Raw genomic sequence first — 121,945 nt, 5'->3', positions numbered from 1 at the left:
TCAATGATGATCAGTACTGTTCTGTTCTTAGACATTTTCTCATCCGCATATGTCGATCGCAAAGAAGGTGACCATCGATGGCGCGGGAGGGGAGAGGGCTAAACCATTACCATCGAAAAAATATTCGGGGGTATGGGGATCCTCCCTAGAAAACAACTAAAAGTTTAAAGGTCAATAGGTGCATTCTCATGAATAGTACACTAGAATGTAGGTGTGCAGGGTTAGTAAGGTCGTGCTAATAAATTTTAAATAAATCCCGATTGATAGGGGGCCTGAACATGGTAGGGGTTGGGGCCCCCCCCCCCCGATATAAATAGGTCTAGAGAAGCTCCTTTGCTTTTGTGTAAGGTTGAAAAGACGGCGCGCGGGAGGGTACACCCCCCCCCCCATAAAAATAGCTGTTCTAGAGAACATGGGAGGGCCATAGGCGAATGAAGGATTTTAAAATGGCCCGAGGGGTGTTACCCTGGGCCCTTCAAGCCGTTTCCTATGTAGGGGTTGGGGTCCTCCCCCCCCCCCCCGATAGAAATAGGTCTAGAGAAGCTCCTTTGCTACTAAATATTTTGTGTAAGGCAGGCGCGGCGGAACGGAAAAATTATTGGGGGGGCTAATGTGTGGAGACTATCTAAGCGGAGCGCCACCATCGGTTGGCGCGGAGCGTACTGTACAAGAAAATTTTGGGTATTTTCAAACCTCCAGATGGCCGGAAACGGCACTTCCCGAGTGTTTAATGCTGCGAATACCTAGCCCTAAAATATGGGTCTCAAGCCTGCAATTTCTCAGATTGCACCTAAAAGTCTGTAAAAACATTGTAATTTGTTTGTTCGATGGTGTTTTAAGAGAGTAGCAATTCATCGTAGTGTACTCGCAAAGACGTTTTTGAGTGTAGTAAGGGCAGTGGCGGAGCTAGGGGTATTGGTCAAGGGGGGGGGGGCAAGAATGGTCTGTAGGGGCGCTTTCGACACTATCTAAGCGGAGCGCCACCACAAGTTGGCGCGGAGCGTACAGAAAATTTTTGAGAAAAGACACTCCCTAGATTGCAGGAAATGACCCTTTCCGGGCCTTGCTAATTTGCAGATTAACGGAGAATAAAAAGGTGTCGTCGCCATTTTGTCGGAAAATTACACCAACAGAATATGACAAATGTCAATAGGTATATGAGAGCGCAATAAAATAGTCAATAATCGCGAATAAGTAAAAAGTAGTGAAAAGCTGAAAAGGGCGCCAGCAGTCCATTTGAGTCCGTCGGGGTGGGGGGGCATCCGCCCCCTGACTGTATATATGGACGCTCCGCCACTAAGTAAGGGGATGTTGGAGAACTGGCTGAAATGAGGCAAGTCATTGGCCTAAGACGAAGTTGTGTTACGCTTACCGGTACTCACACTCACTGCTTCCACTTTTCACGGGGCGTGAAGACGCGGTTGGGGTGACAATGTGGTCTATAGCCAGGGGACAGGCCGAGGGTCCCCCAGCAATTACTAAATTATTACACCTATATATATAGTATACGTGTGCATCGGACAGATTGACAAGTATGCATTAAAAATGGGCAGATGCACGTTTCGGAGCCTTGGTAAATATTGGGAGGGGGCTTATCATGCATTTGCCCCCTCAACTTTTTCATTGGGGGGATGAGCCCCCCAAGCCCCCCCCCCCGGTTCCGCCGCCACTGGTGTAAGGTTGAAAAGAGGGAAGAGGGCGCGGGAGGGTACACACCTACTATAGTGGTCCTATTTTTCCGCAGCAGAATTTTAAAAGTCTCCAGACTGTACCACTTTCCCACGACTGACGATCGGAGGTGGGGGACACCCCCTCCACCCGCCATCCCCTTTGCGCACGCCTCTGCTTCTGCATCCGCCCATGTCGACCGTCTAACATTCTGTGCGATATTTAACAAAAAGTGTTCAGTTGCTGGAATCGCGACCCGGAAACACCGCCCAAAATTTTAGAAGTATACTGTACTACGAAAATGGTCATCATTCCACATCATAAAATATTGACAAAGACCTGTTTGAAGGTAGCAGTCATTAAGAGCAGCCAATAATAGCAGCCACTGGCAATGGCACCATAAGAGAAATGAGATGTTGCTCTTTCATGTGATATAATTCTGGAATGGATTATAGTGGACGATTTCTGCATCCATAGTCAACTTAAACTTGTGATGCTTCCAAGACTTGTGGAGAAAAGCGTAAATTACTGCAATGTTTATACCAAATTATTTTTTCCCCCCAAATGTCTAAACAATTAAGTTATAAAAATATGCAACAGTCAAGAGAGGTACAAAAATGATGACGAAGTTAAGTTATTCCTCTTTACACATGGTATGAAAACACAGTCAGTAACACTTTGATTGTTACAAATGTAGAGATATACCACGTAAAAGAGGAACCTTTCTACTTTAATGCGGTTTTACCCGGACCTCTCAACTAGGTCAATTACTCAAATTAACCGATTTTGAAAAACACAAATTAGATCCTTTTTTTTTAATCATTACACATTACACATATACAGCGCGATCAGAGAGGTCCGTTTCGGGGTTAAAACTTTAAGGCCACTTTTGGTCAAGACATAGGCTTTGTTACCGATTCGGTAGAGGTATACCACGTGAAAGAAAAACATTTCTACTTTAATGTGGTGCTAACCGGATTTATGAACTAGGTCGATAACTCAAATTGATCGATTTTGAATAAAAGAAATTAGTTCATTTTTTGGGATCATTACACATAACGTATATACAGCGCGATCATAGAGATCCGTATCTGGGTTAAAATTTTAAGGCAACTTTTGGTCAAGAAATAGGATTTGTTACCGATTGTAGAGATATGCCACGTTAAAGAGAACCTTTCTACTTTAATGTGGTGCTAACCGAACCTCTCATCTATGTCGATAATTTAATTAATTCGATTTTGAATAAAAAAAACCAAAAAACAATACCTTTCTTATTCAATGCACTAATTGAATAACACACACCCGACCGCAGTATAACAAACACACACGGCCGCAGTGGCGTGTGTTATGTCTTACTGTCCTTTTTCTCTTAGCGGCTGCTCTTATTGTCTGCTCTTAGTGGCTGCTACCTTCAATGCATGAGACAACTATGAAAGCCTACAGCAGGTGACACGAAAGTTCGCAGGAAAGTTGAGTTGTTTATACTGTTTACGAGGTTTCAGGTTTATACAAGTTTAGAAATGCCTCGTTCAAGAAGCCGTAGCTCTTCTCCAAAGAAGAAACATTCAAAAAAGAGTCGACGTTCTCGTTCAAAATCTCGAGAGAGAAGAGAGCGCGAGAAGCGCAGTGCGTTGAAACTGAAAGTCAGGTAGCTAAATAGCCTAGTGTTATTATATATACACACAATTGTGAATGGTAGGATGAACGTGTCTAATGTGTACCGTAACATTAAGGGGTAGGCCTAAGTATGTGTAGTTGCTTTGTTGCAACATACCATTGAAACCTAGCATCTATGACTCCAGTCAGTCGGAGTTTCTAACTAAGACATACGTTCATTATGTCCCAGGTACGTTGTTCCCAATCGTCATAGGTGAGCCATGAACTTCTAGCATGGCCAGTGACAAAATGTTAGGGAAGTATACCCTTTTCAGTGTTCTGGCATTGAGGCCTAGGCCTAAGACAGTAAGAGTAAGAGTTGACTAATGTTGAGGATATAAAAACTTCTAAAGAGGATCCTAAGACTAGGTGGTGAACGTGTGAGAATTACAGTGGTGACTTGTTTACATTACAAATTTTATTAAAATCCTACATATCTATAAGGATGATATTGCATACAGATTTTTTTGATGAATCTTGAAGGTAAGGGCTTGTTGTAGCATTTAGTGCCTTCCCCACAATAATGCATTAAGTCTCTGGTTCAAAACCCCACTAGGAACCAGATTCTGTTTCCAAATAACTGATGTGCATTGATGGTCAGCAATCTACTGTGGAGTTAGTGCTTCTGGATTGTGAATAGGGAAATGAGTTTGATAAGACTGGGCGTGAGAGCATCTGCTGTTAATCCAGGATCAACACACAGAATAATATTTCAAATGAGCTTCTGATAGGACAAAATTATCCGTCGAATCGACAGGTTTCAATAACAGAAAAGAGGTCTGAAACCTAAGGCCTAGACTCAGACTTTCAAAACATTTTGGTTGGTTGAAGATCAACATTTTCTTCTTTTTTAATAAGAAACAAAAGTATAATTTTTACTTGCAGATCAAGATCAAGGGAAAGAAGTCACAGTAGAAAGAAGCGATCACATTCCAGGGTAAGCAGATCGTCGACACCAGAAGTGGATATATTTGGAAGAGATCTGAAACAAAAGTCTTTACTGGAAGAGTTGAAAAGAAAAGAGGACAGTGACAGAAAAGCAGAGCAAGAGAGACTGAGAAAAATGTATGTAAATTGCCATCAAAGCTTCAGTATGACTCATTTTAGATGCAATATTGTACAAGTGTGTAAGAATGCCAGAGTTATGAAGAATAAAGTAGAGTGAACAATACAAGATAGATTAAAAATTAAACAAAATGAAGTAAGCAAAGACAGAAAGAGAAGAAAACAACAATTTTGTACTTCTCACACATATTAACTAATTAAGGAAATATTTAACTTAGTTTGTAAATGAACATGGCAGTATTAAAGTCTTAAGGACAAGACATTGTTTATCTGGCAAATATATCCTCCATATTCTAGTTTATGCCAAGGAATTTCTACAAGCTTGCATTTACCTGACGACTTGGTGGACCCCTGTTGCCTTCTGCGACTCCTTTCCCACTAAAAAGAAAAAAATAACAATTCATAAAAAAAAAATTTTTTTTTACACAATTTACCTTTTTAGACGACAGCAAGAGCAACAAGAAAGACAAATAGAAGAAGATGTTTTGAAGAGAGTCGAGGAACTGTTGCCAAAGAGACTCGAAATTGAGATGGAGAAGAAACGAGAGGAGCTTGAAGATGAGGTTGCAAGACGAGTGGAAGAGGCGAGAAAGATTTTAGAAGAGACGTTGAGAGAAGAAAAAGAAAGGGAACAGGAAGAATTCCTTACAATTCAGAAACAGAAAGATGTGAGTGAAAAGACCTCTGCAATATATATATTTTAAGATAGTGTTTTAAACTGCTTTAAACTAAGTGTTTTAAACTTTACATGCTGCATGAGTAGCTACTTAGTGCAGGTTTTATTTACATTGCCTTATTTTATTTTTATATTGTCATGAAGTTCCTTATCAAAATTAAATATATTTACATGGTCAGATGTTACATTTTGGTTCATCTGTATAATGCGCTCATGCACACAGTTGCGCTAAACTACGTAACACTTGCATATGTATATATGTTTAATGGTACATTCTTTTGTTTCATTTTGTAGGAGGAAGCTCTGAATAGGCAAAAAGAACTTGAGGATCTAATGGAGTCAAACCAACTCAAATTAGAAGAAGCTCAAAGGAAGCTGGTGAGCTAGCTTGTTTTAAGTGGCAGGGGTTTGAATGAAATGTACACGTTGCGCAAAACACATACCAGCAATGTGGAAGGGCAGTATAGTAGAAGGGTAGCAATCTACTAGGTTAGCAGAAGGGCATAGCAATTTGAGCAACTCCCTTAAAACATACTTCCCAAGCAGATGGAAAGTTCATACAAAGTACAAGGGGAAATAAATATTGAGGGGGGTATGTAAAAAAGAAATTCATCTAAAAATGTCACAGGTAATTACAGAGGACAAAAACACAATGTCTGGCTTGCAGTGGTAAATGGGTTATTATTTACCAACCTGTTACTTTTTTCCAATTGTTGAAATAATTTTTTATAATCTTATTTGCAGAAAAAACAAATGCACAGACTTTGTAGTTGGTTGAAAAGTCTCTCCTGGAGGTTTTTAATCATGGGTGTACCAAATTGAATTAAATCAGCTCGAATGAAAGCATATTAGTCACAATTGTAAAGACGTAGTATTTAAAACTGGCGTTAGGAATGTAAGATGGGCAGTTAAAAATCAGAATAAACTCACCGAAACAAGCATAGAAAATGAAGAAGTTGCTGGCAGTGTCTCTTTAATTAAACTTACTTTTCTGATTTTTAGATTTTGATGAATTGATTTGAAGTTGTAACAAGATTTGTTTCCACAGAACTAAGATGCTTTAAAAAGTTATCACAAGACAGGGGGGGGGGGAAAAAAGTCTCACAGAATTGCAAAATGATAGTGTGTATCATGAAACATTAAACTGGTGCAACTGTCTAAAACAAAAGGGCCTATTTGCACTTCACATGCTAATGTAGGTCTTTTTTTTTATTGTTGACCAAGCTGGTAATTCATACTTCAATAAAAATGTGCAATAATCGGAATAAAAAAATGTTTTCCGAGTAAAATTTGACACTGCTGGACTATTTGGCAATTTGCATGACATCAGATATGGAGGAACAGTTACAGAAATTCCTCTTTGTATTTGTTAAATTTGTCACAACAGTGTGAGACAATCCTTCAAGTAGATGATGTTCTGCTAAAGTTTTGAGATATTTCTGCTATTTTGCGAGACTCGGGTGAAATAGTGGCTCTCGTTAGGAAAACCCTCCACCCACTCAACCGTTAACAATTTTGCTTTTATTTTTTCAATTTAAAGTAGCGTTTGGAGAATGATTCTGCTGTTCCATTGCAGTCACAGTGCTTCATAGGATGGCTGCTGACAGCTAAAGAACATTTCTCTTAGTGAGATAGAAGATACCACTTAAAATTGATCTATTTGATCAATCGATCGATGGCTGGCTTAAGCAGGGAAAAGTCTGGCTAGTGTAAAAGCGTGGGGTTTGGTTTTCGTTATTTCGTAACGTAGGTAAAACTCACTTTCTGTACGATCTCTGTTATAACCACTAGCGACTGGTTCTCCAAAGTGCATAGCAGCATTAATCATGTAAAGCAGTTATGGCATGTAAGAGGTACTGTATTTAATGCATATTCATCAAGCTATTAACAGTGCTAATACTTTTTTATTACAGCTCATAATGACAGGCCAAATGAAAAAACAAAAAAGATGTATGTCTTTCAAGATTTTAATTTCTCAGCCTCTTTCTCATGTTCCCTCAACGTGCAACTTTTTTTCTTAAGAGGACATCTTTTTTTGTGTGTAATAAATGTTACAAACCTTTGTTTCCATCATTGGTGAGTTATGTAGGATCATGATGTGTTTTGGCTGAACTAGGAGATGTGCAGAGTTAAAGAGATATAGCTAACATACACACAGTAAGAGTTAATGTGGAATTAAAGGAACAGCCTTATGGAAGAAGAGCTACTTACTTTCAGGAATGGCCGAGCTCCACCCAGGTGACCAGAATTTGAAAATTTTGTACGGTTTGTGTTAGATATATACCAATGCTTTGTCTGGTTTGACTACTTGGCCTGAACAAAAGTCACAAAATTATTGCTGTCGTAATTTACGGTACTCTGAAAAATTGACAAATGTATCTTAGGAACGTGGTGAGCCAGAAAGCGTTTTCAATTTTTTTTTCCTTGTGTGTAGAACCTTTTAACAGTTTATTGATAAAACTTGGTACCACACTGAAAATATCATTGTGGTTGTTCTACCATTGAAACAGGGTCAGTTTTTAAAAATGTGATTCTCTTGCTTGATTCCTAAGGAAAAAAAAAATTGTTGAAGAAGCTTTCGTAATACATTTTTGGTTATTGTTTGACAAAAATCGACCAGACATTGCATAGGTTAAGTTATTGTCCTTGTTTTGGCTATGGGACTTACATAAGTTGGAGTCTTCCGGTAGTTAAGGGCACAAGGAAATCCAGAGGCGGGATTTCTCCTGCGGTGTACCCCTGTGGGGTCCACGAAGCACAAACCATTAACTGATATCGTACTTGGTTTGCGATGAGTAAATTTGATGCTTCATCAGATGTCATCGGAATTTATAGATGACTGGAGATGGTATTGTGGCAGAGACGCAAAAAGTTTTAATGTAAACGATTCTTGTAATTTTTTTTCTGAAAGTCTTAAGGTTTAGCTTAAGTTGGATTCTGCCTCAATGTTGTAAATTCAAGTCTTCTGTCAGACATTTGGCCAGATATGCATTAACTTGTAAAGTCAATACATTGGATGTTAGTTGTCGGTGTCGCTTGTGTTGTAATTTTTTCCCCTTTTTTCTCGTTCTAATTCCTTTTTTAATTGTTGTTGTAGATGTTTGGAATTAAATGTGTAATTTAATGCTTTTACCGCATTAGTTGAGTGACAACCATTCTTCAAGACTGGTAGTCAAATTGGCTCCCCCAATGAATAAATAGTATCAATAATCCATTTGAAAAATAATGCCAAAAAAAGCTGGTTTGCTCTGGATGCTTTAGCTCATGCTATTCATAACCTGCTTTTTCTTTTCCCCCTCGCTCGATCAGTCGCAAAGAATGTGGATCATGTGACCTTTCTCCTTTGTCTTATAGGCAGAGGAGCGGTTGGATCTTGTAAATCGCCAGCGTCATTTAGAGGAGGAGAGAATGGCCTTTGAGAGAGACAGAAAACGAGAGGCCAAAGCCGCTCAGGAAACCATTCTGGGTAAGAAGGGTGCAAGGCCCAAGCTGTCGTTCAGTCTAAAGTGACCAAGCCCTCTCTGTTTTTCGCTGCTACGACTCACGATCCTACGAACCTGTGATGGTTGAACAGCAAAGTGGTGTTTCTCTGTCAGGTATACTTATCCTCTCAAGTTTGAAATACATCATCCAAGAACTGTGAAATGTTTTCAACACAAAGCTTACTGTTTACCCTTGCAGTGTTCTTGAGGTAACCATCATATCTGAGATCTAAGTTGATAAATGGGAGTCAACCAATTCCATGTTCATAGTTGTGGCAGTTGATGAGTGTGTTTTGTATGGGGGGGCCTTGCATTTGGTTATTTTTGAACTTCTTGGGAAGTCAGATGGTCCATCAAGAGTGGCATTGGAAGACCCACTGAGGAAATTGGTCCTCAGAGCCGAGGGGCTTTAGAGAAGACCGAAGGTTTCCAAGGTGGTAGAGTTGGCAACCCTATTAGTATGGAAAGAATGGAAGAGAGAGGTTGCAGGAAGTTGGTCTTTTTTGAGAAGAGCTTATAGATGATAAAAGTATGAAAGATTCAGTAGTACATAGATTTTCATTGCCCTACTCATGCCTACTTAATAAATAGCAGATGTGAAGCACCAGTATTGCTTCATATAGCAATTTGGATGTGATGCTAGAAATGGATAGAGAATGATGGTATGTGTGTAGGGGGGGGGGGGGGGGCGGGAGAAGGGTACAAAAGTTCCATGGGCAATAGAAGCTAATTTGATGCCCATATTAGATTAGTAGGCACTCTCCTGTTGTTGTCTACAATTGGTGTTATCTTACTAATCGTTTGTTAAAGGTGAAATACTGTTTGTTTTTTTTAATTATGGAGACCTTATTGCATGAATTTCAATTATTCAATGAATTTTGGTTCCCAGTAGGTTAGTTAGCCAGCGACATACTAAATATCAGTCTGTATCAAAGGTTTATAAGCTATATAATGTACAATTAGAATTATGATGATAGAACAAGGGAGGGGGAATGGGGAGGTGGTGAAGGTAGGGTGTGGTCAGGGTTGTGAATCGACTTTGAAGGGGGCATGGTATCAAGAATAGCAACAGAAATTTTAGAATGGATGTGTTGGTCTGTAACAGAGATAAAAGAAAGGGTGGGCTTTATGGCATGAAAATGCCTTAAGACGTGAAAGGCCAATTAGAGGTGGAAGAATAAAGCGGGGGAGATGCAAAGAATGCTCACTAAGGTTAACCTTGAATTGAAAGGAATGGGGGGGGGAGGGGGGTAATTCTGCCTTATATTTAGAGGGTTTACATACGAGTGAATATTGAGGGATAAGAAGTATACATGTAATGTCTGTAATATTTTGCATCTGTATTCCACAGTCTACACATTATCACATATTATTCTCTGGGGTGTGTATGTGTGTGAGGTAATTTTTGCTGTTGGCATTACATTCATGTTATATATACCAGTTCATAATGTCTACTGGATCATGATAGAGAGATAACACCTGGATTATAAAATGTGGAACTTTTTATCTCAAATGGATTTTAGAATTAAGGTGATTCTCATTCCTCAGTCTTCTTCTTTCTTTGTGTCGTTTATTATTATTATTAATTATATTTTGATATCTTGTCTTAAAAATTAAGTGGATAGATACTATTACTTACCTCAAATATCCAGAGAATCTTAACCATGAAAATTGGTAGCAGTGCTTTGTTAGCAGAGAATATCGTCAACCACAAAAGACTGTTTCGTGTAACCTTCATATTAATTCAATTTCGTAAAATTTCAAAAGAAGAAATCAAATTGGTAAATAGTTTCACACAACTTTATTTTAATTCTTCCACAAAAAATATTTGCTTTCATTAAATTTCCATAAATTCCATTATAATTGCTTTCTCAGCTAACTTATCTTATTAAAACATTTTTTTTTTACTACTGAATGGTAAAGGTAAACATATCTGTTACTATGATGGTCACAGATGAATTTTTTTCTGGTATCCTCTAAATTTGCCAGTGACATTTGTCTGAAAAAGGGCAAGTGTTACAATGCTGTAAACAAATATTGCTGTAAAATTTGCTGGTTTTTCTGACTTACCAAACTAGACTTTTGTCCGAATGTCTAGTTGTCCAACTATATGTGTTTTCACTGTAATGGAACTGGCCATGCCTTCATTGATACAGTAGTTTGTCTGACCACAAATTTAGAGGTATCAGACCATCCTTTTGAACCCAATTCTATCCTTTCAATAAAATTAAGCTATAATTAATAAATGATAAAACCATAAAATGTAACTCACATAACCAGCTGTTACAATATTAAAACAAGGCTCTTTTGAACTATTGAAAATTCCGTCCAAGTTTCCAAGAGATAGAAGTTTTGGATTTATTAGTGATGTATCAACAGTATTTTCTGGTTTCTTTTGCATCACAGCAGGTATTTTCTAAAAACACAAAACTGAAGTATCACAAGGCTAAATATACAAATCTGTAATATTTACAAAATATCTCTTCCCTGCAAGGTGAAAAGCAATACCAAAAAAATAAAAAAAATCTTAATTAACATTACAACTCTCAAGAAATTGTGTTACTACAGTTTAACGGTTCTAAATTGTAACACAAATGTGGCATCCTGTACGAAAGAAACCTGGATGAACCACTAGAAAAATTACGTTAGAATTAATAGCAATGTAAATATATTCTTAAAGGTAGGCACCCGAATCCCTTGGTAGTGATATCTAAATATACTTGATATTTACAATGCTGACAAGACACTTAGGTGTTTGTGAGTGCATCTTAAATGCACAACGAGACCACAAACTCTTACGGACGGCTTTACTTTGAATCAAGGCATTGTAGTCTGAATATAAAACTATATATATTTGGTCACAATATGGGAATGATTTGAGCAAGACATCTAAATGAAAGACATTCCACTTCAAGGTTTAAAAAAGTTTGGCAAGGTTTTACAGGAAAATTTTGGAAAGTTTTCAAAGGAAATGCAAATGTGTGAAGTGATCATAAAGAATGACAGCAATTTAAGAGTATCATGAAATGGTCATCATGACAGGAATGTGATTTAATGGTCTTAGGATAGTCTTGCATGTAATTGGTTAGCTTCTGTTGCAGAAACATGAGGACCCACTAGAAATAGGGTAGAACTTATTATATGGAAAGAAAAACCTGTTTCTACCATTGTCATTACTCTGCGTGAGTGTGTTTTCTGTTGCATATCGGGAAAATCCCAGCTTTCAAACATTTGTCCAAAATATTTGTCAATAATATAAATCCTATGTCATTTGAACAAAGTACTGTAGCTCAAGACTAAAATCAAAAAGCTTTAAGATGAATACAATGGAATTTATCTTGAAATAATTTATCATGAAAGATCAGACTTTAGACAGTGAAAGGATTCCATCCATCTGGGCAATTTTAGAGATTTTCACTTAACTGTTAGTGACGGAATATTCAACACTGTTTTTTATGATTATTATTAATTAAATCAAATCCTTAATATTATAAAGTATCATTTAGAGCAGGGTAATTAAGAATCCAAGCTCATCAGGAGAGCAGTACCTCTCTTGATCCAGTGATCTGGATTAAAAGCTCCTGCCTTCAGATCCACGCCAACGATAAAAGAAGCTCTCCCAGTGGAACCACTCCGATTAGGGTAGTAGTAGCACGGGCACGCATATGTACCTACAGGATAAGAATTTAGGGAATTTTAAGTCAACCGTATTGTCCTCATATATGCTGTGATCATATTGATTTTCTTTGCCCCTTCTGCACCCACCCTCTCCCAATTTGGAAATTGGACCTACAATAAGGATGAGTTCCAGGGGGTGGGGATTGTAGTTATGAAAATTGCAGTATTTTTTATTTGCTATATAACATGTTTGTTATGCTCCCAGAATCTGTGGACCATCCAAAAGGTATGATTAAATTACATTGAACTACACCGAAGCACAAAGAGGGAAACATTGAACTAAGCACAAGGAGGGAGGTTTGCTTACCTTTACCACTCTTCTTTTTGTTCTCTACTGGCTTGAAGTGGATCGTTGGTACAGGGCACACTAATTGCATGGGGGTGGCCTCGACCAAACAAGCATTTTTCTTGTCCCATCCAGCTCCTTCGAGGTACAGACCCTTGACCCAGACGCCATCCTTTGGAGGTTCAACGATGTTATTGTCATCGACTGGGGAGACTATGAACTCCCAGGACAGGCTGTCTACAGAGACCTATAAGTAACATTGACAGGGAGAGATGAAGATAGTTAGAAATGCCTCAAAATACAACCACCATCAGACTATTAAGCTTGTCAACAAATGTTAGCAACAATGGCAATATATGAAGAATGTTGTACCACAGTTAGCCTAACTCTAAAGGGCAACTATCAAATCTTAACCATGGTTACATACCCACAACATAGCTTGATTCTAAACTGAAATTCTATAAACTAGTGAGAGCAGCAAAAGTTAAAAATTCTAGGAGAGGGCCAAATTTTATTTGAAGAATAATCTTCACATGATCAATCTAACAGTGGGAGAAAGCAAAGTTGTCTGTGTGAACTAAAACTACAAGCACTGACATCTGGATGATTGGGTGGGAGCTGAAGAGTATAAATAGAACAGACAGCTGTGTACAGCTGTGTCTGTACTCGTATTCTAGCATAGTTACCAGTACTCATACTCGCCCTCCTGGATGTGTACGTGTACTCGGGACAGGTTTTAGTAGCAGTACAGGAACTAACTCAATGTAATGTACAGGAACTAACACAAAATAATGTACGGGAACAAACGCAAAATAATGTACAGAAACTAACACAAAATAATGTACAGGAACTAAAGCAAAATAATGTACAGGAACTAACACAAAATAAGGTACAGGAACTAACGCAAAATACTGTACAGAAACTAACACAAAACAATGTACAGGAAATAATGTACTCATGTTTACAACCTTGTACTCTTACTTGTACCCACATCACAGGGAATTCTACTTGTACTCAAACTCATGCTGTTGTACCCATACTAAAGGTCTATAAGGTGGAAACACCTAGTTATACCCATATTTGCAAAAATAAACAGGCATAAATCATACAGCTTGATACAAGTTGACCAGGCATGGACTCACATTGTTCTGCCTAGCAGATGTCTGCAGGACAGCAGTCAAAAATCCTGTAGGGAAAGTGAATCCAGACATCCAGAAGATCACAGGAGGGTGCGCAGTACTGGCCCACTTTTCCAACTGCTCGACACGTTGTATCAACTCCCTGGTCCAGGCACCTAGGGGCTTTCGTGACGGGTATGCCTGCCGAGAGGGAAATATACATAAAGATCAGTTTTGGAAGGAGAGAGATACTCTGTGCAGATTGCATTGTTCAGTGAAGCGTCTCAGTAAAAACAAATTCCTGTTCTACTATGATGGTATCTTTGTACACAGGATTTACCTCTGTTTATGGAAACTATTAATAACATACAAATAGTATTATGAAAGGGTTGCCATATGATAATACTTATTAGTATACATCTTTTCCAGACATTGTGGTCAATTAAGCCTAACTAGAGCGTTTGGAGCATGCATGGTAATGTTACAGTCACTTTTAAAAATTTGAGTGAATTATTTCAATAGTTTCATCTGGCCTGTAACTTTATTGTAGTAATAGCTTACAAAATTGTACTACTGTGGTTAAGATTAATGAAATATCACTTTAGAAGTTAATTTATATCTGGGAAGATATGAATGGTGCAACAAATGGCATTTCTGATGTTATGAACACACTATTTATTATGGACATACTATTTTTTATGGACATGCTATTTTCATCACCATTTCATTTTCTAATCCACTTCCACTGCTAACTTGCTGAAAATTTTTATTTAGTTTTAGTTTTTATATTCCCTTTATCTATATTTTAGGTTTGCATATTTGGACACTTTTCAGCCTTTTCCACATATTTCTATATTAATATTTTTTGCAATTTTGAGATTGCTAATTACATTCTTGGCATATCTTTAAATATTTCATACATTTTCATATCCTTACATATTTTTTATATATCTTCACATATCTTTATAAATTTCCCACTCATAAATATTACTGAGCAGGAGGAACGTTATGATTTTCAATGTGTCATATTTTAATAATTGGCTGAATAAATGAATTGAATATCGCAAATGTTAGACTTAGAGTTCCCTGCTACTCGTGGAAAGTGTTTATAAATATCCAAAGCCTGCTTTCCTTCATAACTTAAGCCTGCTGACAACCTGCTTCAATCATATAGGATTTACTCCCCATTTTCTTCTTCATACGCATTGCATTGCTCGTGCATATTTGTCCCAATCGATACCCTAATATTCGATACTCTTACGCAGGCAAAACCTGCTTGACTTGGCTGATGAAGATATTGCATCTTTGTAATTACTTTCTCAAGTGTTCGCTATGCAGACCAGTGTTGCATACATGTGACTCATTAGCCCAGTGGGCAGTACTGTGGCACTATAGTGTTAGATTACAATAACAGGCTAATCTTGAAATTACTCCCGGGCCAGCTTGAAAACTGTGATCAGATTACGTCGCACTTTGAAGACAATTAACTACTGAGAGGTATAAAAATGCGACCCACGTTGATCTTTATTAAAATAACAAATGTACAGGCTGACTGTGCGACTCAGTGTGATTTAGAGTTGATTTAGACTTAATTAATTCAAGCATCTATAATACCATACCACAAAGATTCAATGACAGTACTTGCTGTACAAAAAAAATGTTTCTGGTTACATCATTACGTTCTCAAAAGACCTATGACATCCTATCAGTATAATCCCACGACTAAGCTGCTGCACGAATGCTTAATAAGACTCATCTTTACAATAACATGATCCAATACATATATATATATATATTTATATATAGATTGGCGGGTCACTTTACCTTTTCCCACATAGGAGGAACTCTTGCATCATAGATACATGTAAATATCTCCTCTAAGTCTGATGACATCACCACCAGACCCCTGATTCCCTTCTCCAAGTCAACCAATGAGGAACGGATTACTTGCAACAGGGTATTGTACCTCTGGATCTTTGGATTGAAAAGTATAAAAATTGTGAAAAAATGTGAGTATGTATTACTTCTGCTGTAGTAGTGTCCAAAGATCCTTTCACATATATATATGTATAGTTGAATGAGTAATATAAGACTACTGATCATAGTAATGGATTCTCAAAGTTGGGAAGGAGGAAGAGGGGAAGGAGGGAGGGAAAGGGGGAGGGTGGGGTGGGGGTTTGGCTGGTTATCACCTACCTCTTGTAACAAGACAACGTTTAATGGAGACGGGTCATCCTTGAGAATCTTCTCTGTTCCTTCGTAGTCGATATCCTCTGGAATTCTCTCCAACACATCTGCAGCAAGTTTCTGGACCTGGTAATGAAACAAAGCAGTAAGAGTTTGTAAATTAAATTCTTAGAGATAAATGACATATATCCAAAGAGAAACCTCCTGCTAAACTTCAACACCAGTCTTCTTCAGTTTTGATTGTATTTATGTATTTTCAAACATATGTCATTCATGGCTTACTGCATTCCAATTATGTATCGAATGAGACTGGGGTGGGATCCAATGTTACATGATATGCAAAGTTGCTTTAGCTTCAGATGAACAAAAAACAGAAAAGAAATATTGATAGTCCCCAGTTAATGATATTTTATTCCTATTTGCACTTTTGTCAAGTGAAAAACAAAATATTGAGTGAATCCATTATGCTCATGACAAATTGCTGGTTAATTTAACTAGTGTTGTGTATAAAACATCTCTTGATCAAAATATTGCATTTGACTAGTGTTAAATATTATTAATTATTATAAATAATTTAAATACAAATATATATAACTATTTTCCCTTAACTTTTACAGTAATTAAAACTGACAAAATGTACATTTCCAAGAGTTTGAAACTCTCCAAATTACTCCCAGTCATCGAGATGGACTATGTAAGCAAATTGGACATTAGAGGGTGGTAGTTTAAGAGGGGTGATAGGGTAGGAGGGGGTGATAGGGTAGGAGGGGGTGATAGGGTAGGAGGGGGTGATAGGGTAGGAGGGGGTGATAGGGTAGGAGGGGGTGGTTACGGTAGAAGGCGGTGGTTGGGTAGGGAGTGGGTGGTAGGTTAGGAGCTCGTCAGTGGTTGAGTAGGAGGGGTTAGTAGGCTAGGAGGGGTGGTAGGTTAGAAGCTGGTGGTAGGATAAGAGCGGGTAGTAGGATAGGAGGGGGGAGGGAAAATGTGGGAAGCAGATAGGAAAAGGTAAGGAGGAAGCATGTGGGACATGCTATAAATACTTCCTCCAAAATGACTTTCTTAAACAATTTATGGACAACCATGACAACTTTAAATAGGCTGAATGTTTGGTGTAGGTTAACAGTAAACATTACGGTAGGAGTGATAGAAGCATAAGGGGAGGAGTGACGTACCTTGCTTTCTCTGCTCTCGCCCTCCTTAACAGACACTTGAGGTTGCAGAGACAAGAGCGTATCAAAGAGAGTTCTTGTCTCTGTTATCTGGCTGGCTATGTCAGCGTTGGGGTGTTGACCAAAGGCCTCAGGGTGATCTACACCTGGTAGCATGCTGATGTACTCCTGTAAATGGTGGAGAGAAAAACAGGTGACCATGATATGAAACCAGAACATTCCATCTGGCAAACACCCTTTGTCTATACTGTTAATCAGGTCTAAGCCCTTGCTACGATAGTAAATCTCTCATCCATCCCTATACAGGGAGTTTACATGATATGCCTTCTGTCCAAGAAAGTAAACCAATACCCAGTGATACATGTGAACTGAGATTTTTTTTTTTTTTTTAAATCACTTACAAAATATTATGTAATAACTGATTCGAAATAAAGCTTTAATATATATTGGGCACTATCAGACATAACAACAGAAAAAAAAGGAAAAGAAATAAAAACAGACGACTCTTGAACACAATGTCATGATTATTTAGAAATGCCTATCATCTCAGTTCACTTTAATGTATAAGCTAGGAACAGATGATGTACAGTAGCGTCCTCAGATAGAGCAGTCTGCTTACCAGATAGGTTGGTAGAGGGCCATCCTTGGGAATGTAGTAGGTTTCCAAGGAAGAAAGTCTGAAGGGCAAGAAAACAAACTCAGATATAAGTGATCTTCATGGTAAAGAAACTTAATGTTCAGGAGAAAGTTGAATCTAGTAGCATTAGATGGGAGAAAGTCATTCAGTATGGTGTAATGTGACCTGGGTCAAATCAGTATGTGTACCCCAAGTCATGTTATATGAGTGTTACATGGACAAAAACAGTCAGTGTACTGCTCATGTAGTGGGACCCAGTTTATACCATTATGTGTACCTGCGTTATGCCACATGTGTGTGACCTGGGTCAAGTCAATGTTTGTACCACATATGTAGTTTGACCTGGGTTAAATCATTATATATACGTGGTATGCTACCTAAGGGTGTACCACATATGAAGTGTGACCTGGGTTAATCATTATATATATGTGTCATGCCACCTGAGTGTGACCTGGGTCAAGTCAATGTTTGTACCACATATGTAGTTTGACCTGGGTTAAATCATTATATATACGTGTCATGCAACCTAAGTGTGACCTGGGTCAAGTCAATGTGTGCACCACATGCGTAGTTTGACCTGGGTTAAATCATTATATATAAGTGTCATGCTACCCCCTGAGTGTGACCTGGGTCAAGTCAATGTGTGCACCACTTACATAGTGTGACCCAGTTCATACCATTATGTTTACCTGTGTTATGCCCCTGAGTGTGACCTGGGTCAAGTCAATGTGTGTACCACATATGTAGTTTGACCTGGGCTAAATTATTATATATATGGGTCATGCTACCTTGAGTGTGACCTGGGTCAAGTCAATGTGTGCGCCACATACGTAGTGTGACCTGGGTTAAATCATTATATATACGTGTCATGCTACCCCCCTGAGTGTGACCTGGGTCAAGTCAATGTGTGTACCACATATGTTGGTGACCTGGGTTAATCACTATATAAATGTGTCATGCTGATGGTAAAGAAACTTGATGTGCAGGAGAAAGCTGAATCTAGTAGCATGACCCGGGTCAAATATCATTGTTTATCTGTGTCATGCTTCGTAAGCGTGACCCTGGAGCTCATGATCCTCCTTTGCGTACATAATACTTACTTGAAGAAGGATGTACTAAGAGCGGCTTCATTAAAGTAGTCGCTGATGTAAGTCTGCAGGAGTCTACGATCATAGTCGTCCGTCACGTGACCTCCGTAATTCACTCCGGCGATGAGATACTTCAGGGCGTCCCAGGGTGTCTCTTCATATTCATCCAGGTAGATACTCAGTAAATTCTCAGAGACCTAAGAATAAGATAAAGTGATCTTAAACAATTTACAGGGTAAAGTTCAGGGGTCAGGTCAGGGGTCAGGTCTTATTTAGTTACAATGTGTGTATCCACTCTCTGGTGTGTGACATACAGGAAATAGATGGCCCGACAACAGAGTGCGAGATCTATTGAGGGTTGAAAATAAAATTAAAATAAAATAAAACTGTTAGCAAACTGCTTATCCACTAGAGAGCATGTTTAGGAGAATGTGTAAAAGTAAGTTGGCCTGATGTTTCGATCCTAGCAGGATCTTCTTCAAAGGCTAAATGACAAGTAACAGTAACAGAAGGGACAAAAACACGCACAAAATAAAGACAGGTTAATGAGCATGGTGAACACAAAGAGATGGATGTAAGGGGATTAGTAGACAAGGGATGGAGAGAAGAAACAAAGAAACCAACAGGGGAAGAGGAGAGGTAGGAGATAAACAGTGGAGGGACAAAGAGAGGATTAAGGGAAGAGGGTAGGGAATAAACTGGAGAAGGACAAAGACAGAAAGGTGTGGAGAAAGAGAGGGTTGAAATGATCACAAGAAAGTGAATAATTATGGTGATATAAGAACTGATAATTACATGACCGTGTCAATAAGTTTAAAGACACTGTCTTCTCAAGCTGGGTAAAATAACTCTTATCTAAACAACTGGTATAATATTCTCTATATCAAGCCATTACTCAATATTCTGGCATGACACTGTGTTTCATGAGAACTATGTTTACACCACTGGTGCTTTTTGAGAGGGACTGATTCACCCAGGAATGCTAAAAGTGTAAACTAGCTGCCAGAGTGGTTATGTGCAGGTTATTCAGTGTTATGGTTATACACTAACAGGTTAGTTTGTACATAGTACAAAGCCATTATCACTGCCTAGGGTGAAGTACAAAGTCAAATACTAGAAGATATTACCCGACAGATTTCTTTTTGTATCTTGTACATTCTATCAGGGCAAACAAACAATTGCACATGTACACAAAATCATATCAGTAATATGTAACATATTTATTATCTAACTTGCCAGATATACATGCATGTGCCGATAAACATTATATAATATGATTGAATTCATCACCGAAATTTCAGATATATGCAAATCTGCAATTTTGGTAAAGGTAAATGTCACAATAACTTATTACAAACATTCTGTTTACTGTAACACACGATAACACATAGATGTGTAAATATGAGCCTACCTCAAAATCAGAGTCATTAAACCCATACATGATATTCCAACCAAGCATGAGGAATTTCTTTCTTTCCAAGAGAACAGAGTGGAAGAAGCACAGAGCAAACAACAACTTCTTGTACTTCTCTGGTTGGGAGCAGCGAGAGAACTGTTGCTCTGTCACCAGGTGGTACAGACGTTTCATGTTAGCTTTCAGACCCTGAGGAAGAAAGATGGTAACGTCAGATTAGGGAAAAGAAAACTGTGTTAATTTAAACCTTAGTATCCTTGAAAATTGCGAGATCTGTAATTCCTTGTAGAGGTGAAGAAATAGAACTATGCTTAAACAAGACATGACAAGACATGAAGTGGTGGACAAGACATGAAATGAAGAGACATGAAACGACGAGACATGATACGACAAGACATGAAACGACGAGACATGAAACGACGAGACATGAAACGACGAGACATGAAACGACGAGACATGAAACGACGAGACATGAAACGACGAGACATGAAACGACGAGACATGAAACGACGGGACATGGAACGACGAGACATGAAACGACGAGACATGAAACGACGAGACATGAAACGACGAGACATGAAACGACGAGACATGAAACGACGAGACATGGAACGACGAGACATGGAACGACGAGACATGGAACGACGAGACATGGAACGACGAGACATGAAACGACGAGACATGAAACGACGAGACATGAAACGACGAGACATGAAACGACGAGACATGAAACGACGAGACATGAAACGACGAGACATGAAACGACGAGACAGGAAACGACATGATACGATGAGACATGAAACGACGAGACATGGAACGACGAGACATGGAACGACGAGACATGGAACGACGAGACATGGAACGACGAGACATGAAACGACGAGACATGAAACGACGAGACATGAAACGACGAGACATGAAACGACGAGACATGAAACGACGAGACATGAAACGACGAGACATGAAACGACGAGACAGGAAACGACATGATACGATGAGACATGAAACGACGAGACATGAAACGACGAGACATGGAACGACGAGACATGGAACGACGAGACATGAAACGACGAGACATGAAACGACGAGACATGAAACGACGAGACATGAAACGACGAGACATGAAACGACGAGACATGAAACGACGAGACATGAAATGATAAGACATGACAAAGACAAGAATATGACATTATAAGACATGCCATGAAAGCCGTTCACAGACTTGTTGCATGACAGAGAATTGCAGGGCCTGTTACATAAATGCCCTCAATAAACAGACTGTGCTTTATCTCTGGTCTTCTTTTTTATCAATATCTAAAGAGATCTTACTTTCACACCATTGTTTGACTTAACTCTTCTATATGTCATACTTAAATGTCATTCTATATATCATACCTATAAGTCATTCAAAGCAAATCTTGTAGCAAAACCACAAATAAAATGGAATTAAATACAAACACACAAAATGAAAAGAAAAGAAAGAAAGACAAAAAGAAAGATACAAAATAAAAGGCAAACCTTTGGTGGTTCTGTGGTCATTTTGATTCCAGCTTGGAGGATTGAGATTGGGAATTCTGGATGAGGGCTGCTACTCAGCCAGAGTCTGAAGTCAGGATGAGGTTCCTCCACCTGAAGCTGTTCGACCAGTTTATCTAACTGGGGCATCCAACTCAGAGACAAATGACAATTAGCCAGGAAGACCCAGTTACCCTGAAATAAACCAAAACAAACAATTTGTAACCATCGCTTTTTACCTCAACATTTTCTGAATCAAAGATGGTTTGACTACATACAGTTGGTATTGTTGTTTCCTGAGAACACCGATTATGGACTGATTCGATCCATTTTTTGGGGGGTTTCTCCTTTTTATATATTTATTGATACTTTTGTTCTTGGAGAAAGTGAATGTCACTGAATGGATGACAATATTTTCAACCTGCTTATGAAAAATATCTGAGCTTTCTTCCAGAATGAACAATTCTTCCAGAATGAACAAAGGTTGATGTAAGTTTCATCTCTTCATTCAAAGTCATCTTGGAGCTAGGGTTCTAAATAAACTAACGGGTGGATTCCTAGATTCTACTCACAGAATTATAATGTACTTTCTACACTTAATTTTTACTCTTCATGGAGGTTAACTTCTTGAAGGTACCATAAAGTTAGGGTAAAGAATACTGTGTTACTTGTTCATTATATAGTAGTTTATTTAGAGCTTGCTTATTAATGTTAATTAATTCTACATTTGACTGATTACTTATATTTGACTCAACTGATTAGTTAGCATTTCACTAATATTATCACTCACATCACACATATTATTAAACATAATCACTAGCCACTGCACTAAACACACAGATATTAGTCAAATTTTACTTCAGACTTTAGTGATGTAGTTACATTCTGGAATATCAGCTGCTCATTACTTTAACCATTCAAACTATAACTTTGTATTAAGCTGCATAACTCTCTTACACCTTCCTTGATCATCCTGGTGGCTATAGTTTTGTTTAGTACTGCCACTTTATAATTGCAAAACTACACAGGAGGGGGTACCCCATGTGCCCCCTCAACCGACTCCAATCCCCTTGATCAAACTATAACTTTGTTTCAAGATACGTACCTCTCGGACACCTTCCTTGATCATCCTTGTAGCTATGGGTGCCTGTCCCTGACCAAGGGATAGAGCATGGAACCTGTGAGCCATTCCACTCTGCTCTGCTAACTGAAGCAACATACTTGTTGGATCCTTTTGAAGGAATTACAGAAACAAACACAAGAATAAGAACAACTTTAAAATTGGAACAGACTAGAGCAGAAAAAAAACAACAGATCTCTGACATTACAATGTACAGATGAAAAAATTCTATTATATAGAATAAAGACAATAATTTAAAAATGTTTGTTTAATTTTAGTGTTAGACATGATGGTGCTTTTTTAAGCTTATTTTTATGTTAACTGTATTAATTACAGTTCTTTATATAACTAAGTTGATATATGGTCGATACATAAGTGCAAAGTAAGCAGTTTGGGATATAACAAGTATACAGCAACTGGCCACTTAGCATACTCTTCTTCTCAACCATAGCATCCTGAAAAACTATGGTGGATACAGCATCTAACCGTAACTATTCCTCCGCCCCCTCCTCACTTCTTTCCCACTTTATGCAACCCACTTTGTCATAGTAATTATTCCGATTCATGCACTGAAGGAAATTAACAGCCTCCTAAAAATGATTGAAAGAAATTTCTGTAAGCCTGTGATCAAAATCTGGAAATGACCTTCTCAAGCAGACAAAATATTTGTCCGAGACAAGAGCAGATTCCTGCCGATGAGATGTTGTAAATGAATGAATATATCAATGTTCACACTCACCACTCCAGGAGATAACACAAAGATGAGAGGAGTCTTAGTGGTGGAATCATCCAGGACAGCCTTCATATCGAGAACTGGAGGCTCGACAAACCTAATCGGGTCACAAAGCAGAAGTAGCATTAGATGAATAAAGGGGAAAAAACAGAGTCCAAAAAGCAGGTCGATAAAGGAGCATTACGGCTGGGGAAGGGGGGGGAGGGGTAGACATTGAAAGAAAGTTTGCATGTGTCAAACATCTGGGACCCTTAATTGAAATTGAATAATCTGATGGTCAGCTTTATTGTATAAACAAAAAAAACAAAAAAAAAAGAATGCTGGTCAAAGTTTACTGTATCAATAAAAAAAACTGTATATTTTATTTTTATATTTATAAAAAACTAAAAAATATATATATATATTTTTTTATATTTATAATTTAAAAAAAAAATAACTCAACAAAAAAAACTGCTGTAAATTGTATGCATAAATAGATAGAAGCCACACCCTGATTAGAGAGAAGCACAAAACTTTAATCCAAAGAATAGAAAGATCTCCCTTACTTTGATCCAAGGTTATTAACAATGAAGGATGTAGCACAGAACGAGACCCTGTCTGGTCTGAGAGATCTGACGATGAGATTTCTCTGTAGTTCGTTGCAGGCGTTATCCCATTCGCCTGAAATTGTGGAGGAAAGAAAAACAAACACAATAAAACGAAAAATGAATGTAATAATATAGACCCAAGAATGAAGAGTAAGAACCCTTTATGAAGGTTATACACCTACCACAGGTACATACAAAATAAGCTGTACTAATGAATATTGTTGACTAATACCACTCAAAAGAAAGTGAAAGATCAATCAAAAACAAGAACCAGGAATGGGATAAGATCTCCCAGCTGGTAAAACAAAGGACTTGTTATTCAAGGTGTACACAATTTCTTCTTCCCTCATATTCATATTTTTACTTGAAAAGCAATATGTTTGACATTGCCTATTCACTTTCTGGAGTGTGTCAAAATGGAAACTGATTTTGATAATTATTGGTCATAGTGTGACACCAAGAAATGTAAAGAAAGTAACAAAATTCCCAAATTATGCAAAATATTAAAAAATTAATGATATTCAAAGAAACTGTAGTAAATAATTATAGATGATATAAATTAATAACATACAAAATTTGGTTACTCCTTCCTGGATACTACTAAAGCAATATTGAGTATAGCTTTTCTATGAGACCAAAATGCAAGGATAATGCAATTTTGTTGCCAAATGTTACCTGGTAGGGGAGCATTTTCTGGCTCTGCGCTGGTATACCAAACATGCCAATCTCGTGGGTACTGCTCAAAGGACTGAACCAACCCATGAAAGTTGGCCAATCTAACAAAAGAAGAAAGATATATATTTTTTGAAAAGTCATAATTTTATTATTTTTATGGTCACTTGACAAGAGCACAAACAGTGCAGCAAATAGAAGCAGACCTGAAATGACAAAGAAAAACCTTTCTGATGGTGTGAGTCGCTAAAACTAAGCAGACATTTCAGAGATGAATTATTTAAACGACATATCAATAAGTCATAATAACTACACACAAGATCTTTTTCAGGTTATGTGATCCTGCTGGCACCACAGTCCATTAAGTGAGTTTCCTAGAGTAATTCAAGATAATGCATGTACCTAGCAACCACAATTCTCAAATCAAACACAAAAGAGACCATGCATGGACTGGCTAGGTCAGTGAGAGAATTTACAAGTCAGCTGTTAAACAAACATCAACTGTAAGAATTAAAGAGTGTAAGTACTTCAAAAATTGTGTAATTGGAAATAATATGTGCAAGCAGTAAACAACAAATTGAAGTTGGAAACAACATCAAACTAAATAAGACATTGAGTGTGCGACAGGTTCATAACAACGATAAGAAATCGTTGTTAGAAAGGCAGCCGTTAAGGACGGCTCAAGGCAGTGTATTTATTAGCTGAAATATATAAATATGCAAATCAGTAACGCATATAATAATTTTTCGAGGGGGATTTTGAAGATATCACATTTCAAAATGTATTAAAATCTAGAATAGTCCTTTAACATAATTAAAAGATGAAGTCTACACATAAGAACACAAGATTAAACAAGCAAAACAATAGAACTAGTTTTACAGGAAAGAAAAAAATAATAATAACCAATGAGTGGGTTTCATCAGTACTTACTTTCTGTTTGATAAATGCAGAAAAGTAGAGAAAAAATATAAAATAGATAAGAAAATTCAGAAGAGAATGTGGCAGCTAGCTGGTCTCACCTGGAATATTGAGACAACCATCTAATACATTAAACCTGACTGACTGACTGACAGACATACATACATACATAAACACATACATACATATTAGACACTTATATTGCGCTGCTACATCGTAGCTCGTAGCTACGCATGGTATTTGGGATTACAGGAGATAAGAGTTTTAAGATATCACACCATAATCAAGATTTATATTATATAACCCAGCATTTATTTAATCTGGTGCAGATTAGGTTAGAGGTCATTGAAGGTGACAATCAAGATCTAAATCAATATGATGCTTTCTTCACTTGATAAGTGTTATCGAGTATTTTCGTAGAATAATTTATCCAATATCGCAATGTGCCTTGCTACACAAGTGCGAAGATGCTATAGCAGTTTTTGTACACAGGAATCATATAGTATTTTATATGGGACAAAATTCAAAAACAGCTTCAAAACTGATACACAAAATTTGCACACTAAAATATTCCTGTGATTTAACTGACTACTGAAATGTTGAGACAATAACTACAATCAATAGCAGCTGCTAATAATTGACTGAAATCAAGTGTGTAAAATTGGTCAAGTAATTAATTGCCATTAATAATTAATTAATTAATTCCCATTGAATACTACAAAAGCTACATAAAGGGTCAATCAAACAGCATGAAAAGTACCTGCAGGTTTATATTAGCTTATGTTGTTACTGTTCTGGTTCAAATTATGTAGAGATAAAACTGAATTATTGTTGTTGTCATTTTTTTCCCCTTCAAAATATTAGCAAGCTATAAAGGCCAATAATAATATATACATTAATTACAGGGCCAGCTGACATTTTATCACAGTAGGATCCTCTTCAAAGGCAATCTACCTACAACATTACTCCGAAATGTTAAATACGAGTATAAAAAGCTTACTTGTCCAATTCTGTGATGTTATCCCAAGATGTGTCAGCCAACCAGTTGGAACAAGGATTGTCCATTTGTTCTTCTCGATCCAAGACCTAATGATACAAAGTTGCATATAAAGAAATAAATGACTTAATAAATACGAACATTTACTGCTAAAAATGCAAGCATCAATGCGCCCTACATCTGATTTGACTGTACATATGCCATCAAACAATTTGCAGTAGGCAACATTACGCTCTGAAGGAGTACAAATTAATATTGTAATGTCTGTCTAATTTTCTTTTAATTTCTTAATTGGTCAAAATGAAAGATATGCTACAGAAATGCCCGGTGATCTCAGCACATCTTGTTCTTTTTTGGTGCGAATACTAGGTGACTAGAATAATCAATCTGATAACTCCATTTCCTGTGGCTCATGGGGGGGGGGGCTATCAGAATGCTCCCTAGAGGTCACTTACAGGCGACAACAAGATCTTTTGGAGACATGATTTTATTGATGGAATCAAGAGAGTGACTCATGAATATTCATGAACAGTGATGACTTCAAATTTCTCTAATTAATCCATTCAAGGCTAAGAAGGGAAAATAAGGAAATGATAAAAGCAATAATCGCAGTGGCTGATGAAGTGAAATCAATCGAAATATATTTATGATATTTGCATAGTAGTAGTAGTAGTAAGTTGAGTCTCTTCTATCCGACTTGCTCAGTGATTAACCTCCGCCACGTATTACGATCTTGCGCAAGGTTTATTGTTTCCTCTAAATTGTTAATGTTAACGTCCTTAAATTGCGAATTTATAATTCCAAGCAAGGTAGTCACAGGCCTTCCTACTGGTTTAGCAGTATGTCTCAATGCTTCTCTTAAAGCAACCTTTGCTGGTGCATCCATCTGGAGTCTTGCTACATGACCGAAAATCTCAATCTTCTATGTGAGACTATGGATGACCAAGGTGTTTGGTTGGTTTCATTGTAGAGCTCATCGTTTGATAAACAATTGTTATTGGTCCATCTAATGTTGAGAATATTACATAGTAGTCTCCATAGATGCATGCAAAGGTAGTTTTCAAAAGATACTAAGGTAGTTTTCAAAACCTAGATTAAATATTTTGAAAACAAACTCACCACACCACCTCTCAGGAAAAAGTTGTACTCATCGATATTTAATTTTCCAGCCGCTTCTAAGATCTTGGTACACATTTGGAAGGAAAAGAGTAACTTGTGCTTCTCAAAGAGACCTCGGCATGTGAATCTGTAGAAATACAGTGTATGTGATTATGCAATGATATTAAATACTTTTACAAAAGCTTACGAAAGCAAAGGAATTTTCTGGTATTGTCCATTTGTGATATCAAAGTGTGGTGCATGATGTACTTTTCAAGCAACATGAATAATTGCCAATATCTCCACAACAGAAAAACAAATTCAAAAGGAGTAATGGTACTCATTCAAGACCGTGTCACTCTTACCTGTAGACTGAGTAGGTGTGGTAGTCATTCAAGACCGTGTCATTCTTACCTGTAGACTGAGTAGGTGGGGTACTCATCTAAGACCGTGTCATTCTTACCTGTAGACTGAGTAGGTGGGGTACTCATCTAAGACCGTGTCATTCTTACTGTAGACTGAGTAGGTGTGGTACTCATTCAAGACCGTGTCATTCTTACCTATAGACTGAGTAGGTGTGGTAGTCATTCAAGACCGTGTCATTCTTACCTGTAGACTGAGTAGGTGTGGTACTCATTCAAGACTGTGTCATTCTCACCTGTAGACTGAGTAGGTGTGGTAGTCATTCAAGACTGTGTCATTCTTACCTGTAGACTGAGTAGGTGTGGTACTCATTCAAGACCGTGTCATTCTTACCTGTAGACTGAGTAGGTGTGGTAGTCATTCAAGACTGTGTCATTCTTACCTGTAGACTGAGTAGGTGTGGTACTCATTCAAGACCGTGTCATTCTTACCTGTAGACTGAGTAGGTGTGGTAGTCATTCAAGACCGTGTCACTCTTACCTGTAGACTGAGTAGGTGTGGTAGTCATTCAAGACTGTGTCATTCTTACCTGTAGACTGAGTAGGTGTGGTACTCATTCAAGACCGTGTCATTCTTACCTGTAGACTGAGTAGGTGTGGTAGTCATTCAAGACCGTGTCATTCTTACCTGTAGACTGAGTAGGTGTGGTACTCATTCAAGACTGTGTCATTCTTACCTGTAGACTGAGTAGGTGTGGTAGTCATTCAAGACCGTGTCATTCTTACCTGTAGACTGAGTAGGTGTGGTACTCATTCAAGACTGTGTCATTCTTACCTGTAGACTGAGTAGGTGTGGTACTCATTCAAGACTGTGTCATTCTTACCTGTAGACTGAGTAGGTGTGGTAGTCATTCAAGACTGTGTCATTCTTACCTGTAGACTGAGTAGGTGTGGTAGTCATTCAAGACTGTGTCATTCTTACCTGTAGACTGAGTAGGTGTGGTACTCATTCAAGACCGTGTCATTCTTACCTGTAGACTGAGTAGGTGTGGTACTCATTCAAGACCGTGTCACTCTTACCTGTAGACTGAGTAGGTGTGGTAGTCATTCAAGACCGTGTCATTCTTACTGTAGACTGAGTAGGTGTGGTAGTCATTCAAGACCGTGTCACTCTTACCTGTAGACTGAGTAGGTGTGGTAGTCATTCAAGACCGTGTCATTCTTACCTGTAGACTGAGTAGGTGTGGTAGTCATTCAAGACCGTGTCACTCTTACCTGTAGACTGAGTAGGTGTGGTAGTCATTCAAGACCGTGTCACTCTTACCTGTAGACTGAGTAGGTGTGGTAGTCATTCAAGACTGTGTCATTCTTACCTGTAGACTGAGTAGGTGTGGTACTCATTCAAGACCGTGTCATTCTTACCTGTAGACTGAGTAGGTGTGGTAGTCATTCAAGACTGTGTCATTCTTACCTGTAGACTGAGTAGGTGTGGTACTCATTCAAGACCGTGTCATTCTTACCTGTAGACTGAGTAGGTGTGGTAGTCATTCAAGACCGTGTCACTCTTACCTGTAGACTGAGTAGGTGTGGTAGTCATTCAAGACCGTGTCATTCTTACCTGTAGACTGAGTAGGTGTGGTAGTCATTCAAGACCGTGTCATTCTTACCTGTAGACTGAGTAGGTGTGGTACTCATTCAAGACCGTGTCATTCTTACTGTAGACTGAGTAGGTGTGGTAGTCATTCAAGACCGTTTCATTCTTACTGTAGACTGAGTAGGTGTGGTACACATTCAAGACCGTGTCATTCTTACCTGTAGACTGAGTAGGTGTGGTAGTCATTCAAGTTGGTGATCCTTTGGTCAAGCTGAGGACTCCTTTGGCTCTTGTCGATAGAGAGGTTGAAGAGGTCAATATACGCATCCAGGGAGAACTGATACATAGGATCGATACTGCCCATGTCATTCAAGACAAAGAAGAGGATGGATGCTCGCTGAGCACAAGGCCGGTATCCCTGACAACGGTAAACAATAGATCAGTGATTTCAAGAGATATAAAGACACATGCAGTTATGTCATTTAATACTAAGACATAGCAAGTCTTACGAAAGCATGTTGAAAAGAATACCCTGCAGCAACGCTGAATAAATATATAATAATAGATATTATCTCTGTAGATCAACACTGCCTATTGTTTTATGTCCTATACAGTCTGACTGCATTATGCTGCAGCTCCCTAAGCATCCTACTTTTGACAAGATGCCTAATCCTCTCTTTAATCCACTCTTTGTCCCTCCACTGTTTATCTCCTACCTCTCCTCTTCCAGGTTGCTTTCTTCTCTCCATCCCTTATCTACTAATCCCCTTACATCTATCTCATTGTGTTCACCGTGCTCATTAACCTGTCTGTATTCTATGCGTGTTTATGTCCCTTCTGTTACTGTTACTTGTCAATTAGCCTTTGAAGAAGATCCTGCTAGGATCAAAACGTCAGGCCAACTTACTTCTACACATTCTATTACACAGGCTGTCTAGTGGATAAGCAGTTTGCTAACAGTTTTATTTTATTTTGGTTTTAATCACAATGTTACTAGCAAAGACAAGTCTACTAGCAACACCAGGAGGTAAATAAACCTCTGAATTTCCTTCTCAAGTTCAGCAGTCAATCTAGCACGTCTGTGAATGCTATCTACAAAATGGCTCGAGTCCTTCCCATCTGTTCCTAAGAAATCTTCCAGAATTAAGAGTGGAGTTTCAATTCCGATTGTAAATAGGTAATTCTTTGGCTCAACTGATATTATTGAGTTTAGTTTGAAATGAATCATCTGCAAACATCAGCAAACATCAACGACAACAACCAAATGAAAACCCTGAGAATTCCGATACCTGTATTAGGCTCCTTCTATAATTCGTAAAATTATCGGTAAAAATCTATATCAGTGTAACAAACAGTTACATTAGATCGTAGCATACCTCACGAGCAGCGTCGATCTTTGCCTCTGTTTGTTCTGACACTAAAAGTTGCTCTGAGACCTCCTCTGATGTCTTCTTTGATGACTGGAGGGTGTTGACCAACTGTTCATCGTCCAGTAATGAACCTTGAGCCTCGTTCAATAACCTATCGAGAAATGAAATAAATAAATGAAATATGTGACTACTATCCCTTTCCTGAGAATCTCATCCACTAGTTTGATTTAGTTTGAAAACATAAAATAATATCCAACTATTACTGTGACCTGAGAATCTCATCAACCATTTATGATTTAGTTGGAAGACATAAAATAATATCCAACTATTACTGTTACCTGAGAATCTCATCAACCAGTTATGATTTAGTTGGAAAACATAAGATAACATCCAACTATTACTGTTACCTGAGAATCTCGTCAACCAGTTACCATTTAGTTGAAAACATAAAATAACATCCAACTATTACTGTTACCTGAGAATCTTATCAACCAGTTATGATTTAGTTGGAAAACATAAGATAACATCCAACTATTACTGTTACCTGAGAATCTCGTCAACCAGTTACCATTTAGTTGAAAACATAAAATAACATCCAACTATTACTGTTACCTGAGAATCTTATCAACCAGTTATGATTTAGTTGGAAAACATAACATAACATCCAACCATTACCGTTACCTGAGAATCTCATCAACCAGTTACCATTTGAAAACATACAATAACATCCAACTATTACAATTACCTGAGAATCTCATCAACCAGTTATGATTTAGTTGGAAAACATAACATAACATCCAACTATTACCGTTACCTGAGAATCTCATCAACCAGTTACCATTTAGTTGAAAACATAAACTAACTTCCAACTATGATCCTTACCTGAGAATCTCATCCTCAAGTTCCACCAGTCTCTTCTTGCCATCAGCAATGTTCATCACCAGAGTATCTTTCTGTTCCTCTAGCTCAGGTCTCTCCTTCCTAACTACTATACCCAAAAGTTGGGCTTCCAGACCCTGTTCCTTGACTGCAAAGTTGACAATAGTTGTCTTAGTAGAGATCTCTGGGGTGTAGTGAGGGTTACCCAGCTTGGTAGTGATGTAGAAACGGAATTCGGGGCTGTAGTCGAGTTCTTTCTCACCCAGCCTGAGAATCATACGTCCACCTGTTAAATGATCAGCATAAAAACATTAGCATAAGCACTAACAAAAATCAGACTTACCTGTTAAGTAATTACAGCCTTACTAATGAACAAATGTAGAATCAGCAAACAAAAATATTGTTTTATGTTTTATTTCAAATGTACATCAAATTTTCTTCTTCAAAGTTGGTAAGCATTAACATATGAGCCACACCATAGCTTTTGGGGTACTAATAACCTCACGTCCCAAGTTTTAACCCGGTCAAGAAATAATATTAAAAAAAATAAAGAAGAACCACAGATTGTGCTGTCAGTGTGCAACCTATGACCTCTGACCTGTTGGCTTCATAATTCTTTTTCGTACAAACTGTGACAATTATACTATCCAATACCTTTTAAACGCAATGTAGTAGTTGTATTACTGGATGCTTACTGCATGTTCTTCTTTTGCTAATTAAAAATAATTTTCCTTATCCTTTGAAGTCAACTTTAAAATATATGGTATTGTTAATGTTAGATGTTTCATTTATCAGTAAGACTATCTAATATACAGAAGTAGCATTTGCTTTTGATTGAGAGGCAGAAAAAATCTTTCACCTTCACTGTCAGAGAAATTTAATGGTGAGATTTTATAGTAGTATCTCAAAAATGAGTACATTTTTAAAAAACAAAGAAGAAAAAAAGCAGAGAATACAAGGGGAACCAAGGGGAACCAAGCTTCAGTGACGTGATAAGATGAATGCAATAAAAGCACTGGTCTCTAGAGGCGGGATTGTTTACCTTGTTTGACGATGGATTTGTTGAGGATGGGAGCCAAAGATGGATCTAATTCCTCTTGTACATTCTGTAACAGGACTGGCAGTCCGTACTGAATGGCGTTCTCTAAGGTTCGTAGGTAATCAGACTGTTGAAGGTCGATGATCTTTAACCCTCTCTTGCCCTCCATGTTCTTGATCCACTTGATTGCCTGACCCTGAGGGTCAACCATCAGAGGCCATCTGGGTAGGAAACAGATATGGTATATATCAGTAGTGAAGTTTCAATATATCTTGAAGTATATAAACAATATTATTACTAAATGTGAAAAAAAAAAAAATTCACAATTGTATTGTTTGTATATGTTTGAATTATAACATTTGCTTTTTAATGTTTGCTTTTTATATAGCGCTTTATACCAGCAATAGGTCTCAAAGCGCTTTACAGATGTTATATTACCCCCTGGTCAATGATAACCTGTCACAGAGACAATCCCTCCAGTCGGCAGCAGTTATATACTGTGCCCAATGACATGTTACCTCACAGGAACCCATTTAACCCCTGTCAATTGTATTGTTTTTATTATACTATTGTATTGTTTGTATTATACTTAATACAAAAAAAAAGATGGATACAATAATCAAATAAGAAATGTATGCAAATCAAAGTCCACTGCTTGCCTGTGCCTCCCCCTCCCCCCCCCCAACCAGCATCTCCCACACCTACACACAAATAACTGACAATCCAAAAGAAAGGAGTCTATGACAAACAAACCTACTTCCACTTACTGAACCTTCAATATCCTTACAACTATTTAAATTCATTTTCCATCATTGCCATAAATTTATTCTGTAATACCACAACAAATTTATCTAGGTATATCAATTTCAACATCATCTCATGGTGAAGGATAGAAAGTTGAACAGCAAATCCATAATCTAATAACTTAATGCGATACACACCTGCTTCCTCTGGTGACAATGATACCATTCTCCGTTGAGAAAGCATCAGATGGCAAACCCTGCATATTCCAATCCCTGACTACGGTAGGTTTAGAGAGGAAAGTTGAAAAGGCAAAGGAAGGACTGCAGGGCACTAATAACTTCCTCACCTAAAAGAGATAGAAATATTTTGTAACACTTTCACCTCACCGACATTTAAGACTCAACAATGTATTAAATTACACTCGTTCCTTCGTTTGGTTAACAAGGCACTGCTGGGTTGTGTCATCCACAGAAAAAAAAAACCTGTGCATAAAGCCAAGCAAAACATATCTCAGGAAGGTAAAACAAATAAACTGAAAAAAAAAATCTAAAAATAGCACACAAAATATAATGACTAAAAACCTGTAGCCAAAAGGCTTTTCAACCTTCACTCTATAATCTTTTATGACTTACATTTTAGCCAATCATCAAAATTCTATCAGAAATTGAGGAGGAAAATATTTACCTGACCTGTTCTCTAATCATCCACAGCTCCCCCCCCCCCACTTTCCACAAAAAAATTGTTATCAGTAGCACAATAAATTGGAATGTATGTCATTTGGTGGGTATATTTAGTGAATAGCACTTACCTCTTTCAACCATACTTCTTTCACCAGATGGTCCCTGTAGTTGGACAGGAATGGACCCATGTAGGACATAAAGGCTGCACCAATCAAGCAATCACCAACCAGGTAGACCATCTGTTCTTCCAGTTCCTATACAGGAGGAATAACACACACAAAATTACACATCCCTGCACTAAAATAGACCATATCCTTACATTGGTCGGAAACTGAATTTAAAACTGAAATCACAACGAGAACCTACGTGGCAATTTTGATCTCAGAAGGACCGGTATGGTAGGCAAACTATTGAAGGTTTCTCTACTGAATCATATTTTTACAAATGCTTTGGGTTTGTTTCATGTCATACAAGCAGCTCATTAAACATCTTTTTAATGATTTAGATTTAATGTGCACAACAAAGTAACAATGTTGTTTTAATCCATTCATGTTATTTTACCAAGTGTCTAGTCATATAGTGAATTTTTCTGTGTTTTGTAGAAGATACAAATCAGTGCACTAATAGCTGAGCAAATCTATATGTTGGTTAGAAACTGAACTGAAAAAGAAGTACATGAAACGTACCCAAACATTGGATCATACCAGCAGTGTCGATATCATAGGCTTACTATTAAAAGGTTCTGCACTGAAATAATATCTTTACAAATGCAAAATAATATGTGAATTCTACTAGTACTTGACGGTCTGGTTGGAAGGATTGATAAATATAGTTACCGCGACATTGGTCTCCCAACTTGAAGGGAAATTATTTCTTTTAAGATCCAGCTGGACACTGGACTGAAGCTAATAGTGTCCAATGTTTAGGAACTTTAGACCCTCTATAGAATAAACATGCTCAAAACTCCCCTCTCCCCCGTTGCCTTTCATTATTTATTATTTATTTCTGGTTGGAAGGATTGATAAATATAGTTACCGCAACATTGGTCTCCCAACGTTCCCTTTCTCCAGCCAGTCCTGATACCAGTTTACCGGCACGGTCCAACTTGATCTCCATCTGCTCAGCTTTCACTCTCAGCTCTTCTTTCTCTGCCAGCTTCTCATCGTACTGTTTCTTTAGGTTGTCCATCCTATCGGTGACCTAAAGAGACGATGAGAGTACGGATCGAACCAAAATAAATTATTGAATGGAAAACAGCCAGGATAATAAAAAATATAAATAAATAAATTAAAATAAATTAATTAATTTATTAATTAACAATAATTGGGACTGGTAACTCCAACATGTCCCAAGGGACCACCGCCAACAACAGGTAAAATGGGACAGATGATATTACCTCTTTAAGCTTGGCTTTGGCTTCCGCTAAGATGGCCTGTTTTTCGGCTAAAGTAGAGAGCGCATTGTTGAGCCTCTGTTTCTTGGGTTCGACCACCCTGTATATTCTTCCGTAGACCTCCATAGCTCGCACCCACATGCAGAGAGACTTGGCAGCCGATGAGACACGTCCAATGATGTCCGGTTGGAAGTCAGGCTGGGAGCAATACTGGCCAATCTTCTTGAGGACTCGATCGGACATGTTGTCTTTGTCAAATTCAACCAGTTCCTTGATGAAGTTTTGGTTGCCTGACGAGGAGAATTCAGAGATGGGAGGATTTATATTAAATGAGATGGGAGGATTTATAATTACTGCGAAATATGAATTTTTTTCTTCCATACAGGAGCCACCACTGTCTACTGTTAACTGATCTGAGATTAATTAATGTTGGTTTATAGCGTAACCTCCACTTACGTAGAAATCATACAGAAGACAGACAAACACCTCTTGACTAGATCCCATATACTTTAATGGACTTCTTTTTATGTTTGCTAATTTCATATCAATTCCTTAGCGCTCTTCCTTGTGCAGCGGCGGAAAGTCACGATAGTTACTACCCACACCCCTCGTTGACTTACTGTTAGGCCATATTTTTCTTCACTGATAACAGTTCTTTCCTCATTTCATTACACTTTGTCTAAAACATCTTTAGAAAGGTGGAATAAATCTCTTCATATCTCTGTTGTTTCCTAGTTTCTATTTAGCATGGCACAATCGGACTTTGGGGGTTAAAAAATGTAAAAATACGTAACTTTTGAAAACCAAAAGTCACACGTAAAACACACATGGCAACATGTAGCGTCGTGTGGCTTTTGAAACTCCCATTTTTGAAAGTTCAATTGCGTCACTATAACACTGGCCCTCCTCTTTGTCTAAATTGAATATGCATTACAAATGAGTGACAGATTCTGTACATATAAAAATTATTGTGATTGGTTCAAGTTTTCAATCGGACCTAGGGGTAACAAATGAGAGTCTTCGTTAGAAAATATCGACCTTCTAGCCCAACCTCGAGAGACGCTATTGAAGACGCCCACGTGGTAGCGCCTAGTATAGGGGACTGTAACTACGCACTGTTTTATCGTTTATGTGTAATTGTATTAAAATTTGTTATTGTACTGTTAACAACTCAAAATTAATTTAAAAACACATTTATTGGTAGTTTTTTTACCCAAATTCCCATCTACATTGAGAATGCAATAGTTTGCGTCACAGCAATATAAAAAAAAACCCGCAATAGAATGAATCAGTCCAATCTTCTTGACCGCGTTGATCACAGCGCTCACGTATGGGAGCGATGAGTCACACTTAATCCTTCAAAGAGCTTATATTGCAGTACTTTTTAGTGTCGTTTTGGGGGGTGAAGGAATTGATATGAGACAGACATGATGTAAGGCATTGTCTGACCATGAATGGAAAAATAGCTACACAAGTCTGCATATACAACTCAAGATCTATAAAGAAAAAAGAACTCTATAAGCATAACAGCTTGTTGCTTTTACACTGAAGTAGAGAATGTCCAGTACCAAAATGAAACACAAGATTGATTGATTGATTGATTAATCCTAATAACCAGCCACGCTACCAGTGAACACTTTAATATCAACAACAAACTTAAAATATGACTTTCATGCTGCCTACAGTAGCTCTTTTAATACTTAGCACAATAAACACTCACCAAGCTGTCTCTTGGCTTCAGGCCAGGATGGTTCATGACCCTTCAGAATCATCACAGCTTCCATGACTTTCTCCACCAGAGCTGGAGGTCTACCGTATGACTTGATCTCGCCAATATCTTTCTTATTCAGAGCCTCCAAGGCCTGCCAAAATCAAACCACAAAAAATAGTTTGTACTTTTGTGAAATGATTACAATTATATTTTGTTAGTTGAAGTTTAAAATTAACTTATTGGCTCGGTCTCAAGTTTATAACATTTAACAACACCTAATGAGGAACTATTCCTCATGTTTTCTTATCACAGTTCAAACTGTAACAAAGGTGTGAAAAAATGGAAATTTAGTGCTATCATTACTAAAATGTCCCCAAGGCACCTCCCCCCCACCCCCCAACTCCCTGGCAAAATAAAACACCACCTCTCCCACATCCCCTTCTATGGTATTTCATTACATCTTAATTGCTACTTTATTTGTTGATCTGCATTTCTGACACATTCTGAACTAACCCTTACTTGCCGAAAGGCATATCAGCATTGAGTAATCTTTCTATCTACATCCCCTCCCAAACAATGTAAAAAACACTTCTATATCCATGACTATGTTCATTAAGTAACAAACCTTGACTGCTTCTTCCAGTACTGGCAAGGCTTCCGCTAGATCCAGTTGAGCCGCGTCGGCCATGGTCTTACATCTTGCCTCTTCTTCAGAAATCTTTTCACTCCTGGCTTGAACAGACTGGTGACAAAAATACAAAATCGAGAAGTATACTTCCTGAATCTATCCAGCTATGTAATTGTGACTGACCAACACTCACCATGCAATGTAGCCAACTATAAATAGGTCACTTTGACAAGATACATATAGGAGTGTTAGCTCAGAGGTTAACGCTGGTGCCTTTCAATCATAAGGTCCAGAGTTCGAGTCACTCCAAAATTAAGGTATGTCGTCCAGTTACAGAGCTGTTGACAATTGACAAATCATAATCATGGACGTTAAATATGAATCTAAGAGACTGACTTCGGTCAGCTTGCAGCTTTGATAAGCCAATGATGGCTTCTTCCCGAGTTCCTGCTTGCAGGAGGATCTAAAATACATACATATATAAATTCAGAACATCACCTAATCATTTGAAACCTGAATTATGGATGTGAAAGTTTGATACCTTTTGCTGCTCGTCGGCCTCTCGTTTCTGTTGTACGATGACCACTAAATACTCCTCGCACTGTTTCTGGAACTGAGCGACTTTGGTCTTGGCTTCCTCCAGCTCCACCGACATGACCTCCACCTTGGCTCTGGTGTCATCAATCTTATACAGACCGTTCTTTAACTTATTTGCTGCATCGCCCAACTCTTTCCTCTTCTCTCCCAAAAGTCTACGGGAAAGTAATTTTAACTCAATGGTTGGAAATTTGATTCACGTGGAACGATCTGCATTTTATTCTGCCATGCATTGAATAAAAATAATAATTAGGAAGTAGACACGACTTGTGGCATCACTAGTAAGTTTCAGCTGGACGTAAGGTAAGGGGGTGTAAGAGGGGCAGGTAAATGTTGGGAGGGGGCTGTTTTTAAAGTGCTCTTCTCTGAAATACAATACTGTAATATGTAAATGGTTCTGAAGACAAATGGAAGAGAAAGATCCTGTGCATTGTTATTATTATTATACAATTAATCACACTTAATTTGTCAGCAATTTGAATTTTTTTCATTCTTTCTTGTCAACACTGATGTGTTTTTATGATGTAACTTAAGGATACATTACTTTCCCATGAATCTTGTCTTGTATTTGAAGATGGTTGTGTACATATTGCATATGTATTTTACACATGTTTATGTATTAAATATGCATTGAATATTTGGTTTTATGCATATTACATATGTATCGTATATGGCCGCATTCATATGACATACATATTGCATATATAGTGATATGCATGGTTCATTTACAAGTGCTTGTTGTTTAAATATTTCTAAATAAAACAAAACTGTAAGCAAACTGAATATATTTTTCTCTCAGAGAAAAAGGTTTTACATTTTATATCCAGCTACGAGTTCCAAGTAATTGGTTGGAGTGACATAGTTATGCCTCTTGAGTTCAAAGAGCATCTGTCTTGAGCTGTCCACCACCGATCGATGTATTGTACAGAAAATGGAGGCAATGTTTGATTTGGCCTGTAAACAAAATAATCCAAAGGGTGTTTGTCTGAAATGCTTTAGACTGGTAGGAGAAATAATTTTGGTTAGAAATTAGTCCGCCTCCAGTAGTAAATGTAACATTGACAAATTATAAATTTTCAAGTATTACATCAAAATATATATAATATGAAATGGATAACTTATCATTTTACCAAGTTTTAAAGTTAAGATAAATGCATCAGTAGTAGCATAAAGCAGTATAAAAGTGCCAATAAATTGCTACCTTACTTTACAACTTTATCATCTAAGGTGACTTTTTTGAAGGTTAAGAAAACTGACCTCTTCCTCCTCTCCTACATCTGTTGTTTCGAGATACTTCTCAGCGACCTCGATCAGAGCTTCCTTTGGCCATTCACTAAACCAGTCAATAGTAGTACAGTTGACAAAGGCTGGGTACATACGAATCAAATTCCTGTAAGATGTAACCAAATATAGAGAGATCGAGGAGAGAAGAGGGAGATAGAGAGGAGGGTGGGGAGGATGGGTGAGGGAGGATAGACATCTCACAATACAATGATTAACCAAGATTATAAAAGGATGTCAAAAAAGAAATACCCTACCACCCTCCCCCACCCCAAATCAAGAATAAAGGATATCAACATCATATAAACATATTTCGCCTATCATCTTCAAATCTAGGAATTAAACAATACTTTTATTAGTTGATTTTTGGGCACTGACAATAAGCTGCAGATGTAATTTTAATCGAACCAAGGTACACAGTTTAGCATGCTTCACGTCCAGGCAGTCCTTGCTTTTAACCAATGTTTGTTTTCGCACAGCTATATCGGTAGTATGATAGGTTTCTACCCATACCTGTCTCCCTGGTACCCTCTTCCAAGAAATCCTGGATTTTGAATGCGTATAAAGATAAACATCACTGTTCGTTTATCATTGTCTTTAGATATTTTTTACGTACCTGAAGGTTTCTCCGACAGGGCTGATCGCTAAGACCACGTGAAGGTTGGTTCTGACCCTCTCGATGAAATAGTTGAACATGCTCTCTGCATTCTCCGCGATGCCGTCCTTCTTCGCTTCCTCGGCGAGGGCGGTCTTGACTTCTTCAAATTCGTCGGCTTTGTACAGATTGGGGACTTCTCCGGAGCTGAGGATGTTGTTGATGTCTTCGAAGAATGCATCGTCCACGGCTTGAGTGTCGTTGAAGAGGAAGATTGTTGGCTTGTTCTCTACCCCAGCCATGAAGTAGAGTCGCTTCAGATCTATCAATTAAGAAAAGATCGTGTTCTGACAGATTTTGCAGATAATTCATGTATTACAAAGATTAGCTCTCCTCAGATGTTTAGGACTGATTTTATTGAAGAGTTGTGAGGTAGACTTTGTTGCCTGTTTTTCAGACGATCAAAACTATCCCTGACTATCTACACCTGTTGAAACAAGAACGCACGAAACTTACCATCTCTGAATTCGAGTTTCCTGTAATGTTTCGTAACTTCAATCTGGAAGGTGTTGTATTCACAGATGGCTGCAGACAGCCTGGTCAAGCTCTGACGACCACTTCCGCCTATACCGATCAGTAACATGTTACCCCTTGGTTGACCAATCACTCGGATGATGCGAGAAACTGGCCGTGAAGAGAAAAGTCAGATTAAATTAGAATTGGAAGATGTCTGATAAAGAATTAAACAAGGCTCAATAGAATTCAATAGAATAGCAATCAATATGTGAACAGACTTTAGACTAACGTTACCATTTGCCCATTCTTTTCAAAAGAGCCTGCACTTGGAAAATTAGTATTTCACATCGGAATTGTGATAATTCCCTTATTAGTGCTCAAAGACATGAGAATGAGTTTATTGAGGTTACCATGTGCAACATCATTGAAATGAAGCAAAGTATTTTGCTACATTGACAACTGAGAGTGTGCTTGCTTTAGAAGGATTTTGTCTCAGGGCAAGTTACCATGTTCTATGGCATCTCTGAACAGCACCAGGTCCATTGAGATGACTCCAGGAGTGTCATTGTAATCCTCTAAGGCATCTTCCATGAACTTCTTGAGGGGATCAAAATCTTGTAAGTCCTCGTAGATGGGAACATCCGCTTGAGACATGTAGTCACCTGGAAACAAGGAGGTCAAATGAAAACATCAAGTATTGCACATGTAATTCAACTAAACTGTACTTGACAAATTATATTATTGAGACAAGTACATATATCCCATGTTATATTCTTTGTAATGGACAGATACAGCACATATTGAAGAGATGCTAAAATAGCACATATTGATACTTTGTGTAAATCACTGTTCGTTGATATTGTAATACTATGCACATATAAGGTAATACTGTAATTAAGAAATAAATGCTTCATACCTCCCAATGAACATCAGTAACATAGAAAATACCTATCACACATAATACTATCAAGTGTTCTCAGGTAAGTTTTGTTATAAGGGCCAAAGAGAAGTTTTGGTTGGAGCAAGCAAGGGTGAAGAGAGAGAGATAACTACACTTAGTTTGAACAATATGCAAGTTAGACCAGTGTGGTGCTCAAGCCTACAGCTGTATGGGGCCTGCATATCAGATAGGTGCGAGACTGTGGTAGATATATCCAAGGGCTCGATTGAAGCTTTTTGTGGACTGGATTTGGCCCGTAGACCACCTATTGAGAACCCCTGGTATACTGCATATCTTAACCATAGGTATTCTATATCTCACACTGACACAGCAAAACTGACATTATTATAGGTCATTATACATGATAAAGTATACTACATCATAAAGATAATACTGCATATCCTGAACATATCTAACACTGACCTAACATATATACCACATATCTAACACTGACCTAACAAAGATACCACATATCTAACACTGACCTAACTTTTATACCACATATCTAACACTGACCTAACATAGACACCACATATCTAACACTGACCTAACATATATACCACATATCTAACACTGACCTAACATAGATACCACATATCTAACACTGACCTAACAAAGATACCACATATCTAACACTGACCTAACATATATACCACATATCTAACACTGACCTAACTTTTATACCACATATCTAACACTGACCTAACATAGACACCACATATCCAACACACTGACCTAACATTGATACCACATATCTAACACTGACCTAACATAGACACCACATACCCTAACACTGACCTAACATAGATACCACATCTCTAACACATTGATCTAACATAGACACCACATATCCAACACACTGACCTAACATTGATACCACATATCTAACAGTGACCTAACATTGATACCACATATCTAACTCTGACCTAACAAAGATACCTAACATAGATACCACAACCTGCCAAGGTCATTTTCATTTGACATATATATTATGTATGATGTAATTATCCAATACAGACAGATTCTTACCGAATATCGGAGGTTGTTTGCTGGGACAGATGTTATGGAAGGTCTGGTCAAAGAGTGTCCCAAGTTTCTCACTGATGATGTTGATGAAAGCTTCAGAATCGCTCTCATCCACCAGACGATCAGAGTACACCCTGAAAGAAGAGACAGATCAAAACGTTGATCATTTTTTTTCAGCTAGTTTTTAATGCGTATACAGTTTCCATGACTATTTGAAAGCAGAACATAGAGACTGACTTTGGTTTTCCTCTGATGTATGGTTGATGTGTATTAGTTAGACAAAATGAGATGATCCGGAGAATCTATTCAAGTTCATTTTCACCATTTCAAATACCCGTACCAATTTTGCACATCTGACAATTGCAATTATTATACCACATCACTACCCAAGATTCACTAAAATATTATCATAAACATACAAAATCAAAACATCCATACAAACCTGAAACATTCGTGGATCCAAAGTCGTGTCATACTGGCCTTGGTGTCGTGAAAGTCCTTGTTGGCCCTCAGCATGCCCTGGAAGACCTTAGAGATGTCCCGGAGATTAAAGAGGTAATGGATCTTGGCCGGAGTGGGAAGGAACCGCAGGATGACCGACTGGTAGACCTCTAACGTTGCCTGTGTCACCACATCACCGATCGGCTTCACGTCCTCTTCAAAATCTTGTAACTTTTGGTTGATCATGGTGCCAAAGATACGCTTGATTTGGGAATCCTGGAATATTGTGGGACAAATAATTAGAGGTTTCCATTTTTCCATGTTATTTATAAACATTTAAATGCATGAAATCAATGTTTCATGAAGTTATCATTCTAGAAGTGATGTCAGGGTTGTTTTCTGCGCTGGATAAATTATACATTGTAGTAATCTTTTCAGGAGAGCCAGAGATTAAATCGCAGTATGATAAAACGTTAGGTTTCTAATTTCATGGTAACATAAATTACAATTATTTTTAATGAAAGTCAATCAAATTTTATGAAAGAAAACACATCCAATAGCTTTATCTGGGATGATGTGAACATTTTGATATTGTTGATATGAAGAATGGTCCCAACTTAAGGACAAAGAAGGACAAATGACTTCACACAGCTACAGTACAAAAAGGTAATAATATGATTAACTTTCATTGCAAGTGATACAGAGAAATTGTCTTAAGAAACTTGTTGCAGTTCTAACTTTGACAAGTCAGCCCATAATACTAAAGTATAAGGATTCAACTAGTTTACACATGTTGTATGATGGTGTATCTGGATTTGATGTGTCATAAAGACTTACACTGGGGAAAGTCATATTGATGAGGTTAAACCTGCTCTGCAATCTCTTCGAGATGACCATACGACCTCCTCCTGGTGGTCCCATGGACACCAACAGCTGCATGTCCTACTCAAATGAGAAAAAGGTGAGAAGACAGTAAACAATGAAGCACTCCAATGAGAGGCTACTAAGCCCCCCTCCCCACCCCCTCCCTCCACCATCCTCCACTGAATCAATAAAGTTTCCCTTTCTGACCTGAATTGTAAAGTTGTCATTTTGCTCTGCTATACAATGCATTTCCAATGTGGCAATGTACAACATCTCAGCTAAAAACTTAACTCAGTCTTCACTTAAACTAAGGTTTTGAATATTTATTTGGTCCACACTAAAATAAAATATATATATCTTCTTGAGTAAATATTTCTACCATAAAATTAGGTATTAAAAATAATCCTTAACTTAAGACAAAATAATTCTCATCCACTGCTTCCTATCATCTCACTGCAGATTATTTTGTCTAATTTTACTCTTTTATTTCATGTTCAGTTTTTCCAATTAACAGTCTTTGGCTCGCATTCATTTCATTTTATTATGTTTCAGTCTGCCTCTGAAGATCCTGCACGGATCGAAAAGTCAGCCCCTCTAACTTGGCCCTCTCCCCCCCCCACCCAAAAATAAGAAACCCTCCAAAAAGACAACTTTAAAACATTTAGGGGGTTTGTTTGAGGCTTTAACACCTACCTTGATATACTTTGTGGTCTGCTTGAGTCTGTCATACCAGAAACTGTAATCCATCCACATCTTCATCAGTTCCAGAGGTGGTTGAGAGCCAAAGGTATCTTTAGCAGGCATGTTAAAGTCATCCATGAAAGTTAGCAGTTTCTTGCCTCCGATTGGTACGTACACACCTGATGATAACATCAAAGAGATCTTGTTTAATCTAAACACTTGAAATTTGGTGTACTACCACTCAGTAACCTCAAGAGAGCTTTCAAAGTTTTATCTTAACACTTGAAATTCAGTGTACTTCCACCGAGTACCCACAATAGAGCTTCAAAGTTTTATCTAAACACTTGAAATTCAGTGTACTTCCACCGAGTACCCACAATAGAGCTTTCAAGACGTCTGTCACCCTGCAACATCTTCTTGAAATCTGACTTGTACATATTTGGTAAAATGAAATCTTTTCTTTAATTTTTTGGTGTAAAACCTGTGTTCTTGACTTATTGTTGGAATGGTTAATAAAAAATATCAAAAATACTTAAACTACAACTGAGATACAAAAACACATTATGAAACTGATTAATTTGAATATCAAAAATATGGAAATTATAAAACATATAAATTTGACCAAAAAAAACTGAACCTTACCCTTGGTTCTCTTTTCCACACGGCTCTCAATAATGTCTTGGACGTTATTGGAAGTGGTCTGAGCTGACATATTGATGGTCAGTACACTATACTGCTGAGAATCCAACGTTCCACAAACACTCTGGGCCACAGAGGTCTTTCCAGTCCCCACGGGACCAACCAGCATGACAGGTTGCTCCCGCTTGATCAGGGCCCCCACCAGGAAGTTGTATCGGACTGTATCTACAGTTGGAACCATGATCTTGAAGAACTGAGCACTGTTGAATATGAAAAGGAAGGAATTACTTCTTGGAATATAACACATTTCATTTCATATCACAGTTCCCTTCTTCATAACTCCTGCCACCACCTCACCCCCCCTCTCCCCCACCCTATCCCCTCCACCACAAAAATAACACTAAAATATTTATAGCCCAAGCGGTATACATAATTACATTAATTACCGCAGCATATCTGAGATGATACCCTAAAAGTAGATCATAATTACATTAATTACCATAATTACATTAATTATCATAATTACACTAAATACCGCAGCATATCTGAAATGATACCCTAAAAGTATTTATCTTTATGCATCCTTGTCAAGTATACACACAGTCATTATCTCAGAAACATGTAAAACATGAAAGCATTTTAATGACATATCTCGCATACGATGGAAAAACTTGCTCTATCATCATTTTTAAGAAAACTATGTCTAGTAGTTACACAACATTTAGTCCAACCTTTCTTGCGAGGACTCATAAAATGAGGATGACATGAAATGAATATATCGGATCATCTGAGGCTATGTCCTCAGAAGTTTTTACACCAGCTTTCTTATAAAGTCTTCTCACCAAAATCGTTGACTTTTAATTTCTAATCTAATTATCTGTCATAATTTACTCAACTTTTTAGTTGCAAAAGAGCAAAGATATTTATAGCTAGAACAGGATTACAATCCTGGGGGCCACCAGCCCAGGTTGCCTGTAATCCAGAGGTGGGGGCCACCAGCCCAGGTGCCTGTAATCGAGAGGTGGGGACCACCAGCCCAGGTGCCTGTAATCCAGAGTTGGGACCACCAGCCCAGGTGCCTGTTATCCAGAGGTCACTGATTTGAGCCCCATTCTAGCCATAAAGTTCTTTGAGCTCTTAACCGCTGTTTACATATTTTATTATTTTATATATTTTATATGATCAGTGGTTAACGCCGGTGCCTTCCAGTCATAAGGTCCCCGGTTCGAGTCACTCCAAGATTAATGTATGTCGTCCAGTTACAGAGTTGTTGACAATTCATAATCATGGACGTTAAATATGAATGTAAGAGACTGACTTCGGTCAGCTTGCAGCTTTGATAAGCCAATGAGGCTTCTTCGCGAGTTCCTGCTTGCAGGAGGATCTAAAATACATACATACATACATTATTATACAATTGTGATGTTTTCCTTACTTGTTTGGATATCTCCATCCGCTCCTGAGTTTATCCTCCCAGTGAGACCAGCTCTTGTTCTTTGCGTCCACGTAGTACTCGTATACCGTGTCCTTGTTTGGGAAAGTGCCCTCGATTTCTCGGATGTAGTTATCCAGTTTCTTTCTTCCGTCTTCATCCACCGAACAGCAGACTGACCAGATGAGGCAGAAGAGGAACCACAGCTCGATCATACGTTCGTAGTTATCCCTGTCTGCGGGATCGACCTAAATAGAAATAGGAAAGACAAAACATTAACGAATGTTACATTCTTCAAAGGCTTAGTTTACACCTGGGAAACATTCTACTCAATCCTACATTTTGATATTTACAGAAGTATACATGTCAACGTGAAAATTAAATATGGTACAATAACTTACAGACTTCTCTTGGCAAAAACTGTATGAATATAAATATATGCCATGCTGATATAGTTACCCCATTCGCTGGTGTTCCCAAAGCACTAAACAGTTTACAGAGAGATGCCACTCCATTGAGTTCAGCAATTGGAACCAGCTCATTACAGTTGTGCCTCTTGAAATCCTGTATCTTGTTCAAGTACTTGTCGAAGAGCCTCTGGAGAATTTCTCGTCCCTCCTGTCGACCGAAAGAGAAAACACAAAAATAGTGGAGATAGAATACAGCACAGAAGACATTAAAAATACTTTGAACATAAGTATGTTTATCCACCATTATCTATGACACAATTGATATGCTATGACAAACTAACAGGTTAGTATTTGGCTGTAGATGTATGTCTGTTCTAACTTGAGATGTGCAATGTCGACTCACCAACCACATAGCAGGTTACCATGCGTGGTCCCAGCCTACGTACTATACTATTAAAACAAACCTCCAATAAGTATTCAATAAATGTTATCATTCCCTTTCTAGATATGGAGGTTTACAGGATAATTTCAATACTCCATCTTTTTGATCATCCAATGGCTATAGATGGCTTAAATCAGACAACTAAAAGTACCCTTGCAGGGGAGAGGGGGTAGGGGGGTGTTAACAAATGCACTTGACAGCCATACCATCCACTACACATTTAACTTTCAAGGACAACCAAAGTTGCTGTCTGGAAACTTAAGGGTGAAGGAAAGGGATGGGAAGCGATGGGGAAGGGAAGGGCTGTCATTAGGGGGGAGAGGGGGTTGAGAAATTGAGCAATAAACTCTCACCTTATCTTTGATGGTTTCTAGCCAAGAGTGGACATATGGTTGCCATCCCATATCAGCATAGTCAGTGTATACCATACCACAACGACTGACGGTAGCTGGAGAGGCGACTGACAGGTCCTCAACTTCAAACAGAAGGGTGACCTACAACAAAGGGAATGACACTGATGAGATAGTTATAGAAATGAACAACATATTTTCATAGAAATGTTTCTTAGTATGTGGTTATCAGTATTCCTGCTCAAGATCATAAGCAATTACTCGAAATAAGCTACACACAGATATATATATACACAGGATATAACATAAAGTGAAAACAGGGATATTGTACTTTAATGAAATATTTTTTGCAGATGCACATACCAGTTGTCTGTAAATATAACTTGACCAGTATGAAACAGGTTGAGGCTCATACTTAATGTCTTACTTATTTTGGAGTATCTTGAGAACTAGCGACAGGTCTGATTAGTGGAAGTAAATTAATAATTTAAAAATAAGTTAGAATTTTATTTGAACATTTGAATAGTTCTCATAGTATCATATTCATATCCTAGAATTTGGTTTACAATTACACTTCCAATGCAAGTTTTTCCCTATATAAGGACCTAACGATATTACCCTAGATCAAAAACCTTATCAGAATTCACAATCGACACAACTTCCCAATTTCCGAAATTGGCCAGAAAAAAAAATTGGGGGTCATCTTTCACTATGAATAGTTTGAACTGACTCACAAATTCCCGGAAATAATTAAATGTGTGAGTCATAAAGTGATTGTTTTTCCCCCTTCCCTAACATGAACAATTATATTTCCAATACCTAAATATTTTAATGGAAAACTGAAGCTATCGTTACCACAGAAAGTTTCTTTTTCGTCATTTGAATGTTTACTTGAAAATCTCACCTGGTCAGGCATAGCGATTCTTTCACCGTTGATGAGGGTCAACACCTTGTTGTCGTCCATCACAGAGTTCATGCTCTCGATCCAGAGAGTATCCACAGGAGCATCGAAGAGCAGCCACTTCTCTTCAGGTTTCTCATCTAAATTTTAATTTTGGAAACAAGAAGAAAATATTTCGATTTTGCTTTTATGTAAGGGACATTTGGAAAGTCTGGAAACTTATAAGCCAGCAATAGTGATAAGAATAGTTTGTACAAGGCAAGATTTAGATGAAGTAAACCTCTGGAGAAGAATTTTCAGTTTTTTTTTAATGTTAATCATCAATAGAAAAACGGACAGGGCAATTAGAAAGAAACGTTAAAAGAGCACAGAACATTTTGGGCCAGAACTGGGATCCGGTTTGATACTGGTTCAAATCTCGTTCTAACCCCCTCAAAAAATTTCTTTCCTCATCTCAAGTAAATTTTATATCGATACCAACCTGCACATGTCTGTCTCATAACACAAGAGAGAACACCGTCCGTCCATTCATTAGTATTGAGGTCAAATTCTCCATACAGCTCTCCCAGAGAAAGAGCTTTGGGGTTAATCGGGTATTCCTGTTTACAAAATAAAAGTAGATCAAAGAAAAAAGTTGTTAGGCTGCAAGAATAAAGAGCAGCCAAAATATATTACGACAATGTAAATAATTTGAGGATTAATTAATGAATTCAACATGTAATAAGCTGGAAGATTTAAACTGATTGAGGGGAGAGTTGGATTGGGTGGGGAAGAAGGCTTACCTGAAAGATAGCATTTATAAATACATCTATTACAGTTTATGCTAATTTCGTAGATGTCATTTGTTATCAAAGGCTAGTCCCACAATCAACAATGTTTTCATAGTTTCCAGAGCCATATCTGTCCAAACCAAAGAGATTCCCAACGGTTCAGCCATCACTGTGGCAATGCAAGACTTGGTAAGTGTGATTATCTCGATGCCTTCAGTGATACTCACCGTTTTGGTAAATCGCTGTAATTTCATTTCCGCAAATATAATTTACGTTTCGAGAAAGTCTGTGATCATCGCAAATCTGCAAATACATTTTCGAAGTCTTCGATACTATTTTGGGACTTTTTCAGTTACTCAAATGGGTGTTAAACTTGATCAAAATCACCTTGACAAGATTGAAACTATCATCCCCTTCCTTCTTCATCCTCGATAACGTAGACTGAAGGATCTGCCAGGTGACCGTCTTGCCGCTGCCCGTTTTGCCGACGATCATCACCGAGTGGCGAGAGTTCTTTGTCTCGTATAGCTGGATGACTTTCAGGATTGCGCTAGGGATCGTCTGGTAGCCGTTGTCCCTGAGTTCCGACTCGATCACTTTCTTCATCTGAAGTAGTACGTTAAATATGAAGTATTTTAACAGGGGATCATTTATCTATTATCGCATAGCAAAATGCAGTACAATTTGATAACTTGGGATGAAAATTTGTAGAATGCTGATTTTAGATGTTAACAGAAAAGATGAGTACCATGGAAAAGAACTTCTTAGATATGGCAGTTGCTTTAAAGTCAGTTTCTGGCCTGAGTAAATTAACATGAGCAATGTTACAAAGTTATCTGTGTGAATGAGATGAACTTGTCTCGATTTTATCTTCTGGTCTACTTATGTGAGCTTCAGATACTAAATCAAACTATCAGCATTCTTTAATATTTAGTAATTAATTTTTTAAAAGAGGGGGGGGGGGGTTGGTGGGTAGGGCTTGGCCTTCAGTCTGCATTATACTATCTAAAACACTTTTAAAGACATCTACAACGATACAAGAATTATTGGTTACCAGTCAGGTCTATATGAAAGCTAAGAAATATATATCAGGGTTGAAAGAAATAAGTTAAAGAGTAGCGTTCGCTTGTAACGTACTATGATATAGTTTTGGTGAAATTGCAAAATAATTTTTCATAATTTGTAGGTGTTAGAATAAAAAAGGCTGATAAATTTTACCTTGCCGTAGTCAATAGCAGGAGTATCGATGCCAGGAAAGAGATCAGAGACGATGCCGTTGAAGAGAGGAAGGTCGACCACCGTCATCTTAGGGACATTCATGTCCTTCATAGCCAGGAGGAGAACCTGTAGAATGAAAACAGTTAATGAGATATCAATTCATATTGGCTCTTTCCCATACAGCAATGAGCTGAAGTGAGGGAAACACCTTCAGCTTCCCATCGCTTCCTCATATAGACCTCAACTAATACTTGCTGTTTCACTAACTAAGACTTTCTGTGGTTTCTTAGATTGAAACGGTAAATGATCTGATGAAGAGTTATCTTTCCAATGATCTAACTTTTCTCACCTTCAAAGATTGTTTACGACCGGACTTGGAGGATTAAAGAGATAGACACATCCTATCCAAAATGCCCAATGAATGATACTTATGGTAACCCATTTCAGAACACAGGTCTTAACAGCATTGTTTCTCCCCTTTAATAGTGATTATCGATTCAGATTTGGAGAGATGATACAGAAGTTACGGTTCAGAAAATGTTACAATGATTCTAATTGGTTGATATTTGCGACCGGACAAGACGTTGGCAAATCAGGAGTTCTTTAAGAATTGCTAAAAGTAAATAATTCCAAATCACGTCAGTGTAGCGGACTTACAACAGTGTGTATAGGTCAACTCCACAGGTATTACCTACAGCAGCATCAATGATTCACAGATCTAACTGATAACTCTTACATTTTGGGTGAATTAAGTGTGCGAATGTGTGCCACAAGGAATTGATATGGCGTTGCATCAGTGTTAAAGCAAGTCAGTGTCATACTCCTGGGATCCCAATTTATTCATCATCAGAAAGCACGTCTGGATTTCTGTTATAATATTTAGTAATTATACACAACCAGTTTTTACATGAAAATGAGAAGGTAAATTTTTTCTACAATTGCATACATATCTGATGATATTCTCAGATGGTACTCAGATATATTTAGATACTAGAGTATTTCACAAGGAGGAGCATTAGTAGTTTTACCTCTTCGTCAGGGAGGGTGGCCAAAACTCGCTTCTTCTTGCCTGCATAACGTAAGACTGACGTCAGGGCTCTCAGACCAAAGTCGTAGTGGTCTTGCTTGGACAGCTGCTGTACAGCCAGTGAGTAGAGAGTGTGGACCTTCTTAGCAAGGACCTGTTGAGGCAAAATGCAGCATTCTTGTCAAGATTCTGGTTTGCACAAGCATGAGCTTTATTCTCCACATATCTTTTAACAGTTAGGGAAATGTTATTTTTTGAATCTACAGGAAGTAGTGCCACTTTGGAAAACGATGTGGTGTCATTATTATTAGGGTTGCATGTGCATTTGCATTTAGCTCATTAAGAGAGACTGAATATTGCTCTCGTACAAATAATCCAACATTATCAATGTTTTGAAAATGAAGTTTGTCATCATTTTGATTTGCTCGTTAACTCTCTTCATATATTAATACTTTTATTACAATTTCAACTTAAGGTACTGGTTTTCTTAAGGGGATAAAGAGACTTTCATAATTTTGCAAAACTATAACATGGCGAGTGGATTGATATCTGGCAAAGCTGTTTATAACCAACTATCAGTGAAGAGCTATTACAACCAGATGATTCAATTTACATACCCTTGTGTTACTGAAGCCTTCACCAAAGAGGATGATTTCAGCGATGTACCCAGAGTCTGGGACGACCATGGAGATGGGACGGAACATAGACTTGAGGTTATCGGGAAGCTCCGTACGACCAGCGTATCCTGGGATGAGAAAAGTTGAAGAGAGAAACTATAAAATAATCTGTGCCAAAATTGACAAATTAACTTACACAAAGTCACAAACACTCACGTAAAGAGAAGTTCGTTTCTGCTTTGGATATGGACATCATAAATGATTTTTAAAGCATAATAGTTATTATATCTTTATACCTGGGTTCATGGTGATGAAGATACCGCAGGACCAGACTAGGTTAATCTCACGCCCCTCAAAGACAAATCTGGTGGAGCCAGCGGCCAGAGCTGATAAGATTGAGAGGATCTGTTGGGCTACCACGGATAATACCTCAATGTTGATGCGGTTAAATTCATCAAAGCAACCCCAGGCACCAGTCTGGGACAAAAGAAAGAACACAATTGAAGAAGGAAATTGAATATTTGAACAAAAGACGGTCCTTGGCTATCTCAATTCTTGGAAGAAATCACTTTTATATGTATTTATATTCAGCTCTATTCACTCATCTTATTGATAGTTACCTTTTCCTTTTTCCTTTTTTTTTACATTCTGTTTCACATCACTATACTACTTGAGAAGCAGAACAACATAGTTTGATAAAGACTAGACTACTGCAAGGGCTAAGAAAGTAAAATTAAAACAAATATAAAGCCTTCCCAGTAGTGACTGCATGCATGTATGATCATGTTCTTTTGATGCCTACAAACTTTAACTGTAATAATTTTGAGGAGTAAAACATGTTCATTCTAACATTGTTTACTCTTTAGCACACTAAATTAAAAATCCTAGTTTTACGTTTAATTTTAATTGGTTTTACCTGTGACAAACCAGAGAACATCCTGCCCATGGATTTAAAATCCAAACCTTCTGAACAATTGACGACAATGACATAGTTGCCGAGAGCTTTGCCCAGATCTTTGGTGGTCTCTGTTTTACCAGTACCGGCCGGACCTTTAGGAGAACCTCCCCGATGGAGGTGGAGAGCGGTGGTCAGCGTCATGTAACACCTGTCGAGAGGTACAGAAGGGGTCAAAGGTTAACAAAAGTAAACAAGGAACATCTAGAAAACCAACAAAATTATGTGAAATTCAATTCCATCAGTCTATTTCCATTTTGAAGTTAATAAAATGAAATATTTTTTGGGTAGTAAACTATGTATATTTAATAGTAGGTAGGTCAGTGTTTTAGTAGATAGGTAGGTAGTTTAGAACATAACTAAGCATTTAGTACATTGGTTACATTTCTAGTACATAGGTGAGGTGTCTCAGTAGATATATACTGAGTATGAACAGTTGTTTGAACTGTTCTAAATAAATGGTAATACTTTCTTCATATTGTGTATTCCACTTTATAGAAGTACTGCCTGAAAGTTTTCACTGTTGTGACAAACCACATATAGAATAGAAAAGGCATGTATACCATTCATCCCAAAAGGTGATGAACTTTATGCAGAAATGATCTCTTTTATTATTCTCCTGTCTATGCTATTGTGGTATATGCAATATGTCACTATCCACTGATACGAGCCCAAACTATGAAATGTGCACACACACAGTTGGAACCACCAAACAATACATTTCCCTGTACAACAGCTATTTTGAGACACTCCTGACTGTACTGACCTGTCTGTGAGGCTGTCTATGAGAGGCTTTTTTTTTATTATTCTCCTGTATATGCTATTGTGGTATATGCAATATGTCACTATCCACTGATACGAGCCCAAACCATTATATGTACACACACACACAGTTGGAACCACCAAAACAATACATTTCCCTGTACAACAGCTATTTTTGAAACACTCCTGACTGTACTGACCTGTCTGTTAGAGGCGTGATGACAAGCCTGCCTGAGTTTCCTAGGTACTCATAACCATACTGGAACTGTGTGTTAGTCTGTCTCACCACGCAGTCATCTATATCTTTGTCCCAGTAGACTCTCAGTTGCATCAACCACTCAAAGGCTGTAATGTCACTGATGTTCGACTTGATCAGTTTCTCGATCACGTCCCGTGCGTGGACCTCTATCGTCACCAGGGCAACCACCTTGGCTCGAAGCATCTTGGTCATGTTACCTCGGATCATTTCAGAGAATTTATTCAGCATGGAGATCTGGGAAAGGAATTCCAGAGACGATTGTCAGACAGGGGGAAAAAGGATGCTGTGATCAAGAAAGGTTTATTGATGGACCAAGGTCAGTGTGTAATTGACAAATTTACAGAAAATCAATAACAAAGCAAGTTCATCTATGTCACCAAGGTTATACCAATAGCAAAACTTGAGCTAGAGTTATAATGGGTGAGAGTCTCATACCACAAGTGACATTCTGACCCTTCTACAATCTTACATGATCTTAAGCTTTAAAGTGTTAAACACTTCAATTGAGCTACTAAACAATAATTATTAACTATGTTTTTACAAAACCATTGAAACCTGTACTGATAGTTATTTCAAGCAATGAACCCAAGTCACACTTCAATTAAGTTTGAGCTCAGTTCTTTACAAACACCTCAACATGAAGTTTGGTCATAAAGCTGTTTTAATGTAAAATGTGAAGACTATATTTGTCATTTAGTCTCTGAAGAAGATCCTGCTAGGATCAATTGTCTCGCCAACTTACTTTTACACAGTATAAAATAATAATCATCATAATAATAATCATAATAATAACAAATAATTCTAACCTGTTTCTTTTTCATGCTCTTGAGTGCTTTCTTATCTCCTCTCTCCTTGGTGATGGCCAACGCTTTGGTTACATCAGCTGTCCACTGCATCTGACTTGAAGTTATCAACATCTGAGCAAATGCAAAAACAAATCCAACAAATATTTTCAAAAGTTGTTCAAAAGTGATAAAATCATTAGCATCATAACATTGATGGCATCAAAGCTTAAAATATTCATTCATAGAAACATTGGATACACTGGGACCAGGCGGAGGATCAACTAACTGTTGAGTCTGAGAAGGGATAAATACTTCTCTTCTTTGGAGGGGCACATCCCTAACCCCCCCCCCCCCCTTTCTTTTCCTCTCCTTTTGGGTAGGTGTAGAGGGTTAGTGTTTGGCTGAAATAGATGCTAACTCATCTAGCAGAAAGCTTGACCAAAAGATAGGGAACACTTATTGATGAATTATGCTATGGAAAATTTACAATGCAGTTGTTGGACTATAATATGTATGACCAAAGATGATGTCATCCACAACTTTTATATCTTGAAATGGAAAAAGCCCAGACATTTAAGCTCTACTCAAAACTCTACTCTACTGGGTAATCAACATTTTCATATTAAGGTTTTTCTCAAAACTCCATCCATGAAATATCACTTTGTATTTCCTAGATAGATAAAGAATGTAAAACAGTTAAAAAAGAAACAGCTCAGTACCTGTCCAGGCCAGTCTTTGACCCACTTGTCTCTCTTGCTGAGGCTCTTTTTCAGAGCAATCTTACACTGCTTCAAGATCTCTTTAAGGGTCCATCTCATGATCCTCTCAATGTCACACAGCCAAGCCTGGTGTAACAAGAAAGCAGAAGAGTAATAACATATGAATGTGACTCCAAACTAGTGAAGATTTTACTGAAAAACTGGTACATACTGACTTAAACTTTAACAATTAAAGCAAACTTTCCATTTCAAACAATTCACATATATTGAAATTGTAATGAAGCAGTACAAATGATTAAAGTGGTCATGTGGTTAACAAACACTGTTTATCACAAAGGTGAATATAGCAGAGGATTCGTGCAGTGACAGCATGATTATCCTTCCATTACACAAAACCAATGCAGTGAACATTCAGTTTTGTTCTACATTCGTGTTTGCTTACAAGGTTTGACATATTGCATACATTGCTGTCATGTATATAAGTGCAAGTCTAGGAACATAAAATGGAGAAGATCAGAAATTTCATATATCAAAGGCTACGTGGGTTTACGTGACCGATTCAAGTAAAAAAATTAACCACCTTTCGTGCAACCAGCAAACCGTAACATCTCTACCCTATGATGTATTACCTCGACTGGTCCTTCCAGGACAACTTGGTTCCCAAAGTCCACACATTCTCCGTCCGCTGAGTACATGGCCTGACCCTCAAATTTCTGAGTGATCCCCATCTTCTGAATGCGAAGACTTTTGATGTTATCAAAGCACTTCTTCAAATGAGGTTGCACCTGCGAGTTAAGAACATAGCAAATTAAATATCCTCCCCCATCGATTACACAACATCCCAATCTATAAAATAATCACCAATTTTATTGCAACAAAGAAAAATGTTATTATGAGGGACACTGGCAGGTGTGTTTCATTCTCACTTTGATATTTCTTACCAAGCTGGTTTACATCAAATCAAAACAAGCGGACACTAATGATTGACTGACTTATTAAAGGTTATTTGAGGAGAAACATTGGGTTATTTTGGTTGAAGAGGATACTAGACTGTATCAACAATGTGTGTGACATGTTAACTGAGCATTTAAAAAGCTCTTTGCTATGTATACAGATAAACTGCTTTTTTTACAGGGGGTCCCTTCAGTGCTCCAGCAAAGAATCACAAGTCATTTTCATTGTGCAAATCGTTCTTGTAAGGTCTTCATCATCTCGATGCATAATAAACTTCCTCTAACTGTTGCATACAATGGGACCAGTATGAAATGGGTCACTTATTGAAAATAAATATATACTCACAGCTTGAGGATTCTTGGACTGGCCAAGTATTTCCAGCAGATCATCGTTGGAGAGGAAGTAAAATCTCGGGAATATCTGTCGTTTGGTTTCGAGATACATGTCGAGAGATTTCTGAATCTCTTCCAGCTTGTTGTTCATGTCATTCAGAGTTTCCAACAAACCTAAAACAAAAATAATAGAAATAATAAAATAGATGGATGGATGGATGGATTGATGGATGCATAGATACATGCTAAATAGTGAACCCTAGTCAAGTGAGGATAATAGATTGGGTCACATGCAGGTAGTTTGATCCATAATTCAATGATATGATATCTCATTCTCTACAGAACTAATAATAACCTTTATAAAGGACTGACTCTAATTTGTAACAGTGGTTTCCAAAGGATCCAACTTACTGCGACCTTCTATGACTACCTTTTCTCTGTGTGAATGATTTTCACCACACTATGCATGATGCGTTGATCCGAGCGCATAATGATATTTCATTATGAGACTGCTTTTAATATTTTCATTGATAAATCTGTGGTTGCTGCCTAGTCCACCCCTACCTACAGGGGCTGACTTCAGTACCTTTTCCTGAGTTAACTGATTTAAATACCTTCATGATGTGTTCCTCTGAGTGCATTGTTATCTTTGTTCATTCTGGTCATGATCTCCTTCCAGCTTGCGTTGACTCCGTCAAACTCTGCCGACTCTCTCGGCAACTGCTTCCTGATATCTTCACCAAGGAAAATATTCTGAAGCAGATACAAAAAAAAGTTCAAATTAGCATGCAACTTAGTTGTATATAGCATGAACAATATGACAAAGGTATATTGAATGGATGGAACAAATTGCTCCATTGGAATTCACGGCGAATTAGACTGTACTTTCTTACTCGCTACCTTAGCCATAACATCAAAAGAATGGTATTACCTGGTATTTACTTATTAAAGTGGGAGATATGATAAATTTGTACATATTCAATACTGCTTATATATTTTTTTATGTTTTAATTATTACCTTTTCCTTATCTTGAAACTATTTTCTCAAGACATAACTTGAGATTACAGTTTCTTTACATTTTTCCATCTATGACAACAAAGTAATGTTCACGGACCCCAGGCATAGGGAGTATCACCAATGACCTCATCCCCAACTTATGGCTGGGAATGTGGTCTTGCTTGCCAACGATGGCACTCTCAGACATTTTTCTGTCTTGAAAGCATAAGTGAGTAATATTGACAAACACATTCAGCTTGTACGAACGGTACCCACTTTTGTATACAGACCAGCTGTCGACACCTTATCCTTCTTTGACCAAGAAAATGTATACACCCAGGTGTCTACAGATCCCGGGTTGAGAAACATGTAACTAAACATTCATGAGATCGGAGTTTGCAAAACCTATCCACAAAACTACTTTAAAAACAATGCATAAAGGATTGAGGCAAGTCTAAATCATCAATACACAATTAATGTAAACAACCAAAGGATGGCTTTTAGCAGCTAAAATATTTTCTAAATGGTGGAGAATGATGACTGCCGGGAACGGATACAATACCTCGAGATACATCCACTGTCTCTGGACGGTTAGTGTAACTTCAATCACTTCCAGGATATGAGACAGAGTTCTCTCCCAGTAGTCTACTTCCTTCTCGAAGGCCTTCACAAATCGGGAGGCCTTCATGGTAGATAGGGTTACTTGGTTATCCTCCAGAGCCTGAAAGACTTCATCAGTAGCTCTATAATAAAACATTACAAATCAGCATTTTAAAATAAGTCAGAGGCAACAGTACCTGGCATGGAACTAGTGTTGATAATCAGTCATACAGTGTTTAAGTCTCTGTGGTTTCTTGACTTATAAAACTTACAAAGAAAGTTAAAGTGGATGGCCAGCAACTTGCGACTAGATAAATCTGTTGCTGTGTACTGCACGACTGTTATACCTACATATAACCTATAACCTAATCTTCAGATCACTTTTTCGAATACCATGCTAGCAATACCTCGTGTAAAGTTACCATACCTGGTGTAAACATATCATAACTCATGTAATCTTGCCATACCTCATCAAATCATGATACACCTCATGTAATCTTGTCATACCTCATCTAATCATGAAACATCTCATGTAATCTTGTCATTACTCATCTAATCATGATACATCTCATGTAAACATATCATACCTCATGTCATCATGCTATACCTCATCTAATTATGCTATACCACATGTAAACATACCATACCTCCCTCATCTCATCATGATACACCTCATGTAATCTTGTCATACCTCATCTCATCATGATACCTCGTGTAAACATACCATACCTCATCTAATCATGATACCTCATGTAAACATACCATACCTCATGTAATCATGATACACCTCATGTAATCATGATACACCTCATGTAAACATACCATACCTCCCTCATCTCATCATGATACACCTCGTGTAATCTTGTCATACCTCATCTAATCATGATACACCTCATGTAAACATACCATACCTCATCTAATCATGATACACCTCATGTAAACATACCATACCTCATCTAATCATGATACACCTTGTGTAAACATGCCATACCTCATCTAATCATGATACACCTCATGTAAACATGCCATACCTCATCTAATGATACACCTCATGTAAACATGCCATACCTCATCTAATCATGATACACCTCATGTAAACATGCCATATTCCTCATTTAATTATGGTACACCTCATGTAAACATACCATACCTCATCTAGGTGTGCTATACGTCATGTAAACATATCACACCTCCCTCATTTCATCATGATACACCTCATGTAATCTTGCCATACCTCATCTCATCATGATACCTCATGTAAACATATCATACCTCATGTAATCATGATACACCTCATCTCATCACACCATACCTCATGCAATCATCTCCATCTTACTTACTTGAGTCTAAAGTGACCTCTGTCTTTGTATGGTGAAATATCCAGCACCATGTCATCCCACGTAGCTTTGATTTCTCCCAGAGACTGCTCGATGGCCAACTCTTTACTGGCCGCTCCCGACACCTCTGAAACCTTCTCTGCAAATTGGTCAAAACCGAGCTCTATGATCTTCTCTAGAGTGAAGTCATCCGCTTTGTGGTCGAAAGGCTTCTGAATTTCCTCTTGTATCTGCTGCCAGTGACGGTCCCTCATGGCGTGGTTGTGGAGGTCCACCACCAACGGCATAGTACGTCTGAACTGATCCACACGATTCTTTGAAAACTCTACAATCTCCCAGTTCTTTTCCTACAAATGATTGACGCCATAAACATGAATGAAAAATATTAATAACCTCCTTGCAAAAAAGGTTGAACAGATGCAAGCCGTGTGCATAAATTAAAGTGTAGAAATAGCATATGAAAAATAAAATTCTAAACAAGAAAAAAAATAAACTGAATTTCACTTTTGACTTTACAATTTCAGTTGAAAATTTAAAATTATACCAGTAGACACTGATTTTATTTCTCACTCAGTACTACCATTTGTTGGTACAATTTTTATAAAACGGAATAAAATGTTATAAGAATTTAATTCTAACCATTTCCTCTTGTAAAGGGGAATACTTGAAAAAGATTCATTTATTCAGCTCGTAATCCTTCACATCCTTGTATTTATATATGTACCATTGTACTACTGTATACATAATTGTGGAAATCAGCTCAACCTCAATTTTGGTCAACTAAAGTCAACTAAACCCATTCGTGGTTGTCTCGAAATAGTCTCTCAAATAATTCACCTTTAACTCTCTGCTGAGTTTATTTAGTTTCTTGAAGAGATGACCAGCAGTTGTCTCCATCTCTGTGGTGACCAGTTCTGAGAATTTGCCCACTTTCCAAGTGTTCCAAAGACCCTCCCATTCTTGGGTTAGCTGCCAGACAGTTTCAATAGAGTCTAGATCCTGTCAAGGAGAAGATAAAATCACATACAATTTTCAGTCGAAAAATTAAAACGTGACATAAAATTAAACATTTTCATGAGGCCTGTGCAATAAGCATGCATAATATTGACTGCAAAGGGCACAACCCAAATCCATCACATTTAGTAAACAAATAAACAATAAAGTCTATAAGGCACTGTGTCACAGAGGAAAGCTGCAGCAGCTGCAAAATTGCCTGCAGCGAGGCTGAATCAACACTGATCAATAGAAACTATCTTGGCTGACAAGACTTGCATACTGTATGAAGCCGCAGAGCACAGCAAAAGGTATTCAACACAGCCTAGCTGCAGTGACAGTGCAGCCCCCTCAGCTTCCAACTTTTGACATAAAAAAAAATAAGATAGCCCTTGGCCAAATTTTTTGGCACCGCGAACATCATCCAACCACTCATGCTAACTGCACCACCTCCAAAACACATCTTAACATAGGAGGTAGGTATTCAGAAGAGGGTTTCACATAGCTGTGTATAAAATGTCTGTATTACGTATGCAAGTAAGACTTGGTGATCACTTGTTTAATAAGTACACTATTTAAAATACCTTATCTACTTGCTGTATTTCTTTAGCAGGCGGTTGGTCTATCTTAAAGATACTGAGGCCTCTTCTCAGGGTAGCCTCTTGACTCTTGAGGTTCGTGAGTTGTTCTCTAGACTCCATGACTTTTTTCAAAGCCTCTTCACATGCTAGTTGACTGCTGAATGGACCTGCATGAGAAACGATCAAAGGGGAATATGATAACATGTGCATGATTTGCATTTGATTTTGATAAGATATGTCATAATAAAGGTGTTAACATTCCTTCAAAATCAGTCAGCTCTTATTTAAAATTCAAAGTCACAATATTTTTTTACTAGCAATGATCACGGAGGTAATAAAAATTAGTTGAATTTTAAATTAGCAGAGATCTGACAAAATTTGTCCACATTCACATTAGTCAACTAAAATATTCATCTAAATGAGGAAAATTATACCCCCCCACCCCCGAAAAAAGAAGCTATAAATATATTTAAGACAAAACAAAAGGATGCCACCCCTGTTTGAAAGTTTGAAATTTATACCATTCGTCTGGAAGTCCTCCACGAGAGCATGAACCGTCTTCTTAAATTCCTCGGAGGAATGGATCAGCCCCGTCTTGAATTTTTCTTTGTATTTCTTCAGCATTACATCGCTCTCGATTAAGCACTCCTGGAATTTCACCCACTCGTTGCCAAGATCATCCAACATCAGTTTGACCTAAGAAAGGAAACAACAGAAGGAAACTACTGAAATGTTTTGGAAAAGAAATAGGTTAAATTAAACAAAGCATTATAATCCTGTGGAAATTCCACTCTGATCAAATTATTTCCATGTTAACACCAGTATACCTGAATGTTGAACCCTGCCACTTCCTCATCATCCTTTCTGCCTACCTATCACCTCCCCCCCTCACCCCCCCATCCAAGTAACTATGCTAGTGTAAAGTGATTAACATATATCCCAGATAATAAGACTGGGGAAAACATATCTAACGTTAAATATTTGACACTTCTGTGAGGAGTATTATCTCTCAAACCGATCTTTGGAAGCCTCAGCCCCACTTTTTTTTCTCGCTGTATGGGACACTGAAACGACCGAAAAAACCACTGACCTCTTCGGGGATGGGCACATCATACTTCTCTAAGATAGAAAATTGTTCATGGAGAGGAGGGAATTTGGCTTCGATATTTGGCAGGTCGTTCTGCAGTTTCTCCAATAATGCCAGACTATCACCGAGCTCGTCCAACGTCTGTGGAGGTTTACTCAACCTGGTCAGGAAAAAATTAAAAATTTAAAAAGGATTTAAAAATTGAAAAACTACATCAAATGTTTGTGTATGTAATACTGTCTCAAGCAAAATTTCCCTTTACAAAAATTTGGATTATTGTGAAACAACACTTTCAAAAGCTATTATAACAGTATCATTTACAGATTGTAACTTTACGATTGTAAATCTTTACACCTCCACCCATCATTTGACAAAAATATTCATACTGGCAACTTTTTCTTTATATCATCTAATTGAAAACCTATCATAACAAATAATGCATGATCTCCCGATTTCTTTTTTTTGGGGGGGGGGGACAAAAGTAGATATCATTTTCTCAAAAGGGGTGTAACTACCCTCTGCTTAAAATTTGTGTGATTAATTTCTGCAGGAGACTAAGTTTCAAGTGAGTGAATTGCAATGGTTTAATCTTGGAACAGGAAGACAGGAAGCTATTAACACACAAAACTTAATACAAAAGATAATACAACTTGGTATCATGAAATCCACTAACAAGAGAATTTTGCCCAAACAAATCTGTCAACTTACAATTCCTGGTTCTCTTGTAAGAATTTGTGCAAGTCCTTGAGTGTCTGACTGGCCATCTCGGCTAGCAAGGTGGTAAACTTATTCTGCCACTCGTTACAGTGGCTCAACAGGGCAAATTTGAGAGGGGAACAGTCAAGCAGGACAAACTGGATGTTGAGCACAGTTTCCTCTTTCTGTACGTTATTAGCTACTTCAGAGTACCTGGGAAGGTGTAACACAAATTATATCATCAAAACAACTGGTCTGTCAACTGACATTAAAAAAAACAAGAGTGAACTTTTAAATGTGTTGAAAGTGGTAAAGAGCAACACATGTTACTTAAAGATATTTGTGGTATTCAGTGGATTAAAAACTTAATCTTCTTACAAATATATGCAAAAATTGATTGATAAGAAAAAAGCAACGTTTTTTTCGTTTAAAATTTTTCTCATCAATCTTCTTATTACTAGGTAAGCACTAATAGTAACAATACATAGTCTGCTTATGATGTGTGGGAATTTTAATTACTGGAAATACAAACTATCTATTGAGACAATACAACACAAGAAATGTAACATAGAGGACTTGACATAAGACAGGAAAAAAATTTAAAAAATTAATGTAATTGATGATACCACCTTGAATCCATGCAATTTGTACATTTTAATCCCTTTCATCTTTCCCCTATCTCCCCACCCACCCCCCCCCCCCCCCGTTCAAAAAAAATAAACTATGGCATAATGCATTTGACAACAAGGAAACTACTACAAACTGAAAATTCTTTGTCTTTTACATACATATTCAATTCCATAGATGTAGTTCCAATTCTCAGCAACTGTACCATGATTCAGTACCCTTCCATTAACGATTAATCTACCTTCATTAAAATATTTCTTAGTTCTTTATTATTCTGTAAGTCATTGATCTGAACTCTGATCAATTGAATATCAAAGCACGACGATTGAAAGAAAAATGTCTACATCCCAAACTTTTGATGCTTTCGTCTAAAGTAGGACTAAAATAAAGAGAGGAGTGTCTGCCGCCTCCTAACCATCCTCTTACCTTGCGATATCAGCATCGAATGATGACACAGGAGGATTCAGCCGTTGATATCTTCGAATGAAGGCATCTTTATTGATCTCCCAGATCTCACGATAACTGCAAAAAAGAGAAATGTTTTAATGAAACTTTCCATGTAGCTATAATTATCCATTAACATTTATCTTGTTGATATAGTGTTTATAATGTCTTATGTAACAGGTGCAGCACTGGTTAAATTGCTAGGGTTACAGATACAAGTCTCCCACTTAAAATATCCATAGGAATCCATCCAGTTTTGCCCCACACAAGTAATAAATTTCATTGTCAAATTCAACTGGGATGGTTATCTCTCGATCTGTACCAACGTGCTGCTTTTAGTATCAATGCATCCCCCTTCATTTTACCCCCATAAAAATTGCTGGTTTATAAACTGAGAAATGGAGTTTGTTTCTCTTCTTTCAGTGACTTCAAAGCAACTTTGTTCTCCACGGACCAAGAACCTGGTGCATTTCACCTTGTATGGTATTTAAATATAGTTGTTAACGGCAAGGGATAAAGCTAGCATGCATTGGCAAACAGACACTAAATGATAGTTCTAGAAACAGAAAGATATAAGATCCACCTGCACAACTAAAATTTATTTGACAATTTGTCCATCAATGATCATTAAATATGGACTCAGGTTCAATAGAGCCAAATGTTGGGCTTTCTTATTTAACTTAGTATTGAACCATGTGACACATAAACGGGTACCAAAGGAACATATTCATAGCAGTCATCCTTACTTGTCCCAAGTTTTGAGGTAGTTCATGAGGTTCTGGCCGTTAGTCTGCATCCCAGCATCGATAGCTTTCTGAATCTTCTTTGTTTCATCATCTTTCTCTATCACTGATGAGATTGGCTGACAGAAAGAACAAAACACAAGGGGAAACAATGAATCAATTCATACATTGACGTACCCCAAGAAGAAGAAGAAAGAAAGGTTAAGACCAAAATAACCAAAGATGAGACCAAAAGAAGAAAAGAAGGTTCCATACAATGACCACTTGCAGAATGTTGCTCTATCACTGTGTTCTATGATACAGTAACTGCACACATCCAACAAAATTTAAAAAAAATAGTAGCATGCCATGCAGGGTAAGAGAGGGTGCTGAAATTTATTCAAAAATACTCTTTCAAAACATCAGCAAATGCAATAAAATTTGAGAGTCTGAATCCTTGATACTAGCAAGATCTTCTCAAAGAAAGACTGACAGAAGTTTAACAGATATAAACATGCAAATCACACACACACAGAAAAGGTAGGGAGAAATTCAACTGTATTCAGTACATAAATAGGAGGTACAGGAGGTACAGAAGGCAAGGCATAAACTAGGAGAAATACAACCAAAGAAGTGGTATCCAAAGAGGTGGAGATAAAACAAAAGAAGAAAGGAAAACAGGTGGATTAAAAATGGGGAACAAAACTCATGATAGAAGGTGTGAGAGGAAATGATTATTGATTATACCGACACTACTTCCCTCAAAAATCTCTTATGAGTGAGTGGCTCGGGGGTGGTTGGTGTCACCATTTGTTGGTGATAACTTATATATTACATCAATAAATCTCAACATCCTAAGTTATGATCTATTTACCTCTCGATGAGATTTCTTCCTCGTCAGTAAGTCAGGGAGCCTCTGGATGACAGACACAGCCGATGTCAGCTGGGTACTGGTATTCATCATGATCGTTGATAACTGCTTCAAAGTTGGTGAAAATTCAACAGCATTCTGCAAGAGGTGGAAATCAATGGCAAAAATGTCAAAAAATTGACATTCATTTTACTACCAATGACCAAACTGATATTTCTGTCTTTTTTTTCGACATCATTTCGATTGTTCTCACAAATTTCCAGGATGTGAGTTTTGCACAGTAACATCAAGGAGTGTTAGCTCAGTGGTTAACGCCGGTGCCTTTCGATCTTATAAGGTCTTGAGTTCGAGTCACTCCAAGATTAAGGTATGTCGTCCAGTTACAGAGTTGTTGACAATTGACAATTCATAATCATGGACGTTAATATAAATCTAAGAGACTGACCTCAGTCAGCTAGCGGTTTTGATAAGCCAATGATGGCTTCTTCGCGAGTTCCTGCTTGCAGGAGGATTTAAAATACAGATAACATTTTCCTCTCAGCATCTTGTACAATGCATCTTGTAATATTTACCTGACTGGCTGTTCTGTGTGGTTGGCACTCATGGGACAAACATGCATGTGGCACATACTTATTAAATATAGGCCCAGTTTCAAGCAAGTACAAAACTAACCTGGTTGGACCCTGGGGACAACTACATCACTGGGCCCCCTTTTGAAGTCTTCATTTTTCTTAAGTATACTATGATAATGAGAATACATTATTCTTTTATGTCATATTTCCCCAGGCTGTAGCCTATGACCTTCCCCTCCCCCCCCCCCTTTACATTGCAGGCCAGAAGCTCTTTGCTACTTTACCATTCTGCTAATAACAAAACGAATAACATCCCACCTTTTCACTCTCCAAAACAACTTTGACCCTAAACAGAGGATTGGGTGAGCTTTTGCCATCTCCATTAATGGCTCTGGACAATTCTTGGAGTGACCACTTCACATTTAACCTGAAGGCCTCTTCTACCATGTGGTCCATTTTCTCGGTATAACCTCTCCAGTGGTTCTGAACCTAAGAATAGCACCAAGAAGAGAGGCAATGTTGCTACACCAGATCACATTGCATGTAAATTAATTCATTTATTGGGGGTTTTTTTTGGGGGGGAGGGAGCAAGAACATTAGTAAAAACAGGAGGGGCAAAATAAAAAAATTATTGAAGATAGAGCAAGCAGGAAATAATTTATCCAGGATCCGACACAAAATGCTACTCAACATTGGTAAATTGCTGTATAAGTGCACAGATGTATAGCAGTTGTTTTTTGTTTGTACACAGGTACCATATCTATGAGACAAAGTTCAGATGCTTCAAAACTGCCACACAAATTTATTCCACTGCAAAAGCTAAGAAGTTCTCTACATGTGTGTTAATTGTTTGGCTAATGTCAGTGAACTAAATAGAAGTATCTCTTCTCCAGTGCATTAATCTGTCCTTTATAAATCGTAAGTTTATACAAGGCTCACATTCAATTTCAACATCTTACCATAAAAATGTGACTCAGGACTCTTGTTCAACTCAGATCAATACCTCTTAAGTTCAATCAAGATCAATATTGCATTTGGGCTATCAGCTTCATGTTAATTGTGCTCATAACTAAACAGTCAATCCAAATCTTGTGTAAGCACTATCACTTGGAATATGCAGACTATTATATCAGAAGTATCTCAATCACTATGGTAACTATGAAAAACACAGCGTCAATATGGACCTGACAGGTACCTAGACTCCCTATCGCCATGACTACAGATTGCCATAGTTACCCCACATTGCCATGACTATCATACATACCTCCACTCCATCTGTTTTGAAGACTTCAAATGTTTTTCTCATGGTAGCTACAATCTCTTCGTGTATCAACTGCAGCTGCTTCTGTGTGTTGTTTCTGTGTCTCAGCTGATCGTCTTCAAACTCTAATCCCTCGTAGACCTTCTTCCCATCGATGGAGACCAGGAGGGTCTCGCTGATCCTCTTACAACTCTTCGAGACGGTCAGGTTGGCTATCTTGTAATCGTCCACTATGGACTGAACCTGTATATAGATAAATCATTGAGTAAAATCGTCCAATATGGACTGAACCTGTATATAGATAAATCATTGAGTAAAATCGTCCACTATGGACTGAACCTGTATGTAGATAAATCATTGAGTAAAATCGTCCAATATGGACTGAACCTGTATGTAGATAAATCATTGAGTAAAATCATCCACTATGGACTGAACCTGTATGTAGATAAATCATTGAGTAAAATCGTCCACTATGGACTGAACCTGTATATAGATAAATCATTGAGTAAAATCGTCCAATATGGACTGAACCTGTATATAGATAAATCATTGAGTAAAATCGTCCACTATGGACTGAACCTGTATATAGATGATAAATCATTGAGTAAAATCGTTCACTATGGACTGAACCTGTATATAGATAAATCATTGAGTAAAATCGTTCACTATGGACTGAACCTGTATATAGATAAATCATTGAGTAAAATCGTTCACTATGTACTGAACCTGTACATAATTAAATCATTGAGTAAAATCGTCCAATATGGACTGAACCTGTACATAATTAAATCATTGAGTAAAATCGTCCACTATGGACTGAACCTGTACATAATTAAATCATTGAGTAAAATCGTCCACTATGGACTGAACCTGTACATAATTAAATCATTGAGTAAAATCGTTCACTATGGACTGAACCTGTATATAGATAAATCATTGAGTAAAATCGTCCACTATGGACAGAACCTGTATATAGATAAATCATTGAGTAAAATCGTTCACTATGGACTGAACCTGTATATAGATAAATCATTGAGTAAAATCGTTCACTATGTACTGAACCTGTATATAGATAAATCATTGAGTAAAATCGTTCACTATGGACTGAACCTGTATATAGATAAATCATTGAGTAAAATCGTCCACTATGGACTGAACCTGTACATAATTAAATCATTGAGTAAAATCGTCCACTATGGACTGAACCTGTATATAGATAAATCATTGAGTAAAATCGTTCACTATGGACTGAACCTGTATATAGATGATAAATCATTGAGTAAAATCGTCCACTATGGACTGAACCTGTACATAATTAAATCATTGAGTAAAATCATTCACTATGGACTGAACCTGTATATAGATAAGTCATTGAGTAAAATCGTCCACTATGGACTGAACCTGTATATAGATGATAAATCATTGAGTAAAATCATACACAGTTGGCTGGGCTAGGACAATATGAGAACTTTAAAAGTAGTGGCAAAATACCAGGATAGGAATGAGCCAATTCAAGCAGGCTTTAGCCAATACATATGGTAGAGATCACTCTAATAGATTTTATCTTTCATTTGCATTTTACTTAGTCTGGTTTGAAAATTGTGTTTTTTCACGTCACTTCGGATAGGTTAGATTTGTATACTGCAAAGACCATTTGCATGTTATTGTCACATTGGCATTACAAACTTGTTGAAATATCAAATAAAAGCTAGCCATGAACCAAGTACTCAGCCTCATTGGTTGTGAAGATGTCTCAATGGGGGGGGGGGGGGGGGGGGGGAGAGGGTTAGGGAAGTTACCATCTTTCCTGACAAGGTGCACCCTCTGTGCATGCCTTACCACAAATTCTATTATTTGAATGATTTTCAAAAGAAGGACAATTTTTAATTATAAAAATGGAAAAGGTATTGTTTTCTTCTTAGAAAAAATAGGGGTATTTCTTATTTATAAGAAGAGGCAATTATGTTTTAAAAAAAAACAAAAAAACTTGGGATACATGGCCCGGCCCTGCACCCCACATCCATTCCCCCCATCCCTGTCCCTTAAAGACAATAGCAAAGTCAAATGATATATAAGGTTTCTTATGTGTATATCACAGACCACATAAGGTTTACTAACCTTGCCAGCATGCAACCTACATTCACCGATGAAGAAATCTGATATTCCTTTTGATGCCCAGGTTAGTTTGGTCAGGCCAGGATGAATCTTCTTGTCCAAATGTCTAATCCTCTCTCTGAAGAGTCCTCGCTCCTCCAGAGACAGAGCCTCGATAATCCTACAGAAGATGGGTGAGAAAGCAATGAAACTTGCAAAACGAAAACAAAACATGGAATACCTAATTAGGATTAATTAAGAATACTAAAACTCCAGACATATGCAAAGTCACTACCACATTTGTATACAACATTTGTGCACTTTGCTTTAAATGCTTTAGTTTCCAATTCTTTTCAAGATTCTTTACAGAGAACTGTCTGTGAGGCACAAACCATCAAGCCAGCATACCTGTTATAATCTCTGACAACCAGTAACACATTTTCTCGGAGTGTTCGGAGGTCTTCCTTCTTGGCATAGAGCTCTGTGACATAATGTGGTATTTCAAACATTAGTCTCTCCCAGTAATGGATTTCGTTGAACAACTTTAAAAGAGATCTGACAACAAAACAAAAAATTAAAATTAGAACAATTAAAAATCAAAAGGGTGAAAATGTTTAAGCTGTAAAGATGTTATTATTAATTCATACTGATAGATATTTTCTTAATGATCTGTTACCAGATAGTGCCTCTACAGTTAATCACTGTTGCAGTCCTGTTGACTCACTATATGTATATTTCTCCAAGTTGACATTCTTTGCCTGCTCGACATACCGTGGAATGTTACAGGATGCAACATTTTGTTACCATGCATGGCTCATACACTCCCTACCCCACCTGCATGCCAAGCACAGCTCAGTAGACCAATAAATGCCTTACTTATCAAAGTTTACATCCAGCATGGCAGATTTCTCTTTACTTCTTGCCAACAGTGGTACTTCTAGTAGTTTCATGCAGTCTTTGTCCACTGTCGTCGTCCATTCGTTGAATGTTTTACGGACGTAATCATCCAGAGCTGTGCTGAGCTGATCATACTGTGTCTTGGTCTCTGTGCCGGTACCGATTCGAGGCAAGAAATAAGCTTTACCCAAAACCTGAGGATTAATATACAAGGTGATACTAAATAGATGGCCCTCTCCAGGGTAGCCTGGCTAAACTTTATGGCCATTATTAACCTCAAAATGACAACACGGATCGTGACAGAATACTGAGAGCAGAAGTGTTTTAAATACCCTTCTCGTTACATTACTGGAATGTGTATGAAGATTTAAAGTTGATAACGAACCTTGCTGAGGTTGCTTAAAATACTTCTTTTCTATGTAAAGTGAACAAGACAGGAATTTTGGTTCATGCATTCTTAAGGACAGCTATAATACCAACATAGTTTATTGGATATCTTCATGTTGTACAACAACCCTACACTGATTTGAAACCTTAAAAGAAAAAAACCCGGTTACACTGATGGACACTCAGAAAAAAAATTACCCTTTTATTGGGATAAGTCTTTTTTCAAAGAGATGGCACTAAAATCCAACTAACTAAACTTGAGAGAACATTTAAATAGTTGAGTATATTGCTATGTTTCCTTTTCATCTTCATCTTGCTAATAATTTCAGATAAAAAGCAAGAAGTACATTAAACCCATAATTGAGATGTTCTAGCAGCTAACCTCCATGATTCTGTCTATTCTTCTCTTGAGACGCCTTGCCCAGTGGGCCTGGCCCGCATACTTTGGTAGAAGAGGGCCGAGGTACTGGTTCTTCTTGGTCATCTCTTTCTTGACCTTATTCAGTTCTTCGTTGAAGAGTGCGTACACATCTACCGTCTTCTTGTCTATCGTTCTTCGAATGGCCTAATATAAAATTTAAAAAAAAAGATTAAATAAAGAATGGACAGTCCAGATAATGGAAAAGTTCTATCTTTCATATCATTAGGGCATACAGGTAAGTTACGACATGATATTAGAGGTTTTTTTTGTCCAGTTTGTTTTCAAAGTATGTTCATGATGAATAGAAAGACAACAAACAGATACATTAGCTGTGCTATCATCATGGCAACATGGAAACACAGAGTGCTACAATGAAGAGGCACAAACATGATTTTTAAAATGACCTGAACCGGTTTTCTTTTTGGGCTTTATCTAAGTTGACATATATGGACTTTCTGGTCGGTTAAGATCCAAATTACAATCAGTTTTTGTAAAGTAAATATAAATTGACAGGAGTCTCCATACACCAGAAGGAGTCAAGAAGGCACCACAATCTTGTGGGTTAGACCCCAATATTTCAGACAGCCAACAATCAGTTTTTGAAAAGTAAACGCAAGTTGACAGGAGACACACTACTCTGGTGTCTTCTCTTGAATAAAGTCTTTCATACATCTCTAAACTCAATGAAGGTCACACTAGATGGGATAGGTCATTTACGTTATACTTTCATATTGCTTTCTGAAATAATATGCAAATTATTTATCATACCTCCCTGCCTGATAAGTGCTGGAATGCATCTAAGAGCTCAACTCCTTGAGGTACGGTCGTAACGGTCTCGAATGCCGTTGTGATCACGTTCTGCATCATCACCTCCAAGTCCTTGATGCCGGCTCGAAACCTGGCAGAGAGAAAAAATAATCAATGAATGAGGGACACAGGAATATCCCTGGGACTACCCTTCACAGCCAAAATGAATGAAATATTCACAGGGAGTAGTTATTTTGCATTGCACAGCAAAATGCTGGACAAATCGGCCAATTGCCGCAGAAATGTAAACATGTACAGCAACATGCAAACATTGTGAGGTTGACCAAAGGACAATCTACTCTTTACCTCATATGTCCTCATACTCACTGCTACATTGTGAGGTTGTCCAAAGGATGACCTACTCTTTACCTTGTGTCTCTTCACCATCACTGATACATTGTGAGGTTGACCAAAGGACAATCTACTCTATACCTCATATCTTTACTGTCACATCTTTTATGCAGTAGTCATACATTGATGACGAGAGACAACTAACTTTTCTGGACAGGTAACTTAAAAATCAACATTTCTGTTGTTCTTTTGTGGACAGCTTACAAACTTTCCTAAACAATCAACAGACTCTGCTTTACCTGTTGTAATCATCATGCCAAGTTGTTGCCTTCACATCCAGAATTGTTTTCTTGACATTTCTCAGAATCAGTAAATTCTTTTCAAAGGCGTTCTCAATCTCTAGGAGGCTCCTGGTAATCTCAGGTCCTCTCTGACCTCCGAATATGGGCAAGGGTGTCTTGTTTCCGTCCTCCCGTCTCGCAAAATGGATCTGACATTCGCAGACCTGGAGGAAATCAAATCAATGAATGAGCTTTGGATGATGAATATACTGTTTTAAAGTTTGACAAAACATTCCATGAATAAAATGGACAAATTATACACCTACTCTGTCTATCTAAATTGTTTTTATTTTTACTTTTACTGAATAGTAGCTCTACTATTTCATGAACACAAAAAACCTTTTTCCTGCTTTGATACAAATGGAGTAGATGATTGCATTTGAAGTAAAACTTATTTGCAGTTCACCTTATTAACAAGCCCACAAAAGGACTTAACCAAACAAGTTATTCAAACATAATCAACAATAATCAGTTTTTCAGATATTTGTGCACTTCTGATAACTCAAATCTTTTCAAGTCATTAGAACCACTGCAAAAGTTTTATCTGTCCAAGTTGAGCTTACATCCAACAAGTCCTTGCATCTTTGGACAAAGGCATCTATTTGAGCAAATACACTGGTCTGGTCAAGAACCCAACCTTCTTTGGAAAACTTATGATGCATCACTCTTACCTACGGGATGAAAAATAAACAGAAGTGGAGGTTGAAAACGTTACAGAGGAAACAGAAATGGCTCATTAAAATATTGCTAGATCTATGCATGTTATGATCCTCAGGTACAGTTAATACTCTAAAACTAAAACTTAACCAGTATAAACTAGTTTGAAAGCTAGAGGGCCTGACTCTTCATTACCAGCAGGTTCGTCTTCAAAGGTTTGACTTTGAGGAAGATTCTGCAGGAATCCAAAGGCCAGGTCCTCTGACGTACATACTAGTACACATGCATATTTAGTGGTCAAACGGTATGCTCATAGCTTTATCTACCACTTGTGTAAACTTCAGGATAAAAGCCAATGATTCTTGGCCAGAATGTGATTTGAACCAGTGATCTCTGGGTTGACCCCCAGGTCACTGGTTTGAGTCCTGTTCAGGCCAGATCTATCTCTATTCCTTTCCATCGTTGATAATTACCATGTCAGTTTTCCACTGTTTATTTAATTATACTTTTGTTAACTTGGCAGATAATTGTTCCTACTCTTCCACCATTAAATAATGAAAAATAAAAAGCTTCTCTAAAAGTAATGTAGTTAACAATACCGTTAGCCACACATGCACACCCAAAGACACAAAACTCAAAAACTGGAAAATCACAGAATACTTTTTAACTATCGAAAGACTCTTATATGTCTTCCAACATACTATAAAAAAACAATATGTTGCACACTTTGAACTAGGCACTAAATGTTTTCAATGCTTGGTCGAATTTAATCACACAAGTCTGTTTTTCACTTGCACCTAAGGTTTTGATGAGACAACACTTGGAAAAGAACTTATGCAGATATGAAATTTTTCCAAAGACTAAACCAAACTACTTACATTTGTGTAAGCTTCTTTCCAAGCTTCACAACACTTGATGCTTTCTGTCAAACTTTTCATCGAAGATTTAACATATCCGTCAAATAGCTGTTCCAATGAAATAGATCGACAGCACCTTCTGATAATTTCGTTGCTGATCTGTGGCCAAAAAATGACAAAGTGTATCAAACAGAAAAAGATGAAAGTCACATGTTCACATTTAATGTCCACTATGACGATTACATGGATGACCTGTCAAAACTTTAGATATGTGAATACCAAAGTATATTTAAAGGAAAAATAGATCAATTGTTTCAAAGAGACTTTGTTTTACGATTACCCAGTTTACTATGAAAGATTTTCATATCAAATATGACTTAGTGCTGTTCTTAATCACTAAGTAAGTAATCAGAAATCAGGCAGTTATTAAGCGACCACCAATTTGGGAGAAGCTTGCAAGGGCTTATGGATTACAACTTTCACGTTGGGTGGCTTCCAATTCAAAATTTTAGGGGGGAAGTTTGCTGTCAGAATACATCAGATACATTGTTTACCAATAATTTTCTTTTTTCTTAAGCTGACGGAATAGCAAAGCTTGGCGAATCATGTTTGGGTTTCTAACCATAGGTTGAAAATCATAGAATTACAGTATAAATGGCAGATTGAATCTAATTCTGGTAGTCTCACATTTGATAGAACTTTATAATATCATTACCTCAGCTTATAAACCCACTGAGTAGCATCTGAAGTAAAACTCACCTTTCTAAAGAGCCCTGTGAGTCGTTCTCTGCTCTTGAAATGTTCAGAATTGACCCAGATCATTCTGATTCTGTTGAGTAGTGGGGTCAAGATTTCGGGAATATTGGCTGGCTTGGCCCTCGAAAGACGCTCGCACAACTCAGAGAGGGTCGAAAGGAACTTCAGATTACTCTGAGCTTGAGCAGAACCGTCCTACATGTAAAAACAAAGAAAAGTATCTAAATCTTATGAGCTTTAAGTAGAAATAAGGTTAAATTCCTTATAAATCCTGTTGCCTTCATAGGTTCGAACTACAGCACCTGAAATCTGTTCAGGGAAGACAGTGTCTTCTCGACTGGGTCAGAAAATTTGAAATAGGTATTTAATTATGGACTGGTTACAGTATCATGAAGCACACCAGAGTCTTCTTACTTCCCATAGACAACATAACATATGTTGTCATAAGTATCAGCCACAATGATTTCTTAAGGGTGATAACAAAATGGTTAGAATGTTGATATCAAGGTTACTTCAAAAGACATCTTATGTTCTCCAAATCCTTCTAACATGCAAATCCCACATTGATCATATCCTTAGTAAGCATAAGAAGGAGGATTTGCTAACAGTGAAACTTTCTCCATCCTCTAGCTTACATTTTGACAGGATTACATTTTTACATTGATTAAATCATAAACAAAGAACATATCGATCAGTTACGAGGTTCTTCTCACTTTACTATGTCAGCTGAAATTTGCCAGTTTCATGACTTTTCAATCTCTTCTTTTATTACTTTTTTTTTACTCTGAGATACAAAACTCACTTGAATTAACTTTGATAACTTTTTGAAGGATGTGACATAGGAAGACTTGGAATGTTCCAGGATTTGCTGGACTCGGATCACTCCATCTTTCTGGAGTTGCTCACTGATACCGGAGAGATCTGTACATCTATTTCTCCAGAAATCAATCTCCTCCAAGGGTCCGGCATTCTCTGACGTCTCCACTGCCTCCTGAGATGCCAGGACCTCTTTTATCTGTCGGGTCCAATGCACCATAGCAGCTACACGATATAACCATGCGGAAAAGCACAAAAAAAAAAAAAAAACTTGAAATTCCTAAACAACCATCAGTATCCTACAAACATGCAGACTTTTTTGTGATCCTTGGAAGTGGCTTCAGTTGAAAGTGATACAATATTCAGACATTAAATTTTTGTCAACTTTCAATTCATCTGACGAACAATTATTTCTATGAAGAAGTGGATTTATTTTAAAGTGGGACTTTCTCCATCCAAATTTGATCATGAGTAACTAATGGTCAGTTTCCCAATGAACCACTCAATGTAGGAAAAACATTACCCCACACAATGCATTAGAACTTGATTCAATGCTATGGTTACTTTATATTGGTTTTGATAAAGTGCCTGTGAATGAAGACAATGTATATGATATCATAACTTTATACTCACTCTCTAATCTTTGCACCAGTTCCTTATCCTTTGCTGCCTTTCCTGGAGGTATGCTGAGTCCTTCGTTAGGAATGTACAACACTGTGTGTCCCTTCATCTTATAATGTGTGTCTGTAAGACAGGCCATGAAGCGATGAAGCTGTGCTGAAAAATCATTCTTTATACCTGGTAGAAGGATAGTTAAAGGAAACTTAAATGGAGATGGAACAATACTAGAACACTACTGGTCACACAGAACACCGGTACACTACTGGTAACACAGAATACTGCTACACTTCTGGTACTCTACTGGTTCAGACCAGTACTCTACTGGTACACACCAGTACTCTACTGGTATACAATGGAACACTACTGGTAACACAGAACACTGATACTCTACTGGTACACACTGGTAGACTACAGGTAACACAGAACACTGCTGGTACACACTGGTATTCTACTGGTACACACCAGTACTCTACTGGTACACGTGGGTACTTTACTGGTACACACCTGTAATCTACTGGTACACACTGGTATTCTACTGGTAACACAGAACACTGGTACTCTACTGGTACACATCTGTACTCTACTGGTAACACAGGACACTGCTATGCTACTGGTACACACTGGTATTCTACTGGTTCATTACTGGTACATTCCGGTATTCTACTGGTACACACAGAACACTAGTACTCTACTAGTAACACAGAACACTGATCTCACTGAAACACACAGAGACATGCACCGTACTGTTAACATACTTTGAAACTTGGCAAATGTACCATGACCCTAATGCTTTTTCGTAAAAATGATAAAACAATCATGATAAAACAAAAGCCAATGTTTGGTATGCAACGGACACGAAAGGAAAACAGCGCAGATCTTCTTCTGATATGATTCTTAGCTTTGAAAATTTACCTTTTTAACCATATTAGAAACAACGGATCAATTTTACCTACTTTTACAAATCAGAATAGTCTAAATATTGCAATATGATCTTCATTAATGTTTCAGCACTATGTCTAACAGTATCCTGTTGATAATGTTGAACTTAGCCAAATTATCAGCAACATATAGGTCTGTCCCATTTGCTGTGGATTAAATTGAAAAGAATAAAACACAAAACATAAACAATGGAAATACAAAGAAAAGAAAAGGATACTATCTGGCCATGATGTATTGTCAAAGAAGAGCGGTGCATAGATGCTATGCATAAGCCTGAGCAGGCTCTCGATGTGACCTCCTCGAACGGTCCCAAACTGGACGGTGTTTGCAACATTCCTGGCTGTAATTGGATCTGAATCTGCTCTTCTGATGAAGTATGTGAGTTCTTCGACTGGTTGAGTTGGGATAGCATTGTCCACTAACAGTCCCATCTGTGCGTCTACGTATATGACCAACAGCCGTGCCTGGCTGGTCGGCTCCGCAAAGCTAGAAATATTCCCTTCGTGTTCTGGTGTCCACATTTCAGGTTTGAGCGTCGATAAAATTACTCGTTCCTTGACGTATGCAACCTAGAGGTAAAAAGAAGGATACAGGTACATTATATGCTTCATGTTTGCTTATACCCATTGGTAGATTTGGCTTAGCTACACAGAATTACACTGCTCACAGGTTATCAGCACCTGCATAAACTTTAGCTTACTACACAATGGAACACCAACGTATTTTTCATTTTAACACAAATTTGTTGCCATTAGGTTTTATCTTTGTATTCAAATTACAAGGGTTTGAAACAGCATGCAAACGTCAACAGCATAAAATTGACATAGAATATTATTATTTTGGACTTGATCATTTAAGTCTTTACAGGTCATTTTGTTTTGATATATAAGTATGAACAGCTAGGATATGAAGAAGAAAATTGTTTCAATGTGGGTTACGTTATCCTTTTAATTCCAAAGTTGAAATTTTCCCAAGAAATATTTGTACAAATTTTATTTTATTATTTATTCTTGCACAAATGATTTTTAATTGAAGCCTTTTTCTCACAACTTCTACTACATTAATCATAAAAATTGTGACTTTTTCTTACAAATTATACAATGGAGTTGTCTTCTGTAGACAAGCAGGAATAATTGTGAGACATCTGCTAATGTGGCAAGATCATGAACTTACAAATATACATTTAACATGTGTTGTTCCTATGATATAAATCAAGAAAATATTTATAACAAAGTCGTTCTTACAAAATCTAAAACAGTCTCTGGTTCTGCTGGTGTTACAGACTCGGCGCCAAAATCTGGAACTTCCTCCTCAGGAAGAGGTATCTCCTCCTCCTTCTGTAGTTCATCATTACTGTCTACACCAACGTTGGTGAGGTCTCCATTAACAAGCTCACCATTAACAGCTGGAGACCTGCTGGATTCCTCTCCATCATGCACACTTTCTATTCCTTTTGAAAGAAAAGGAAATGGCAAAGATAGCTTTATGTCAAAATAAGATAAGGTAAAAGTGGAACTTTTTAATTTTACAGTCTTGTGTCGAGCCTAAGGCCTTCTCACTCAACTTTACAACAATAAATCCAGAGCTTAATATTTTAATGGAATAAACTTATATGAAGCTCTCTTGTACTGCCAGTACACAAATATCCTATTTCTTCGAGGGACAAAAACAAGTTTATACACACACCATAAAACATTAAAAATGTAAAAAACTTATTTTACAGCATGGTCACTTAATCTGTGAACCAAATGTAGGCTGACCTTTCTAACCAAGACGAAAGAAAGGAACCCCCTTCAAGGAATCCCCTTCAAGCTTCAACACCCATAGGGCAGCACCTCCTCCTTCTTAAAATCCTGGATTTGTCCCTGAAGAGTGTGATATGTTGGCATTCTCCACACCCACACAACCTACCCCCTACACCCCTCTTGGCCCTTCTTACCCAATCAATTCCCAGCACCAAACTGAAATCTGGTGGATATTTGTTGCTGCTAGTGCTTAGCTTACACTTCCAATTATGATATTTCAGGCAAAAGTTGATGCCTAAATGTAATTTTGAGTTGGTTGTACCCAGGTTTGCTTCTAAATTCTTTGAATTGAAAGAATTATTCGTTTGTCATTGCAAAATAAGCAACAATGCTAACCATGAAATACACACTCAAATGACAAATTTACTACACAGATTATGCAAAATTAATACAGAGCAATTTTGACATATTATATTGTACTTCATAATTTATGGCCTGATGTGAACCTTTTCCAAAAATAAACAACAAATATTACCCTCAGAAATGTTATCAATAGATACTGTATTTTCTTAAATCAGTTGCTGAACGTACCAGATGTTCTGGAAGGAGCCGTCTGTCTGTTTCCTTCTTCTGTAATTTTGTTTTCCTCCTGTTGTGTTATGGCACCATTCTCCTTATCATTATGGTCTGTTTCTTCATTCACTGGTGTAGGCTCAGGTGAGTCTGCCATAGCCTAATGTAACTTCTTCAGAGAAATAAAATTTTATCAGGGTATGCAGAATTAGAAGTGTTAAATTAATGTTACTGTTTTAAGTGTACAGTGTACTGTACATTTAGCTAGCTTAGGCCATTACAGTTGTAGCAAGTAGGCTAACATTCAGAAAGTTATAATGTTAACAAGGTTTGGGAATTTAAAACAAGCTACAATTTGGTATTGATATCATTATCCATGGGCCCATCAATTTTCTTGGAGAAAACAAAAATGGCACTATAGGCTACTGCTTCCTATAGTGAGATAGGCCTTGTAAATTTTCTATAGAAATCTCTAGTGACTAGTAGGCCTACTTTCAGTAATTTCAACCAGATAGTTTAACATTATCTTTGGGTTTAGAGCTTAAGAGGTTGTAACAGCTAACTAGTGATCAACCCTCTCCCTCCAGAGGTCCCCACCCCGATCTGCAGACATTTCCATATTATGATTACTCCAAGGTCCAGTACTTAAGTACTTACTTAGGTGTCCGAACTTCAAAGTGACCATGCTACTACTTTTACAACCAGGAGTAACAATAATTTCAGGTTAGGATTAGTGTTAGGATTGGGGTTTAAAGTTAGGGTTACCCCTGCTACATGCGCAGTTGCTTTATTTACTTTACTGCGCTTGATTCGCCTTTGTCGTATGAATAGTTCATAAATAATTGTTACGACTAGTCGTAAGAATGGATTTGTTTAGTCTTTTAGGGTTATCTGTTTTAAGATTTTTACCTCTTTCTTATGATTAACTTGGTTTCTTAATTTTCTTTAACTTTTTTACCTTTACTCTTTTAAGTTTGTACAGCGCCATAGCTTATGTCTTTACATATGTGCGCTTTAGAAATGTTTAAATAATACTAATAATAAAGAATAGCCACGGCCTTGTTTTTTTCCCCCTAAAATTCATCTTAGATCTGTTGACAGTAAAAGTGAGTAGGATAGTTTATTTAAGTCTATTTCGGTATTAAAAGAACACTTACATTATGCCTACACCGACTAGGGTACAAAACATTTGCTTAACCTAGGCTACATGTATCTCCTAGCCATAGAGCAGAATATAAGAACTGCTCAGTGCTCTATGCTCCTAGCCCAGGTTTGTTACTATCCTACATAATACTGCCAGTGTTATTGTTAGACTAGGCTGATTGCCTGCGCGTTTTCATTAATTACCTGAAGGCAAAACCCCTGAAATCGTTCGATTTATACTAAATTCGTCACAAATATTCGACAAATAAAGCAAACCGTCACCTTATGACTGACCTCTTAAGATGATATTATGAGCCGGTGCAGAAAAATTGCATGTTATCTTTAAAGCTACTCTGAAAAAGACAAATTTGAGTAGACAGCCGAAACTCGTTTCCGTGGTAACGTTTATTTCTAATAGAGGGCGTCCGACTCAAACACATAATGTAAGTCGTATTAATACGAAAAAAATGCGGGAAGCAGCTTCCAGTATATCTCTGTGGTCACTACTGTGTGTACGTCGCACTGATCTGTACAGATCAGTAGTATGCGTCTGAATATTGCTACTCGATGTAAGTTGTATACGAAATTTCACGGTGAGTTGCAGTCCTAACGTCAGCCTAACAAAGGGCTCACAGTTCATTGTGTGTATTTGATTTTCTCATGTATTTGCAGTTATCTTTAATTTGTAACTTTGTAAGGTCTGACTTAGGTTCCTTTGATGAGTAGCATCACTTTTTAATTTTAGTATAGGTGAAAACCTACAACGTAATACTTCCAGTTCAGACTCAAATATGCCCCTAGACTCGTTTCACAACGCTATATCCATTATGGCCTAAACGTATAGGGGCCTACACAGGCTACAGTAAGACTGGTCTTACAATATTTTTTAATAGGCATAACATTAACCTTATGCTATGTGCATGTGAAGGTCATAGATGAAGTTATTTTAAGTAGCTACAGTGTATGGCTGTGCAAACTTACTGTGAGCACAGCTGGACTGTATACTGTTTTATTTCATGGTGAGTTGCAGCAATATATATATATATAAGTACGTCAGCCCAATTAAGGTCTCACAGAACTTTAACTGTGTCAGTGTGTTTGATATTCTCATGTAGGACTCTTTATTGTCAGCTTTTAACTTAATTAAGCCTTAACCTTTTAGTATAGGGGGAAACAGACATAACATACACTTCAAGATCAGAGTTTCACTTTACAACAATAATTTAAAGTTATCCATACATATAGCCTAGGCATACAGGAGCCTACATTAAAGGAATAGTTCAGGTGTCATAAATGTTTATCTTATATGAAAGAGGACCATAAAAGAAACCCAACAGTGAAGAAATTATTCAAATATCTTTTTCCTTTTAGGAGATATTCAAGTATATAATGTTTATCTGATTGTGTAGAAACGGCTGAAATCAGACTAGCTGTGACGTCATATCCTCACATTCCTGAACAGTCTTTGTTATTTTATTAAAATATTTTGTAAGATTTTATGACCTACAACCAAAAGACAACGTCAGGAGATCTCATATGTGTCAAGGGAAGTATTTGAAGAATGTTTGATTATATATATTTTTTTTAGATTTGTGGAAAAAAATGTAATTATTTTTAATGAAATATATTGACACATGTTAAGGAAGAGAGGATGTGACATCACACCCTCACAGTTAGTCTTTCTACACCAGTCATTTGCAAAGAAATTGTGAAATTTTCAAAGTGTGATATCTCCTTAACAGAGAATGCTATCATATGGTAGTTTCTTCACTTTTCTGTTTGTCTTTTTAAGCTCTTTCATACTAGATAGACATGTCAGACACCTGAACCAATCCTTTAAGACTGTTCAAACTTGCAACTGATAGCCGTTTGTTTAGGTTGGACTTTTTCGTCTACTTCTGCCACCTCAGAGAGTTGTGGAAACAAACAACAACCTGTTTATTCCCAAGAAGTACCAATGAAGGCTTGCACTGTAACATACTAAAATTACATAACAGTATAGTTCATTAGCTGGATTAATTTTTGAGTACAAGACCCCTTTTGTTTTTGATAGAGGTGTGAATAGCCATGTACAGTAGACTGACCTGTGTTTATCATGCCATTGTGGTTATACTAACAAGCAGAAGTCCAGTGCATTGAAGTCATCGAAACCACAATGCATTTTTCGTATCAGTCGTAACGCACATGTTATCTGATAGGCTGGTCGATGGGGGATATGGTACAGTAGCTTATCAAACAAGTTGTTTCCACAATTTGGAATCTCGTGACTACAACTGACCTTTGACCTCAATAAAATCTTGTACTGAACATGTACCAACTACATACCTGTACTTAATATGATATTCGTCCAACCTTCCCTTTTTGAGTTATCATGTTTACAAGGTTTTACACAATTTGACCTCTAGTGACCCCAAGTGGACTTGGACCTCCACAAAAAAAACTATAGGGATCTTGAACTCAATGTGGTACTCCTTCACATGAAATGCGAGATTGATCCAAGCTTTCCTTTTTGAGATATCATGTTTATAAGGCTTACATAATTTGACCCCTAAAGACATTTGACCTCCACAAAAAAACTATCGGCTTTTGCTCCTAAATGTGGTTCTCCTACTCACGAAATATGAGATAGGTCCAAGCTTACCTCCTTGAGATATCGTGTTTACAAATTATTCGCTATTTTGCCCCTGTTGACTACAAATGACCATTAACCTCCCCACAGAACAAAAGGGTTCTTCTACTCAATATGGTACTGATATACACCAAATGTTAGATTGGTCTAAGCTTCCCTACTTGAGGTATCGTGTCAGGCACAACACACACACGCTACGCCTTCATGAATGCATAGCATACGATTATCATCAGACAAATTTGCCGTCTTTCCGAGAATGAGCTTTTCTAAAGACCTTTTCAAGAACTGGAAGGATACTAATCGGCTTGCGATTTTGAATGAGATTCGGCTTTGGAAGAAGAACAGTGGTAGCCCTTTTTCAAGGAGGTGGAAAAGTTTGATTGCAATTCCGGTAAAGCTAGTAGGGAACTGTTTAAGCATATTAACTCTGTCATGTCCAGGAGAGAAGAGGTTTTGTTGTGTGTGAGTATATATGTGTTATAGCTAGTGCTAGATTCCATTCAGTCGTTAAGAACTTAAGAGTAATGGGTGCGGTAATTTCGTTTTCTTGAATAGTAATGTCATTAAAATTGGTAAATTGGGAATGAATAACACCGGGTTGAAGTATATCAAGTAGTTTTTACGAAACCCTTGTCGTAGTTTGGACCTGTGGGGATGTCAAAAGTTGTTAGCGAAAGACTTCACAAGGAGGTCAAGTTGGTCAGACGAGCTAACGATGTTATTATCTGTATACTGTTAATGAGATATAGCTGGTTTTTGTGACAAACAAGGCTCGTCTTATGATTAGATTGTTAACTTTCTTCTTAAAAATATAGTGATCTTTTCGCCGACGATTTGGCTACAAGTTGGCTTTAATTCAATTGTTTCTGCTGATGGATGCGCCTTAATTAATTTCTTAACTTTTTTATTCTAGTCTTAAGCTTTTAGTCTCTTTTCGTGCAGTTTACTGAGTTACTCTCTCCTTAGCTTTCTCCTGCCTTTGATAAGTATCAGAATATGATTTGTCAAAGACAATTCTTATCGTTGGCTTTCCTGAGGCGGCAGTTGAGGAAACTTACCAACTGCACAGGAAAGAGTAGCAATGGCGTCCAGTTTGTCGGTTGTTGTCGAAAACAATTCTTATACTTAGGTGAGCGGTAGTAATAGTTAGTCGCACAAATCGGTCTAAGTGAGAAAGTAATTGAGTTAATGCGGTGGTCACTATAGCTTGTATTGTCAATAAGTTGGAGGTTACTTCCTAAGTAGCTAGAGAGTTATTGGTAATAATATACCCGTAGTCTATAAGTCCTTGTCTAGCGTTCCTAGTGTCTGTCCTGGTCGTAGTGTCAGTGTTGATAATACGAAAGTCATTTAGGTTAATAATGTTAAGAAGCATGTTTACTGTAGGTCGAATTGTCGGTACACCCAAAGTTAATATGGTACCCGGAATGAGTATAACGTTTTTATCTTTACACTTGGTGGGCTTATGGAGAGTAGCGCAAGGAGGATTGTAGTAAGAGGTGATAAAGTCACATTATGTGGCTTACAATGAATAATATTTGTAAGAAGTTGTTGAGTTTGGTTTTCAGGGCCTGTATACTTTTAAATAGTATCTATATTGTTATTTATAGCAATAAGGGCTCCTCTGTGCATGCTGATGTCTTTTCTGAACATTGTAAGAACTGGGATTACAAGGGTGTCTGGAATTGTCTGGCAATATAGTTTCCTGGAGCAGAGCGAGATAATACTTTTTAAGAAAAAGTCGCCCAAGAACGAAAACCAAACTACCAAACGACTGATCCGCTCTCAGCCCCAGTTCCCTTGCATCGGGACTGTGACTGTGTGATCATCGTCGTGTGTGCATCACCATTCCCCTCGAAAGGGAACAGGTACTACACATCATCTTAGCCAAAAGGCCGAGAAGCGAGATACTGTAATACGTGGACTGCGGGTGAATATTGACTTTTAAGATAAAGAATTTTACCAATATACCTAATCATTATAACGAGATAGCTTCAAAGAAAAGAGGATCAGTTGTCTTTGTTGAGCCGGGAATGGCTGATAAGTGAAGTACTGTTTACAATAGCATTGAATAGAAAGCCATGGGTGAATGAAAGGGAAAGAACCCGAAATCAGGGGACAAAGAGCCAGTGAGGGAGAGATTTCTAATGAATGGGATTTAAGTACTAAGGAATGGGAGGACATTTTGGTTTTCTTTATTTGGGAAGTGTGTGGTTTCGACTTGGTATTTTAGGAGGAGATCTTCAAATAATGGATCATTCTTAAGGCTGTTTTTGTATAGGTAAATGTTAAATTCTACAAGGAGGTTAAAAATAGGGCTTGTGTTTCCAGCATAAGGTTCCGACATAGGAAGGGATTTTTAGTTCAAAGCGAGAAGTTGTTTAGAAGTTGTTTGTTGGAATTAGAGATGATAATTAAGCAGGTAGATGCTCCCGTATAGGATGAGGATGGGCTTTATTTTGGGTTTTTAAGATACGGATAATAGTATTTAGAGGGAAGTTCAAGTTATATTTGTGTGAGAGGATCTGAAGGAATTTTAGTTGAGGCCAACGGCGCCCTGCAATTCTAGCACAATGGAGTACAACCGTAAGTATATCATCCCCCGCAGGACCTCTCGCGAGGTCGATCAAACTTTGTAAACTTAAACTTCTTATTACCAGATAGCTTCAACCTGGATTAAAGGTACAGTATCTCATTCAATTGTTATCCTTAACCCCTTTAATCAATTGCTTAAAAGGTTCTCATGAACAGCTGCCATTTATTTTCTTTCCCTGGGAAGTCAAGCCTATTATAGTCCGTCACAATCCGTAACAGGTATTATCGATTTTAGTTTTTACAGAATCTTTCAAGCAAGTACATTATCCAGTAAGTACAGTAGTTGAAGGATTGAAGGAAAACGCGAAATGTAAGGATCAGAAGCTTCACAGCCTTGCATTATAGTGAATAAAGTATTTTAAGGGATAATGAAATTGATGAATAGAGCTTGTGAAACGCACCATTTTTAGTTTAAAATTTCGCAGATTTAATTGCATTCATGCATGGTAATCTGTCATTCATGAACTACAGGCTTTCTAGTCACTTCGCCCAACAACCATTTCGCCCAACTGCCATTCGCCCAACCAGCCTGGTCATTTCGCCCAACCAGCCTGGTCATTTCGCCCAACCAGCATGGTCATTTCGCCCAACCATCATAGTCATTTCGCCCAACCAGCATGGTCATTTCGCCCAACCAGCATGGTCATTTCGCCCAACCTTATTTTTACTAATATTCAGTCAGAATAATATTACTTTTTCTATTCCACTAGTTCAATTTGATTTATTTTGGGTTAGGTTACTTCGCAATAGGTAAATAAAAAAGTGAGGTCCGCTCGATATCGATCGGAGTCTGAGCAGTTATTTCGGGTATAATGGGAGGATTACACTACTTTAGGCGTTTACGCATGCAATGGAAGTTATCTTATTATACAAAAACAGGGGAATCGGTCTTCATAAAAACCTATCAAACCTAACCCCTAAAACACTGATCCATCCTACTGACTAACAATTCCCGAACGTTTCCTTATTAAGTTGAAGAAAAAAATATATAAAACCCGTCCGTAATATTGATTTATTATATTTAATCAATGTAACCACTTTATCAATGTAACCACATATGTAATCACATAAGTAATCAATTTAACCACGACTTCATGTTTCCTTAATACTCGGTTCGTATCCCGTAACGTTAACAATTCCCGAACGTTTACTATATCAAACCTAACCCCTAAAACTCTGATCCATCCTCAAGATTCCTTAATATTCGGTTCGTATCCTGTAACGTTAACAATTCCCGAACGTTTCCTTTTGAAATATCATATTTAATCAAGGTTGGGCGAAATGACCAGACTGGTTGGGCGAAATGACCAGGCTGGTTGGGCGAAATGACCAGGCTGGTTGGGCGAAATGACCAGGCTGGTTGGGCGAAATGACCAGGCTGGTTGGGCGAAATGGTAAGGTTGGGCGAAATGGCAGTTGGGCGAAATGGTTGTTGGGCGAAGTGTCCTGCTTCCAACTACAGCAACAACTGCTATTGTTTGATAATCTTTAAAACTTGCAAGGATGATATAATTCAGCTGTGGCTAGTTATAAGTTGATGTTTAGTGGCTAGTTGTAAGGTTAAGTTAGTGACTTCCATTTATTAAAATTATTTTAAAAAAAACAATTGTGAAGATTGAAGCTCAACTTATCCTTGTGTGAAGTATATTTCTGGTCCCAGATGTGGGAGATATACTGTACTGTATCTAAAACTACAATAATGACTTGAGCCAATTTAAATTGTTACTTTTCAAGACTAACTGAACACCATAGCGGTTTGAAAACATTTTGCATTCAGTAACCAGTATTTGGTTTACGTTCATCAACAAGGTATCTCTACGCTGTAACACGTATCCGACCACGCCCTATACAGTCAAAGCCTATAGGGCTTTCAGCGGGAAGGCGTAACCGAGAAGTTACGGCTCTGCCTTTAACGTTTGATGACAAAATACCATGAGACATTCAAGATACAGTATAACAGACACATAAATGTTTAATTTGTATCGCATTGAAGCTGGACGGTCCGACAAAACTTCCACGATTAAGACTTAATTTGGCCTAGATATACAAGAATGATTAAGTACGTCATCATCTATACTTACGGCGACTGTCATTCTCTACTACGTTCTAGCTGCGTATTTGTTTTTGTGATGCTTTACGGTACATAAAATTCCTAGCCATCCTATTCACTCAGTATTTATCCTGTATCGCTGCTATAGGTGCCAGTTTGTAGTGTCTGTCTCCTAACTTTAACCCGCAAGCCTTTCGTCAACTTATGTTCTGGGCCCAGTTAGTTGTTAATATTCCTTCATGAATTGCAATGTAACAATCAATTAGTGACACGGATTGAACAAACCTCATCACTTCATAAAATCATGATCATACGCCCGCTAAATCATAAATTGATATTTTGAAGTAGATGGTTGGAGTCGGGGTATTTTGGTCACTCAGAGGCACATAAGAGGAACATAATTTACGTAAGTTGCTTCACCCGGACGATTAATTTGATTGAACATATTGCTTCAATTAATGAAATAGTGTTTTTTCTTGTACATCCAAACTGTCGACTGATGATTTCAGCATGCACAGAGCAGTCCTTATTGCTATAAATAACAATATAAATACCATTTTATAGTATACAGGCCCTGAATACCAAAATCAACAACTTCTTAAAAAAATATTATTCATTGTAAGCCACATAATGTGACTATCACCTCTTAGTACAATCCAAAGTCTCCATGAACTCATCAAGTGTAAAGATAAAAACGTTATACTCATTCCGGGTACCATATCAACTTTGGGTGTACCGACAATTCGACCTACGGTAAACATGCTTCTTAACATAACATACACTTTTGAAATATCATATTTAATCATGGAGATAAAAAACAGATGATTTAATCAAGGTTGGGCGAAATGACCATGCTGGTTGGGCGAAATGACCAGGCTGGTTGGGCGAAATGACCAGGCTGGTTGGGCGAAATGACAGTTGGGCGAAATGTTGTTGGGCGAAGTGACTAGAAAGCTTTCAGATGTATATCGCCGTTTTATCGATCATTCGTAGCCTTAATTGTCGATAATCGGATCTTACGTGCAGGTTCATTTCATCTTTATCTTGTCTTACATACAAACAGGTGTAACACGTGGGCAACCTCATTGCGGGCGACCTTTAGGCTAACTAGTCCTCTTTTCTTTCAAATTTGAAACCGGCTTAGCCTTCAACAGTTAGGCAATGTTTACGTTGGAATGCTAATTGGGCAAATGTAGCCCATTGATCTATGTGAGCCTTATTCATTATAGCTGAGATATAGGGTTGTGCACTGTTATTTGCTAACTATGAAGACATGTACCTCAAGTTTAATCCAATGCTTGCTTCCGTTTTATTCCAGATAATAAGAAAGATATGGAAACTCCAAATCTCTCGACCATCATCGACAGAGGTGAGCATGTGAATGATGGAGGCACATCCAAGAGTTCATGTAATACTGAAGTCGTCCCAAGAAACGATTTGTGGTACAAATGTGACCACTGTTTCCAAGCATTTACTTCTGTCGAAAAACTGGGGACACACGTTGCAAGATATTGTTTCATGATTCATCTCTTCGATCAGAACGGATTTCTTCGAGTCTTCAACACTGTCCAAAAAGAATCCGACTTAAACTCAAGCCCATCGCAAGCCAAACCTTTGACTGCATGCAAAGATAAAAGTGTAACTTCCATGGAGAGAATATCCATCAATGCAGTTGAGAAGAAAACCCAGAATACTGGCAACCAGGAAAACATAAACAACAAAGGGAAGCAAAGAGGGGTATGCCCTATATGTAAAAAGAGTTTTGGACATAATTTGTTGTCAAGGCACATGCGTATTCACACAGGAGATATGCCGTACGTTTGTACAAAGTGCAGTCTTTCATTTTCCCAGAGCTGTTCCTTGACCAGGCATCTCCTTACCCACAAGAAGGGCGAAGTATTACTCGATTGTAAAAAGTGTGATAATAGGTACAGGACACAGCGAGATTTGAATCGGCATCTAAAATTACACGAAATAACAGGAGCATATGCTGTAGAGTCTTTGTTGAAATGCAAGGTGTGCTCTTCGGAATACAGAACAAAACGTGGTCTTCGTGAACACGAAAAGACGCACCCGGAGCTTCAAAATGTAGACAGCAAAGGTGGTGATCTCAAAGACTCAGTAACCTCTGGTACGGATGAAGAAGATGAAAATATTGCAGAAATTACGAAAGAGCAAAAAAGGTGGACAACAAAACGGCTGCCTACTCGACTTTGTAAGAAAAAGAAAAATTCAGCTAAATCTTACAAGAAAACCTCAGGGCAAGAGGAATCGGAAGGAGAAGGTGACAGTGACCCTGAATGGAAGATTGACAAAGCAAAGTCACCATGTGACAATACTGAATGGAAACAAAAATCTGCAGGTGGTAAACCTCCTGCAGGAGCCTCTTCCGAAGAAAAGAAGCAACTTGATTCAGTTTCTCTGAAATCCACCAATGAAAACAGTTCCAGCATTGTATCGGCAAGTAACGACTCTAAACACGTAAGTATGTTTAGAGCACTAATTGTAACTGAACCTAAGAAAGTCGACATTTTAAGTACTCAAAACAATTTCTTACATAGTCAAAAATATGATAAAGCCTCTTCGTTGTCTGAGCAAAGACATGGTAGTATCGACAACGATTTAAAATTGATTCACCAAAATTACAACAGTTCTCCGGCTGATGAACAAATGGACCTAGAAGAACAAGACAAATTAAGTCACCCAACAGAGACAAGTTCGACGTCGGTGAACAAGGATATTTCGAACTATCGAAAACCTGAATTAAGTTTAAGCGAGGCACACAAAGGCAAACACACCTATAAAGCTAGTTCTCCTCTAACCCAATCTGAGAAAGTGATATCCCTCGATGATTCAAGTACAGAGAAGGATAATGATACTCCGTCCGGTACTGAGCAAACTACTGCCAACAATGATGTGAACATTTTCGATCCACATGCTACAGATCCATCATCTGATGCCCACCATGAATGTGAAAATCTCGATAAGTGTAATCATGTTAAGAAATACTCAATTGGAGAAAATAAACAACATTGTGTCCTTTCAAGTGAGAAATCCATCTTAAGAAAAGAACTTACAACGGAATTCAATGATATAAGGCGTGTACCCAACGTTTTAACCATTCCACCTGCCCAACAACCACTCCAACATACTCCGAAAGCAATTTCATCAATGCAAGCAGACACTGGGGCACCTTCTTTTGGAGCAATGGTACCGAATTTTACATTAATAAATTTGCCAGTACTCGTAGTAACCAATCCGAACCCTGTTCAAATGCAACATCCCTTGCAAGAAATTGCATTGAACAGCCTACAGGGAAATATTTGGAAGGCGCCTTTCGTTCATTCGATGAACAGGATCCCTCCTCCCGTTGTCTCGCAACTCCTTAATCGCCAAAAGCAAACTACTGGAATAGGGGCGAGTACAATGCTGCAGCATCAACCTAAACAAAATTTATTGACATGGGAAAACAGTTCTCAGTTGACCACAGATAACAAACTTGCTGTTGCTGCGCAGGTGAATAGACCAACTGTCTTGTGCGGAAAGTGTAATGGTTCCTACCCGAGAAGTCTTCATGCTTACCGTATGCACATGCGTACACATCATCCCTCTGACACATTATCAGAAGGGCATCAAGGTAACACTACGCAACGTAAACAAGCATTACAATCAAAATCGTGTGAACCGCCTGAAGCTGAAGACTCGGAGCCATCATTAGAAGGACATCCAGTCAAAGCTAGGAAACATAAGCAGGCATTACAATTACAATCACGTAAACAGGCTAAATTTGGAGACTCGCAGTCATCATTAGAAGGACATCAAGTCAAAACTAGGAAACTTAAACAGGCATCATTAGAAGAATATCAAGGTTACACTTCGAAACGTAAACAAGCAATACAATCAAAATTGTGTGAACCGCCTAGAGTTGAAGACTCAGAGTCATCATTAGAAGGACATCCAGTCAAATCTAGGAAAAGTAAGCAAGCATTGCAATTACAATCACGTAGACAGCCTACAGTTGAAGACTCGGATTCATCATCAGAAGGACATCCAGGTAACACTACGAAACATAAACAAGCATTACAATCAAAGTCGTGTGAACCACCTGAAGTTGAAGACTCGGAGCCATCATTTGAAAGACATAAAGTCAGAGCTAGGAAACGAAAGCAAGCATTTCAATTACAATCACGTAAACATGCTAAAGTTGAAGACTCAGATTCATCATCAGAAGGACATCAAGTCAGAGCTAGGAAACGTAAACAAGCCTTAAAATTACAATCACGTAAACAGGCTACAGTTGAAGACTTGGAGTTATCATTAAAAGGACATCAAGACTCTGAGTCATCATTAGAAGGACATCAGGTCAGAGCTAGGAAACGTAAGCAGGCATTAAAATTAAAATCACGTAAACAGTCTAAAGTTGAAGACTCGGAGTCATCATTAGAAGGACATCAAGTCAAAACTTGGAAACGTAAACAGGCATTACAATTACAATCACGTAAATTGGCTAAAGTTGAAACCTCAGAGTCAGACACAGCGTCAGAGTCAGACACCGATTTAACTTCAGAACCAAGCACAGATGCAGAATCAATATGCATCGATTCGGATTCGGATTCTTCATTTATGGATGAACATGTTACAGCATCTCCGCGGACAGAGCAATGCACAGAAAAAGGTCGAGATGAGTGTAATGCAGTATCACGTCAAAGATTAACTAGATCTACAGTATCGAAATTGAAGGGTTTAAAATCTACAGTTGACTATCGCGAAAAGCACGAGGAACATGAGGATGACATATTGTCCGACGTATCGTCTGAGGACCTCGGTGAAAAGGTTGGAGAAAAACAAGATTTTGTTCGAAAAGTCATGACAGGATCCGTGGAATATTGCGGAGAGAAGGGAATGCAAGAAAATGTCTCGAACGAGACGGAAGTGATCGCACATATGAAGATGAAGGTAGCAAGGGTTCGGCTTGTCAAATTAAAGTTACAAGACAATGTCGACCATGGAACCTGCTTTATCAAACAGGAGCGTGAGGGAATCAGTACAGAATATAATCAATCTGAAAGGTGCGAACTTTCACCAACAACTCCAGAGACCACTTTTGTTGCAACTTCCTATCAGAGTATCAGAGTTAAACAAGAGATGATGGATTTTCAAAGTGAAATTAAAGACGCTGTTTGTCATATAAAAACAAATTTATCTGGTGCAGATACTAGACTTCAGCGACATGGCATCAATTCTAGTAACACCGAGTTTACCTTAAAGTCAAATTCCAAATCTAAAGAGTTACCATCTTCAATCAAATCTGAACCAGTGGATCATGAGCAAGACAGTTGTAACCATGCAAGTGCTGAATTACCAACGCTGGTGATGACTTCCCGAAACAGGTGTGAAGGACAAGAAAGTCACTCCACAATTCCAGGTCCTGCAATAACTTCCCGAGTTAGTATAAAGAATGAACAAGTTACTGTTCAAGAGTTGGCAGGTCGTTCACTTGTAAGATATCCTTGTGTTTTACCGTCTGATTGTAATATAGTCGATAGTGACACAAATTGTGTTGCAATAAATGTAGAATCGGAAACAGAAGTAATGGATAATAATCGAAACGCTGTTGTCGTAACAGCCAAGCGTGATGTCACAAGCCAACCTTCGCCTGAGCCTGTGGACGAGTATGACCTAATGAATGATAAAGAAAACGACACCTCAAGTAATGACGACATGAAAACGGAGGTTATTGTTAATAATACAAGCCAAGACGCTGGAACGAACCACTCTAATAGCGTCAACTTAGCCTTACCTTTAATCAAACCTGATGGTCTAACAGGAGAAGCACTTTCTTCTTTTACTCATAATCCCAACATTGTCATTAAAACGGAACCTCTTGAAATATCCACTGTAGATGTGAGCAAGCATTCTGTAGATCATCCACAGAGCATTGAGAACATTTCACCTTGCGTACCGCTTATTGACCATGTCAGGGGATCAGTTGGGAATGCTGCAACCTGGAATGACATTGGCAGTGAAGCGACAATCACTAAAGTAAAGCGGGAGCCTCTACGTGAGGAAGAACCAAATGATTCAAGTTGTAGTTATTACACCCATCCTTGCAGTACCACCGAACTGAATCCATCTGGGGCATTATCTGAGAGAATGTTTCTTCCTAAATATGAACCAATTTCCGATGATGATGAGTGCCAGATGAACAACCAGACCAAACCATCGATAGGTAGCTCGGATTCCGCAGTACTCGATCATACAAGTGGACATTCCAATGTCTGTCGCTTGATCCCCAATATTGTTAGTGTCGCTCAGGGTACTAAAACACCATATTTACCTCCCGTTGAACAAAACAGTACTTTTACTCCAAATTATCAAACCGAAATGGGATTGCAAAGTCTACATAGCCATGGATTGTCAATGTCTCCCAGTTTGGCCGAAATTGGTATTGCGGACCCGTCGGGCTTTTCAAAAAGCAGTGGTTATAATGGTGCAGTTGGAGCGCTTAGATACAATCCCAGTATTGAGAATAACGTACTCTACGAGCAGCTTTTACCTATTCATCGTTCTAACCATTCTGGAAATAGTTTGGATCTTGTCCCAGCTCATCCACAAAATCATATCGATGCCAATATCAACATTCCTTCCAACGTCAGTAACCGCCCAGCTGAGTCTAGATTATGCACTACAAAAGTGGGATCCGTTCATGGGTTACCCGCTGAACGTTTTCAGACATTTTACAATTCTGTGGGGGATTCATACGTTGGTTCATTGGCAGAAAGCTCAGGCTTGCAACAAATGTTTATTGGGCGCCCAGCTGGATATCAGGTTCAACCATCAAATAGCAACCCCTATGGCTTTCATCCCAACATTGCAAACCATGTTTCAAATTTCGAAAATTGTGAGCGTAATGTGGGTTACTTTGCAAGTAGAAATCAGACCATGAACTACCAGAGTGGTGTCAAGTGGCCACTGCATATTCAATGATCATAACCATTCGCATAAATGTGTGCTTTTGGGTGATACTAATGCATCCAAAACTAAGCATTAAAACGTCTTTCATCTTAGCACATTCCTCCAAGAGTAAGCCTATCACTGAAACGGGTCATGATAATTCCTGACCATTTTTCATCAAGGATACCGTAAACATATCAGCATTGTACAATCTGATCAAATTATATTATGAAATGATATGTTTTAAAGTCTCATTTGTACGAAAAGAAAATTGTTAGTAGTCACGATTTCTGTTGAAAATACTGTAATCATTATTATAGCACTGAGTCTATCTGACGAAGATTGCGTTGTATCAACACTTCCCTGCAAAAATCCATTTACCTTGCCATGTAGGAGGATTTCATTAGAACATTCTCCAGCTGTTAGATCTATACCTTAATCGTCTTCTTTAAAATGTTATATTAGTGGTTACAGTGTTCAATCTTGTCGTTTACAAACATTATCTCTAATGGCCACGTGGCAGTAAACAACATTCGTTCTATTTAAGAGTACGCCAAACCTACATTAAAATGGCACCTCAGAGAGAAAATTCACTGGTCTTTATTTTGGGTATACGCGAATAATCGTTAATACTTTGCCAAAATTGTACCAGTTTACTAACATTCCGATGCATTCATGTGTATAGGCAAAGAGTTTTATGTTATTATGATGCCAGTGTGAATTAAAATACAGCTGATTGAGCTTTATGACCAACCGAACTTTATACCTGTCAGATGCAACTTTGAGATGCAACTTTCTAAAAATATACCCATTCTCTGATCTTGTAATGGGATGAGTATAGTGTAGTTGTCACGTGCATATCGATTGTAACATTATTTAGTATTTTTAGTATCGGTTTGTAAGATAACTTATTGTGTGTGTTATTTACAACCATTTAAGTTTACATACTAAATAACAGTATACAGAATTGATGTAATTTTTGTTTTTATTCAAATTAATCGAATGAAAATGGTTGTTGTGTAGGTGTCAATGCTTATAAAAAGAAATGTTTTCTTCATATTATATTGCATTTGATTCCTTTGATGAAATCAGCTGTCACAGAACTGTAAGTTTTGACATTTCTCTCATAACATTAATTTCAACAGTGTATAACTATAATGGCATTACAATAAATCATCATTAGTGAAATGCAGCAATTCTAAGATAACGAAGGTGCGCTGTGAAATTATTTGCTGAGAAGCAGGGATGACAATGTAACGGAACATAAATACCAACACACGCACATGCATGATATGTACTGTTACATGTCATTTATCAGTTATGCCTTTCGTGTAGGCCTGCAAATTAAAAGTTATACCTTTCAACTGTTTGAGATGTTAATGGGGTGGCGTGGGTTGGGATAATTTCGTTACGTTACAACACATTTTTTATTTCAAATACGAATTTAATGAGGATTTATTCTAATCAATTCTTCCTGCTGATTAGTGCCCTCTTTAAAGAGCTTGGCCGTGCGCACATGTTGTCGACTCATGAAATTCAGGGTTTACATTTTGTTTGTTTATTATAGATTCCATGTCGCAGCAATGATTATGTAATGTTTATGTATTTATGTGATGTCGTACTTTCACAAAATTATGGCAATTCGAATTTCAGGAAAGCGGCAGGTGTTAAGCATCAATGGCTTAATTTCTTGAATAGATTTTTATTCAAATTATATTATTTATGTTATATGTGGTTTATTATGTACAATTGAAGATTTATTGAATACATATTTAAAAAGGAAGGATAACATTGGATTTGTAATATTTTTTATTTTATTTTATAAAGTCAATTCAACTTTCTTTCACTACTAAAATAAAATCTAGCGACTTGGCCGCCTCTTTCTTGAAAGCATGAAACGAAATGCCGCCTCAGTTACTACATAGCAGAACATTGTTTTTACATCAAATTATATGTACTAATGTGTATTACAACTCGACTACTAAGTTGACTTTTGAATGGTTTGTTATAACCAAGTGTTATTTGCAAAACTGGGTTTCCCCTGGGTGATATGGTTTGCCTAGTGGAGTCAAAATTACAATTTTCTGCTTTTAGAAATTAACAGTAGGCAATCTTCTCATATTTATTTTCTGTAATTAGGCAGCCCCCCCCCCCCCTTCTTTATCTCACAAATGAGATGGTCCATCTCCATCAGCAACAAATTAATATTTAGAATTTGCCACTACTTTCATATGTCTGTTTAATTCAATTTTATTAATGTCCTCTTACATTAATTACCCCATCATCTCCTTCCCTTTGTCTATAGGATATATTTCATCTCATTACACCCTCCCCTTCTTCATCTCACAAATGAGATGGTCCATCTCCATCAGCAACAAATTAATATCTAGAATTTGCCACAACTGTCATGTCTGTTTCATTCCATTTTACCTTTAATGTCCTCTTACATCAATTACTCCATAATCTCCTTCCCTTTGTCCATAGGATATATTTCATCTCATTACAACCAATTATGTTATTTTTAGTGATTTACTTATTTGAATGAAAATTTGAATTTTGTTTTACTTTTGCTTGCTTGTCAACAGTGAAGACATACCATATACTACAAACTGTGTTAACAGAGACATCAAGGAATGACAGACAGAACGCTCTGTAAAGGAAACAACTGTGTTATAGAAATCATGTACAGTGGATACAGAATAGAATGATAAAAATGAACTTTCAAAGTCAAAACAAAGAACCATTGCCAAATAAAAAGAAAGAAATAAACCTATGAGGCATGTTGGCTAACATGTTACAAACAAAACATTCTGAATGAAATGGAAGTTACAAATTCTAACATGAACCCTGTCTCTTTGTAATGGTTATACTATGTACATCAAGGTGAATATGGAAAATACCAAGGTGATATTAATAATCATCATACTTTCTTTTTCTTTGAAATCTCAAGCTAAATATATAAATTTACTTCATGTGTCACCCTCCATTACAACCTCAACCCCCCCCCCCCCCCCAACAAACTCATCCACAATAACCGAGTTTCTAATGTCAGTGCAGGACTTTAAGGATATCAGTACTTTATAGGCTGCAAATGTGCAAGACTGTCATTGGCTCCTACTTGGGATAGACCGTATGGCACCGACCAAAGTATTCTACCCATCCCCCCCCCCCTCCCCAACTATCTCACAAGCAGAGGGAAAAGTCTGCTTTTGAAAAAGTAAACAGCCCAACAGCTGGTATTTGTCCCCATAACAAAACATTTCTTCCATGGATAAAACTTTTACCTCAATTTCTCTTTTCTCAGAAAACTCAAATAAAACAATTTTTATTAAAACATGAATCACATATCATGTGTGTCCAAATTTTGTGTATCTACTGGATTATAGTATACATGTAGGGAAATGAATGCAATGTATATCACAACTGTTCTTTCCTTTCCCTGTTATTTCAGTAAAAGTTTGCAAAAGGTTCACACACAGAAATCGTTCTCAACCCTCCCTGCCCACCCCCACCAAAGTATTTCATCACTTTTTGTTTCTTCATAGAACCTTCAAACTGTGCATATGTTTTCAATATGATCCCAAATCATACTATTCATACATACCTAGCACAGCTGATGGGTTACATTACAAATGGAAGAAAAGTCACAAATTAACCAAAACATCTCTTGTTTCCCTGTTAAGTACCAAAAACAAAATTAATCATTGTCCACTACATTAGTGACTGATTCCACGTCGTAAGTCCACAACATTTTATCTTTCTATCATCTTTTCGGGATATTTTGGTGAAACAACTGCATCCTCCCAGTTCACTTAAGGCAATTTTTAGTCTTCGGTAAGGAAGGTAGTGCCACCATCTGGGGAAGCCCTCTTCTGTTGATGGCGTCTTAGCTTTACCTGGAAGAAGAACAACAGCAATTTCATAAATTTTTATCATCCATTTCCATCTGTACCCGATTTTCATCTCCCTATTTTAAAAGAAAAAACTTGACTTGTTAGTTCCATGAAATTGCAAGTTGTTACTCTAATTTTATATCAGACTACACTTTCATAACGTAATTTACCTACTAATAATATATTGTTGAGTAGGGGACTCTCACATATTTTTCTTCAACCGACTCTATCCACAACAGATTGCCCAAAAAAAATGTTAATAGATTGCAATTATCTACACAACTGCATTTTTTTTTTTTTTATGATTTTCTAACACGTATTTTGTTGGAGATGTCGGTTTGTAGTTCATTTGTTACTATTCAATGTTTCTTTAGCTGTATATTAAGGGGAATGTGATGTAGAATGAACCAGCGTATGATTATTTATTGCGGGTCAGGCTACTTTGGCGGGGTTTGTTTGCACGTGGTTCTGGACAGTATAGGCTGTGCACTCGTTCTTAGTTATGACCTGATGCTGGTCGAAAGATCTGTCTTTGTTGCTGTTATTTGCCTACACCCTACCTTCTACTTGTATACACTTGGTGATCAGTTTGACCTAAAAGCAGTGGCGGACTGGCCACACAGGCATTTGGCCTGGGGAGCCTGTTAAAAATTACAGCCCATTTTCACAGTAATTAATAGAATACAGACAGGCTGTATAGAAATATATTTAAAAAAATAATTTTTGGGTCATTTTTAAAGGATTATTGTAACCTACAAAATTGAGAAATATAGCACCAGTTTGCTTCTAGGCATTCCTTAACTTCAAAAAAAATCTCAATGGCAAGGGGCACCCCCTCCCCTTAGACTAAGGTGACCGTATTTTCCTGACTAGAATCGGGGACATTTATTGCGTGACTGATATGGGGGAGGGGTCTAAGGGGAGGGGGTGTCCCCCTCCCCTTTGGAAAATTTTCAAGTGCCTAAGGTGCTTAGATGTAAAATGGTGATACTTAGAACCTTTTATTAAATCAATTTTAGTTTCAAAAATGTAGCTTTTTTAAGATGAAATTCACTCACTTTACGTGGTTCTTTGAGAGCTTGTGAGTTGCTCATGCTCACACTATAAGTGTCGTTTGTCACCGTAGTTGCCAATTATACGGTCAAAAGAGTGCTAGGCTAGATCGATCTAGCATATTTTTAACAGTTTTTCCACTTTACACTGCCCCACCTGTTCCGTTCGGCGCCTGCACACTTGACAAAATTTTGTTTTACAATTATTTTACTAATAATGTGGGATATTTTCAAAATTCCTGAACATTTTCGGGGACGCTTGTTCATCGGGGACAGCACACTGTAATCAGGGACTGTCCCCACGAAAATCGGGGACTTCTGGTCACCTTACCTTAGACCCCTCCCAGGACAGTGATCACTATGTAAGTAGCATATCAATGAATAATGGGCCAGTCTAGGTGGAAAATGCCCGGGCCCGTTTTAAGATCCAGTCTGCCACTGCCTAAAAGTTATGGGTTTTCTGGGTTTGACTGATCTTTCTTCCCATGTTGTGAAGGTCACTCTAGGCTAGGGACTTCTTGGCAATGTCATGTACGGATGCCCATTAGTGACAGAAGTTTGAACGCCTATGTTAAGTATCACAAGATTTCAGTTGGGTTGTCTTATTACTGTTGGGCCAAGACAAAACAAAACATTGGTGGTCAGAGAAGATTATTGCCAAATGTTTTCCCTGATAATGCAGATACTGAACTACCTCATCCCCAGACCTCCATCCATATACCCTTAAAGTTCTTTTACTGACTAAGTTTGGAACAATCTTCTATGTCAAAATAAAGATAAGCCATCAACTTTTCTATTTATTCAAATATTTAGTTTGAACCAACCTGAAGTTGTAGTTTGTTGGTAAAGAACATCTGCTTCCAACCCATGTCCAATGCCAGTGATGTCATTTCCTCTGTCACAGTATCACAATGATGATGAAATATCTGTTCCCATAATGCTTCAGCACTACATATCTATAAGACAACAATTAAGAAAGAGAGAGATTACGAGACACACTAATAACTGTGGCAATCCTATATGGCTATCCTGTATAGCCTATATGGCTATCCTGTATATATACTATATGGCTATTCTGTGGCTATCCTAAGCATACAAGTACATGATCATTACATGTTAGCTTTTAAAAAGTCAACTTTTAACACACTAAAAGAAATTGCTGAAAGTTCTCAAATGAGCATTCTTAGATGGTATTATCATTTACCTTCTTCCTTCAAGTTGAGTTATGTAAATTTCATAACTAATTTGATCTTTCAAGAGGAGAAATAAAAATTGAATGCTTCTTGAAACTTCTTCTTGAAGTTTTTATACATGTCCACATTACTTGATTTTGTAGCATATTTAGGCATAATACCTATGAACTTTAATGCTAGGCTGTACTTACTAACACGTTTGAGCACATTATACATTTACAATACATTAATTTAATTTTACACAAAATGTAGCATTTAATGGCCGCTTTCATGTCACAAGAGAGTTTTGTATTGCAAATTTGTGTGACTTGTAAACATCCATACCAGCACTTAGCCTAAGCCTCCAGCACTGTACAATGGGTCTATATTCTAGCGTAATTTGCGTCGTGAGCGGAGCAAATGTTATTATACTAATGTAAATTAACAATTGATTGCAATGTTTTGAGGGAACAGGAGGTCAGAGGGGGGGGGGGGGGGGGTGTAAGGCTGATGAAAAATGCATTACAATTTAAGTTATATTGATGTGATAAAAATGAAATGCAAGCACTTTCAAATAACCAACTGAAAATTTGAAGGGCACACAAGTGCTTAATCTTACCTCGTACATAAATTTACAAGTCTGAGAGAGGTGGGCAACATCTTCCAGTTCTAAGAATGAGGTCAGATATATCAGAAGTGGCTTTGACATTCGCATCAGATAATCCACCTGTCCTTTACACAACCGTTTGGCATATTCAAGTGTGTTTTCACCAAATATCCTACCAATGTCAACTGAAAAAGAAGAAAAATTTGTCGGCAGTCAAAAGTCCAGCCCAGGTTATAATTCAGTGATTAAAATCTTTGCCGAGCACTTTGATACCCGATATATTCTTTTCTTAAGCTGACCAGGCAGAGTGGAAATGAATTGGAATCACTTAAATCTTACATTGCAATCTCTCATCGTGCTCAAAGTCCTCCAAGGGAGCCTTCAGTTCTGATGGCATCAGTCTCTTGTAATCATTTCTTAGAGTTATTCTCCATGTCCTCCATATTGTCTGAATGAAAAAATAAAATGTCATATTGAACTATTTGGTATTTAACCAAAGTGAACAGTATTTAGTACTTGCTTACGTGATATTATGAATAGATCATCACTGAAGCAGACGAAAGTCTTAAATGTTACAAAAACAAAAAGAATTGAAAAGAGCAAAGAAATTTATGTTTAAAACAGGATTCAAACCAATGACCTCTGAGTTGTAACTCAACTGTCATGGGTTCAAAACCTGTTCTTACCATCAATTTCATTGCTCTTTACAATTGTCTAAACCTTCCCAGTCAGTTGGCAGTTATACAGTTTACTTATATAAATTTCATAAAACAAAAGTAGAAAATTTGTCCAAGGGTAAGCTTATGCAGAATTTGAGTCTTGATGTAGGTCCAAGCAAAAAAGACAAATTTGAGTATTAGTAAGATAAATATATATATTCCTGTTTTCAATATACTCAGCTTTAACAATTTTATACTTAATCTCTGGAATGCAGCCCATAAGGCTAATTATTAATGATGACGATTTTTTAGCGACAAGTCAAAAACTTCACTTGCAAGCAACAGAAAGTTAACTTTTCAGAGCACGGCACACGGTTTGGGGCAAGTCTTCAATGCCTTTAAACTTTGGCCGTGGCTATTCTTACGACTAGTCGTAACAATTATTTATAAACTATTCTTACGACAAGGGTAAATTCAAGCGCAGTAGGCCTAAAGTAAATAAAGCAACTGCGCATGTAGTAGGGGTAACCCTAAACATAACCCTAAACCTCAATCCTAACCCTTACCCTAGCCCTAACCAGAAATTATTGTTACTCCTCGTCATAAAAATAGTACGCCTGGTCATGAAAATAGCGTATGCGTAGTCGGAAATTATTCTTACAACTAGTCGTAAGAATAGCCACTTTGTTAAACTTTTAAAGGATATTTTTTGTCAGACTGACATTGTAATATTGACAAATTTAAAGAACGACACATCTTCCTAACAAGTGTAACTGTGTATTTAAACAGGCTATGAAAGGCGTGGTATTCTCTATTTGAACCAATGTTTTGGCAATTTTTACTTTTGCATCGCTAATCCATATTCCTAACAACGATAGCCACGGTAATCCCGACTAGGCCTAGCTACTGACACTGTAGGCCTATGTTAGTCCTACGTACCGTTACACTACAGGATATTAAACTGTTACAGTTGTTAGGCTATGGAATTTAACTCTTAAAGAAAATGTAATGTTTGCTTTGTCAGTGCAACAACATTTAGTACATCATAGAGGCAGTGAAGATATTAACCTCGTTAGGAGTGACAATAAACTGTACAAAATCCTTGGATGGCGGCGGTGCCTGTCCTTGAACATCTAACAAGATTCTGTCTTTTGGTAGCAAGGACGCCATATTCGTAGTTAAGCCACTTCACTTGCCACAAGTCGTTTACATACATACATTCATACATAGTATTACGTAATTACGACGTGCTATAGCTCAGTGTGTTTCTTCTTTGTTTTTGTTTTTTCACCCATTTCTCTTTATTACTACTTGATAATTGCTTTCTTGTATTGCAAAGACTGTGTGTAAATATATTCACAGTGCATTTGTATATTGATAACTGAATGTCATTGTAATGCCCATCTCAAAGGAGTGGATGAGTATACTTCTAATCGGGTGGTGGGGTTGGAACTTGCAGAAAATGGGAAGACTTTCAGATTATTCATGTTCTCTCGTTGAATGAACTGAGAACAAAGGACAAACAAAGTTTCATGTGTCACTAGTATATTAGTAAATTTATAGTTGGATTATAGCTTATGGGGGAGGCTTCAGATAGGGTAGGGCGGGGGTAGGCCTATTGATCAGCTCTTTGTAAACAATCATACTCTCTAGATTGATTACCATTTAACCGTGTTATTTCAACATGGAAAACGAATTTGAAATATTTTGTGCCGCCAACCCCGCCCCCCCCCCCACCCGCTTCCACCCCAACCACACAAAACCAACGAATAATTTATATACTTATATACCCATTCCAGGAGAGAGAACAATCGTACCAATGAAGCTAATACTATATCCTTGTTCTACAATCTTGTAGTTGTCGGAAGCACAAACCGGCCTTTACGTAAAAATTATAAATTTGCTCTGAAATTTCTTAGGGATGCGGCACCCACCCACCCCCCTTTCCTCGGGGGAAATTGTCCCCACCCCATCCACCTTTTCGACACTCCTGCATGATCTCAAGTGTTCAATTGCAATATTAACATGTCCAAGGGCGTAGGAACCGGGGGGGCTGGGGGGCGCCAGCCCCCCCCCCAGTGAAAAATGTGGAGGGGCGGAAGTATCATTCCGCCCCCCCCCCCCCCCGCTTCGCAGGTCAGAAAACCCCTTTTTCATTTCCAAATGAGAAAAAAAATCTCATTTGGAGCACCAAATTGCATCTAAGGCCTGGTGAAAATACAAAATTAAGTTTACAAAATGGAGTGGGTGTTGAAGTGTGCTATATTGCACCAAATTGCATCTGAGGCTACCTGGAAATGCAAAAAATTCCAAAGGGGAGGGGGACACCCCCTCCCCTTAGACCCCTCCCCCAGGCCGGCCATCAGTCTTCAGCCCCCCCCCCCCAATCAATAGTACCTTCCTACGCCACTGAACATGTCTGATATATAGGGCGTTCTTGGCAAACAAAACCAGAATATGAAAAGATTTTTTACTGAACTTGAAGTTCAAGGTCATGTTGTTTTGCTATGGAAACCGTTTTAGACTTTCAAAGTGTTATTCCGTCCGCTTTCTTCGATTTCTTGAGTCCTTCTTTCATACCACAAGGGGTTTAATGCTTTTTTTTTATAGTCTGACGATCGACGACATACATTGCTTTCCTTATCTCCGCGCACCGCATTCAAGGCTATTCATGTATTTGCCTCTTTGGTGAGTTATACAGTGTGAAATATCGATCGCCGTGACTTACCAGTTGTTAACAGTAGGGTACAGAAGTGCAGTATCTATAAAGAACACAGAGTATCTATATACGGCTCCGTATATACCTATCGAGAATTTGGTTCATTTGTTGGGGTTCCTGATGGAACTACGGTATACCAGCTGAGCATAAACACAAGAGGACCACAGCAAGCTAAGACTTGGATCTACTTTTCTTTCAAAAAAGAGAGGTGTTAACATATAGTAAGTAGATATTATGAATTTTTCAGCTGCCTGTGATAATGAACATATTATTGCTTTGTAAACTTACAAGAGACAAAACAGCAAAAAAAAAATCGTTCTGACGTGTATGGGACAAGCTAATGGTCGTCCGTCCACTGCTTGTAATCAAAATAACCAATCAGTGAAGCGCTTTCATTCATCTGATAAGTTACCATATACTAGGCCTACATAGGATAGCTCTCAAAAGCTTGAAAACTTTTCGTTTCCAATTGAAAGTAACATAAATAACGAACTATCCGTTATGAAAAAAATCTACCGATGAAATTGAAGCATTTGTGAGGTTTAATAAATGTAGAAATTTCAACGATGCCTTGACAAAATTAGGTACCGTAGGCCTATAAAAACGCTTCACTGTTTAATTCAATTGCATGTTTGTAATAACAGTGTATTTAGTTTCAATAACGAGAAGGAAAAAAAGGAAGTAGATTAAAATAGCATCATTTTCTTTTTATTTACATCATTTATGAGTGAAGCAAACGAGATAAACTTAACTTATAACTAAGGCTTGAGTGTGACACGCAGTGGCGTCGCCAAGGGGGGCCAGGGGGCACGTGCCCCCCTGGAAAACCCACGTGCCCCCTGGACCCCCCGAGTGCCCCCCCCCATCTGAGATTTGGGTTGGTAAAAAAATATATATATATATTTTGTTATATTCAACTCCCATCATCTGAGTTGGTTTTTCATAAGGACAAAGAAGCACAGTAATTCGTATTTTCTTCAAATGAGCTGCGAAAAAATGAAAAAGTTTATCCTTGACCGTTGGGTAAACAACAACCTGACAGGTTAGGAGCTGACGAAATGTGAGAATGTGAGGGTCCGCAGGCACCATATACTTGCCTATATTTGTGGACTCATATATTAACCCTGTTGTGTAGGGGGTGCAGAGGTCATTTGAGGTCAGATGCTTGTAGGAACAAATGGCGAATGTTCACACCTGCATACTGAGCCATACTCGATGTGTGATCAAACTTTGGATTGCATGGTGAGATCCCTGATAGGAGCCAATAACGATGCTGGAACCTGTTAGTGTTACATCTTAATAGATAAGGGGAGAAAACGAGAAGGACAAGAAAGGAGTCGGGGGTCATGCACACATTTAATTCAACAAATGTAGGTTCCATTGATAGGGTTAGGCATAATATCGACAGCATGTGGTTCATATGCTCTGCAAAATTCTGCGCGTTGTTAAAATCATTACCTCAAAAATAGCAATTTCTGGAGATATCTTCAGATCGAATTTAGCATCAAATGTGGCACCATTTTGCATCTAGTCCATCCTCCGGCACCCCTCCCCTTAGACCCCTCCCCCAGGACGGCGATCCGTATCCACCTAAGGGCCCCCCCCCCATCAAATGCTGGTGCCCCCCCCCCCAGACTGAAAAGTCTGGTGACGCCACTGGTGACAAGAAGGGCACTACCTCTAAGTTTAAATTAAGTTTAGACTTGCAAATGTGATTTTGCATATGTCTTATATTCGGGTGATAGTTTTTACCGAATCTAATCCTGCCCACTCCGTCTCTATTTCTTCCTCGCGATCCACTCGTATGTTGCTCGACTCAAGCCCGGCGACTTCCATCTGCATGGCGTATTTTTTCTATGTCAAACACTGAAATAGTATAGTCAACTGCGTCATTTTACATTCGAGCTATATTCTTCTTTTTGGGGTGAATATATGAAACTCGGGCCCCCCCCCCCCCCCACCACCAAGATGCGAGTTGTAGTGTTAGCAAAAATCAAACAAAAACTTTATTGCCTCAATTAAAAACATTAATGTCGGACAGACTAAAATTCTTGAAAATAAAGTTACTTTAAGTTGCAAAATGTAGCACCAGATTGCATCTAAGGACCCTTAATCAATCAAAAATTTCTCAAAGGGGAGGGGGGTGATTTATATATATATATATATATATATATATATATATATATATATATATATATATATTTATATATATTTATATAATATATATATATTATATATATATTATATGTTTATATATATATATATGGGACCTTCGTCAGCAATACTTGGCAGCAATACTTCATCAGCAATACTTGATTCGACTGCCAAGTATTGCTGACGAAGGTCCCAGGTAGACCGAAAATTCCAATATATTTTCTAAAACTTTACTCCTTATTTGTCAATTATGAGTCATATCTTATTTCTCTGGTTTTCTATAATATATATATACATATATATATATATATATATATATATATATATATCACAACACGTAATGTGGAATGTATTCATGGTGAACCCGCTCGATTTTAACCCCTCCACATGCAGCCATTCCTGGCCGAGTATATATAGTTGACTTGATGACGTGGGCCTTTTTACGAAAGCCAGATACATTAATCCATTTCTCAGGGGGTTTTACCTTCTGGCAATAGAAAGCGTCATAGAAGAGGACAAAGGTCTCACAGTAAATCCATCTTGATTTCTTTCTTTTCTTTTTTAGGTTTAAGCTAGTTCTCTGAGAAATTCAAATTTTCTTGAGGGTCAAATTGCTTAAAATATGGTTTGTTTATCCAAAGGATAAACATGATCGTTGCTTTGTGAACACTTAAAGGTTATCGTAAGCTTAAAGCTTAACCTTTACTCTGAAATTTGGCAAACTGATGTCGACACAGACGCATTCCTGGAACTTGAAATATGATTGTGTAAGCTGATATATGGAATAAATAAGAGAAAAACACTTCTCAGCTTGCCACAATACCCTACATGTCCTATAGCACGTAAATCGAATAATATATGTAGGCAGGCCTATGGGCACAACGCTACAATTTTACATATTATTAACATTAAAAAAAACGCTTTTTGACTAACTTTTTTTCTTCAACCAATCTAAACTTTTTAAAACCCGACGGAGATGTTCCGAATAAATCACGACCGTTTGCATACGAACTCCCCGACAGTGGCGTGCTAGAGGAGGGGGAGGGGGTGTGGTCCAGCAACAACCCCTCCCACCTCCTTTGAACTCCCTTTACCCCAAATAGTCATGGCTTCGCAAGCCTCATCGCAGTTTCACTGCAAAAAAAAAAAAACTTTTGTCATTTTCTCGGTTATGTCCATGTTGGTTTTCGCCTGTTGTAGCACGTCCATTAATAAATAACTGTACAGTTAGTTGGGTTTGCTTTCTAACCATGTGTCATGAAATGTGTTGGCTTTTTCGCCAAAATGATTGTCAGACATATTGATTTAACGATGAAAAAAAAATGAACTATACATTTCGTGAATGTTTCCTGCATTGAAAAAAAATCAAATCTATACAGTATGAAATGTTTCCCCGAAAGTTAACGAGGGCGGTATTGAAGAACTTAGCATGCAAAGACTTCCAATTTGTGACATGGTTAATTCACTTTGGCTTCGGCTTTGAGTACAACGTTTCTGTATGCTTCCGTGTTTGAAGAATCTAACCGTAACAGTGACATTGCGATCCGCGTTTTAGTTATTGCCGACTTTACAATCCTCGTCAATTGCACCTCACAATTTGACTCCTAAGGGACTCCTTAGTATTCCCTTTCAGGAAACCAAAAAGAGGTAAAACGGATCTGGCAATACAGTCAATGGGGTCATCATACGTCACGTATTTCTAAGCAGAACTAACTGATTCAAATGATTTTCAGGTAAAACTGGTTTCCGGCGGAACTATACAAGCCTGTAGCACTGACTGAAGTCACTTGGACGAATCACTAAATTATAAGTGAAATGAACAAACTGCTGGTTTTATTATAATTCATTTAGAATTTTAATTACATGATTGTGACGTCACAAATCAGTATTCATCAAGTGGGTAAGGTTTACTCAAGATAAGCTTACATTTGATCACACCTAGACATTCTCCGATATTTCGTAGGCAAAATGGACGTAATAATAATTTTTAAGAAATACATCAATAATTAATGATTCGTCGCCAAGACACACTTTATTATTGTTAAGCATCTTTAGTCGTTCTGTATAATGAAATTTGACTATTAAAATTTGCAAACCGTATTAATAATATATAGAGATAAATGACGCGTGAGTGCAAGATGGAGAAGTGAAAAATTAACCAAAATCAACGCAAAAACATGGACTTTCGTCTATATGATCAAGAACGGGACTGAAGGGGGGGGGGGGGGAGGTTGGAGACGATCACAGAGGGATTAGCTTCCGCCACCTCCCGATTGTGTGAACCCTGAAAAGGTGGTCCCTTCATAAATTACATTTAACGCCTATATAGGGTGTTAAATGAATGTTTTGTCCGTTTGTTCTTAAACTATAAAAAAGGGTCCTTTTGTTGAAAAAAAGTTCGAAATTGGAGGCCAGAGTATTGAATTAAAATCATAAATATTCCACTACTGCCCCTCGACTATATTTTTGCCCCCCCCCCCCCCGCACTATTGAAGTCTGTTTTCTCCTCTGTCTCCATCGAGGGCGTAGGAACCGGGGGGCTGGGGGCGCCAGCCCCCCCCAACGAAAAATATGGAGGGGTGGAAGTATCATTCCGCCCCCCCCCGCCCACTTCGCAAGTCAGAAAACCCCTTTTTCATTTCCAAATGAGAAAAAAATCTCATTTGGAGCACCAAATTGCATCTAAGGCCAGGTGAAAATGCAAAATTATATATATACAAAATGGAGTGGGTGGGTTGAAGTGTGCTATATTGCACCAAATTGCATTTGAGGCCAATTGGAAATGCAAAAAAATTCCAAAGGGGAGGGGGACATCCCCTCCCCTTAACCCCTCCCCCAGGCCGGCCATCAGTCTTCAGCCCCCCCCCCCCACTCAAAGCTACCTTCCTACGCCACTGGTCTCCATGGGTGGTGGTCAATGACTTTGTGAAGTGGCCATGATTATACATGCTTACTACCTGCCTGCCAATATACAGTTTCGAAGGAAGATACTGTTAGTTGATATTTGATAACAACCACATAGAAACACCGTATTATTTACAGGAAGTATCCACCGTTTATCTTCCAGCTGTACAACACAATATTGCCACCTACGTCAATCTTACATATATACGTGAAACTGATTAAGAGTATTTAACCTCGACTCTTGTGTAAAGTTACGACAGACTGATATTCATTGTTGCAAAGTTCAGACAGACAGACGGTTTCGTTTATTTTGTACAGACGTGTTGCTTTATTTGCTATACAATTTCTGCATTAAAAGGTAAGAAATATGCTTGTGATTCAAATTTTATTCTCATGTACAATATTATAGGGTATTAAGAGTTTTTTTTAAGGTGGGGGGGGGGGGGGTCATTGCATGGTTATCGGATACTTGGCTCGCTCTCCTCTAGAGCACTTTCCCATACCAGGGTACTGATTTTAATCTTGCATGGTTCGATTTCATGGCAACGATTCTCAATGTTATTCTCAGTTTCAATACTGTTATGTGTGAAGATGTAGTATGGTGGGGATTAGGAAGATTAAGAACAACATTCACAAACAGTTTAATTTATTTGATAAATGCTGAATCAGGCCGGTTATATTTTTGCCAACAAGAATGAAATGATAAGAACAAACATTGGAATAGCTTTAAATAACCTTTCGAAAAATACGTTTTATCACTGATGTAGTAAATACAACATGGTTGTTTATAGTTGTAAACATGAGGATGTAAAATGTTCTGGATAACGATTTTCGTTCGATTGAACCAATAACGACATTTTTACTTTTCCATTTAAGCTAAATGCTCTTATCTGTCATTGACATATTTTACCGAAATGTAGTATTTAAACGAAATTACAGTATATATGCTCCTATATATAACGTTTCGACCGGATATTCGTTATTCTTTCTCAGACTTTCCATACATATATATATATATATATATATATATATATATATATATATCTCATTACGATTTTCATTTATATATATATATATATATATACATATATATGCTTGCATTCAAATAAATGTTAATTAACATAACGTTGTATTATTGTCAGCCTTAATTATACCTTACTCTTTCTTTCAGATTTAAATCTGCTCGTGGTAACAGATTTTAACTATGGCTGAATTATCAACGTATGTAGCGTTGTTAGCTGTTATTCTGACAACGGGGGTTGCTGTCAAACCACCCAAAAGAGTGGCATCTAATTCGCGGACGGAACCATTAATAAATGACCAAATCACTCAATTGGCGGACACGCAAGATAATCTCAAAGTGAAGGTCTTGAGGTTAACAGCACAGAGAGATAGCGTCTTACAACGCCTTACAGAGATAGAAGAGTAAATTTTGAATTTTTCTACATTGTATTTAATTCCTGTTTGCAACAATTTTTACCGTGCATCCCGATTTAACTAAATTGTATGCAATAAACGACTCTTTTATCCGACACTTTATCTACTACTCTAAGCAAATTTAACTTATTTGCACTTTCTGCACTAAGATCACTGGAGCTCCACTGGAACTTACGAACAATAAAATAATTCTAGCTATTAAAAATAAATCCAACGGTCCGGCTGATTTTGCATAGTTTAGATCTTGTCAAGATGTGTTTTGGGAGGGGATTGGGAATTTGTGAGCATAGAGATCACCACTCACCCCTTGCCTAGTATCCAGATCAAATCCCTTGCGCGGTCACTCCCATCGGTAAGTCGGTGGAAATCACTGTATATTATATGCGCTTATATTTTATGAGATGGTTACACTTTTTTATATATATATATATATATATATATATATATATATGCATATATATATATATTATGTATATATATATATTATATCTATATATATATAATATATCTATATATATATATATTGTTGTTGTTTTTAATTGTTGTTATTTATTATTATGTATCTTCATCGTAGGCAATTAGCAACACAAGAGGAACTGGTGAGTGTACAAGAATTACTACGACAATGTGAAGCGAGAAATCAAGAAATGATGGTAATGTTATCAAAGTTTGAGAGATTTTTTGGCTCGCTCTACGCAGAATCACCGGATGCGTTTGACCCAACGGCCGCAGTTGATGTGCGCATGTCCAAATTAAACAGTTACCTTGGCAACCGAGAAGCCGAACTGCTCGCTTTGCGACCTGCCCCGACGACGATTGTGGACGACGAAACGGTCAATCAAGAATTGCTAGGAAATGCATTATACGAAATGGAAGAGCAGAGAAGTAATTTCGATAAGAAACTGAGAAAATTGGAAGACAGGCTGGCAAGAGCTACCAGGCGAGATGCCAACAACCCCGTACATCAAGCAGGTCAGGACCAGTCTCAAGAAGAACATATGGTTACTACCCCCGATGACACGGTATCAAACAATAAGAAAAACAAAGCAAATGAAAACAGTTGTAACTGCCGAAATAAAAGGAGCATCGAGGATCAATCCAGCTCTGCATCTCTGAGCAGTGATGAGGTAAGCCACATATTTAATCATAACTCCATTCAATACCCCTATTCACTTCTGTACCTTATGCCACATGCATGCATGAAGTTAATCTCAAGTTAAGCTGATAGCAAATATGCAGATGACGACATCCGTATATATATATATATATCACACCTTATATTTAGTACGCTATAGAAGATTACATCTCAAAAGTATCCCACCGTGCGAAATATTCTTCAAATAGTGCGGATTGATATGAAAGGGAAACGCATTTATATGGTTGACAGTAAATATCGCATTTTGTAATTGAGAGATCCCTAATCCAAAGTTAACAACAGTTAAAAACTGTCCTCCAGCTTCAACGCTTAAACTGTACCTCCCAGTCATCCATCCACATCGCCCCTGCTGCCCGTTACATTGCAGATTTATATATATTTGGGCCGTTGTATAAATCATAGTGTTTCCACGGTAAATATTCACCTCCATCACAGGGTATCCTCCCTCACTTAAGCACCCCTTTACCAGTTTTGCTCTCTCCTGTATGACTCCCGAGTCTCGATCAAGTTAGTTGCAAGTTATACCAGTGTACTGCTCCAACATATACTCAATAGAGAATAGTCTTGAAACAGACACTCACGTTCAGGGACGTCGAGACACTGGGAACGATTATGTAACTGTGCCCCCTTTGTTAAGTCTTCATTTATTCTTAAAGTACTACAGACACCTAGTCAATAAGCCCCATACTCAGTACGTTCGCACCAGAATTTCGGTCTTTAGCGTTTGTCGTGTTTAACAAACAAAATCCATCACTGATTTCATGTCAAACTAAAGACTTAGTTTTTGTTATTTTTATTGTAGTGCGCGTGCGCGCCTTAATATTGGCATTAACTGGCCAAGTGAACGATACCTATACATGACTGGACGCTGAAACTTAAAAGTTTCATATATTCTCTCACATTTGTCGTTTCAGAGGCTAGCTGCGTAGCCATTTTTTTCTGAGCCTGTTACGGTGCTCACAAGCGCCTTCGCTTTAATTGTATACCTACATGACTATACTCTCTGGTGTGTTGTCCGCCCAAGAAATAAAACGCAATGAACAACCGACAAGTTATTCCTATAATACTGCAAGCACTCCACGCGCACTACAATAAATGCGTATTTGAAGGCAAATGCAGTTCTATAGTTTCTTTTTATCACAGATAACGGAGAGGTTGGATAGACTCGAGAATCTGATGGTTTTACAATTGCTGCCAATTCTCAATGAGACCCTCGATGAGTCTACTTTCAGGGGATTGAGTTCTCCCACTGACGCCCTCTATACCCTAGCACAAATGGAGGAAATCGAGGAAGAAATTTCAGCCCTAAGAGCCAACAGACCAGGTATGAAAAAGATCATATTTTGTTTATCATATCTTTCATGATTTTGATTTACCAGTGAGGTATATATCAGGGATTGGATATGTGGGAATCTATGTGGCTAATGTCACCTCCCAACACGATTTTCGTGAGAAACTGTACAGGAACTGTATAAGAGCATGATCTAGACATTGAGTCCGCTTGGGCGGAGGAACCTGTCATGTGAGCCATCGGGCATTACCTCGTCCTGTGTCCTCCCTCAACCAACCCACCCCGCCCTCCCCACACCGTCCTCACAGGCATCCATAAAAATGTCGCTTATACTTCGCTGTCAGAACATATATCAGCATGCTTATATGTGCTTCTATTGAAATAAAATATCTGAATAAACTGATGTTAAAAGCTACAAATATTTTGAGAAGAATGTTGTGTAAAGTGCATGCAACCTGTGATGAAAAACAATTATTTAGGTTCAAAAATTGATATACAAGTTTCATGTTATGTTGGTCGTCTTTACTTAAGGTTCTTTTCTCTTTTTCACTATCATATGCAGACAGCAAGAAAGTTGCCTTTTCGGCGGCGCGTACAACACATATGTTTGGTGAACATTTTCACCAGATTTTAGAATTTGATCACGTGTTCTTGAACAAAGGTGGTCATTTCAACGAAGAAAACAGCACCTTCATATGTGGCGTACCTGGATTCTACTTCGTCACTTTCACGTAAGTCTTCCTTTTATGTATTTCTTTTCATTTTTCACTTTGTTTTTGGGCAAACTGAAATCTCCAGACACTCACTTAATATTCATTGAGGATGAGAAGGTGTCCCACCTACAGCCTTGCCTACTTTTCGCATCCTTTTCCAATTCAGGTCCCTTGGATATATCATTATACACGGGGGTCGAAGTTCACAACTAAATTGGCTATGATTGTTCCTGGTATAGCCTACTTAAATATGCCTATATACCTACCTATCTTGCATGTGATTTGTCCAATTAAATGTTCTTGTGTAACATAAAAGTGCACATGTCCATGGCAAACGATACATTTTACATATATTTATTTATTTATATTTATATATATTTATTTATATATATTTTATATATATATTTATATTTATCTTTTCATTTCACAGAATTCGTTCGTTAGATGGTTACGTCCTTGGTGCTCTGTTGATGAAGAATGAAGACCACGTGGTATCCATTTTCACTGACGCCGATGAACGCAACACTCAGGAAACTCAATCAGTCATAGTTCACTTAGAGAAAGGAGACCATCTTTTTATTATGCATCCGCCGTCCGAAAGATTTGCTGTTCACAGCGACCGTTACCGATATACCACTTTTAGTGCTTTCCTAATTTTTAAAGGCTATTAGAGAGGGAAACTGTACGTCAGAAAGTAAATATACGAGAAATGACGTCATCTTTAGCTTGCTTTTGTTTTGTAATTGCTTTCATTCAAGTGAAGGACATAATTCGTTTTATTTCGTTTAATGTTGAGAAACCTATAGCGCCGAATAGATTTTCTGTTAAACGGTTACGACTTGATCAAGTTAAAAATTTAAGAAAAAAACACGTGTATACGAAACCTGTCAGTAAATCTTTTTAGTCTTCACAATAAAGTTGTATCGTCTAACTGAGATTGACGCACTAAAAAAAACAGTAACGTTACAACAAGTGAACCCGAAAACATTATTAATGGCGAGATATAGTAAGTCTAGCAATCGGAATTTTAGTATTCATAACTTTATGTTAAATTAATTTTATTATTATTATTTTGTATCATGCATTGCGTTTTGATTGCTTCAATTTGACTTTAAAAAAACGTTAACATAGGCCTTTTTAGGACTCCATGCAATTGGATATTTTTTTTCAACCAATTCGGCACAAAGGCGAGCAAACAATTTGGGGAACTCTTTTATTTTTAAGTTAACGTTATTGCTACAATAATTAACCATATCAACTGCTCAAAGGTGGGAAGGCGGTCATCATGACAATTTTTATCAATTTTTTTTTATCAATGAAGAAATAGTTTTTTATCAACAGTAGCCCAAAATTGGCCCGACGTACGAATATTGGTAAGATTACATGTGCACTGTGATTTGGTAGTAATGTATATCATCCTGGACATTTGAATCAATGAAAAACAACCCCGTAGCTATCATATTGACGTGGAAAATGTGTTCCCTCAAATGATAACAGCTCAAATAAAGGATATAGTTCTCTATACGACCTTTCTTTATTAAGTTGTATGTCAATGCTTTCTCATTTAAGTTAGGGGAAACATTTTATAAATTTATCATTAACCTATATTATTGTCATAGGTGTATAGCAATTCCATAACATATATCTACGCAGTTTCTGCATATAGACTATATGTGTGCATTAAGAACAAATATATTTTTTCGTTAATATTATGTATCTGACTGTTTGCTCTTTTCTACGATCACCTGTTGTTAAAATAAAGTACGCTGCAGAGGGGGTGGGGGAGGGCGGGTGTAGGGGGTATAGGGTGGGGGAAGGAAAGAACAATTGAGATGTTTATCCTACATTCCTTTGTAGTCATAAGCAGGACTTCATATTTAGTTATAAATCTTAAAAATAAAAAGTGTAAAACCTTTTCGACGGAAGTTTTAGCCCCATACCTCTTCTGAGGTCGAGTTCTTGACGGCCTCATTGTTTGTTAATAGTCACAATTGATGACGTTATTGAAAAACGAGTATGTTAATATGAAAATATATGCAGGGGATTTTAGGTTATTTTAACCAATCGCCCGACTCCCAAAACAAGTCGAGGGACTTGCCCTTTCAACAAATAGTTATTGGTTGGAGACTTCCTCTCTCAAAAGTGTTACCCCTGCACCCATTCCTTCTTTCAAAAGTCAGAACCACTGGCCTATCGGAAGGATCGCGTGTATTGGAGACGTTTACCAAGAATGTAGTCTGACCTAAGAGTTTAATCAAGTCTACCCCACCGAAGTCACCCCCTCCCCCTGCCCCAACCCTGAACAATGAAATGAGACATTGGTTTACCGATATTGCGCCGTATTTACTTAACATCCAGAAAAATAGCAGATATCAGGGTGTAACCCCCCCACCCCCTCCCCCCCCCGCATTTTGAGAAATTTTAGTGAAATGGAGGATGGACTTGGATGCAATTGCTGCAATATTTTGCAAATTTTGAAATAGTGTTCAAGAATTTCACAACTGTTTTAGGTGGAATCGCAAACATACATGTTGTATAATTATGTAAGGTGCACTATAGAAGTTTTGGTTATATTATATCTGCCTGTGAGTCACCCCCCCCCCCCGCCCTGTGTAAAAAAAAACTCTCTCCCAGAAGTACATACTTGGTTACTGTCTTACCTATAATTAAACATATTAAAGAAAAAGATCTCCATTGAAATGCTTTGAAGGACGGCAGTAAAAGATTGTTGTTGGAATGGTTGTTAAAGACTGAGCATGTCCCGGGTTTATACAGTTTACATGTTATTATTGATTACTGTCAGTGGCGGAGCGTCCATACAGTCAGGGGGGCGAATGCCCCCCTGACGGACTCAAATGGACTGCTGGTGCCCTTTTCAGCTTTTTACTACTTTTACTTATTCGCGATTATTGACTTTTTTATTGCGCTCCATCTACCTATTGACATTTGTCACATTTTGTTGGTGTCATTTTCTGACAAAATGGCGATGACACCTATTTATTCTTCGTTTATCTGCAAATTAGCAAGGCCCGGAAAGGGTAATTTCCTGCTATCTAGGGAGTATCTTTACTCAAAAAATTCTGTACGCTCCGCGCCAACCTGTGGTGGCGCTCCGCTTAGATAGTCGAAAGCGCCCTTACAGACCATTCTCGCCCCCTCTGACCAATACCCCTGGCTCCGCCACTGATTACTGCCTACCATATAGCTATAGGAACCTGAACTGGTGAAACGTCACAATACCCTATTATACCAACCCTCGTTACTTCGAAGTTTTTTTGAAAATGAACCGTATTCAGTATGCTTATAGAAATCATTGGAAGCACATATACAAAGTAATAAAGCTACCACGACGTGAAAGGTGATATGTACTAGGTTAAAAATATTTCTAAACTCTTTGTCACGCGATTTCTATACATTGAATACCTAGTCTATGATTTCCTGTAATCGTGAAAAACATTTTCAATAAAAACTGGAATTACCAAGAAAGTAGATTAGAAGGAAAAATCCCTTCAAAGTGAAACGTAAGAAGATAAGTGACCTGTGCCCTCGGAACAGGAAGAGAGGTATAGTATAGCCAACGGTAATATAGATGTAGGCCTAAATAGGACGCTGATATTAATTCTAAGGTGAACAATGGTATCGTAAACAACAGGAACACTACCTGCAGTTTCGATATATAGAGAGAGAGAGGGGGAGAGTGAGAGTTCAAGGTTATATATATATAAATATATATATATAAAATCTTGAACTACATGCGCAGTTGTGTACGTGCATATAGACAGTTAATTCAAAAAGTGGTAATAAAGAAAAAAAAAAACATAAACTGGACGTCGCCCACACGAATGTTTATAGGATCATTTCTGAAAACAAATCTATAGAAATATCACGTGCATGGGTCATGTTCAGCTCTCATCCCGGTATATCGTTGCGCTATTACTCACAAGGGCGTCGGAACCGGGGGGCTGGGGGTGCCAGCCCCCCCCCCCCAGTGAAGAATGTGGAGGGGCGGAAGTATCATTCCGCCCCCCCCCCCGCTTCGCAAGTCAGAAAACCCCTTTTTCATTTTCAAATGAGAAAAAAAATCTCATTTGGAGCACCAAATTGCATCTAAGGCCTGGTGAAAATACAAAATTAAGTTTACAAAATGGAGTGGGTGTTGAAGTGTGCTATATTGCACCAAATTGCATCTGAGGCTACCTAGAAATGCAAAAAATTCCAAAGGGGAGGGGGACACCCCCTCCCCTTAGACCCCTCCCCCAGGCCGGCCATCAGTCTTCAGCCCCCCACTCAAAAGTACCTTCCTACGCCACTGCTTTTACACATAATGATAAAGCCACTTGAGTATGACGATGACTTATATAGTATCATGATAATGCTTATACCACTCTAATGACTGTATACTGTCCTCTCATATCATGCTTCATAGCAGTTAACTGTGCTAATCTCATATCATGCTTCGAAACACTCGTACTCGGACAGTATGAACAGTTCCTTTATCCGATAGAATCATGCATCACATGCACACTGCTCATACTGCCAATACGAGTGCTTTGGAAACGTGACACGAACGTGTCCCGGTGGCGAATTTTTTTCCCAACAGGTTCTCAATTACGGAGTTTTCAGCCAATCAGATTGCTCGTGACGTCAGCATCAAAAGCTTGATAGTTCGAAGACATACACTGAGTTACACACTGACACTTAATAAAGTCTTGTTACGCGGTTTCCCTGTAAACGCCCTAACTTTTACTTTTAATGCTTGGATAACATGTTGACCTTACTTATGATGCATACGCTACATTCTATCGGTTTCGTGTTTACGCCATCCAAGATTCGTCAGCCGTTCTATTGAACGGGTATATCTTCTTTGCAACGAATGGATGCAGACATTTTGATAACCTCGAAGTGAAGGGTTTTATTGTTATGACGTAGCTTTTCCGACCAATCATGAGCGACTATTTATACACAATTGAGAACCTGTTTGGGAAAAAAAAAATTCGCGTCCCGGTGATTATGTTTACCAAAATTTTACACATGTTGTAAGGAATGCCAAAAGGGTCACCAGATGATAGTGGTCTAAGATATGCTTTACGTCTTTCTTCTCAAATATGCCCATATTATTAACTAATGTGTGATTGATGTTAATTGAAATTGTTACTGCCGTTTAAACTACATCTCCATGAAATTCATCAAAGGTATCAGCTTACAAAATTGACAAAACATCCAAAACATAGTGATCCATTTGGCGTTCCATGTGTATAGGTTGTAGTGAAAGTTGTCTTAATTATTATATCATTTTAGTCTGTACTATATAGGCTGTACAAAGCCCCAAAATAAGCTTGTTGACACTAGTTTCATATTAGCAGGTTTCCCGTACTTCTGAAAACATTTCCAGTGGCCCCACTTTTGCATCAGGAAGATGAACCTGAAAAAGGTTTATGGTCATTTTAAACAAGTTTTGGTGCTAACGCAAGGCCCCTCTCAGTTTCTGAGTGTGTCATTCAGGTCGTCTTTGACTTTCTTCAACAGAAGAAATCTCTGATGCAGGTGTGAATTATTTTCTGCAACTCATGATCTAGATTAAATGCCATGTCAGACACTTCATCGGACAAACAGTCCTTTTCAGTGAACGCAATTGTTTTGCTTAGTAAAGCATGAATTTGCTCTTTCATGGCTTCCAGAGTCTTTCTTATGTCTGGATAGTTTTAAGATAAATGGCGTTGCCTCATCAATAAATACATTTTGATCGCTTGGTATTAGGCTAGCTTCCTCCCTCAATAATGGCTTCATTAATCATGACGTTGAATATGAGGTGGCCTAAACAAGAAGAGAACCAGTCACATTAGTTAGTTGATAACATTTATTCAACGGTTTAGACTCTTTTTTCACCTCTTTTTCTTAGTCGCAGTGATAACACTGCTGACAACAATTGATACTATCCTGCAAGTTCGAACAAGCAAATTGGCAGCGAGCTATTTTATTTTCTCATACAAGCTGTGTCAACGAGGAAATAAACCATATAATATAGCTGTAGATGATTGATCTACAAAATTGCCCTGACCATTGACTTGTTTACACCCCAGTCGACAAGGATAATAATCTGTCTTCTGCTCGCAGAATTGTAAGAAATCATGGAACACCGAATTGTAGTGG

At 37.8% G+C, this 121,945-nt stretch overlaps 5 protein-coding genes across 10 annotated transcripts in view; 3 read left to right on the top strand and 2 right to left on the bottom strand.

Annotated features, from left to right (window-relative positions):
• The first annotated feature begins 3,066 nt into the window (after positions 1 to 3,066).
• Positions 3,067 to 10,081, top strand: LOC139975471 (uncharacterized). Its single transcript, XM_071983472.1, has 5 exons — positions 3,067 to 3,316; positions 4,210 to 4,389; positions 4,832 to 5,057; positions 5,360 to 5,443; positions 8,420 to 10,081. Exons 1-5 carry the CDS (start codon positions 3,189 to 3,191, stop codon positions 8,573 to 8,575), a joined length of 774 nt encoding a protein of 257 aa, XP_071839573.1. The 5' UTR covers positions 3,067 to 3,188; the 3' UTR covers positions 8,576 to 10,081.
• Positions 10,082 to 10,333: 252 nt separating this feature from the next.
• On the bottom strand, positions 10,334 to 82,220 carry LOC139975469 (dynein axonemal heavy chain 2-like). 4 transcript variants are annotated; one of them, XM_071983468.1, is made up of 81 exons: positions 82,105 to 82,220; positions 80,686 to 80,839; positions 79,594 to 79,799; positions 78,567 to 78,918; positions 77,423 to 77,587; positions 76,776 to 77,014; positions 75,977 to 76,168; positions 75,239 to 75,376; positions 74,267 to 74,374; positions 73,662 to 73,867; positions 73,033 to 73,162; positions 72,226 to 72,408; positions 71,436 to 71,650; positions 70,968 to 71,114; positions 70,584 to 70,740; positions 68,469 to 68,708; positions 67,523 to 67,693; positions 66,636 to 66,770; positions 65,786 to 65,901; positions 65,022 to 65,117; positions 63,981 to 64,181; positions 63,276 to 63,432; positions 62,707 to 62,881; positions 62,189 to 62,352; positions 61,449 to 61,610; positions 60,615 to 60,958; positions 59,237 to 59,417; positions 58,292 to 58,430; positions 57,691 to 57,851; positions 57,021 to 57,176; positions 56,392 to 56,517; positions 55,694 to 55,804; positions 54,829 to 55,121; positions 53,828 to 54,017; positions 53,208 to 53,388; positions 52,912 to 53,039; positions 52,296 to 52,448; positions 51,268 to 51,393; positions 50,437 to 50,655; positions 49,761 to 49,878; positions 49,283 to 49,419; positions 48,382 to 48,522; positions 47,636 to 47,794; positions 47,180 to 47,424; positions 45,748 to 46,004; positions 45,118 to 45,284; positions 44,398 to 44,502; positions 43,562 to 43,836; positions 43,123 to 43,253; positions 41,660 to 41,815; positions 41,154 to 41,321; positions 40,659 to 40,959; positions 40,019 to 40,151; positions 39,576 to 39,715; positions 38,706 to 38,916; positions 38,162 to 38,278; positions 37,546 to 37,687; positions 35,829 to 36,115; positions 35,468 to 35,632; positions 34,561 to 34,686; positions 33,950 to 34,098; positions 33,012 to 33,229; positions 31,973 to 32,255; positions 31,097 to 31,241; positions 29,939 to 30,138; positions 27,786 to 27,912; positions 26,670 to 26,755; positions 24,755 to 24,855; positions 24,038 to 24,152; positions 23,499 to 23,589; positions 22,745 to 22,870; positions 21,643 to 21,834; positions 20,122 to 20,313; positions 18,723 to 18,907; positions 17,605 to 17,662; positions 16,989 to 17,153; positions 15,826 to 15,942; positions 15,454 to 15,603; positions 13,654 to 13,830; positions 12,533 to 12,758; positions 10,334 to 12,218 (listed from the first exon to the last, which is right to left on the bottom strand). In XM_071983468.1, exons 2-81 carry the CDS (start codon positions 80,822 to 80,824, stop codon positions 12,064 to 12,066), a joined length of 13,641 nt encoding a protein of 4,546 aa, XP_071839569.1. In that variant the 5' UTR covers positions 80,825 to 80,839; positions 82,105 to 82,220; the 3' UTR covers positions 10,334 to 12,063. The 4 variants fall into 4 exon arrangements, with proteins under 4 accessions (XP_071839569.1, XP_071839570.1, XP_071839572.1 ...); XM_071983469.1 differs by having other exon boundaries at positions 82,093 to 82,217; XM_071983471.1 differs by having other exon boundaries at positions 80,686 to 80,836; positions 82,105 to 82,213.
• A 76-nt stretch (positions 82,221 to 82,296) lies between these two features.
• On the top strand, positions 82,297 to 97,831 carry LOC139974940 (uncharacterized). Of its 3 annotated transcripts, none has more exons than XM_071982494.1 (2): positions 82,297 to 82,403; positions 90,403 to 97,831. In XM_071982494.1, the coding sequence occupies exons 1-2, from the start codon at positions 82,355 to 82,357 to the stop codon at positions 96,069 to 96,071; spliced, it is 5,718 nt and encodes a 1,905-aa protein (XP_071838595.1). In that variant the 5' UTR covers positions 82,297 to 82,354; the 3' UTR covers positions 96,072 to 97,831. The 3 variants fall into 3 exon arrangements, with proteins under 3 accessions (XP_071838595.1, XP_071838597.1, XP_071838596.1); XM_071982496.1 differs by lacking the exon at positions 82,297 to 82,403 and adding an exon at positions 84,764 to 84,901; XM_071982495.1 differs by lacking the exon at positions 82,297 to 82,403 and adding an exon at positions 86,808 to 87,025.
• An 860-nt stretch (positions 97,832 to 98,691) lies between these two features.
• LOC139974941 (F-box only protein 36-like) lies at positions 98,692 to 104,648 on the bottom strand. Its single transcript, XM_071982498.1, has 5 exons — positions 104,490 to 104,648; positions 103,102 to 103,210; positions 102,775 to 102,947; positions 101,808 to 101,939; positions 98,692 to 99,934 (listed from the first exon to the last, which is right to left on the bottom strand). The coding sequence occupies exons 1-5, from the start codon at positions 104,589 to 104,591 to the stop codon at positions 99,863 to 99,865; spliced, it is 588 nt and encodes a 195-aa protein (XP_071838599.1). The 5' UTR covers positions 104,592 to 104,648; the 3' UTR covers positions 98,692 to 99,862.
• Positions 104,649 to 111,396: 6,748 nt separating this feature from the next.
• Positions 111,397 to 121,945, top strand: part of LOC139975435 (uncharacterized) — a 21,888-nt gene continuing 11,339 nt past the window's right edge. Inside the window, exons 1-6 of the mRNA XM_071983424.1 lie at positions 111,397 to 111,556; positions 112,370 to 112,623; positions 113,210 to 113,762; positions 114,935 to 115,115; positions 115,645 to 115,813; positions 116,226 to 116,458. Of these exons, the coding sequence (XP_071839525.1) occupies positions 112,403 to 112,623; positions 113,210 to 113,762; positions 114,935 to 115,115; positions 115,645 to 115,813; positions 116,226 to 116,458 (1,357 nt within the window). The 5' untranslated portion in view covers positions 111,397 to 111,556; positions 112,370 to 112,402. The remainder of the gene's footprint in view (positions 111,557 to 112,369; positions 112,624 to 113,209; positions 113,763 to 114,934; positions 115,116 to 115,644; positions 115,814 to 116,225; positions 116,459 to 121,945) is intronic.

This window comes from Apostichopus japonicus, chromosome 10 (genome assembly GCF_037975245.1).
Source record: "Apostichopus japonicus isolate 1M-3 chromosome 10, ASM3797524v1, whole genome shotgun sequence".
Classification (NCBI taxonomy): Eukaryota; Metazoa; Echinodermata; class Holothuroidea; order Aspidochirotida; family Stichopodidae; genus Apostichopus; species Apostichopus japonicus.
Note: the sequence above shows the minus strand (reverse complement) of the source record. Positions and strands in the feature narration are given on the sequence as shown.

Coding starts and splice junctions, on each gene's coding strand:
- LOC139974940 (XM_071982494.1), top strand. CDS start 82,355: ATGCGTCTGAATATTGCTACTCGATGTAAGTTGTATACGAAATTTCAC. Junction 82,404..90,402: donor GTTGTATACGAAATTTCACG/GTGAGTTGCAGT, acceptor GTTTTATTCCAG/ATAATAAGAAAGATATGGAA.
- LOC139974941 (XM_071982498.1), bottom strand. CDS start 104,591: ATGGCGTCCTTGCTACCAAAAGACAGAATCTTGTTAGATGTTCAAGGA. Junction 103,211..104,489: donor TTATTGTCACTCCTAACGAG/GTTAATATCTTC, acceptor TTTTTCATTCAG/ACAATATGGAGGACATGGAG. Junction 101,940..102,774: donor CTTGTAAATTTATGTACGAG/GTAAGATTAAGC, acceptor GTTGTCTTATAG/ATATGTAGTGCTGAAGCATT.
- LOC139975469 (XM_071983468.1), bottom strand. CDS start 80,824: ATGGCAGACTCACCTGAGCCTACACCAGTGAATGAAGAAACAGACCAT. Junction 55,122..55,693: donor AGAGCATGAAAAAGAAACAG/GTTAGAATTATT, acceptor TTCCTTTCCCAG/ATCTCCATGCTGAATAAATT. Junction 41,322..41,659: donor CAGAGATGCCATAGAACATG/GTAACTTGCCCT, acceptor CTTCACGGCCAG/TTTCTCGCATCATCCGAGTG.
- LOC139975471 (XM_071983472.1), top strand. CDS start 3,189: ATGCCTCGTTCAAGAAGCCGTAGCTCTTCTCCAAAGAAGAAACATTCA. Junction 3,317..4,209: donor GCGTTGAAACTGAAAGTCAG/GTAGCTAAATAG, acceptor TTTTACTTGCAG/ATCAAGATCAAGGGAAAGAA. Junction 4,390..4,831: donor CAAGAGAGACTGAGAAAAAT/GTATGTAAATTG, acceptor TTACCTTTTTAG/ACGACAGCAAGAGCAACAAG.